The sequence below is a fragment of the Anopheles marshallii genome, chromosome 3, assembly GCF_943734725.1.
Source record: "Anopheles marshallii chromosome 3, idAnoMarsDA_429_01, whole genome shotgun sequence".
Taxonomy (NCBI): domain Eukaryota; kingdom Metazoa; phylum Arthropoda; class Insecta; order Diptera; family Culicidae; genus Anopheles; species Anopheles marshallii.
The window spans coordinates 10,306,737-10,450,915 of record NC_071327.1 but is presented as its reverse complement, the minus strand read 5'-3'; the positions used below and the strand labels follow the sequence as shown (position 1 = coordinate 10,450,915).

The 144,179-nt window shown below is 45.0% G+C and overlaps 8 protein-coding genes and 1 pseudogene across 9 annotated transcripts; 6 read left to right on the top strand and 3 right to left on the bottom strand.

Annotated features, from left to right (window-relative positions):
- Nucleotides 1-21,761: 21,761 nt before the first annotated feature.
- LOC128714250 (odorant receptor Or2) lies at nt 21,762-23,780 on the top strand. The gene is made up of 7 exons (XM_053809125.1): nt 21,762-21,977; nt 22,129-22,212; nt 22,341-22,756; nt 22,850-22,949; nt 23,026-23,127; nt 23,191-23,298; nt 23,679-23,780. The coding sequence occupies exons 1-7, from the start codon at nt 21,762-21,764 to the stop codon at nt 23,778-23,780; spliced, it is 1,128 nt and encodes a 375-aa protein (XP_053665100.1).
- Nucleotides 23,781-49,941: 26,161 nt separating this feature from the next.
- LOC128713434 (neural cell adhesion molecule 2-like) lies at nt 49,942-64,679 on the top strand. Its single transcript, XM_053808294.1, has 7 exons — nt 49,942-50,008; nt 60,121-60,486; nt 60,570-60,701; nt 63,466-63,618; nt 63,711-63,898; nt 63,980-64,099; nt 64,224-64,679. The coding sequence occupies exons 1-7, from the start codon at nt 49,942-49,944 to the stop codon at nt 64,677-64,679; spliced, it is 1,482 nt and encodes a 493-aa protein (XP_053664269.1).
- Nucleotides 64,680-72,565: 7,886 nt separating this feature from the next.
- LOC128715386 (uncharacterized) lies at nt 72,566-72,874 on the bottom strand. Its single transcript, XM_053810278.1, has 2 exons — nt 72,863-72,874; nt 72,566-72,778 (listed from the first exon to the last, which is right to left on the bottom strand). The coding sequence occupies exons 1-2, from the start codon at nt 72,872-72,874 to the stop codon at nt 72,566-72,568; spliced, it is 225 nt and encodes a 74-aa protein (XP_053666253.1).
- A 3,797-nt stretch (nt 72,875-76,671) lies between these two features.
- Nucleotides 76,672-102,721, top strand: LOC128716193 (apoptosis-resistant E3 ubiquitin protein ligase 1). Of its 2 annotated transcripts, none has more exons than XM_053811113.1 (9): nt 76,672-76,960; nt 99,541-99,697; nt 99,766-100,972; nt 101,045-101,245; nt 101,331-101,481; nt 101,549-102,162; nt 102,224-102,418; nt 102,489-102,556; nt 102,619-102,721. In XM_053811113.1, the coding sequence occupies exons 1-9, from the start codon at nt 76,672-76,674 to the stop codon at nt 102,719-102,721; spliced, it is 2,985 nt and encodes a 994-aa protein (XP_053667088.1). The 2 variants fall into 2 exon arrangements, with proteins under 2 accessions (XP_053667088.1, XP_053667089.1); XM_053811114.1 differs by lacking the exon at nt 76,672-76,960 and adding an exon at nt 84,739-84,811.
- Nucleotides 102,722-117,301: 14,580 nt separating this feature from the next.
- Nucleotides 117,302-119,096, top strand: LOC128715095 (uncharacterized; annotated as a pseudogene).
- Nucleotides 119,097-119,167: 71 nt separating this feature from the next.
- On the bottom strand, nt 119,168-120,716 carry LOC128710784 (uncharacterized). The gene is made up of 2 exons (XM_053805636.1): nt 119,415-120,716; nt 119,168-119,338 (listed from the first exon to the last, which is right to left on the bottom strand). The coding sequence occupies exons 1-2, from the start codon at nt 120,714-120,716 to the stop codon at nt 119,168-119,170; spliced, it is 1,473 nt and encodes a 490-aa protein (XP_053661611.1).
- Nucleotides 120,717-129,074: 8,358 nt separating this feature from the next.
- On the top strand, nt 129,075-132,630 carry LOC128713560 (embryonic polarity protein dorsal). Its single transcript, XM_053808420.1, has 4 exons — nt 129,075-129,510; nt 129,667-130,101; nt 130,168-130,562; nt 130,636-132,630. Exons 1-4 carry the CDS (start codon nt 129,075-129,077, stop codon nt 132,628-132,630), a joined length of 3,261 nt encoding a protein of 1,086 aa, XP_053664395.1.
- A 2,001-nt stretch (nt 132,631-134,631) lies between these two features.
- Nucleotides 134,632-135,971, top strand: LOC128710781 (uncharacterized). The gene is made up of 3 exons (XM_053805633.1): nt 134,632-134,652; nt 134,722-134,773; nt 135,199-135,971. Exons 1-3 carry the CDS (start codon nt 134,632-134,634, stop codon nt 135,969-135,971), a joined length of 846 nt encoding a protein of 281 aa, XP_053661608.1.
- Nucleotides 135,972-136,572: 601 nt separating this feature from the next.
- LOC128711013 (gamma-aminobutyric acid type B receptor subunit 2) lies at nt 136,573-141,102 on the bottom strand. The gene is made up of 7 exons (XM_053805879.1): nt 140,731-141,102; nt 140,521-140,664; nt 140,020-140,295; nt 139,414-139,479; nt 139,111-139,302; nt 138,390-138,934; nt 136,573-138,316 (listed from the first exon to the last, which is right to left on the bottom strand). Exons 1-7 carry the CDS (start codon nt 141,100-141,102, stop codon nt 136,573-136,575), a joined length of 3,339 nt encoding a protein of 1,112 aa, XP_053661854.1.
- Nucleotides 141,103-144,179: the final 3,077 nt, after the last annotated feature.

The window sequence follows — 144,179 nt, the reverse complement described above, 5'->3', positions numbered from 1 at the left end:
GGCAAATTCAATTATTTGCGTTTTGCCATTTCTCCGTGGTGCATAAAAGCAGTAAAGGGGGAAATCATTTGCAGAAGAACACCTGGGGATGCGTTTTTTTTTTGCGCTCCGTTTGCTTTCGGTGTTGCTGTGTTGATGCATTTAGAACGCGCGAGCGCTACACAAATTGCTTTGCACGCTTGAAAATGGATGCAATTCGTCGTGTTTTACCGCGCGCTTTGGAAGACTCACCCAACGATTGCGTAAAGCAATCAATGAAAATTACATTTTTTTTGTCTCCTCCCACTGCATTACGGGTGTCCGATTGGGGACGGCGTATAATGACGCGATGGTGTTTCGGATTACAATTATCAAGCTGCAACACTCGAGCGCAAACGAAAACCATCCCCCTCGCGATGGTGATGATGCTCGATGAACCGTGCGCGTTGAGCGTTTGCCGGAACTGCGCCACATACGATTTTTATTCGTGTGAAATTATTCCACCAATGCATATATCGTGTTTCATGTGCTTTACTATTTCTGCTGTAGTATTTTTGTTTTTCGTCTCTGCTCCTACCCTGCTGCAATACCAATTTATAATTTTGGTTTCGAATTGCAATACCGGTGAACCGTATTGATGCAATTCAAATTTAAAAAGTCAATCGTAGTAGCATGCTGGGAGCGTTAGCGAAGCGTTGATGTCATTATCGCAGGATACCATATAACGAGTTAACAACATGGAAACAGCAACATGTGTAAAAGAAAAACAGTGAGGAGTGGGAGATAGAGAGAGAGAGAGTGACAGAACGGACGGAAGAACGGGTTTGGAATGTCAATTTGATACATTAATGCGATGGCGCATTTTATTATCCATCATCATGGCAGCGCCGGGCGAAAACATCAAAGCATACCACCATTGCCACAATATTATACTTGGAAGATTCCTGACAGTGAATTCCAGCAGGGATGAGCAATTAACACAGTGTTCGTACCTTACACCAAACCCGAGGTACGAGAAACCGGACAACATTGGTCATTAATGAAGCAGCAAAAATCCTTCAAACCACATTAAATGTAACCATGCGGCTAAAGCCAGCGTTAAACAGGATTCTTGGCATGCTTCGTTCAAACAGTCGGGTGAACTTCAATGATTAAGCTTGCAACTGTCGACTGGCTAAGCGAAACGGGGCTTCTTTGGTGTTGGGACAGCGTGAAATTCTTTCTCCCTGTCGGAGACAGCGTAAAAACCGCTCGAACTTCTTTGTCTCCTCTCGACTGCCAACGACGATCACGGCGATGATGGTGATGATGTTGAGGATCGTGCTGCTGGTAAGTAAAGATCTGGTGCATTTTCCTGCCCTTCGAAAGGCATAAGCCGGAAAATGGATAGTTGGTGAAAAGTTTTCCTTTTAATTTACTTTTGCTCGCTCCTGCCCCAATGAGTGCTAATGGAAGCTCGTCCACTTGCGTTCCAATGTGTACCGTAACCGGAGGAGTGGGTAGTGGAGGAGGGTTGGGTTGGTTGCATCGGAAGCTCGGGGGCTGACTAAATGACACAGAGAATTGTATCGAGCTTAAGGTTTCCCTTCCCGGGCAATCTTTTGAAACCATAGAAAAGTTTGCTGCCGCTCGTGCTCGGTAACTTTCGCTCGCTAAAGTTTTATTTTTCCCCTTTTTTACTGAAAAGAAATAGTTTGGGCGCGGGAAGAAAGTGTCTTGCTGTTTGTGAAAGGTTGTTGTAAAACATTGATTAGTGCATTCGGTTGTGTTAATCGTGTTGCAAAAGGTGGATTTGCTTTTAATTAACAGATTGTTTTTTAGTTCAATAATTGTGTGAAAACAATGGAAAAATCCCCAGGCGTAGTATCGCATCTAGCGCCAACAGTCTAGACAGTGCCCGATGACGCAGCTTTCTCGGTCGCCGCACCAGCGACCAATCGAAAGTGGGACGTTATTTCTTTCGGCTGTCGTTAAACATGAAATATGGAGTCTTCGCTTGTCGCCGGCGCTGTTCCGTGAAAAAACGGGCCACCGCATACCGATCGCGATGGTTGGCTGGCTAGCAGGGCTTGAATCCGCCCGACAGCTGGTTCCAGGGGACGAATACTCTCGCTGGTGCGACTTGTGTGACTTCCGGCTGTGTATCCGAATTACAGCAACCCGCCCGAAACCCGTGTTTTATTCACACATTTTACAATTTGATGAAGCGCCGAATCGTGTCGGAACCCGGTGGCAAATGTAATATTGGACGCAATGCAACATAAAACCATCCACAGCATCCTTGCGGTGCGGTGTGGTGCGAAGCATTTTTGATGGTGCATAAAATCCTTCGTCTAACCGGAAAGGAAGCACTTGGTTTCGTAGGTGGTTTATAACGTTGACGGGCAACAAATTAGATTTTAGATTTTTCAAACACTACCCCCAACGGTTGCTAGTCCCCAAAGCGCCATGTTGAATCGCCCCGTTAGTATCTCTGCAAAATGGAACGATTTCATATACGCAGGGGTGTAAATTGTTGCTCTGTGGTACCGTCGTATCGTTTGCGGGTAGTATTTGCAACATTGAGATCTTTTTGTGCGTTTTGGGAATGAATGTTACTACCATATGGGGTTTTATTTACAATGTTTCCATTTCGGTGGTACTGATATGTCTTTCCTTCCACAGATGGCTATTTGTTTGATTCGAAACGCCTGAATGTATGCAATCGTTTGAATTCGTTACACTGAATGGTGGCTAATAGGATTTCATTTTGACCATATTTCTACACTGTCGGATGGCTTGTCCAATACTAGAAAACATTACATCACTCTTCCTTCGGGCACATGAAAATGTTTAGTATGGAAGAATTTCCACTGGAAGAGAGACCATCGAGATGTGTGAATATTTCTGAGATAGTTTTCTGTATAAAAACCACGGGAAATAGACAGTTATGAGTTTCAAATTATTGATCACAAGACCTTTAATTCATGGACAAGTTCAACTGTCTAAATTTCGAGATCGAACACATGTCTAGCAGGTGCATTGAAAGCTCTTTGCATGGCGTGTTAATGTTTCTCCTTGGTAACCAAATAGTTTGCTTTGTTTAGCGACAATCGGTAATAGGTCAATATTATGATAATTAACTTTACAATTACTACACCGATCAAAAGAAGGTGGTTGATTTTATAAAGACGAGCGAGTTGCATACTTTGAGGAGGAACGTAAACATACTTAACGATGTATGGTAAGGAATGGCGCCTAAAGTCACGCAATCCGATTGACAAATTGACATTTTTAGTGTTCTTTTATTGTCCAAGTTGAATAAATCCTTAAACGCTTCAGAGTAATGCTTTACCTAATTCTATAATTGTATTTGAAACATTAAATATTGCACAATACAATTTTCACTTAAATCTTGGAGTATAAATACTGGCATTATTCTGAGATATTACGGATATCACTCCCATACGCTAAGTAAGGTAGAATTATCTTGTTTGTTTTAAATAGCAGATGGTGCAAACTTTGATTACCGAGCGATAGCAAGCAATCATCAACCATTCCCATTGTGACATTGCTTTAAAGTAATTCCCACAGCACACAACCACCAATACTCATGACGGCCTGAAATCAGTCAACAGCCATCAGGAATGTGGCAGTAAAAAGTTTTTCAACAACCTTCCAACCATACCTCTCCAGCAAACCAGTTCCCATTGGGTAAATTAACTAATTGTATGCTCACCGAAAAACGCGGAAGCTGTTTGTAGCGCCCCACCTCCCATACGCGCCTCAAACATCCGGCACATCCGAGCAGTAGCTTGAGTAGAATCCCACTCATTAGCCTGAAGGAAGAGGCGCACACACACACAGCACGTTAAACCACCAGCCTCCAGCCAAAACGGATGGGCTCGGTACGAAACATGTCGTCAAGTCGTTTCACCCGGCCGGGATTTTGCTGTTTGCAAAATGTGAAATAAAGCACCACGAACGCGAACACCGAAGTCGGACTGATTCAACTGCCAACTGTCACACTGATGCGATGATAGCGATGGGCGGGTTTTCGTTTTTCAGCTAAACACAAAAACATGCAGTGCACACGGCCAGGTATGTGCGGGAACATGGTTCGGTTCGTTTTCATCCATCGGACGGAAAGTGCTTTTACGCGTACAGACATCGTGTTCATTACGGGGGAGGGGAGGCGCTTTATTGAGCGAAAACAAACACACGCGCCGAAAAACGTGGTCCATTCTCACTTCCGTCCGGGCGATGCACGGGATGGACAGGCAACAACTCGCTCCCAATGACGACACACTGACATTGTTTTGATAGGCTATGGGTAAAAGGAAAATCGATGGTGGCGTTGTTAGCGAGTGAAGTGCGCTTCATTTCGGGCTCAATTGTGTGGACCAAAATGGACAGTACCATCATCATTGGTGGAATTAAATTCTTAACTTGAGCCACCGTGTATTAGAAGATTACAATCGATCGACCGACAAGCTTTCTATTACTCAAATGATGCATCTGTTTAAAATTCGCTAGTAATTGGCTTTGCGATGAGTATTGCATACCTTTAGGCGTTTATATTCAGATATTTTTAAATGTTGTTAGAACACCTACCTACCTACAGAAAGAAAGTTTTTAAGGATGTAATTCGAAATTTTACGCCACCTAAAGTTGTTAAGGCCAACATTTTACTTCTATCCGCTTGCTGGTTGCTTATTTATAGTGCTGTCAACCGGTGTATGTGCCCATGAAAACAACGGAAAATCAATGGCTACAATGCACCGTGTTTCACTAGCCGGTCCGGTCATCGGTGCTGTAAAAGCAACTCGCAGAAATCGTTCCCAATAGATGTCCTCTCGCGTATCACGGTACGATATGATAATTTTGCTAATTTATTACCCAGTACCTTTGCTTCCGTAAAGCTTGCCGGCCCATCCAACGCGACCGTGATAAACTGCAAACCTTTTCCTACGATGGTTCACCGGGCGGATAATAGGGAAAGGCACACAGGAAGAGTGTATTGAATTTTTGTGCAATTTGTCAAACCCCATAGACAGCACAGGTGGTTTTGCCACGAAGTTTCATTCCATGGCCGGGTAAGCCAGCTCGCTACCTTTTATGCGACCAATACTTACCTGTTACTGGCAGGATACAGGGGTTTGGGAGAGATAAAAAAAAAACACGGATCGAAGGTTGATAATGGACAATGTTGGTTCGTGTTAGTGTGCTACATGAATTCGCGCTACGCGCTAACGACCCATAGCGCGGTCAGTATAAAGCGTTCATGGAAATTATGAGCACCAGACAATCGGGGGACTGTGGCCGGCAATATTTGTGCACTTTTGGGGGTAAAGTTCATTATTTGTTCGCGGCACAAGATCGAACCCGGTGATTGGAAGTTTTTCCCCGAGGCGTACTCCCATGGGTCGTCCTGGGTTCTGGGTGTTGGCAGCGCGAGGATGAGAACACTGCTGACAGCATGTTTTGTGATGCTTATGATGGGACCGCGCGTAAAGCTGATGGTTTATAAACACACTATTCGTTGTTGACCATTCCGCCTTGCGCCTTGCCCTCTGTTTCCCATGTTTGTATGCTTGAATCCGTGGATTGCTCTCGGAACGGAACGGTTGGCATGCAGATGGTTTGGCGAGGTGAGGCACCCGATAACGTGCATAATGGAGCGCGATCTTTCGGGAATCTGGTTTTTCAAATCGTGCTAATGAAGGTACCACCAACTCCCAGCAGCAGTAGCGAACATTATCGACATCCGCAGCCACGGGTGCGGGTCTGTGCGAAGGAAGCCGCTGTACAAATTCGACCAAAACATTTCCACCTTGTTGACCATTGCGAACGTGCCGCTTTACCGTTCGGGAATTGCGAGCGAACCACTGTTTAACTATAATTAATTGGAAGTTCACTGATAAAGCCCCGCACTTCTATCGCTCTCTAAACCGGGGAGTGTATCCCACCCACGAACCTCTGCGCTCTGGTTGCGGGATCGGTAGCTTTTGGTGGCCCATTTACCACCACCATCACCACGACGCTCCTCGTTCTTGGGAAATTAATTTTACAGCAACGCAAAAACATCCTCCAGCAGTTAGGCTCACACCAGGCATATTACAAGGGCAACGCTGGCACGGCAGACTCGGATGGGCCGGATGTGCCGGGTGTGTACTTTGATAAATATTTCTCCATAAAGCAAGCCCGCTACACGGTTACGAGGCGCGGGCAAAAAATGAGAAAATCTATCTAAAAACGCTTGATTGGACGTTTGCAATCGCGTGTTTGCTCGCATATTCCGGGCACGTTCCGGGCACTCTGTGGTGGGTATTGTGTGTATAACCCCATTGATTAACGGCCTCCATACCAACGGGCCACAAGAATCGATCAGGGTCACGGGAAATCACTACAGGCAACGCCAGAAAACCGACAGAATCTTCACTGCTGAGCGAGTGGTTGTTAGTTTCGTTCGCGTTTTGATGAGTAACAGTTTTCGACGGAGAAGAAAAATGAACAAAGGGATTAAATAATGTTTAAGTTACACAAGTACAGTGTCACTGGGGATAAAAACCACACTGTCATTGGTGTCACTAGCCGTGAAGTTTGTTCACCATCCAAGGCCATGTGGAAAGGTGACGAGGTTGGATTGGTTTTGTCGTATTTGCAGGGGTGGTCGTTTAATTTGGATTTTATGGAGAATGGAGCATACCTTAAAGGCCAAATGGAAACATGTCAAAACTGTTCGAAACGATAAATTAAGGACTGATAATTTTCCCTTAATTTGCCTTTAATTTGCCCGGTGTATTAGCAGTGATTTAAGGGTAATTTAACGAAATTTGTCTCACTGAGCGTTGTACTTACATGAAAAGCGCCTGACGGTATGCAATTAGTAATAGTGGCACCCATTGTCATTCAACGATTTCTAACACCTCAATAAACGATTATTGCCGATTTCAATGACTTTTTAGTGACAAAAACTGCTAAACTGGTACTGTAATACCATTATTTATACTATAATACTATAGCACTTTGCTATGGTCCTAAACGATCCCAACAAATTTGTACTTGCATACCTTCAGGCGTCATAGTATAACCCTCTACTAGAGAGCAAATTTACAAAGCTGTTGAATTTTAGGTCCTCTATTTTATTTCGCTCATTTACCTCTTTTGCACAATCGTTTGTAGTCTTGTGGTTGGCTTGCCTGATGCTATCTTTTTTTAAAATGTCTCCATATCTCCTAATTGGAAAGGAAATATTATTGAAGTATTGTGTAGTATTCTATAAATAAAGGATATCATCCACCTTACAACCCTGTAAACTCTCCTGATCTCCTGATTACCCCTTGCTTCATTCCAACACACCATAGGATTCGCAGATAAATGCTCACGATGGATGATAAGCCGCGGCTGTTGAAGAGTGATTGTGGAACACACAAAATTCAACAACAACACCAAAAAACACCATTCCACGGAGGTATCAAACTGTCAACCGCTCGCAAACAGCTATCATTCATATTTTTCTGTCACTCGTCTACCGCTCGTCCCTTTCGGGAGGCTTTTTACACTTTCGCTGCCGCCCAGCAAAAAAAAAAAAAAAACACCCCCCGATCAAGAGTGCAAGTGGACTCGAAAGGACAGCCCCGGATGGTCGTGTTTGTGCTGATTTTCTTCTCCACTGTGGATGAGACATTCTGCTGTCTGCCGGTCGCTTGCCACACTGCTGACGCCATGTCGGCGCCAGAAGGTTGACTTTATCCGCTGTCTGTCGTCCGGTGTACTCCACTCCACTGCGGTTGGTTGGATGGGGTTTGCTTTATTTTTCATCACACCCTTGTTTGTCGCCGGACGGTGGTTGGTAATATTGCACCGCGCTGTGACCCACATATTCCCGCACGGGCGCACGGGATTAAGGCGAGATGCCGGGTGGTCCTTGATTGGAAACCGATCTGTGCAGGAGGCCACTGTGGTTGCATCGACCGGAGAATCCAATTTGAATCTTATTCTTCTTAATTAAATCAATTTCGTGGAGCGCGAAGGGCAACCAAAAAAAAAAGCGTATGAACACGGTCCCGGTTAAGTCGACTCGTGTTGACAAGATGTTCAATTAACTGCTCACGGCTGTAAGGCAGGGGACGATAATGAAGAGACAGCTGTGTGTAAAATAGCAACCCTCCATCAGGCTATATTCCCGTAGCGAAGAAGGATGATCTAATTCGAATTTCGTCCAAGAAAGCGTTAATTAGCACGATTATGGCTCGTTTCTTGTGTCGTGTGTCGACTCTGTTGACCGCTGGATGGCAACGGATAGACAATCTTTGCCGGCTGCTCGTAGGGAAAGCAGTACATAAACCCGGCGCAAGATAGGGTCAGGTATCGTAAAAATCAAACATAAAATGTGTTCCACGTCCGCTGCGTCGGTAGGGCAAATAAACGTTTCGAACACGTTTCGCAAGGACATCATGAACGCTTCCCAACTTCGGGTAAATGACGTTCATCGCAAACGTTCGTGTCGTGAACACAACCGGTCACTGCGTAAGGGAAACATCCACTCGCCAGTGGTTGGCATCGTTTCTTGCTGCAGTATCTCTGCCTTATTTCTAACCCTATGTGAGATGGGGCGTGAGTAATTTATGCAACCCTCCGTTCCATTTTTGGGCACCATATCGAGGCTAGGCGGTTGTAAACCGATCAGATGTATCTAGGCCAAAGCTACGGCAAGAAATGGAAAGGATGTGTTTATTGGTAATAATTTAAAAAGCAAATCATGTCAACTCCCAAACCGGAGTGCCAATTCCTGTGCGAATCTCACAGCCACACCAACAGGAGACACTTACTGTTTATGAAATGGGGGCATGATGTAGCCGAGATGTTTGATTAGAAGTAACGATTAAAATCGATTGAATGGGGCATTTCTTCATCTCAAATGTCAAACAAGATTTGCGATGAAGAATTAAATCGATTAAGCGTTCATTTTATGTGGGCATTTCATGCTCATTTCCGATCCCTTCCCGAATGCAGAAGACAATGTGAACGTTCCGGCGCTGCCATACACCTCTTGGGCCGTCCTCAACCCAGTTTCAAATTAGCTCCACTGTAAGTGTGCTAAAGTTGTCAGGAAATACCATAACTCGTCAGGGACACAAATGACGTACCGTCTTGAAGAAAACGGAACCATCGTGCAGGAATGGACGCTCCGGCAACAGCTTGGCCAGAAATCGCTCCCTTCGGTGAAGTGCAGCTGCCCATTGTGTGCAGTGAAACTGTATGAGATAGATGTGTGCCACTGACACTGAAGGCTGATATGCTCAAACGGCTTTTCTTTAGTTCCAGTTATTTATGCTAAGTGACAACAATGTCCTTCAGTCCGGGTCGGTCCACATATTTGACGCCTTCACAAAGCCACACCCGAGCGTCCACATGTGTTCCGGCAGTGGTGTTGGGAGTTTGAGAAGTGGATCTGCCGCTTCATATCCCCATCTGTACCATGCCATCTTGTGATGTACTCTAGTGACGCACTCTCCGGTTCGGAGTCCCTGGCTCGTCATGACAGCAAGAGATTTCTGGAGCAGGACGCAACTGACAGTGCGGTCGCAAGACGATGTGTGCAAATCCTTTGAAAGTCACTTGTTGAGTTGCTGATTACATACACATATGGATGGTTCTGTTTCTGGTTTTTTTTTTCTTTCTTCTTGGGTTTACAAGTTTTCGGGTGAAGGCTCACAACTCAACGCAACGGTACGTGCCGTCAACTCAGCGGCGAGATAACAATAATTTGAAATGTACTGTTTGAGGAAAAATGCACAAGACATGTTGCAAGGGCATCAAACAAACTTGCGCTGGACAGCACCCGAAGCACGCGCTGGACAACTGTCCGGTTTGTGTACTCGACCTATGTGCCTTGAGCGGAAGAATATATGCATGCTGTATGTTATCTGTTCTTTTGCGATAAGAGGATCGTTATAGAAGTACGTGATCTGTTTGTAGCTGAACAAGCCAATCAAACTGCATTGCCATGAATTTAAATTTTGTCCACTGTCCACTGTTTTTGCTCTTCGCAAATGAATCATTCATATCGTGAAGGAGTTTTTCTCCAACAATCCTCGATGTCACTGTTTGACATCGGAGTGGTATTTACATTGACATTGTGAAGATTTTAAAGCAGATCTAAGAAAGAGTCATTGGAACAGATGTGCTCATTTGAATACTGCAGTAAAGGTGCAATATTTTTTTATTACACTCACACACACTCGAGTATCTTCTCGGTCGATGGGTGGCTTCCGCCAGGAACAGTTAATTGTGCTTCAAGCTGGTGGAAATATATTCCGCTCTCGTTTGGTGCAGCCGTTCGTTTCATTTCTACCCCAAACCGAAGCCGAATACGAACACACAGCAAACGAGAAAATTGAAAAGCACATAAAGAGCCCCGGGTTCGGCATGCTCGAGCTCTTGGCAATTTCCTGCAAAACTCTCCACAACTCTACCAGTTCATCTGTGAAAGACCAACCTCGTCAGTATCTATTAATTGCTCTTTTCTTTCCATCCATTGCACCGGAAAGGTTGGTGAAGATGCACCCCCGTTTTTGTGTGGTGGAAAAGTAGCACGGCATACTGAACGCTGCCGAAGGAAATGGAAGAATCGTAAGCTGGAAATGAAATTATTTTACACGAGAACAAAAGAAAATCTTGCAATTTTTGAGGATTTCAGCGTTGGTGGAGTGTTTTTATGCTCCAGGGGGGAGTTTTTTCCCTTACTTTTATGATTGCCAAAATGTGCGCTAAACGGTTGGTTGGGCGAGAGTGGATTTCAAAAACTACCCTTAAAAATTATCGTTTTAAAGTTCATTTTAAACAGCAGTCACTTAGTTGCATAAGACCAGGAGTATTTCAGCAGCTCCAAATAACGCGGAGCCTAAAGGTATGCAATCTGTTTTACACATTTCCACATTCCCATCTTAAAATGTGATTTGTCCATTTAAAGAAGATTGTCAGCACAGAATAGTCTTTTCGTCATTCATCATTCAAAATTCAAAAAGAGTATGGAAAAAAATGGTCTTAAATGCTGCAGGGGTACTTTTTCGGGATTGTAATACCAGGTGCTTTTGCTGCTTGGTAATGACAAATGAAGTAAACGTGCATCTCTCTTCCAGAAAGCAGAACAGGGTGCGGTGAACTATATGTCGCAACGGTAAAAATAAGTCGCCCTAAAGCTTTCTTTGATAGTCTTAAATTCAAAAAATACGAACCACCGCCCTCCAAAAGCTCGTAACAGATTAAATGAACAACCTGCAAATGGTGCTGTGTTTGCCCGAACTTCATACATTCGTGATTCTTAGTGATTTTCCCAGACGACAGTCGTTGCAGGGCAATGGCCTTGTATGTTGGATGTGTTTTTTGTATAGTAGATTCCACCAACTATACCAACGGTGATGGAGAATCAGACGCCAAAAAACTATTCCGACATCAATTGGAATTCCAATCGAGCGTTCGTATTGTCGGTTCGGCAAACTCTGTACTTATACAGCGTTGAAAAAAATTCACATACAGACACAAGCTTACAATGCAAGCGATGCATTCCGTCTCAGGAGATGGTCTGTTCAACTCAAAACAAAAAGACCTTACAATATATTTTAACAATAGTAGATGGAAGCTTTTTTAAGCGTTGCTTTATTGATTACAATGCCTTCCAACATCAATGAATTGCTGTAATCAGTTACTGCTGGCGAAGGCGAGTTTTTTAATTGAAATTTTCCCATTTCAACAAATGTAGCATCGTTGCATGATGCAAAGTAAGTGTGTTGGTTGTTTAGTGAACGCTGATGCAAACTGTAACATTTTCTCCTTTAACGTGCACAGGCGGAAGAGAACAATATTGCTCAAAGTTATCATGCTCACTTTTTTCCTTTAATTTGCCTCTTCACTTCCATTAAAGTGCAGCGCACAGTCATGGTAACAGTTGCCGGTATACAATATTAATTAAACTTTTTCGCTACTCCAACAGTGCAGTGTGTTTTTTACACTCATCAAAAGTTTACTATTTGCTTGCCAACAGCCAGAGCGAGTTCGTAACAAGGACCGCAGAAGCAGCAGTAACTATACCGAAACTGTCGTCTCTGTGTTCGCTCGAAATGCGGTATCATAACACAATTTATGAAATTCGCATTTGCAAAGTAACACAATTCATCTGTGCCTTGGTGCCAGCTTTTGAATGATACACGATGTTCCACGTACCGTCGCTTCACGATGCACACGCTGCCCGTCGCACATCTCGGTATCGTGTCTCCGCATCCGATTCGGTTCATTGCACGCGGGAAGCTGCACTGCTGCACATTCGTCACACGTTCCTGCAGGGTGAATGAAGTCCAGCGATTCAACGGGCAGTGTGTGTGACGGGCACAGTATGCCACTGGCCACTGGAAACGTGACCACTTCAAACGCTACCGATCAGAACGGGTAAGTCCATAACCAGTTGCATCCCATACGGATGCATCTCGCAAACGGTTCATGTTAAGTGCCGGCAATAATCCATAATATTATGATTGCCCTACCCCGGTGTGGTTCTACGTGCCATTCCCATTGTGACATAATTTTTCACCCGCTGCATGCTTCTTTTTTATGGACATGTCTGTACCTTAATGCATTAGAGTTATAAAAGAGGTTCGTGTTGAGCAAGATGAGTTCATGTTAAGTAGTCATTAAGGGTATATTCCTGTACGATTTGAATCGATGGGTTTACTCGCAAGAAAAGGAGCAAACCGTCAACTAATGTAGCTCAACCATTTACAATAAAAACTGTTTTAAAGCCAAGCAACATAGTGGATAAAAGCATTGTGCATATTTGAAACAAAACTCTTCAAAAGCGCCTAAAACTATGCAATATTCCATAAAAACTCTTCATTCTTCACGCTTATTGAAATATTGCTTTGATTATCTTAAATTGCGATACTGTTTTTGTGTATTTTATTCATCAGTTACCAAATCATAAAGGTTAAATAATCACTGTGTTCACAAATCGCTTGTCTGTTTCCAATTGCAAGTGATTGAACAAGTAATTGCATACATTTAGGCGCGAACAATAAAGTATTGGTTCGCACAAAACTACTAAATAAAATTTAGTCTAGATGAACAGTCCATAATTTATCGACCTCGTATCTTAAAGCGTGAAATTTACCTTATTAAAAAGAGATTAATGTTACATGATTTACATGACACATTGGAAAGGCATGAAGCCATCCAACGTTCTTTTTGCACTGAAAAAAAAAAACTCTCGTGTATGCTTAAGGATGCCTTTGACTAGAGTCAAACATCCACAAGAATCTGCTTAACCCAGATGTTTTACTTCCAAAACTATTCACAATCTGCAAATCTTCACAGGCTGCATGAACCAAATCTCGGGCACGTTCCACAGATTCTCCCCACGGATATTCCCCCAAGAAGAACTCATCCTTCTCAGCTGCATCCCATCTGACGCTGCCACGTGGCAGCCGAGCAGCAACGAATAAATCTGATTTGGAGATGATTTTTCTCACCAAACATCAGCACACAGCACGCGTCGTCCATCGTCACTATTCATGTCACAATATTTCGCGCACCACACGCCAACACATAGATAATGCATTGGCACCACGAAACATACCACCATCGATGGCACAGATGTGGAATAATAATAAAAAAGCGGGATTCTTTCGAACCACTAGACGAAAAAAAAAACAACAAAACACAATAACGAGGGCGACATGTTTGCGGCATAGTTGAATGTGCTTTCAAACAATTAGCGAACGAGACCGAAGCTATGGGGTGGTGGGTGTTTCTTTTTTTTTTCTTTCATTACTATAGCTCACCCATTCCCAATGGCCATTTTCATTTGCAACCGCAGACTGTCGTTGGGTTGCTTCGGGCAAATCATGGAATCTGCCAGAACATGGAACTGCTGCCTGGTGGATTTTCCAATACGCTTCGGAGGATGCGCGGCAGGCACAACGGGACCCGGCAGAATTTCGCATGAATAGTTGATTGCAAACTGGCCCACCGATTGTTTGGCGCAGGCTTATCCCTCCGAGGATCAGGTCATACAACCGCAAAACATGAGCTATATTTGCAGCGGTTCTAGTATCGCTTCCCGGTTTGTTTTTTGTTGTTGTCAATCGTTTTTATCGTTGTTGTGCTCAATGGATGTTGTTTTTATTCAACAGCATACAGTCCACCGCGCGATGATAACGTTTGATGGATTTTGATGCAACGAACACACATACGATTACTGATTCGGTTTGCAAGTGCAACGCCACTATACATTCAGGGTGTTTTGCTTTTATTCGTGCAACGATGGATGGAAGTATTTGAGGGCAAATTGGATTGAATTGTTGGTAAATTCTATTCCGCTTATGCCTGTTCACGAAGGAGAGTGGCTTAATTTTACTGGGTAATTTTTAACGTAATTTTCCTAGCACTTCCATCAAACTGCACTCATCCCAATGCGGAGAAAAAAACCGTTTTTTCTGCATCGTTATAAAAGGAAGGAACCATATTGGCAACATGGGCGGAACGTACAGATTGCATATATGTAGGCGTGTTGCGACTGCAGCTTTTCGGCTTCGCGAAGGCCGTGAAGTACCGTTTTAAGTAACAGCGCAAGTTTGCTAGTTTATGATCGTTTATTCAACACTTTTATCAACTCGTAATGACATACGACTTTGTAATGTAGGAAAGTTTTAAGGATGTTAAAAAAATGCGGTACCCTCATTGGTGGTTAAGAGCATAATTCTCATCTCTGCTTTGCAATCTCTTAGCACGTAGCAAAGATGTAGCTTTACATGAAGCATTCGTAACCGTATGCATTGCAGGACAATTACACAAACTAATTTCAATATGATATTTGAATGTAGATCTAAATTAAACTAAATATTAATTAAGTTTATTTTATTCATTGTGACGGAAATTGCCGTACCATTTGAGTAGCTAACTCTATAACTGCGTTATAAGTTATAAACTGCGTCTGGCTGTACTACACAAAATGCAACGTGCCCTTCGGAACTCGATGGTCAATAGAAAAGGATAATCGGCTAAAATATTAGTATTACTATTATATAATTTTCTATTATTATAAAAATATTAGTGTATAATGGGATGCTGAGTAGGACTTTTTTTAAAAGTGAATGATTTATTTTTGCTATATCGTTTATTGTAGCGTTTAGTTTAGTTTTGCCCATTTTTGCTCAGATTGCTGTGCTTAATTACTGAATGATAATCCCAGCATCAAAAACCGCCTGAAACTATGCAATTTCCATTACAAACTTGTCCCCTTGCGATTCTGATTGCTTTTCCGAACAAAACAGATAAGAGAAAATCACAATGATTTCTTTATTAAATCACCTTTGCTTTCGGTACTTTAATACCTTCCCAAATCAACCCTCATTCGAAGACCGTAAAGATGCTTGTTCCTCGATCAACGACATACCAAATAGAAACACAACATTAAACGAAGTACTACTGCTCATGCTAATGTTTGCTAAACCGTACCGTACGAACAAACCCACTTGCAACAAAACCAAACCCCTAAATAATCTCATTATGTGTACGTATCCTATGCCCACTTCAGCTTCAACCGGGCACGACAGCGTGTTTCTGGTTCCGTTTCGCTCCATTTCATACCCACAGTCAAGTGGTTTGACCCATCAAATCCCGGCAATAACCAACCGATGACCACCATCAATACCAGCGCAACTCGTACGGACCGTGCCATTGCAACTGTTCTAGTGGTAAGTATCTGCCATCAACGTTTGAATCGTTATTCTATTGGAAATGGGTTGGAAATCAATAGAAGCAACATTGATTTTCATCTCGTGCTGCATGCAGTTCGGGCGGTTTGTGCCAGTTTTCCTTCCCCATTCGGACGATTCTTACGCCCGTGCATGTGTGCGGTTGATGTTTTCCAGTTTCTAACGAGCAGTGTGCAGGGGAGAAATGGGAGCAAAAAAAAAAGTTACAGGCCGAGCTTCGGTTGCACATGCGGTGGTGACAGCTTTCTCGAATGTGTTCTCTCGGCGGGTGAAGCGAAACTTGCGAAAGCAGCTGCAACTGCACTGGCCTTAAGCTGTGGATTTGTGGGGTGGGAAAAAAATTAAACCAGTCCCGCTTATCCCATTTCATCCGTTTCTATCTCATTTGTAATCAGAACCGTTCATTCTTTTCATCAAAGCGAACGAATGCAACGAATGCTCGGAGCAGATACAGTGGAAGTGGAGTACGCAAAAAAGGAATCTAAAGTAAATCAAGTACATTCCTCTGATTGATTGCATTTCTTCGCGTACCGATTGAAGAGTTTGCGCTTTGTGACAAAACCCGATCGGTCGATTCTACTGGTTAGCGAATTGCATGGAAATACGTAACACTCCAATGCGCTACATCGCTGTTTGGGGCATTGCTTTGTTTCGGCGGGTTTGCGTCACCCCGGCCGTACGGATTGTCTGAGGGACAAAGTTAACCCAGCCACACCCGATCCGAAATCGCTACAAAACTTTTGCTGCATTCCGTTTTCAATCACGGCATCCAGAAGGCTACGGGATCCGTCCGCCAGCGGGACATGGATTGCATCCATCCGCCGGCAGGGTATGGAAACAATCACGAAACTTTTAACGCAATAAAGTGAACTTTTGTGTTTCGATGCACCAAACTAACTTTTGTCTGATGGTATCGGTAGAGCATCCAGCGCTGAGGGATGCGGAGTGGATAGTGGATAGCGGCAAAGACTATTTGTAGTTGGTAAGGAAATGCACGGTGTAAAAGCACGTGCAGCGCGCAAATGATCACCTTTGGTTTTGGGACGCGACCAACACGTACATGTATGATCATATGAGCGTCGCCACTTCCCAGGAGACAAGTGATTCGTTAGGAAACAGTAACACGCTGCTAACAAGAACGCAAAAAAACGAACCGTTTCCCTTGTTACTATATTCATCCATTGTTGGATCCATGTGGATTGCATACCTTACGGCTGATTTGCCACTGCAAACAACACTTCACAAGGTCAGCGCCTACAGCTATGCAATTTGTGTAGCTCTGAATGCTTTCAGTGAGCACATGGATGAGCTTGTTAGTCACTTCTAATAAGGCTTCTTTCCTGGGGAATCTCGTGCGTGTTTGAGCAACGGTTTTTGCGAGTCCCGGTTGGTGTGAGAGATGCAAGGAGAATTAAGACAAACTACTAATATTCTTACAGTAAGATTTGTCGTCTGCGAGGTACCTTTAGTTGGATGAGTGTGCGAGAAAAGAGACAGCAAGAAGGAAGGGATGGTGTCTGCTGCACGTGCCAAAGTTTGGCTAACACAAATTACGGACCCACTTCGTCACACGCAAAATGAGTATCGCGCAAGAATTCCTCATATGCGAGGGCCGAGGGCATGTGAACCAACTTGGCACACGTATACATATATTGGAAAAGTTGGTCCTGTGGTGCTACGCGAACATTTGCTAAATTCACCAACCACTGTACCACTGTTCCACTGTTGGCCGCACGCAGCAACGAAACACCCATCAGTGCTGTGGAATGCAAATTGCATTTGCTTACGGAAAGTGGTAGTGCTAATCAAATTACCGTTCCGAAATGATGGACAATTAATTCGCGGAACTGCACTTTCAAGCTTTCCAACGTGTTTTATTTGTTCATTTCCATCACGGTCTTTGCTACGGAAGAGGTTTGCTAAGCAGGACGGTTCCCATTAAAGCTTCACTAATGCGTTCTTTCAATCAAACGTCTCATTTGTGTTGCATTTCAAAGGAGATGAAGAAGGAAATGAGAGAAACATATTTACACTTACTCGCTCCGTGGCTAGTCGTTTTCGTTTATTGCTAATCAACAACATTTGCTAACCAATCCCACCAAAGACACAGTCCGACCTGATCGGTCGAGAAATCAATGTTTTATCAATCGTCGTGCTAAGCACCGTGCAACTGTGTTTGCTAAATTCGGCTCATTCAATATGCAGTCAACGCAGGCTAGATCGTTTCACCAGTCGGAAATAAGTTTGAAAAGCTAGCGGAACAAATACGCTTTCCCAGGTACCTGGCAGGTCTGGCAAAACCGGAGCAGTGGATGCATAATTTATAAATTTATGAACAACTTCCTTCCCTTGCCACAGCGCCCAACGGAACGCTACGTTGTACGGACACGCGAAAGCAAAGCAACAGGAGCAACACAGTGCACGCGCGCGCGCTTGGCACGCGTTCACCCGTGCGCTCAATTTCACCTGCCCCATTAGAAGTTTCATTAAATTTGAATCAACAAATAAACTAACAACCGATTAGTAGCGGTGCGGTCGGTATGGGTCCCGGCCGATCGGGCCAACGAACAGACCAGCAACGCATTGTAATTAATTATGGAACAACATCCTGTGCTGCACGCGACCGAACTTTCTGCACAGCGCACCACCGCGAGACGTAACACGTGCGGTGTGCTGTGGGGATGTGTCGTTGGCACCCTTGAAAAGTGTGGTCTGTTAGAAGTTTTATTTGAAGCTTTTCTGGTGGTTGAGTTATGCAATTGGATTTATAATTAATCCCGATGTGCAACTATGCTTTGAGCGTAAGTAAATGGGTTTTAGGTAGGGGAGGAAAACCATAATACCGGCGATAACGATTCGATAGGACAGCTGATAGTTTGATGCTTTCAGGGACTAGCTGTAAATATTCAAAACATCGCGATAATCAGTATTGGGTAAATATATATTAGTAAATAAAATAATAAATAAATTAAAGGTTCATGTTATTCAAATATTATTCAATTTTGTGATTAGACGAGAAGCAAATGGGTTTTATGAAATTACACCTTATTATTTATTTTGTGATTTTTTAAACGTTTCCAATGACAATTTTAGAAATTCACGTTATTTTCTAAAATAAGAAGGCTTTGCTAGCTATTAAAACGGAATGTGCTGAGGTATGACCAATATAATTTGTATTTGCTACATTACATTATGTTATGGGACATTACAATTGTTCCTAATATTTAGATGGAAGGATCTGAGGATTGCGATTTTACATAACATTTTGTGAATGAGGTAGAAAACGTTTTAGAGATAGTGGATAAAAATTGGAGCAACGCAGTTATTTATCGAATCTTGCTTACCTCATTACCTGTAAATACAGTTTTTCTTCTTCAAAAACATTTCCCATAAATTAACTGCAGAGGTGTTTTGGACGACATTTAAAAAAAACGTAGCTGCCATATCTGTTAGGTAACTGTTTCTCAAGCAACATAAAAACAATGGCTAGATTCAAAGTAAATAAATAAAAAAGGCTTACGTACACTAAAGGACGTGAATCGTTGCTCACCTGGATGGGATCCTCCGTAGTAACGACTGACTATCCGGCTACGTGGTTAACATAAGTGTAATAAACCAATGTGCCGACAATATGACCTAGTAAGTCATTAAGTCAAGAAGATGAAACGAATGGGGGGCAAGCATTCCGGCATGGGGGGAGGGGGGTGGGGGGACAAGCATACAAAACGGACACAAGATAAATAAGTAACATGGTCAGTAGCCTGCCCTAACGGGAGTGTCTGGCTAGATGTGTTATATGCGAAACCTATCCGGTCGGTCATGTGTTCGTTCGCTTGTATCGCCTGAAGGTATGCAATATATATTAAAACACCACCAATCACCCCGAAAGTACGAGCAACCTTTCGAGTTCAACAACTAACCCGTGGTCGGTAATGTCAAAACAGTTTGAACTAAAAATGCACTCTACGAACAACGGTTCTACAACACATTGCATACCTTTAGGCGATCTATTTACAATACACGCTACGCTATCGATGTCAGAGTGCAGATGTGCCGTAGCAAAATTATGTTTGCAGAATATTTTTGTGTCTCGTTCCACTCCGATCACTGCCCGATGCTATACATGGAAGCATATCCATAAAGCAACGAAATTAAACCCACCGTAGAGCATTACTTCTACCGGCCCATTTCCATCCGTTTCGCAAACAGCGCAAAGCACAAACGAAAATGATTTCGCTCCCAATTTTATACATATGATTTAATGATTGTTAAGACCCGTTGCATCACAGTAACGCCACGCCATCGATGCCCGCTTGCTCTATCGAGTCTCATAAATATCCAATATGCTACTTCCGCAGTGTCTTTTCGTCTGCCGCTCGCCCTTTTATATCCTGTGCCGAGGAGAAAAAAAAAACGTCCCCACCAACGAACGATAATTTATTGGGATATGAAAATCAACTCCACTGTTCCCGGGTCGGGTGCCCTGCGGCTAACCAAGCGTAACGCGATGCATATATGGTGGTGGCCGTAATTTGAATTGAATGGTTTTGAATCTACCACGACAATCCGCCACACCACACATGTGCATCCGGCCGGTGATGTTTTTTTTCCTTTTTCGCGTGCAGCAATCCACCCAGCACGGAAAGGCAAGAACACACACACACACACACACCCTGAAATGGCACAGCCATTGGGACGAACAAAGTCAAAAGATTCGCTAGAAATCGTTGGCCCTGTTAGATGCTGGGCATCAGCATGTCTGAATGCGGTCGTAGTAGATGCAGTTTTGCAACTACGACTCGAGGGTTTGGATTTTTAAAAAAGTAGACGTCTTGCCTACATTCGGGCACCCCCCTTGTTCTACCCCCGTCACACTGGCACTGCTCCAAAATAGGATTTTAGCTATCGACGTTTTTTTTTTCTTCTTTACCTTCCCGTTCTTTTCCACCCAAAAGTATACGTGGCGTTTTTGTTTGTGACCGAAGCACCACCATATACACCGTTCCGAATGAATGGAGCAGAAAGTCACATTGCCATACGCGTCCAGCAATGGATGGGACAAGGTAGAAGAAATACACTAAAAACGAATGGGGCACATAGAAACTGTGGAAGTGCATCGTCAAAGCAGGCCGAATCTGAACATGCCCACTCGGTTGTCCCGAATGGTTTCCTTCCCGAACTCCTATTCGTCTCGACTCGACTCCTGCAACGACACCAAAGAACGAGAAACAGAGCCTCAATTGCACAAACACATGGCTTTTTCGTGTCGTTTCTTCTAGGTGGTTTTTTTTTCGAGTGTGTGTGTGTGTGTGTGCTGTGGTTTTGTTTGCTAGTGACCGAAATAAAAAGAATGCTTCACCGCAGGCTGCACTGAATGCATTTCCGGCATCGAGAGGTTCATTTCTGTTCTTTCGTGTGGCGGAGAGCTGGCTGGCTGTGTGTCTGGGGGCCTCGTGATGTAGTTATTCCAAACACTCGATGCCAGATGATGGAGGCTTTTGTGTTGTGTTGTGCGCCATTCGAAAAGCTCACATCCTGCGGGGCAGTTCGTTGCTGCAAAACACCCAGACCACCTTTGCTTTGTGCATGCTCGGCCTCTGAGAAGGGGAATGGAGGCCCCCGATGACATGACCGAACCGAATGTAATGAGATATCGATAAAAGCTGATACAAGTTCCGTCACAATTCAGTTTAATGGCGATTGAAATCAAAGTACGGAGCACTTTAAAGCCCCATTTGCCCAGCTGCTTGCGTTCCCACGCAACACACGGGCAAAGGCCAAGGGTGACCACAGCCACCGCAACGATTCCCTTCGCATGGTCAGTGAAGCCTATCATTTGCTCAAAAAGTCACGGTACTCAATTAATTTGATTATAATCAATTTCGAACCCACAAAAACCTTCGCCCAACGAAGCTATAAAGCATCAGCAGCATCGACGATCGGCGGCTTGTAAGTACGACGAACCAAGCACGAGGACGTTCTTGCTGGCATTCCGGAATTCGGGAACATAAAACGTCTCTGCATACGAAAATGCTGATCGAAGAGTGTCCGATAATTGGCGTCAACGTAAAAGTGTGGCTGTTCTGGTCGTATTTGCGGCGACCGCGGTTATCTCGCTTCCTGGTCGGTTGCGTACCGGTCGCCGTGCTGAACGTGTTTCAGTTTCTCAAGCTCTACTCGTCCTACGGCGAAATGAGCGAGCTCATTATCAACGGATATTTTACGGTGCTGTATTTTAACCTCATTGTAAGTGGTGTAGCACCCACGGGCAGGGGTGTTGGAAGTTGGTGTAAATGTTCCCTTCCCCGATCAAAAACTCGCTCATCCTATTCTTGTGTATATTTTGTCCCCAAATGGAATGTGTTCCGGTCAATTTCCCCGGGGGTGGGGTGAATAGTTGCGTACCTCCTTCCTTGTGATCAATCGACGGAAATTTGAGACATTTTTCGAAGGCGTTGCCGCAGAGTACGCGCTGCTCGAGGTAAGACCCGTTCCGGACGCCACCAGACACCGGGCAGAAATAGTGCACGTGCCCTGTGCTTTGTTTACCATTAGTGACGAAATTATGCACTGTTTGCATTGGACGCTCCTTGGCGTTCCGTTTCGCAGAAAAATTACGAAATCCGACCCGTCCTGGAGCGGTACACACGGCGCGGACGCATGCTATCGATATCGAACCTGTGTCTGGGTGCCTTCATTAGTGCCTGCTTTGTGACCTATCCTCTGTTTGTGCCCGGGCGCGGCTTACCGTACGCCGTCACTATACCGGGCGTGGACGTACTCGCCACACCGACGTACGAGCTGGTGTTTCTACTGCAGGTCTACCTTACCTTCCCGGCCTGCTGCATGTACATCCCGTTCACCAGCTTCTACGCGACCTGCACCCTGTTCGCGCTCGTCCAGATAGCGGCCCTGAAGCAACGGCTCGGACGGCTGCAGCTGGACCGGACGGTCACCGGTCGCAACCCGGGCACACTGTTCGCCGAGCTGAAGGAGTGTCTAAAGTATCACAAACAAATCATCCAGTAAGTAGACCGACCGGGATTGACCTCTCTGTTTTTGGTGCCGAGCAGGGAAGGGGAACGCCATTAATCCCTCTCCGCACTACACCCGTACAGATACGTGCAGGATCTCAACTCGCTCGTCACCCATCTGTGTTTGCTGGAGTTCCTCTCGTTTGGTATGATGTTGTGTGCACTGCTCTTTCTCCTTAGCATTGTAAGTGTGCTTTAGAAAGAAGAAAAAAACTACTATGAGGGAAATTACGCATCGCACTCATTTCGTCTCTCAATAGAGCAATCAGTTGGCGCAGATGATAATGATTGGATCGTACATCTTCATGATACTCTCGCAGATGTTTGCCTTCTACTGGCATGCGAACGAGGTCCTGGAACAGGTTTGCTTTTGAATGGATTGTGCTGGGTTTGAATGGTTTACAATGGATTTTTCCCATCTGCAGAGTCTCGGTATTGGAGATGCCATTTACAATGGAACCTGGCCAGACTTTGACGAACGCATCAGAAAGAAGTTGATACTCATCATTGCGCGTGCACAACGACCGATGGCGGTAAGATTGTTTCTTGGCTACGTAAAGTAATGCATATTGCATAAATTTGGGCGCCTGTAAAATTGAACTAGTTTGTACTTTGGTAGGGAAAAAGAGTTTCAGTCTTTATTTATTGATAGTAAAACTATCAATTAATTATGTGTATCTCGGGGACTGCTTCTACTATGAATAACTTCTGTTACTTACTTTATTTTTTATTAGCAATAAGTAAGTTGCGTAAGTAGTAAGTAATACACCATTCCCTTGGATACGGTATATGAAGACATGCCCACCAGGATCGGTCCATTTTGCTCCCCACAACCTGTGTGTGGCTAACTATCTAACGTTCCACTGCAAAGATCTATCCTCAAACGAGTAACGAATCTTTCCTCTGCTTGCAGATAAAAGTGGGCAACGTGTACCCGATGACGTTGGAAATGTTTCAAAAGCTGCTCAACGTTTCCTACTCCTACTTTACACTGTTGCGACGCGTGTACAACTAAAACTTGGCCATCTTTTCGCTCTCCATCCGCTATACACCATCGTCATCAAACACCATTAGCAGTTACCACAAACAGTTACCATTTTAATCCCATTTCATTCCCGAGCAGAAAGTTGTTGCACCCAAGCACACACTCAACCCTCCATGCCCACAAACTCGCTAAAGCCACCAACCATCCGTAAGCTTATCGCGCACACGACGGCATTAGTGATGCGAATAAAATGATGGAAAGAACCCAGCAAAGCTGCTTTATTGTCTTCCCTCATCCTATCAAGAATGCTTCACAAACTTTCCCTTAACCGAAAAACGTCGCGCACTGATGTGGTGAAGCTAAATGTTCGATTCATTGCACACGATCCGGCTTTTGTGATGGTGTGCGGTTCGGAGATCGAACACAGAGCGGATAGATAATCGTTTTGTTTGCGTAAATGGTCGCACCAAAAAAACAAAAGGGGGAACACAGTACTGTTCGCGCAGGATACTTCATTTCCATGTTAATTGAAACTAAGCCAACAAAGCACACGATACACGACGAAACTTGCTTCCTGAGAATTGCTCGGTGGGTATTGTTGGGTTTTTATTTTACAAATTCATATCCTTCCGCTGTACTGTACGGCATAATGATGGGGTTAGTTATCAAGCTACAACTATGCAAAAACATGACCAACAAACACGGTTTCCTCGCTGCGGTACCATCGGTTCCGTTCGCAGTACGTATCTGCTGTTGTAGCGACTACAGACGAGGGGTTGTCGCTTCTAATTCCATTGCACCAGCAAAAACGCAGGCTCATCCTTTTTCGTTCATCCTTGTTGCAGCATCGACAAGACGACCACGAAATGAAAAAACAAAAAAAACTACCACCACCACTGCTACACAGCGTTCGAAACGTACCAACGGCAAGCGACCTGGTACACTCAACTGTTTTGGTGTTTTGCGTTGGGAGGCAGCTTATGGTATGGAAGGGTGGGTTTATGCTACAACATTCCCGAACCGACGAAAATACCGACGCAGCTCTTTCCGTGTCGGGCACGGTCGGATAACATGGAAATGTTTAATTAAAACTGTAATTGTCAATCGCTGCTACAAACTAGTTCGAAGAGACCGGGTACCGGGTAGTAGTTGGGCCGGAAGGACACAGCTACGATTTGATGTGGTTTACAAATTTGATTTCCAGTGATTTTGAGTGCAAATTTAATGCATCGAAAACTTACCATTCAAAGCGAACGTTGAGTCGTGGACCATTCTTGTTAAGCTTTAAACACCAGAACTTGCATCAGAAAGTTTGGTCAATCTGGCTACAATAAACAATTGCGAGAAACATCCAATGCTGAGTATTAATACCATAGCAATTGCATAACTTCAGGCGTAACCTTTCAAAATTGCGCCTCAAAGTATGCAATTAGCTAAACAATTCAATATTAGTTCTTCGAATTTAAAATATTTCCATCGATTTTAATGCTGTAAAATAACAAACTCATTTTCGAATGTAATTAAGGCAGAAAAACACTGCATAATCTTTCAACAAGCCCAATTCCTGGCAAATATTAATCAACAGCCAAGGTTAAAACGCACATATCTCATGTTCAATCCCTTCGCAGTTCAGAATCGTCCCGAATTCATTACAGCACATCCAGCTCTGGTGGAATTTTCCTGGAAAATACAGCAAAGCTACCGAGACTTGTTAAAATTACAAAACACCAACATCCACTCATCTCACAGTGAATATGAAATCAAGGCCGATGGGGCGATAGGTTCCGGGTACCCATCCGGGTGCACCATAGGCCGATCGTTCCAGTTTGATCCGGAGACTTTTACCCATTCGCTGGCACATGTGCAACGGAACGAACCGAACGCAGATACATCGGCCGAATATTGCCTTGCGCTTGTGACAGCCCGGCAACACATCATGCAGCATACGATCAATCATGAGTGTTGCCTCTTGCAATGGGCTTCTAACTCACTTCAAACACACCCTGAACGCAACAACGCATACAGCTCGATACCTTTGCCAGCAAAACTGATCGAACGCGTACAATAATTTACATTTCATCAATTAAAACCACCAGGCGGCTCCATCTGTCAGGTGGCGCACACGGTTGCTTTGCTTGTCTTCTATTATTGCTCACACACCGCACGCACGCCTGTTGCCGCTGGTTTTCGCGTGTGCCGTACTGAAAACATAAACATAATTCCACCTCACATGTGAAGTATTTGACGGAGGTTTCTCCCACCTCGAGTCATCATTATGCGCAGTAATTTGGTGCGATATTGTACCGAGTTTTTGCCGCTTCCGTGAAGCGTGAGCGTGAACAACCTCCAAGAAATCAATAACAACGCACGCTGTGCGCGTACATTTCCATACATTACTTCGTTCGTTACTAATCAGCTAATGGATGCTTACCGCAAAAACAACTCGGCAGCAGCGGCGTACCGGTGTTCACTAATTGTACCGAACTTTTTAGGTTTGAAAAACACAATCAGTCATCATATTTGCTATGGTTCAGCGAGATGAAATGAGAGAACCGTGCCCAGCAACACGGTTTACGCTTCACAGCAACCAAGGGATCGCTTCTTTTCCAGACACCTGGCACGGACAGCTTTAAAGCAGTTGGAATACCCCGTGATGTGAACCGTACGCGAAAGACCTGCTTTAGTGTGACCACTGTGCAAAATATCAGACTTTGAAGCAGAATCAGTGGTCCATACTGCTTATTTCATTACTGTGCTCTTCCCTTGCCACGCCCTTTCCTTTCGCCGGCCTGCCAAAAGATAAGGATTCGAAAGCAGCAAAACAGAAACTGGAGACTCACCGACGGAGCTACACCTCGAGAAGGAAGGATAATGAATGCAAATTTGATTTATTTCAGCCAAAGTGTTGTCAGATGCTTGTCATTAAGAGCGGCCAACATCGGCACACACGCACACCGGAACACACACACACACACACACACCCAGGAACGCTAATGATAGCATGCATTTCTAACGCTTTTCACGCCCGATTTTCCCGTGGCAAGAAGTTTCCCACGGTTAACCGAAATCAGAGAGACGCCCACAGCAACCCTACTCAAACTTCCACGACGCAGTTGCAAGTACTTATGCGCGCGCGAATGTGTGTGCGGGATTTAGTGCGGTACAGTGTACAGCGTCGTACTGTTTGTTGTATCGCTAACGAGCGTAAATACATAACCTAATTTGCAGCTATGCTCACCCCAAAACCCCAGGCCCGGCACACCGGTGGAAAACCGCGCATCTATTATCTAAACAAATTTTAACACATAATACAATACCGGAGCGCGCCTACAATGCATCACAAAACAATCGGCTAAATTTATCACATTTCACAAAATCCTCAAAAGCGCTACTCACGATGAAGTGTGGTGCAGGTTCACACGTCAGAAAATATGCTTCCATCGGGTACGATCTGCACGCTGCAAACTGCTGGCATATGCTTTTGATGGTATGAATATTTTAAAGCATATTTCGACCGGCTAATGGCTGGCTGGTGGCTTCGTGCGCTGGTAGTAAGTTGTCCCGAGAGTGAAGGTTAACTATCCGGTGCAAGTACTTTGGTGCTGACTAACTTTGCTACCTCACCAATCGCCTAATTGGTCGGTCGGTCATACTTCGTGTGCTGGAATCTCTTACCAGTGCCTTGGGTGGGGTGGGGGGTGTGGGGGAGGATAGTAAATTGAACAGGCGATCTATTTCTCCAAAGTTGACTTATCCGTGATGCTTTTAAGGATCGATTTCTCTTGAGAGTTTGAGCTGGCGCCATTAGTCCATGGGTTTCATCACTATCGCTTGCCGTGTTCGGTTATTTCGGACTTTAATAATTTAAAATAAGGCATTAAAAGTGGGAAGGAGTTGTTTTTTTTTTCTACCTAAAGGGAACCATTGACGCTTCATACACGCTCTACTTTCACCATGACCTATACGTAACACAGAAACCAACCTTCCCGGAACAACACCCTGCACGATACCCCCATTGTCTGCGTTGACTCGAACGAATGGAAAGACATTCATTTCAACCCTTCCAGCATCCGGTAACGCCGGCACCATTGAGGCATGATTAATTCGAATTCATTGCACAGCTCACCTTCACATTTCGGTTGCATGTGCTGACGGTAACGGTGATCCAGTGTAGGCAAACTCTATAATAATTAGCTCTTACCTTCACTCGTGTGGTGATGGTGCGCAAGGCCACCAGTGAAGTACGGAAGGAAATAAATAACCCTCCCGGTGCCTTATTTGCACCCTTCTATGCTGGATCCCGACATCCCGGTGGCTGAATAATTTAGATGGAGTGATTAGTTGGTTTTTACCCGGGTAAAGGTACGTTCGGTGGTAGCTCGAATGTTCTCCTGCAAGGTTGTAAGCCATTGTGCATCGAAAAATAGCAATTTTCGAACTTCCTCCGGCACACGGTGCTTTGGATCGGTACTGCTTCCTGTTCCGCCCAGTTGTATTGCATTCGCTACAACCTTAATTACGCCCAGAGATATGCAAATCTACCACACTTCCATGAATCAATACAAAAAACAACAACAAACCAAACCAAACTGCAAACTTCTTACAATACATCCCATCTGCCCGGGGGGCATGACGTTGTGGATGACACACAGTTCACCACAAACTTAAAAACACTTCAAACAAACACTTTGGCAGCTGACAACACCACCTCAAACAGCAAATTAAAATCACTTTTCGAACTCGTTTGCTGTTGTTTTCGCACACGGACAGTGATTTTGGGAAGCAGTTTTGGAATTCCCTTTGCCAAACAAACACACTCGATGAGCGAATTTCCAAACACCTACTAGCCAGCTGCGTTGGAGCGTAGATTTAATTTATCATTTCAGCAACTTTCTCCTTGACAGCAAGGCACAGCATCGGAACGGGTCGCATGAACAGAGGTATGCAAATTTTGCACAAAAAAACTTTCCCCCTAAGTCAAGAGTCACTCGCAGGGAAAGTGTATTACGATGATGGAACGATGGATCTTATTGAATAAATTAGTAAACTAATGCTTCACTTAAAACGATCCTTCATTTTGAAGGATGTCCACAGGCAAACACGGAAATAAATGAGTAAGAAAGATGAGCTGATATCGATTTCATTGCACTTCAATTGCAGCTGCTATCACGAGATATATGCGCTATCTTGATGTATTAACAAGATTTGATTTTTTTTCCACGATTTATAAACAAACCGTGCGAAAGAGGTTGCTACAATTATAAACAAACTTGTAAAAGGACTTTAAAAGGGACATCTTGTAGTCCAATTTGCATAGTTTGAGGCGTTTATAGCTATCCCTTTGAATGCGTTAGCTTGAGCTGCTATAAAATGTTTGACTTACCACAAATATCCCGAAACTTATGCAATTCGCCTGACAGACAATATTTTTTCCAGATTTTTAACAGCTGCCTTGTTTCTTTTAACAAGTCCATCAACCGGGTAGCTCCGTTCATCGTCAAGAGTTTCGCTATGCTTGTCCGATGCCACAACATGCCTTGCACTTGATACCCGATGGTGCAGTAAAATGACGCGCTGCACTTCATCTTCATCGCCTCATCCATCAAGCCATACTTCACACATTCCCACATTATCGCTTCGAGCTTTTCGCAAAAAGTTAACCCATTGCAATCACTTTGCATGCATGGCAAAGGATTTGAGACGGAAAGCCAAGGACTGAGTGTATTTTGAGAGGGATGAAAAAGGAGGTACTCGGTTTGCACCGGGCCAGTGAAACTTTTCAAACGATGCAGTCAAGTTGCCATAGGGATACCCAGCTACTTGTACCCAGTAGCACTGGCTAGCAACACACAGCACAATAGAGCGTTGAACTTTCCTACCTACTGCTTGCTACATAACAACACGTGCAGACTGTTCCGAAGCATACAAGCGGTGTGATGTTATGAAAATTCAATTAAACCAATCAATTATTCAATCCGATTTTTATATGGAAGTAACAATTGCAAACTTTGCTATTTGTGATAAATTTGTAACCAGTCTCGCTTCCACTTGTAAATTTGGTTAAACATAATCCCGCAAACATTGTGGCTTGATCTACTGGCACGGGGCGCTTTCGCTTTTCCACAGTTTCATTTACTATTCCAAAAGTAGTTGCCGAAGTGTAGTCGCAATGGTACTTTTTTATTGCCGCTGCTTACGTGTTGAAATGTGGTCGAATTTGCCTAAGCTTGTCGTGTAAGCTGCAGCATTAAAATGAGCTGCATCTGGCCCATTCGTTTCCTGCGACCCTGCCCGCCCCCGCTCCCATCCAACGCGATGCAAATAAATGTGCTGCATTTTAAATAAGTTTATAAATTCCCACGTCTCTGCGCTATATCGCACAAAAGTTCATTCGATTGTTGTTTATCATAAATTACGAGCCACGAACAACGCAACGCAACCGGAACCGGTTGCCATTGCTTGCCGCCATTGATGGTGTTGCCGGTTATTTTATCACCTCCTTTCCTTCACGCCCTCCCCGGAAGCTGGAAACGCGGTATGGCGCCGGTGTGCGCGTCTCGCTCAGCGTTCTTCTCGGACTGACTGCGTCAAATGAAGTTTTGCCCCGTTCAAAAGAGTGAAATAAATTTCAATTTACAGCTGCCAGTTTATAGTTTCACTCCTTTTGCTAAATGTGCACGACGCTGGAAAACCACAGGAAAGCAACCATTTGCCGTATGACTTTTTCCTTCCCACCGTGCTACGTTTGTTTCCTAGCGCGGCCAGCGACACCAAACGCTGGGTGTTTGCACCCAGCCCCAGGAAAAGGTTACGCTTCGGTTCAGCTGTTCAGCGCTCCTTCCGGCTGCTGCACCGAAAATGAGTATGAACAAATTCAATTTGGGGTTTAAGACTCTAAGCAAACCGCATGGCACATCAAGTGCCCGAAAGATTGTTGCCGGTAAGATAGTAAAAGTTTAGCATGTCTTACTCCATTGTTAGGTCGCGTGTTAAATTGCTTTCCACGATTCTGGCTGTAAAGGTTTGCAAGCGATGAGAGAGAGAGAGAAAAAGAAGCGAAGGTGAAATATATAGGCAGCAACAAAATGATACCCTGCTCATCCCTGTTGGGGAATGCACACCGGGTTGTTGGTCGTTTGGTTCAGGTTCAGCGTAGCATACAAAAATAACGAAACTATTCGGTTTAAAGCGAAAAAAACGTGCTCGAAAAATGAAACTCATGTAGAAAAGGCGGAAAAAACACATCAACAAAGACAAATTGACATTATCAATCATGAGGCGTTACATGGTTTGTCTGTAGAGAGATGTAACATACTCTGTGCGGAAGGTAAACCGTTTTACTGCTAGACAGAAATTTTGCAAATAAAGTTGAGAATATAGGTGATATTTTTTTCTTGAATAAGTTATTCTAATGTGACAACACATAAAAGATACCTATAAATAACAGTCAACTAATTACAACCATAGTGAGAACTGTCAAAAAAAATGACAGCTGTCAAACAATTTATTTTTATTTACACTATGGTTGCTGTATAAACGAATAACACCTATAATAGGCACATCTTCTTTTTGTGGTGAATTTTAGTGCATTTTGTATGATGGATTCTTTTTGAAATGTATAAAATACTTTTTGGTTTTTAGTTATAAAAAGAATCTGCAGTAAAGCCACTTCGGGGAAAATATCAATGGTCTTTTCGAATTGTCATATCCGAACAACACGAATGATCAGTAAAATGGCACCGACGTTCCGCTGTATTTTTTTATTTTCCACAAAACAGTCAAGCATTTATTTCATAATATTATTCCCTACTTCAAGCTTAAATGACAAATCCAAACATCAATTCTTGGAAACTGAGTAGGTTGTGGGTATTTTTGCCTCATTATAACATACCATCCTTTGTGCCAGATGACCTTTCAACTTGGTCCTTCGGCTTATTTTAACCCTTTGCCGGGTTTACGAGTAAAGATAAAACAAACAACAACATATTTTCCGACCGATCAACATTTTAACCGCATATTGGAAAAGTTTTATTGAGACAACTTCGTATTTACCCAGGAATGTGAAAAACGGCATATTATCGCTTGTGACACCCTCGTGAAAATATTCACCTGCAAATCTGCCATTCGTTTAATTATTAACACACATCCAATCGTCTTTGCTGACCCATTAAACTCTTCTGATTTCGGAACTCGTTAGCTTCAAACCATCCGTACCGTGCGCATTATTTATGGTAAGATGCTATCAATGGCGCACCCCTTACGCTGCTGCCTAAAATCCCCTAAACATCTCATCATTTTGACATTCACAGGGCTAGCTTCTGTCCTCACTCAGTGCTCACTTTTGCGATCGGATTAGGTGCATTATATTTTGGAGCGTATCGGCACAGCCCTTGATCGACCGGTCAGAACGAAAACGAGCATAAAAGCATAAAATCCTTCGAACTCAACAAAACCCTTCAGCCTACACCCTTACGGCCGGAGGCATATTTCTTCCAGGAAGAATGACCCACGGGTTTCATGTTTCATTATTTACACAACATCATCTATCATCTCCACGGTCGGGCCACAGCCCATTCGAGCAAGGTTGTGGATGGTACAGCAAACCGACAAACAGTCACCCAGCCCATCATCCAGCATAACTTGGTTCGATCGCTTTAATCATCATTGATCTGATGCCCACCACGTCCGCTCGTCATCCAGGCCATCCAGCGACGACTGAATGGTTCATCTACTATACTGCGCTAACCCCGTGGTGTGATTCGATTTGCTCCATACCGAAAGGACGACCGACGGTGCTCCCCTTTGTAATGGGAATCAACAGTGGGAAGCAAGTTCGCCTTCGCACGGGCAACAATCAGTGGCCATTCCGTCGCCATCTGCAGCTTCCCAGCGCGCGGGCGTTCCCCCGTTACCGATTATTCGTCGCTTGTGTACCGCGGTGAAGGTCGATTGCTCATATTTCGCCGCCATTCTACTAACGATTTTCCACTTTGTCTGGCGTTCGGAGGCGTTTGTTCACATTTTTTTTACCCCGGCAGGAAGGACACCCGTCGCTTGCCGTGCCGGGCGGAAGACGTACCCTGTACCCGTACTGTGCCGACAGTGTGGCGCCTTTTGCTCTTGTCGCCATGCCATTCAATGCTGTTTTGGCTTGCGTCACTTTCGGTCGGCAACACTCGGTACACTGCCACTAACCGCCAGCTATCCTTCTCGCTTTGTTTTACTGTGGAAGTGGCCGGGACGCTCATTCACAAATTGCACCTTGGATCAAACGGCATACTATCATTATCAATTACTCTCCCATTGCATTGACACAGGCAACCTTTGCGGCAATTGGGATAGCAAATTAGGGACTTGGGGGTTTGTATTTTTACAGTTGCCTGCAGCATTGATCCTCTTGTTGATTCCTCAGCATCCAATCGTTCCGTTACGAAGCAACGAATTTTGAACGAGTTTGAACGAATGAACACGCAGTGAACGTAGGGATGCAAAATGATTCCACGCATGCGTATCATGGCACAGTAGATGAACATTTTCAGGCAATTTTACGTTAAAGTTTAAAGTTATTTTCGGTTTCGGGTACTATTCAGCTGTACCTTTTATTATTAATTAAATAATGCTACAGTCAGACTATTTTAGAACTATATTTTTTTCTTATCAAAAAACCGCATCACGTACTACTTACTTACTTGTTTAATTATTTTTGTTTCAACATAAAAGTAGAAAACAATTTTAACATACTTCATCATCAGCTTATCAAAGTCATGTTTTAAATTCAATAAAAAAATGGATTACACACTTTACTGCACGGAACCCGAAAAAAAATCACCAAACCGAACTAGTCATAGGTCAATTATTTTGTGTCTTTTTGTTATGACCATCGTTTAAATCAATCAACGGTTTCATTTGCATATTGGCGGTTTTTCTCGTGCACAAATATTGCTGAAAATTATTTAATAGTTCTATCACCACACCATGCCCAACGGACAACCAGCATCTGTGCGGGACGTTCTTCCTATCAACGCTTCACTAGTTTTACGTCTACAGCCCAACCGTTTGACCTCCAACCCAAACGCGTTCCTCGTGGCTATATTGAATTTCCGTTCGAAATTGAGATTTTTCCATACGCAGCTAGGTTTTTTTTTTTTCATTTGTTGAACCTCAAAACTTCCCATTCTATTGCTCGGTCCATTAATTGATGTTCCCGTGAATGGTGAAACAAATAAATCCCGGTACCGGATTGCTGCTGGGGCCTGGTAGAATCGCTTTGAAGCGAATGACTATCGAACGGTGAACATCGGGCTTTTATTGTTTTGGTGTGTTTTTTTTCCACTTTCCCAACCCACAACTATGCGCCATTATTAGCCGGTACGCACAGTTAAGTTACGCATTTTTATTTGTGTGCATTCTGTTCTGGTGAAAAACTGGAAATCCAATTGAATTGCCGCAATGAAATAGGAACCGATTTACGCGTTATGCGATTCCCCAACGCCATGCGTGTATTGAATTGCCATTTTTTTCTTCTTCCTTGCCAGTAGCAATGAACTGTTGCCAATAGTGAATCAAAATTAACACGCCGTACACATGGCCGGAAGCTTTGTTATGAGCGTACTTCCCAACAATAGTTGATGATCCAGCTCTGTTTCGCCCATTGCATCCACAAGCGAATTATGCACACATCCATTCACACCGTTAACAAAGTGTTCCGCGTTGCGTTTCGATTTACATTAGCCTTTTGTTGCGAAATACCTCATAATCGTAAACACGCCGCCCAGCGTGATGGAGACGCATGGTGGCGCACGCGTTACGGTTTAATAAACTATGGCACAAATCACAAGATCGCACGCGATGACAGCTTTCATGGGATGGGCCGGGATATTGCATCAAATCAATTCCAACGTAAAATTGGTCCCCGTTTCTTCCCATCAGCAACGCAGCAGTGAACGATAACGACAATTTCCAGCATTCGAACATCCCCTCCTGAGTGACTTTGGGCAGACACTTGTTTTTCTGCCTCCATTGCTCTTTCCACGCACAAATGCGTATGAAATATGTACAATGTTGTACAAGAGTACCTTTTCGTCAATGCATCGGAGCGGTGGAATTTGTCCCGTTGCCGCTACGAGCGCTGCGGGGAAGGGTTACTTTGTCCCACAATGTACCCTGACGTGTAGCTGATATGACAAATTTTCATCCCATCTCATCACATCATCCCAACCTACTCGACCACATCACACACCCACATTGCTTGTGGCGGTGAAAAGTGTTGGGAAAAGAAAAAGGGCGTCCTCTAGCGTCACCATGCCATGGTACCATCACCACCAACCACACAGTGACACTGTCGGAGGCGGCTTGTACCGTGTCATGGCTTGTGGCCCAGACCGTACTTGACTTCCATACGGTGGTCTTTGACGGTGCAATGAGCATTCATGAGGCAAAAAAACACTGACACTTTAGGATCATACGCTCCGTCTAGCATATTCTCGTCACTTTTTAATTCCCTCATTCCAGGGTGCCCTGTTCTGATCACCGTTGTGCCGTAGCTGCAGTGATCTGTCGATTCACGTGTTGCTGCAATCAGTTCGGCACTGTTTCTTGCACACGGAGCACGGGGTTTTTGGCCCGTTTTGTCATACGCCACACACCCTGTACTAACACAATTGCCACCATTGCGTAGTGCATGGGCTGCACATATGTAGAGCGCCGAGCTTGGTTTAGATGGCAGGAAACAGCTCCTGCTGCTGCTGTTACGGGAACATCATTCATATCTTGAACCACAAACTCCATGAGCTAGAAGCTTTGTAAAAGGGCAGAAAGCAACGAACAATAAAAACAACCCAGCCCCTGCTGGGGAAAAGTGCTGAATCGTGCAGGATGTAAGCTAAAGTTTTTTGGGGGACGGGTGAGCTTTCATAACCACTGCACATCCTTCATACCATTCGGCTCGACATTTGCCGGATTTGGAACTCACACACATTTTAATTAAATTATAAATTCCACCACAACCTATCTGTGTCACTTATCAAACGCCTATCAAAAGAACTCCAACTTTGTGTCTATTGCACATTCAATCATTTGCAAATCTTTGGACTCCCTTGCCTTTCCTTTTGTCCCCTCCCAGAATGTCTTATTTTATTGCATTTTAAACAGATCCATAACACCATCTGTCTGCAAACCGTCAACGGCTTCTCTGGCTGCAGCAGCATAGTGCAAATATTCATTGCAATGTTGCAAACAAGGGTGCCAACATGTCCACCCCGGGCAGGAGAAAAGCTTGCTGCAGGCAAAAACGCACTCATCCAATCGCATCCTCCATACACCGATGTAACTGCATCTTGGTTCAATTCCCTGGCGAGAAGAAGCAGAACCAACACACGAACAAGGCTCAATGGCGTTCCGGTTTTGGGCTAAGATTGCCCTATCTGCATACTGGTTCAATAGGAAACACAAGCGTACAGTTAAGTAAATTGCATTGCAACACGGTTCGAAGAGGTCATTCGAGTTCGCATAAACTGCAGACGGCAATACACACATACTCGCACGACTGGGGTGGGCTGTGAACCATTTTGGCAACAATGAGCTTAAAACGAACTGCTGTTTTCCGAGGATAAGCTCACCCCGGGGTTGAAAAACAACTCCGGGATCTGGCTTTTGTTGTGTTGTACAACTTGGTATTAATACATGAAATATGCTCACAGCCACACACACACACACATACACTCCGAATGGGCCTATTCGAGCCTTTTCATTCGCCTCATCCCTCTCTAAAAGCGAGCAGCTCTGAAGTCGACGCACTGTACAACGGGCACACAAACAGCCCCGAAAGGCAAAAACGGAAAACTTTTCAAACCATATACAGCCCGGGGAGTTACGAACCGTACAACCAGATACAAGACGTGATCGCTAAAGGTGTGCTCTGTGTGTTTTCTGGATTTTCGTGAAATACTTTCTCCGGTGGTGAAGTTTCGCACACTCCACACGCTTGGTGCAGCATTGTTGGCCGACTGCCAACTGAACTGCTGGGTTAGAAGGTAGAGAACGAGGGGATCATAGACCAGTTCTTGACCGGTGTGTGTGTGAGTGCATAGCATACTTTCGGGTTTTGTCAGGCATTCGATTAAAGTATCGGATCGTGCTGTGGACTAGAATGTGCATAGGAAGGTCGATAAGCATAACAATGGCTTACCAACAAACCTCTTTTACTCGTCAACCCCAGCCGTTCCGTACGATGGCGTATCTGTGAGATATCTATCATTACTTACCTTAGCATTACTGTAATTACTATCGATCGAATCACCGGCTTTCGATAGCAATCAGTGTCCTTCCTTTACATGTTTCTTTCACCACCCTTTCCACTTGTTGTACTAATAACAAGTAATTGTTTCCCGTTTAGATCACGGAACCAAGCGCTTTCCGACGCACCGGTATCGAAATGGATACACACACCCACCGCCCAGCTGGGTGGAATCCATCATCAGGGTGAACAAACAATTACCGCGCTGTCGTGAATGTAAAGTATCACTTTTCGGGTGCCCTCGAGCAGTCGCGTCGGTTTTATGGAGTGGGCCGTAGCGAAAAAAACAGGGCTCCCAAAAATACACCATGACCGACATCGAGCCAACCCACTCAATTAATTTGATTACAATCAATTTACGTTTTCCCTCCCCGCCTCCTCCCACGCCGCTTGGAAAATGGACAGAGTTGGTGGAAAATTTTGTTTACACTCCTTCTTTGTTAAAGCAAAATTTTGCTTTTGTTAGGTTGCATCAAACCGTATTGCTTCTTCGTGTTTTTTTTTTTTTTTCATTTAATGTTGGGCGTCTGGGTGTCTTTTGAAGTGGATGTCAAAAAACAAGCAATAACATTTACCAAACTCTTTTGAGAAAGAAAACGTAGAAGTAACAATTTGTTCTAACGAATTGAATCCTGCATTGATTCGTTGATAAATTGGCACAAAGAACGCAAACGTCACTTCGGTATTTGAATTAACTTTTCCCGCTACTTCTCTCGATCGATTGACCAATCCCGCCCTGGGTGAAGTGGTTGTTTGTTGTAAAATCTACTGTAAGTAGAATAAATGGTTGGCAATTACAAAATCCTTCGGCAAGCGCAGTTTTACAACGAGACATAAGCGGTCTAGAAGACGGTGAATAGCACCGACTAGACGTTTTGGGGCGCTCGAAGACACTGGAATGTAGCGAATGCATAGCAAACCCGCTTACAAACTTGTTGCGAAGTAAAAATAAGCTATAAACAAGCTTTTGGCTAATATTTTTCATACTAAATTCGCCATTGAACGATTATAATCACGAGTATTGCATACTTTTAGGCTCAAACTGATATTTGATGAATAATTTTGGTAGCAATACTAGTTGTGTATATTTTTTGGCCACATCGATATAATTAGCTATAAATACACGAGATTTAATATAACGTTATGGGTTCGAAATTTATACTTCCCACATTGTTCTGGAAACTTACTAGAGTAGCTGATTTTTACAATTACTGTTTGCTTTTTGTAATGTATAATTGTAGAGAAACATCATAAAAAGAATCTTAATTATTTTTCTATTATTTACCTTTAAGTAGAAATAAACTGAATTTTAATTAAAACTGTCTACAAAAATATTAACACTTAAATAGCGCTAGTCAAACAATTTTCGCGACATTCGCCTAAATGTATGCAATACGCCATTCTCTCGTTAGAAGCTTGTTTGCCTGTTGTGTAAAAGTTTGCCAACAGGGCCCAACAAAATGGCAAGCTGAATCCTATCGAGCGGTACTTTCGGTGAAGCAGCACTCGCCGCTGCATCCCACTGACTGACACTCGATCCACTCGATAAAGCGCTTGAAAAATGGAAACATTTTTTACCGCCAAGCTATAAAACTGCATTCCTCTGAATAAGCCGGACAGCTCTCTGCGAAAATGCGATCGAATTGCACAAAGGCAGAAAGGGAAACCTTGTTCAATTCGCAACACCGCAATGGAAGGAATCCGTTCTCTTGAAACCGTGCCAATTCGCGTGGAAAGATTTAGCACACTTGTTATCGCTTTTGCGATGGCCGTACGGGGTAATGTTGGCATGGGGGGGTTCATTTTGGGTGCAGCCGGGTTGTTTTTGACTTCTTCTTTCATTACATTCAACACAACTCGTTCTTCTTGATGACGAAGAGCTAGCTCTAGCTTCTAAAGTTCTTTAGGAGTGAACCACTTCCGCTTTCTTTTCTGATCTCGTGTGTAATGTTTGAAGCTGAATTATGAGTGACATCGATAGCCTCCCGGTCAATCCACCCAACTGCTTAAAAACTCATCAACGGAAGAGATTACGCGCGTAAACTGTACGTGGCCAGTGTTTGACGTTCATGACCATCATTTGTGAACGCCGCTCATGTTGGCCACCCGAATAATAGCAAAAGTTGTAGTCGGCCAAGTGGTCCAAAGTTTTGTACGTAACTTACCACAGCGACTACAACCGCTACAACTGAAATTCTTTACCGTTGCAAGTCATTACTCTACCAGCTTTGGGGCGAATGCTTTGTGCAAAGCACAAAGCCGTGTGCAAAGCAGGGCAAAAGGGATACGAGGCTTTGCTGGGACTTATTTCCCCCAAATGAGCCCCTAACACGGGCTCCGCGTTCGTTCGCGCTCATGAATATGAATGAAATCAACCCCAGAGTCCCGAAATCAGACAGTGCTCCACCAGCACTTGGTTGGTGTTATATTATTCCCCGATCTGTCATTTTGTCAGTTTTCACTCCGGAATCCACATCCGCAGACGGAACGGATGGGGAAGCAGCGATGGAAAGGCCCGGCAGGGAATGATGTATCACCTCATAAGCCCCAATCTTCACTCGAACTCTTTCAACGGAACACTTGGCACGGTGGGATGGTAGCGAACACTTCGACACGGATTACTCCGAGCCGAAACTGATGAAGTCGAAAATGCTTCTCATTAACACACCCGCAAAGAAGCTACACCACCACCCGGGCTTTTTCCGGCATCCCTAAAGGCTCCACTGGAGTGGAAATCACGCCATCCACCATCCCTTGCCCAACCCAAAACTTTCAATCCTAACCGAACTTTTGAACTATGGGATGAATATAAATTAGAAAATTAATGCATTACTCCACCGTGTGGTGTGTCGAGGTTTGGGTCTTCAACCTGTTGTTATGCTCCGTGCGGTTCACCATTTCTTGGCGTGCGTAAATCTTAACGCTTCCTGTCGCGTGTGGTGAGTGTGTGTGTGTGTGTGCGTTATGTTGCTCCTGCAAAAGTCAAAATAGTCCCACAGTATCTTACCACCATCCGTGCCATATGGGTAGGTCGTGAAGCGATTTGAGGTGTTTGTGGCCATGGCACATGCGAAGATTATGCGATTCCGAAGTCGATAATTATGCTTCGAGATGTTAATTGCGGTTCGAATCGATAGAGCATTCGGGTGTATACTAATCCAAACACTATCACATGCTTTAGTGGAGTCACAAGAAGGGGTTGAAAAAACTCCTTCAAACTGGTAGTGCATACTGTTGAAAACCCACTTGTGCAAAGCTGGTTACAGAACTTTAGGCGTATACTTTTCTGGATTGAAAACATGGCGACTAGACCGATTTTCTAACCGATTTAACCATCATTTAACATTTTTTTAGTTGCTTTTAAGGAGAACAGATAGCTGTGAAAATTCTCCGTAACATGATGCGCCTGTTTGCCTTTCCTGTATGCAACGAATCGAGGTGATAAAACTAAAGTAGATGGAATTTAAATATGTGCCACTATTTTCTCACAAGCACGCGTACTGGGAATGTGTTTTAATTCACTCGGAAGTGCACATAAAGGGCAGATGATCGCACCGGCAAGTGTGATTTCACATTCCACACACTACCGCTTTTCAACTTTTCGCATATCGTATCGTGTGTGTGCTCCCACAGTTCGGTAGCAAAGCCTTTCCGCACGATGGTCACGAAACGGTGAACCGTTTGGTCACCCCAATGGAGCATTGGGGCGCCGTTCAATGCATTTCAATGAGCAATCCGGGAGTCATGGCATGCCATGCAGTTGCTGTGCCGATTGCCGAAAGAAAGTCAACCACCGCTCGCATCGAACCGCCAATGTCGACCTTCATCAATATCACTCACATATTGCAACAATTCTCATGAATTGATCAACGCAAATCCCCCTTGGTCGATGTGCTCGATGTGTGTGTGTGTTCTGCGTGTTTTTTTGTTGTCCTTCTTCTCTGTGCCCTACAAGGACGTCGACGACAGACATCCGGTCGTGTCCGATAGCGTTGATGAATCCATTTGTCACATCATCACGCCATCATCCGAAATTTTGTGCTCACTGCGCCCTAACGCCGAAAGTGTTCAACGTACACTCGCTACTAGCCAATGGCTCGAAGCAGGACTTATAGGCAGCATCAAGCGAACCGAGAAATGTCATCCGAGTGGACAGTTCCCGATGCAGCAGCTGCAAAAAAAAACCCCAGCTAGCAATGCGGCGCATTGCATTAGTCTGAAACAAACCTCCCCCTCCAAAAAAAAACGCGCTCCACCTACCTTGGCAGCTGTTTTTCAGGCTGGCGTTCCAGGAAGATTCCGAACGTGTAAACGGTAAAGTGTAACATGGGATGGGCAAAAAACACAGCATGGTGAGAAGAAAAGTCAAACAACCCGGAAGCTCGTTTCGCGAAATGCAATCATGGAGTGCCTTTTTTCCAACAGAAATACTCCATCCTAATGTCGCGATGCGTCCCAAATATCGGTCACATTGTTTGATCAGCTTTTGCCCCAAAAAAGTGGTACCAGATTTTTTTGTTCCGTTCGTTTTTCGTTTCGTTCTATACTTGGCCACCCCGCACAAAAAAGCAAAATCGATTTTTTCGTACTGTACCGGTGATCATCGTACCTTACGGGGAGCCACCGCAGCTAATAAACTGGAGCAGTGCGATCCAAGCAGACCGCCTATTAATGAGTTTGTTCTTGAATTGAATTCGATGTTACACAAGAACAGTAAAAGCTCTTAGCATTACAATGTGTTTTTCACTATCAAACCATCCACCTACATACCTAGAAACTGACGGCAAAATATTCGCCGAACGTCAAACTGCATCACCCCTTTCGGTAGGGGTCTACCGAAAAAAAAACAAGTTCCCCAACATCGTGTCATAAGCTCTCGGAACCATTGGCTGGAATTTCAATCAAACGTACTCATGTTTGCAAAATTTTATGATTTTTAACCTTCGAAAGCGTTAGGCAGCAGTCGGGCCATGAATGTTGAGGCACTTTTCCCACGAACTCTCACATATAAACGCACATAAAAAAGAGGAAGATATGAATCATTGCTAAAGGATGCTTCAAAAGCACTCCCGAAAATATGGCCCCATGGAAGCTTTATGGTCGTGTATGGTTTTGTTCGCAAACGGTTTTCTTTTGATTGCATGAACCGCTCGGTACCACGACCACCAACAAATGGCCCAAGGGATGTGCGCCGTACATTTGCACGGGAAAATAAAAATGTAGTGTCCATTACCATTCATCCATCTATCTGACCGTTTTGAAACGAATGCATGCTATCCAAAAGGATAATACACACGTGCTCACACGTGGAAAAGAGAGAGTGAATAAGCGAAGGGTGCAATAGGCCCACAACCTTCAACCTGTCTCTCTATCGTGCTTCTAGTTTCGGGGCCCAAATTACCATTTCAATGACTTCATTAGTACACTAATTTACAGCTTGTGTTCCTTTCATTTGCCCATACACAGCGACACGATAGGGTTGGTGTTAATGTTCCTTTTTACCACAAAGACGGTACAAAGTTCATCCCCAAAAACCAATAAAACTGCATCACGGTTGTACACAATGCTTGCTCTGTCCTAATTTATCGATTGATGCGAATATTCCACCCTTGCCCATGTAGTGGTGAGGTCATCTAAGGGGAAAAAGACACCGACGCTGGACACTTTTCACACAACACAACTGACACACCGGGAAACACCGGATGGTGGTTGCCAGAAATGAACATTCGGTGCGCCCGGGGGCAAAAACTTCCGATCAGATTAAAAGTTTTGCACACCCAGGCACAAAAAAAACTTTAGCACAACCCCGAAAAATGTTTCTATTTCTTGCGGTTGTTTCTGCTTGCTTGTACGGTACGCTCGCAGGCAGTTTGTGTGGTGTGTTTTGTGTTGCTTTGGTAGGGTGAAGTTTTAGCAAAGCGAACATTTGTCCCCTTTTTTTCGTGTGTCACTATTTTCTCCAGCGCTCGAAAGTGTTGCCATCTTTCTGGGAATTTCACAGCGAAACAAGTCCCTTTTTTCCCTTTTCTTGAGCAGCAAAAGGATATTCACACAAAGTGGAGATTCAATTCATCTGTAAAATGATAATAAATAATAGCATCGTGCACAGGGATGCACTTTCTCCGATTCGTTCCGCACACGCTCTGGGAACGATTGAAACAACCAAAGTTCGTTCTTCTCCGCCCAGATGGAACACATAATGGAAAACATTAACAGATGCGACAAGCAGTTTAGGACGGCTGTGGAAAAACTTACTTTTCTCTTACCCCCCACCCCCCCTAACTGTCCATTTGCACTTTCCTTCCTGTTCGAAGGCACCGGAACGTATAGAATGGCAAAGTGGTGGCAAAAAAAAAACTTTAATTCCTTATGCATCGGTGATAGTGGATAGTGATAAGTTTGTGTGGATTTAGTTCGACTCATTTAGCTGATAAGCGCTGTCGGGAACTTACATCTTACATTTATCTGTATCCATAACTTTCATTCATTAAAACTTTTGCATTATTTACTTCCTGCCTTCCGTCGACGGGCATTTCTTCTAGTGGACCAACAAACTGACTCATAAAATCTATTGGAAAACTCCGTTTATTAAGGGAGTTTTGTTAGTGGATTAGTTGCTTTTTTGCCTCAAAGTCTGCAAAGCTCTTTATATTGTGTCAGTCTTATTCAAGTTAAACAAAAATCCTATTTAAAATAAAAGTCACAAGCGTTTGAAGCATTTTCATCATTGATGGTTATTTTATGAGGAATTATCGAAGAGTATTACAGTAGAGATATGTAAAAGACATACATCAACTGGGATAAATTTGTGTAACCCCGTAATTTAACAAAAAAAACCGCATGAAAATGCAGTGTGTTAGTCAAAACGACTGGTCCGGTTGATGTAGTGTTAATAATGCGCCTAAAGTTATGCAATGCACATCACAAAGACAGCTTGAAGCAGTATTTTTATTAATATTACAATGCTCCAATTCCAGAATATCATAACTTCATCTTTGCTCATAGAAATGTGTGCTTTTTTTCTGGGAACTAAGCAAATACGCTCGAACGACCCATGAAACAGTCGTAGCAGGCCCTTTTTCTTAAAACCACCTGTTTCATCCAACCCAGACACCAGATTGAATCGACATTTCAACCCCTGCAACAGGGTCGCTACGAATCGAACGCTTTGCTTGCTTACCTGACTGTGTATGTGTGTGTGTGTGCTGTTCCCATGAGGAAACCCACCGAAAGGTAACCATCTGCTTCCATAGTAACCACTTCACGATAGCATCTTCCAACCCTGATGACTTGGTTGACGTTTTGAGTACATTTTCCTGCGCCAACCATCGGATTGACTTTCCCTGGAAACCAACCACGAATAAAAATGAAGGTAAGATTTGTGTAAAATTGATTTTTTAAAATATTGATCATCCATTCCCAATACGGTGGCGCTCCATTTCCATCCCATCTTGACGGGGAGCGGATGGCAGCATAAGGAAATGGTGTGAAAAATGTTTCCATTTTCACCATAACGGAAAATGCACCCTTTCTTGCACACTTCTCAAGGAGTAGGGCCGGAGTGCCCGTTTCAGGAGACACATATCAAGAATTTTTATCCCTTTTCGGTGTGCTCTTTTGCTAGCAAACTCCACACTTTGCCGGTGTGCCGGGCTTTCCCCGTCGCTGGAATTTACTCACTTTTCCTGATCAAATTTTCCGTGTATCTAAATTTGATTTGTGTCGCTCAATTTATTATCCAATTTCCAGGAAAATGGCTTTCCTTTTGCACGCCAGTGCGGCTGCCGGTTGCTCGCCAGCAACCCGAGATGCATTGACGCACGAAGTGCGCTATACGTTGGGTTCGCTGCTCGAATCGTGCTGCGGATACTGGCCACGGCGAACATCGTAGCGAATGCACAAATATTCTTCTTCCTGAATGCTGGCGGAACAGTTGCGAACAAAACGTGCATGAACACTGGATCAAAATAAAATGTATAAAGCAGGCCCCTAATGGAGGGGTTTTTTTGCAACTGCTACTGCTGCGTCTGACCTCAAAACCCAAATCGGTTTACTTAATGCTATCGCAGCCTCACGATTGGAAGAGAGCTTGGGCGTACAAAATAAATTTGATCACTTTGCTACTCATACCGGCAGCCATCTTTAAGCTCCGCCAGTGAAAGAGTCAAGCAAAAATACACACACCATCAATTGTAACGGAATGGAAACGTGTGTACGGCATTGCCGTTTGATAACTGGACCCTCCCTCCTCCTTCCCCTCCCACCACCCCACTGCAGTACACACGCAAAATAATGGAGACGGAGTTAGCTTTAGCAGAAAGAAATGGTTCACAGCACCATTCCCGCAGGATTTCACTCCGGCCTCGGTTTCATTTGCGTTACGTGACTTTCGTTATCTTTTGTTTCAGCACTCCACAAACACGTATGGCCAGCGATGGGGGTTAAGGGGAAGTAAACTTTAGCTGGGTGGCAGACCATGAACACGAACTCTCATCCGTCTCATCCGTCGTGTTTCTTCCGTGTGCAGAAGAAGACCCTCACACGGCCCAACCAGCCCCTCGTCCTCTCAATGGAAGAAAACTGAAAACAATACTCACCACCGAGCCCAACGTAAGCGATGCTTAATAATTTACAGTTATCTCAATGAAAACTACTCCCCATGCTTGGGATAGTTTCTTTTCAATGTGCACCCCGGTAATCTTTCAGCTCGCCGTACAGTCGCGTTCTATTTTCGCACACCCCACACCACTCGTTTGCATATCCTGTCGAACAACAACAGGACACGGTTCGCAACGAGGGCCGCCTTAGAGAGTGCTGCGGAAAAAAGGGAGGCGATAAGCAACGAACGGAACGGCAGGAGTAACGGTCGGCTCCAAACAGCATGATGTATCTGTGGAGACGATGATAAGTGAACGTTCACAACTGGTTAACAGCATCTTCTTCAGCAGCGCCCCTCCGGCGAAACAGTTGTGTGTCGCAGTGATGTGAATAGCATTTTGCCTTCCAGGAAGCGTCCTGCGTCAGGTTTTGAACACTGAAGAACGCTGAAATCGCGTCCCACACCGGGCGGATCTTGGTTTCGAAGTTGTGAGCCCCTTCCGTACGAGAAGAACAATGTGCTCCTCACTACTTTGGGGAATGGTTTTTCGGATCGTACCAAAGCACACACTAATTGCTCTCCTCTCCTGTGTGTGCATGTGTTTGCCTCGCTGTTCTGGACCATTCTTGACACTTCCTGGACACTGCTGCCATTCGTACGTTCGACAGTTGTCATATCGGTGCGGTAAATGATGAGAGCACATACGTGAAAGTTTTTGTGATACATTGCAGTGGAGCACCCACGTCTTAAGGTGTGCGGTACACACCCAGGTGGCTGAAGGCTTGTTAGCAGCTAGTTTAGCTTGTTAGTAGGCTGTATGTAGTGATCGGGCACTTTTAGTATTATAATTGCATACAATTAGGCGATTACTTGAATTCCCCATAACGTATGCAACCCGTGGCACACAATTCGAGCATCAACAATGTGTTAGTAGTAACTTGTTTGCATAGCTTTAGGCGCTTTAGTTTTCAAACAGCTGGCAGGATTTGGCGTTCGATTTTTACTTATCCAAAACATCATGAGACAATCTTTATAAAAATCGCACATTTGCTCTTGATTCATTACGTTCATTGCATTGCACCTATTCACAATCCTTAAGGTATGCAATTTGCTTGACACCCTTCAGTCAACTGCAATTTGTTAGTAATTTAACAAGGACATTGTCACCTGGGAACAACCCGTAGAGACCGTTTCCTACATTAACTTGTCTAAAGCGCTTGTCCAAAAGAAAAGGAAACAATCTCCATAAGACATTAACGTTCCCGTTCGCCCTAATTTGAGTACTGTTTGCATACTCTCACCTTCAATGCCATCAAACAACGTGAAAAGCCACGGTAAAAAGCTTCATTAAAACACCGCACTTCAACTCGGGTGCGGTTGTTCTAGTTGAGGTGTGGATAGCAACCAAGATAAAGAGAGAAAATGTGAGTCAACAATGATCTCGACCTGTTTGAATAGCAGTTGTAGCGAGCGGAATATGTCTTTGCAGTCTGGCTAGAAGTGCGAAAGGACAACGGACACATACAGTCGCACCAACACAGCCACACCAAACAAACACTACTTGCGCGGGAATTATGATAACTTCTTGCACGATTAACGTCCATCATCGTTATCACGTGGGGGTGTATAATAAAAGCAAAAAATATTACTCCTAAAGCGTCGTTTGCGTATGATGGACGGTTGTGACATTCACATACACAAGCGAGGGGCTTTTCGTAAGTGTGCGCTTTCCCCCATAACTTAAGCGTGGAACACAGCAGTTGAAGAAGTAGCATGGGCACAGTAGACTCCGTGAAACATCCGTTGTACAACACGCGAAACAACATGGAAGGGGATAAAAACGACAACACACCAACCAAAAAAAAAAAAAAAATAACGAGACACCTGTCAGTAAGTTACTCACGACACCCTATCAGAACTTTTCTCTCGCGGGACCGTAGTAAGATCGGTTCGATGGCGCCATCGCCCCGAATCGATCGCTCACAAGACAAGATAGGGGATATGCTTGTGCTTGCGTGTGGAAATATCTTCAGCCTGTAACTGACAGCGCCGGAAAAGTTCCACCAAACTCGAAGTGGTGCCTTTGCCTGATCGCCGGAAGAAGCTTCCATTGGAACCGTTGATGTCGGTGGATAACTTTCCAATCAGTGCCGCGGGGTCCGGCAAAGCGCCGAAGCTCACCGATGCATAAGTAAAAGGGAAAGATTTTAATTGCTACCATCAAAGGGCGAAAATGGTCATCGATCCCTCATGGAAGCTCATGCCGTTCCGTTCGCTTAAGCAGCACATTAGCTGCCGGTGATGGCTGCAACCAAGGGATGCAATTCTCGGTGTAATTAAAATGATAGAAATTCAATCTTCGTCACTATCTGCATTTTCCACTGCTCAACCACCGTTCAACGACGGTTGGATGCCCTGCTGGAGTGTCGGCAAGAAGTCCGGATTTTGTCTCTCCGAATGATTTTAATTGCAAACCACTAACCAACTGACCAGCTGTAGATTACGAACGATTCGCTTCACCCTTACACAGAGACCTGGCACCGTTTATTTGCCCTTTTCGCAAATGGAACAAAAATACCGATGCAGATATATTTGCACTGGAAAAAGGGGGTTCTCCCTCACGGAGCAGTATTATTATTCCAAGCTCGTGCCGTGGCTCCCGGTTCCCGAAAAACCCCGACCACTCCAACAACGCTTTGATGTCACCCGTGCGTGTGTGAGCAGTCGGGCGATGATTATGTAATTTGCAAAACTACATTCTAGTCCATCACTTGATTCCATCTTCCATCGAAATGGTAAAACGATGACGTATCTTAACCAACCCAATCCAACACCCGTTTGCGGAACGGAACCGGAAGCACTGTGGGGTTCATCCGCCCGTTCGGTACGTTCATCCGAACGCGATTCGTTCGCTGTTTTGGTTCATTCATTCGCGTGAACTGCAAAAAACAAAACCCAAACGGTGCTGCCGGAGATGGTGGCCCTTGCGCTGGTGCGACCACGTTCAATCTCGTCCGAAGTGTCGTCTCGGTGTAAAGCACGGGTGTACGCAAGCGAGCGTACGGTAGCGCGGGAGTGTACTTGCACGGCACTGCACGCGATCGGCAACGCCGTGGAAGCGTCGATTTTCTAATCAAAAGCGTACAACCGCGCCAAAGGGATCGCGTGTGGAAAGGGTCGGCGGACGGGCCGCGAGGAAAGGGAGGAAAAGTGAGGTCAAAGGTTTAGGGTGGTGGAAAGTGCATCCCACCATCCGGGTGTGCAAGGGTGTGCGTGCGTGGTACATTGATTGATCGAATAGAATTAAACCGATCCAAATTGTGCGATCGCCCAAACCGGGTGGCTCGAAAGTCTAAAGCGAAACGAACGCGAACGCGGAGAAAGATTGAAGATTGATGGTGAGCAAAATTACCCACTTCCTACGGTGTTTCTGACGGCGGTTTCTCCAAACCCGGTACCGAACGATAATTCAATTTATTTCGACAAGTGTGTGGCCCGGAGGGTTTCTTGGTCTGGGTTCGCATTCGCTTAGCTAGTTTAGTCGGTGGGTGAAGCGAGTGAGTGAGTTAGTTGTGCGTCGTCTGATGCTCGTTCACTAATTAAGCGAGTTCAGTGGTGCATCTTGAACGCGCTGTGAATGTGTCTTAAGTGTCCGTGGGTAGGCTGGGCCAACCATTCTAAAGGCGGTGTGTGCGTGCGTGATTGTGTGCCCGGTTATTGAACCACCACGCGCCATCAGTCGTGCCAAATTGTGCCAACAAATCCATCGATCCGGTGACACAATCGAGGAAGTGGTGCTAAATTTGAGGGGTGTGTGTGTGTGTGTCTCACCTTCCGAGTGGTTGCTGGACGATTCGATAATCGAATATAATCCAATTAACGGGTCCATCCACTTGGACGTACCGTCACTTACCTACTGCGTAGTGGAAGAAACAGTGCGCGGCAACAATCATATGATCCTTCGTTTTTAACACGAGAAAAAAGCCAAGGAAGTGATCCTGTAACGTGCCAGTGTTTTTCGTTTTGTTTTTTTTTGCTCCACCCAACATCTCACCAAAAAAGGGAATATTTTGCCACCCAAAAAAAAATTCTTGTGCCAACCATGCAGTCCGAGTGAGGTGCAGTAAGAGCGAGTTCGTTTGCGCCTGCAGTGAGACACACTGAGTTACACCACCGAACCCAGCGAGTGCGTCCGTTGCGGGAGTGTGAAGCAATAAGCAGCGTCTGGAAGGATTATAACCCCGCAGACACACCAACCCCGGAAGTCCCACCGTGCGATCCCATTTTGCCGTGCGACAATGATTACTCCCCGGATTACCATGACTCGGATGCACTTTGGATTCAATTTCCTACTCCTTATTGCCGGTGAGTGTCAGCATGCAGCGGTGGGTTGAGGGTCGCGCAACCCGCGTAACTACGCCCCGGACGGACCGGGACCATTGTGGAACCCGTGCAGGGCAAAAGTTACAATTGGCCTGTGTTTCAAACACTCTAAAGTCATCGCGTCCCAAACGCTCTTACGCGCGCCTAATTGGATTGGTACGCCCGGAAATATTCCATCCAGTATGTGTGTGTGTGTGTGTGTTTCTGTGTGCCAGTGGTGGTCTACGGTGCCCTTTGAAGGGGATGGGGAATTACGGTTTAAAAAAAGAACAAACTACAGACGGATAAGCAGATGTTGTTTTTGTGTATGTTTTTGTTTTTAAACTAAACTCCGACGAAACACGCAAATTGTTCAAGGTCATTATGGTGTTGTGGTGCTACACCGCTGTTTGGTCTCTAATCGTATTGTCGCGACTGGATCGCGAGTTGGACAGGAAGATGAATGGAGTTACTTGTTCTTCTGGGGAGGTTTCTCCTCACAGCACCTCCGAGACATTGGAGTTCTTCGCGTCCTTTGTTTCGAACTTATTCCCCCCTTCACCCCCTTTTCAGGTTCCTCCCCCTATATTCTAACGCGGACAACTGTCACGAAATTGTCACGCTACACGCACGACACACATCCAGTGGAGTGTGTTTGCGCGGTCATGGCCATTCCCCATTCCTCCCACCGATTGTGTCTCCCGGTTCTTTGTTTGCTGCAGTGAGTGAAACAGACACCATCGCGATTTGGTGATTACGTCCGCCCCATTCCCACCCCCTCCCCCCCTCCACCCCGGCAACATATGCAAATGGAATTTATGTGCTATTCTTGGTGCAGTATGGTGCATGGATTGTTGGGACATTCTAGCAACACCCCGGGCACCCGATGCGACAGCTGACAAAGGCAGAGACGCACCCTTTTTGTTGTGACAAACCCAGCATGGCGAACGCGAACGGAAACGGTTCGCTTTATGATCCATCGGTGACACCCTTTCGTACTTTTGGGACGCAATAATTTCCTTCTGCGTATGCGAATTATCACTTCAGCTTGTGGTTTTTCTTTTCATTGATACAAAAGAAGGTGCAGCTGTTGGTGGTTTCACACAAACAAGGAACCTTACTGTCCGTGTGCTGTGCCGTAAAAGGTTTTTGTACACTTTTTTAATTTTACTTGATGCATCGTGCTCATTTTACTGATTTACTTTCCTATCAAGGAGTTAGGTTAAAATAGGTTTAAAGTTGTTAAAAACTAATGGTATTGCTTCAATTTTATTCGATACCCTGTAATACTTGTCAATGGAAAGTGAATCATTCATTGCTTGCTCAGAACAACGGAATCGGTTGATGAGTAATGCATTTATAATGTGCATTTGAATTGCTAATTTCGAAACATTGTTGACTTTTCCAAGTGCATGAAAAATTCAGTAGAAACTTTTTTACATTTTCCCCGATAAGGCACTGGTGCAATAATTTATTAATTTACTTATTTACATTATCCCATTCCAATGTTTGTCATTATCATTGCAAATTACCATTATTTAAACAATGTTAACTCTTTTAGAAATCTTATCGCCGTGTATTCGTCGTATTGTATTCTCAAAATCCTTCACCACAGCCCTCTAATCAGATCATGCCTTCAATACCACAAACAGCTACAATCAACTTTAACAAGCAAACGTTTTATTGATCGGCTTCTAAGAATTAATGCAGCCAGTTAAACTTATCTCAGAGACCTAAGGTATCAACAGTGTTTTTTTTAAAGCACACAAACGACAGTAAGGGGTTAAGTGTTTGCTTCATACTGCTTATATTTCTAAGAATAAGAACGTTGAAAGCAGCACATTTGCTACGTTTGATGTAGGCGTTTGGCAAAGGGTATAATGTTATTGAATGGTACTTCTACGAACTGATCTTACAAAATCTGCATTCGTCTGTTTGGTGCACATGGAGCCGTTTCCTCTCCGTGGTATTCAAATCTCGTTCGTATAACTGAAACCCCTTAGATTTTTAGCTCTCGTCCCTAGTGAATTATTTAATACATTCGTTCTGTAAATGAAATTGCATAAATTTAGGCGCTCGAGAGGCTCAAGCACTGCCCTCAACGCTAATGTTAACAGCATAAGAAAATGTCGTATTTAAATAACATTGTGGTATTTCCGAACCGTTTTACTGTTAAATATTGTTTTATTTAATAAGATTGTAAAGCATACTTTAGTTTACTTAATACTCTGTTGATTAATATTTCAAGTGCCATTTCTGTGCAAATAGACAGACCGAGCTCGCGTATCAAAGACTGACTAACCAGCTGCGTGGTAAAATTAGTCAATACGATAGTTGGCTGTTCTAACGAATCAATTTCCTTGACATTGACATTTTCATGAGTTCTTCGGGGGATGAGGCTTCCACGTGCTCCGTTAGAAACTCTTCAATATTAATGTTCTCAATCTTAAACTATTGCTGCACGTCAAAAGTTAATTAACTGAAGGTATTGTCCTGAGCAGCTCTTGAACGTTCCATTCCGAATCAAATTATCTTGAACGTTTTGATTTCGGCTATGAGAAGCAAAAAAAAAGTTGCAGGATCTCCAAATTGAGTTGAACGAAAAACTTGCAGGGATACTCGTTAAGAGAGGGTTGACTGTACGCCAAATGGCCACTAAGCGAACCGAATCTTCGTTTAAAACCCTACGCAAGTCTTGCTTTGAAAATACCCACCAAGAACGTTGGTAGCAATGCGATAAGAAATCTACGGAAGCGGAAATTGATTAACAACCTCGAATAATTCACCTATCATTCAACCGATCCTCGCTCGGAAACGATATCCTGTCCCACTTCCCACTGCTTACATGACCCCAAATGAAAAATGTTTTCCCCCCCAGCATCGCTCATGATTGATAACGGCCTGCTTTCTAACGGCCTGTAGAGATGTCTGCACACAGCGCCGAGATTGTGGCGGTGAAACGAGAGCTCGTGCAAAGACATCCTTCATGTGTCATCCTAAATTTGGAGCATGAAAGACACGAACATACATATCCTTAGGTCTTTGCTTACCTTTTACACCTTTCCATTCCTCCATTTCGTTATTTTTCTTTTTTTTTTGTTCTGTGTTATTTTCCAGAGGCCCACCGTGGTAGAAAACGATTTTCGATACTAAGCGATCCTAACGACCGCACTTTGTCGCGCCACACTCAGGGTTTTCACATTGAAATTCTGGTCGCTTTTATCTGTGTGTGGCCCACTTTTATCCCATGATTTACAACCATTAGATTCAACACACACACACGCAGATCCGTCCCCTCTATTGCTCATTCATGTCGGACAACGTTTTGTAAAATGCATGATTCGGGAATGAATTTTTAAAACCCAGAGCCCTTGTTCTACATGCCCTTCGTTGGCGCGTTTGGACATAAATTTTCCCTCGGTTCGCTGTGTGCTTTATGTGCTGGCGGAGAATTATATGTCTGTGACCGACCGGCCATGCATGCGAAACGGTGGGGAGGTTAAAAGCACCCTAAAAGCACCCTGCACGTGTCCGAAAGTGAGTGTTTTGCATGGGTTTTTTTTTGTGTGCAAAACTCCTTTCCATCCATAGCTCCTGCTATCGGTACTTTTCTTAAATCCGGAAATTAATGTGTGCACGATGATCGTTGCAGTTAAACGATTCTGCACTCCGCTTTTAATATGTGCCATCGAAGAAGAAAAGCTCACTGTCGACCGGTACAACAAGCAAGGATCTTGCTAACCCCCCTTGTCCCAGTGAACCCAGACCTGGCGAATGTATCCATTAGAGAAACATTTATCTTGCTGCTATCAATCCCAATTACCCTTTCAGCCAGAAGCTCAAACTGTACTTCGAACTTGTGCTGGCATGCTTGGGCTTTGGGATTTTTTTTTTCTTCCACACTCATGCTCGCTTGCCTTGCTGGTATGACCTACCTCAATATTCGCCACACCGACAGGCCACTTCTCGGTCGGGCTGGACTAAAACTAAACGATTATTTATTCATCACCAGTCCAGTGCAGGATTTTGGGCCAAAAACTTCCGGCTTACGATACCGTGGGACACGGGAGGTAAAATGACCAACCCTACCCCACTCCTTCCCTTTCCCTTCCCAACCACTACCAATGCTAACAGCGATAAAACTTTCCACCGCCCTCCAGGGTTTATAAGCCACCCTCTTCGCCTTTTATAAAAGCCACACTGTAAACACGACAGCACAATTCCCCAAATTTGGTCACATTTATTCGGGTTTGGTTTTGCATGAACAACAGGGAAAAAAGGCGAACATTGACCACTGTCGTCCGTGTTGCCATATCCTCTCTTTAGCCCCACAGCACTCTCCAGCGCCCGAGAGTTTAGATCAAAAGAATTGGGTTTTGTTGTGTAAATACATCACTTTTTCCCGGTCCGGAAACAAAACACAAGACAAAAAAAAGCCAACTGCTGCCGGGGCGGGACAGTTAAATATTTAAAACCATCCCGTTCGGAAACGGAGCGAATCGGAATTAATCAAAAAACTTTCTTCCTCACTGCTCCGCCATCGTTTGCTTGTGTTGAGCGTTTCGTCGATAAAGCTTTGCTGTCCGCTGCAGCTCTAGAAAGCTAGAAAGAAAGCAAAACAGATGGAAAATAAAGAATTGTTTCTGGGTTTTACGTAAAACAAAAAAAAACGATTCGTACGTGGGCAGTGCAAACTGACCACAATGGCGGGCGAAGTGTTGGTGGAAAAACTTTCCCATTTTGCGCAAAACATCAAACCACCAGCGGGAAAGTGCAGCGACGTAGTATCGCGTCATCCCACCGGTGATAAATAGTGTACGGAGGAGCTTTTTTATTTCCATACCTTCCATTAAGCTGCCAAAAACATCGCCAAAAGAAACTTCGATTTTCCTTCTTTCTCTCGGTCAAGCACAAATGAGGCAAAGGAAAACAGCTGATCAAATTTCCTATCCAGCTCCCATGTCGCCGATGGGCTTTTGCGCAATATTTGTGCTGTTACTGATCGGTTCGGTTGAACAACTCGTGCTCATTTCATACACTTGATATTGCGAAGGATTTTTTTTTCCATGGTACAAGTGGAACAATCTTTCTCTCTATCACACTAGTTGGCCCCAAAAAGAATATTTCCCCTTGAAGCTTACCTAAGGGAAAATTCCCATAAAAAAATACCCTTAAATAAATCTAAGAGGAAAAAAAGTTCTTCCTTTCCCTCGGTGCCAAAGTTCTGTAATATGTGCTTGTGAAAGATTATGAGAAAGTTTGCAATTTTTGTTCTACCTTTTTTATTCCCCCTGCTTTGCATCCTCCAAAATAGCCGTCTAAAGGGACGCCACTCCATCGTACGGTTTGTTGGCAGGTCTTATGTTTTCATTCCATCCCTAATGGATGGTGGGGAAAGTTTACGTGCATTCCATCTTCAACTTCGGTCCAATTACATCGCTGAATAAAGGTAGTTTGGTGGAATTTATTAAAATTTTCCAACTATTCAACCAGCACCAGTGCCCAGGCCTACCTCAACTTAACGCCCGACTTTGGTTTGGTTTGCGTTTCTGCTGGAGGTTCTCGCACCGACTCACACACGAAGAAAACTTCCCTGAAGGACCCGTTTGACAGCCACAAAAAACGGCGCACTGCTAAGCGCCGTAAGGTATGCAAAGCCATAACAAAACAACCTTGCACACTGTTCCGCCTGTTCACCGGTGCGGTGAAAGGAAGATGTTTTTGATGATCCAAACTGTGTGCAGCTGGGGTAGCCATTGCAATGCATCTGAAGAGCTATCGTCTCAGTTTGCACATTATCAACAACGAGCGATAGAGCGATTCATCCCACACGTCAATCTCAGTTTAATGTTTCAGCGTTCCTGTCGGCGAAGCTAGGGAAGTGTAAAGATCGTACGGTATATTACTATCCGCCTGCCAACAGAATGCGTCAAAGTTTCCATTTTCCCTCGAGTGAGGTTCATTGAATGGAATGATTATTATTGTGACAATGTGCAGTCAGCCGTATGACGCATCGATGAGGAGTGAGGTTTTGGTGCGCCGAGTATCCTAGGCACAATACGGAACACAAACACGATTACTGTGATAATTACCCTTGGGGAGTGTGGGCCGGAATGTAGGACTTGTATAATGTCGATGTATTGCGGATCTTCTCACTTCATTTCACAGTGCACTTAAGCAAAGCTCTGAATGCTGACAATCTTCTTTCGTTATTTCTGGTCATATCCTGTAGGGCACATGCATGCGCTCGTCTCCGTAAGGTGGTACGAGCCTTGACGAGGGTTCTTGCTACCGTCCGGGCGACATCAAAAGAACTCCATAGCCCAACACGACGTATGCATGCGCGGCCCCATAGCACACTATCGTCCGCTTCTGGATTGCAGCAGGCCAACTTTGATTACATCCATCGCTAATCAAAGCAAGCTGTCACTTGTGTCGACTACTCCGGCAACCGCAAAGCACACACGTACGCTTTTGCGCAAGGACGAAGGCATCGCGTATGCAAACTATTTCGAACAAATCCGAAAATTGAATCTCGTCCCCACCCCCGCCCCGTCACGGAACGGCATCCACATACCTCCTTTACCTTTACCGCAGGGCTTTACCACAGCGAGTTTAGTTCGCTAGCATGCCACATCGTCAGCAACTCCCGGAAACAAGCGGTGATAACAAGTCAATCTTCATTCCGTGGTGCTGCGTAATGCGTTCCTTACCTAACCTTTCGGTTCATGTTGCAAGTAATCGCCTTCTGTTCGCGACTACCGAGCACGACATTCCGGCAAAAGGGGAACTGTTTCAACTGTCGAATTACGACCGTAAGGAGTGAATAAGCAGTTTCTGACACACCGCACGGTTACACTATTGCTGTGCAGCGGGTCTTCATCTTGGTGCAATCAGCTAGCACGGACAAATCCACCACCACAACCACATATCACTTTCATTGCTACCTTCTTCAAGGCTGCGTTCTATTCATCGTTTCACCACCGAGTACACCCTCGCCTTGTTCGGGCGTAGATCTACTTTTCATGATCACACACATTTATCAAAAAACTGACAACGAGTGGGTGATAAATCGGAACGAAACTTATGCGGGTATACTCCACCCACCCCACACCACGACTATACGGGTTGTGAGTGTTCTAACAGCTTCATTTTTCCGCCTCGTCAGCTTAACCTAACCTCACCGCACAGTCTTTAACCGCACCCAGAAAACCCTTGATTGATTGCGACCATCATGAGAGAGCTTTTGCGGAACCTTTCAGAGTTGAGGGGGGGGGGGGGGGGGGGGGGGGGGGGGTGGGTGAGAGCAATCGTAACGCTTTTTCTACCTTTCATCTGTAGCAGTTCTTCAGTTTCATTTCCGGCGCACGGTGTGCTAGATCGCCAAGACATTTCCCAATGCTACCGAATGTTCCAACACGGGAGAAAACCACATCACTCGGTAGGATAAATTTACAACGAGCACGGGATTATTAATTTCGCAACAACATGACGCTACAAATAGTTGATCACGCCACATTCTCGTTGTGGTTAAGACCACCCAGAAGACACACTTGCTAATTCTATCGAGCAAGCGCTTGGCAGAGGAATGAGCTTATTTTGTACAGCCGATTGCATACTTGTAGGCGGGTTTGTAGTTTTACCGAACAAAACGGCTATACGAAGTAACATCGGCTCGATACGAACTTGTTAAGCGTTTCCTGCTTGCATAAACCAAGGTATATCTCCGTTGTCTGGGTATTTCGCATATGATGCTTCGTAATGGCCTTATTCTTCGGCAAAACCTGCAAGGGCAACCGTTACGTTGATGTATGCAGTTGCACTGTTTGGTAACAACTTCCTACACCGCCTACGATTCCTCTACCACTCCAACACATCCCACGCCAAACACAAGCGTCGTTGGATCGTTCGACCGAACAGCAAATAAATCCCATGCTTCTTAAGGAATCGAAAAGTCGTCCGTCCTCCGTGCGCATCGTGCACTCAGCTACCCGCTCGGTGTGTTTCACCTTCGCTTCGGTCAGTGTGGTTGAATGTAATTTATAGATCGTTTGTTCCCTATCATGTTCGGTGAGGATGTTTGCCCGATGGTGGTCGGATACACGTACGCTTACAGATAGAAGGTTTCGCCTGTACGCCACACTCCATTATACCATATTATGCCCTATTTTCGCCACCGTACCCATTTTGGAAGCCGTTAAACAATTATTTACCATTCGTTGTTTTGCCATTATCCGTAAATTCCCATCCCACACGAGATTGGTTCAAGTGGGCGAAAAGAGTATTGCCTGGAATGAGTGCGGAATGATTTTAAATTAAATCAATCCGAGACTGCACAAAAGCTTTTGTGTGCACGTTAGATAAGCTTCTCCGGAGCACGCCAGTACGCTCAAACATTTCAATTCAACAATCATAACTGGATGGAAAATAGAAATGAGGCTTTGCAAAGTAAGCTTCCCACTGATCCCTCAACATGACAGCACCACAAGCATAACGCTATTGTTTACTATTGATCCCTATTTCATTGTGGTTGGCCGAGCACTGCACAACCACTGCAAATTAAAACTGATTCGATTTTCCATCACATTTGCATTCAATGCACCGCAAAGTTTAGTTAAATAAATATATATTAATACGTCTCTTGTATTAGACCTCCCACCTCTTTCATTCAAGCGCCTGAATCGCTGCAATCACTGCTAACACTACAACCATAATGCCCCAACAAAGCTATACGATTATTTAATGTGACGTAGGTTTCGTATCAACGGATCGTATCATCACACGGCTTTCCATTTTCACTACGGCCAATCATATTTACACAGTATCCATTTCGCACATTCGTGGTCACCACCGAACCACCGCCCCAAATCTCAATCGTACTGCTGATTGTTGATTATTATCGGATGATTATTTGTGCTTCGTGCGATGAGTGCTTTCAGATAACGGCCGCAGCGGGTTTTGTGTGTGTACCGTGCCATTAAACGTTGTGGAGCATCATATTATTTGTCATACTAAATTTTCCTGTAGAGATTATTTTATCACAAGACCGAGATATGCTTTAAAATCAAATAGTAAACTGTAACGTTTTGTATAATGAATATAACTTTAAAAATTCATTATCATTATTTCCGTTTAGTTATGCGAATTGCATACATCTAGGCAAACATTATTTTCCGATTTGAATAGAATTACAAACACTTCTAATGCTAATGCTTATTATTTAAGATACAAACAAGAATTTTCAAAAAAGGACAATAAATTTATGGCAAATTCATGAAACTGTCATGTTATTTAGATTCGTACTGCAGACACTTTTGACGATACATTTCATAGTGTGAAACTTCGTGTACAAAGTTCACTAATCACACGTTTGCTATGCGAAAAGTACAACTATGTACAACAAATTTCTCACCTTCTCAATTACCATTAAATTTCATGAATGTCCGCGATTTTGTTTTTGCGATTTGTTTGTACACAGTTATTAATAAACCATACAGTGTGTAAGTAATTTGTTGTACAATTCAGATTAATTGCCAGTTTTGCAAAGCGGATTGCATACTGAAAGGCAAACATTATGTGCTCGATTTAGAAAATACTAGTATTATCACCTTATTTGTCACTTTTAATCAAACCCGTCACATGGGTTATGCGTCATTAACTCGTGTCCCACTGAGAGAACCCAAAGCAACGTGCTAACCCCAAAGGTCATTCGGCTGAAAAGGGGGAATTTATAAAGAATTGAAGCGAAAGCATGAAAATGTCATTCCATAGAACGGTACAGCCCACACAATACTCCCCGGCGGGCAAATTAATCTTTTCGCCTTCCTCGCTCTGGCACGTTAAACCTTCCCCCATAACCGTAATTGACACAATTAATCTGACGAACGAGATGAAACGAAGATGATTCATGGGCACCAGGGGACGAGGCGTTTCTCGGTACGGTTAAAAGAGCATCTGTTTGAATCACCTTATCCGATGCGATGACTCAAAATGTATGGTTCCGTTTTTTGCTTGTTTTAATAAATGTAAACAACTCGTGTTTCTCTTTCACAATAAATCCATTTTATCCACGTCACGCTAACACTCCGTACCAATTTTTCATTCTCCCTCACCAGCATCCTCCATTAATGGGAATCAACAAATCTCGAAGCGGACGGACCCGGCAGCGGATGCGCTGAAGCTCACGCCCGAGGAAGAGACGGCCCACTTCGTCAACCAGTCGCGCATGGTCACCTGCAGCCACACGAACGCGGAAGTGAAGCTAAAGTGGCGAAATCCGAAAAATGTCGTCATTAGCGAAACCAAGGGCCGGGTACACATCGAGGACAAGGGCGATTCGCTGTCGCTGATATTCGAAGCGATTGCCCGGTCCGACCAGGGCAACTGGACGTGCGAGGTGGACGTCGAGGGAACGGGCACCGCTACCGAGGGACGGGTAACCGTGCCGGCGCTGCGCAAGTCCTTTAAAATGATCGTTTACGGTAAGGGATAAGAAAAATGGCCCGACAAAAGGATAACAGCGATGTAACGATGTGTTGTCGCTTGTTGCACTTCACCTTCACAGAACCTATTTCCTTCCGGGATACCAGCACCGTGCAAACGGCCGTAGAAGATAAGGATGCAACCATCCGCTGCGAGGTAAAAGGACATCCGGAACCGTCCGTATCCTGGTACTTTAACGGGCAACCCCTGTTCTGTAAGTTCACTGCTACTTATCACTCTTCATCGCCATCGCGCACCTCTCATCACTCACCCACCTCATCAAACCATCTACTGCTCCGGAACGAAACGACGGCCATGAAACGTAACCACTGTTTCCAAAACGGAACCGTTCCCATCGACTGCTGGTCCTATTTTTTTCCACTCCGAAAGCTTTCCAAAGCTTCTCACCTGATCGCCTGCAGTGGTGCAGAATGAAGTGCAGCGTGGTAGAATTTATGTCCCCTCATTGCTACCGTTCATGATGGCCATCCTTTACAGCCCTGTCTGCCCTGTCATTGGCACCCTTTGCGGTACGCTGCCACAATGGAAAGATGCGAAAATGGCGGTGCACAACGAGAGAATGCAATGATTATGGCGAAGAAGCATGCATTGTTTCGTTTCGGATGGCACAATATGAACGATGTCTTTGCCATATTGTACCCAGGGTTTCGAGCGCTCACCGTTGATGGAGCGGGGGGTAACACTTTTAAAAGCTTTTCACCCAAGCGATGGCGATGATGGTCATGATGGCGTGTGTTGATTCTTCCGTACGCTTGTGTATGTATTTTTTACTGCACACTGGCGCCGTTCGTGTCGGTTGTACATGAACATGGCAGCATCGACATGGAACAGATTTCTTAATAGCAAATGATTCATAAAAGGTTTTATCCCATCGTTCTACCCATGGCAATTGAAGTTGAATGCTGTGTAAAACGGAGTGCACCGGCAACAACAGACAAAACAATGCATGTGCGTGGTACGAAACAATGCGAACCAATTCCCTACCATTGATGGACGCTATTTTTCTTTAGTTTTTGTAGGGTTTTACATTTTTCATTTCAGCTTTTTGCGTGGTGAAGTGATTTTCTGGATGGATTTTCTGCCATGGGAAAGTAACTCATGTCAACGAAAGATTCAATTTCAATAATGTGCCCCCTGAAAGTATGCAACCGAGAATCGTTTTACAATCGATAGCGCATATGTACGCCTAAAAGTATGCAACTATCACACTAAATTGCTTGCACACACTTCTGCGAAATTGTTTACTTAACGATAACACCGCAGCAAGTGGTAGTACGTATGAAATTAAACGAATAAAATCATTTTAAGAAACTTTTAGTACTTCTACCTACAAGAAATGGATACGCACCCCTGTACAATGCATGCAAACTGCTGCTAAAGAACTTAAATGAATTCTTCAAACTTTCTAGCACCTTAACTTGAAACCCGAAGCAATAGCTGCTTGTTTAGATATTCTCGCCCGATAGTGATGCGAACGGTGAAACAACAGTTGGATAACTTCTTGTGCAAGCAAGTAACCTTCCCGGTATGTGCTTAAGCACAAACCCTTTCCATTCCCTTAAAAAACCGACCTCAGCTACCTTGCGGGATAGCAGCGCGGGATATAAACCGCACTGTTTCCTTTGCCCACATCTCAGCCGAAAGCTAAACAACTTTTTACTGCCAACAACTTACCCGACAACTATCCCGGCAATGGCTCACTCCAAGCCCGCGGTTTTGCACCGATGAATCGCGATCCACCCGAAAGGCCGACGGTTCCCGAGTAGGAAACGATAAACCACATAAATCGCATCATGAGTCAACCGGACCGGGATCGTTCCCTTCCAGCGTTGTAAGCGTCAGAAGTTGTGCCTCAAATTAATTGTTACAGCAACAATGAACCTCGCTCTGACTTCGTCCAACCAGCCCAGACCACCGTTCACTGCTCTGTTCTCCAACGGAAGGGCGATAAATAAAACATACAAACAAAATACTCCAACGGATAAGGACGAACGGGAGCTTCCGAAGAAACGCCGCGGGGGCACTCCTCCGCCGGAAGGAACTAGAACTAGAACCACAACCACCGGAAGAAAAACTTCCACGCTTCAATGGTTTCTGTACTACGGCAGTACCCGCGGGCTTTTCCACATTTAATATAGGGTGCAAAGAAACAAAAAGTCATCCACCGTGCTCTGTCGACAACCGCCCCGCGGGGAAACTTGTTTAACTTCCTCACGAGATCTTTTACCCAAACTCAACCACTTTGGCTGCTGTTTTGCGTTGGATATATGCGTATTGTTATTGTTACAGTAGCGTTCAAGAGCGCGAGCAAGAGAATTCGAAAAACTCATTAGTCTAGATGACGTTGGCATTGGAAGGTGAGAAACGAAAATGGTTATGCTAGTTTTGTGCGTCATGGCCATGTTTAACTAAAGTGTAAACATTCTACCGAGGCTGTGCTTTTCCACACAAGCACCAGGCGCCTCCATTCGGTGAATCGATCACGGCGTTCAGGCGACACGTTAACTGGAGTGTGGCCAAAAAAAGCTATTCTCCATGCCTTATCAAGCCCATTTTACTATGTAGATTGCATGGTAACGGGATGTTTTTCCGCTGTGGAAAAATATTTTTCTCGCCCAAAAGTATGCAATTCACATGACATAATTTACCTTTTTGGGAAGCATTTTATTACTGCTTGTTTGTCGCCTACTTTGGTTCAAGTCTTATTGCCCGTGGAAGGGACTGCACAATGCAAATGTGTTCACACCTTCGTCGCCATGACAATACTATCGATCGTTATCGAACCGGCACTCAGCTCACCTTCACGCTCATTTGCATATAATTTGAATGCTAACAACAATTTGATTGTTCCATCGGATCCGTTACGGGAACCCAAAACCGGTCCCGCCCCGTTGAGATCTTTATTTAAATTTCGCTCACTTTGCACCCTTGTTAACAACCACTCCTGCTTGACGCAGTCTCCAACAACGGGCGCTACAGCAAGCTGGCGGACGGGATGTCCATCAAAAAGGTCGTCCAGAACGATAGTGGCGAGTACACGTGCAAAGCGTTCCAGATCTCGGCCACCGGAAGCAGCTTCGAGGAGAAGACGATTCGACTGAACATCAAACGTACGTCTTCCGATCGCAAGATTACACCTACGCTGACGTTGGATTCAAACAATTTAACCCTCTTTTTCTTTCTTTCCAACACTAAACCGTAGATAAACCCTACCTGCCGGCATGGAAACCATCCGTGTCGGACGCGTACGGGTACGTTGGTGGGGTGGTTAATATAACGTGTGAAGCAACCGCCGAACCGCCGGCCAACTTCAGCTGGTCGGCAAACAATAAAAAGCTTACCCCGAAAAGCCACATCATCTACAACGGGCGCCATGTGTCGATGCTGCAGGTAATGGGCGGTTGGTGAACGGGTTCCGTAGCGTTCTTGCAGGGAAATTCTTTACATTTTCCATTTTCCCTGCATTTCCAGATCATGATCAAAACCAGCAGCATATTCGGAAAGTACAAGTGCGAGGCCAAAAACGAACTTGGGACGGTGTCGCAGGAGATTCACCTGAAGGAGGGCACCAAACCCGATCCACCGAGTCTGGTGAGTCTTTTCCATCCTGCCATCTTTTGGCCGGATTTTCGCAAAACACATTGCAACGTGACGTTTCCTTTTCCATTCGCCTGTTTCTCGACCCGGGCACTGGCCGCCGTGATGCGGGCTTCAGTTTCAGCTACGTGGTGTCAACTCGGACACGCTCGACATCGACGTAGGTGCAACCAAATCCCATGACATACCGCCCGATCCGACCACCGTCATCGGGTACCGGTTCGAGCTGATGCCCACGGAGGAATACTTAAAGTCCCGCTCGTGGGACGAGGCGAGCCGACGTGACTTCGATGTGGCCGACGGTGCAACGTATCTGCTGGTGCAGCTCATACCCGACACCAAGTACCTCATCCGCGTGGCCGCCCGCAATGCGGCCGGGCTGAGCGATTGGACCGAGGTGAAGGAATTCTCGACACATCCACTGCAACCGCACGGTACCAGCGGGTCGCCGGTTGCCAACGCGAAACCCACCGATGTGTGCTTCAAGTTCGTTTGGTTCTTGGCCGTAGCGCTCCCGGCGGCCCTATCCATCACGCATCACCGATTTGCAGACCTAACCAAGGCCCGATTCTAGGTCACCAAACGTCCTTTACGTCCTTCTGCTTCCCACACTACCAGCACAGCCCGGAGCGAAAAGAAAATAGATAAATCCTAAATAGGTTGCAAAGTGAAGCCCGATACGGCCCGAATGAGTGGTGGACACTCGCGACACTCGCCATCCCAGGCGGGAAATTAAACAAGGTAGGAGAAATTGGCATCTCCCGCTGCTACAGTGGGTAAAGAAAAAAAGGTAAACTTCCGGCAGACGTTTCGCAATGGCGCTAACATGCGAACAAAGTGCTCGAAACACGGCGCACCGATGCGAATGATCGATTGCACGAAATCGAGCACACGGTGACGGTACGTCGAAATGATGAGAAAAGTTTTTAGTGTCACTTTACGGAAATTAGACTCGTTCGGTGTGGTGGTATGTATGTTTTACTTTCTTTTTGCGCGTAAAAAGCACTGATGAAGTGGGAGAGACACACTAGAAGAAACCTTGCAATGCATCATCGAATGGTTGAAATTGCGAATAGAGAAATGCTGTCAACCATCGCAGCATCACGCGGAAATGTTCATTCCATGTAAACACATATACACTTATGCGAGAGAGGGTGCTAAAGAGTGAAACAATCTGTTGCAATGTTCACTAAGAAGATGCAGGACGAAGTGCACAGTGAAAGGCACTTTGGTAAGCAAATACGCCTCAATGTATGCAATTCGTATGGTTAAACGCCTAAAGTCCTGCAATTTGCGAACCACACTATTCTTTTTATCGATTTTTTCCATAGCTTGCTAGGTTTCTGCAGCAAAGCATTCGCCTAGGAAACAGAAAACCGCACCAAACACTGAAAACACACATTCTTAGCGCCAAAGAAACCGATCCCTTAGTAGATTAGATATACTGAGAAGAAATTTCGCGTATGTTTTCGACATCTGAAGAGAGATGAGAGTGATTTCCGCGTGTTTTATGTGTATATTAAACTAGCAATGGTGAACAGAGCGGAAAATGGAGGCATGTGTGTGTGTAGAACGTAAGTTTCTATAGCAACGCTGGAAATGAGCTAGGATAGTTACAGGCTGTTGTGTTTTTGATATCTGTTGTTTATGTAAACGTTCGCATTTTTCAAACTTCAAACAACGTGTTAAAAGGAGCGGGAAAATCGTATAATAAACACACTTTTCTCGTTGCAAAAAAAAACAGGGTCACACATAACCCAACATAAAACTCGCTACATTATTGCATCCGTGAACACATTCGTTCCCACCACCGAATGGGTTCCACACAAAAAGGGAAGCACCAGTAACACACAGAAACTACCAAGCGAAGGCTTAAAGCAATTTCACTCAATTATCGTTGAAAATGTGCTTCGTTTATTAAATTCTTGACCTCCCCTTTTATCATGATCAACCGAATCAACTCATTAGACGACAAAGTGCTGCAGCAGGTTGTGCACTGAGTTGCGGGTTTTTCCGGCCATCGAATAAACGTTGTTCAAATAGCGAGCCTGTACAAGACGAAAAACCTGACACACATAATCCTTCCCTAACAGTGGAGTCCATTGGTGAGGGTTCTGCTGTTACCTGCCAAGGGTAGACATCGGGTACTCTGCGAGCGTAAAATAAGTTTCCTAACAATTGGTTTAGCTTCTTGCTAAATTTCCTTTAACGGCAGGAGGAACAGCGACCGCTAGCGAAACGAACTCCTAATCCTGCGACATCCAATGCCGGCTTGTCGGGTGCCCGCTGCAAGGGTTAGACAACGGAGGAGTTGCAGTGTTCCGGTTCCAGTTCCGCCACTAGAAGAAACAAGCAACGACTGCACTTGTGACTGCAATCAGTGCATCGTTGGGTGCATCCAGATACCGTTCGGTGGTACTTTGCAGATGCAATTAACTAGATAAAAAGGTTTCAATTCTTTCCGCGCCATTTTCGAGTGGCGAGCGGTGGAGCTGTAGGGTGGAAGCATGATGCTTTATTTTCTCGACTTTTGTCATGTTTTTCCATTCGGCGTGCTTCCCTCATTCATACAGGACCAGGACACATTTCCATCTTTTATGGTATGTTTAGCAATGGGACACTGCACTGTCGGTGCTTGCCTTCCAAGTTGATTTCCTTTCTTCGGACTGTCATTTCCCACCACCTCCATCAGACGATGAATAAATTTAAAAGTCCAACACTAGCGAAATAAAAAAAAACAGAATCCTCAAAAATGCCGCTCTTGGTAGAACGATCGTTGAGAGCGACGAAATTCCGCCTGATCTGCATTCGCGTTCAGCTCGGTCCCTTATCAAAGAAGCCACCTCGCTCATAAACAACGGCTCGCTATCGTGTTGGCAAACGGTGGGCAAAATGGACGACACACAAACAAAAAAAAAAATACAAGCACACAGAGATAGTTTTGTAGTTAAAACGGAAACGAAACGCTACATTCCGTTTATGCAAAAGCTCCACACCGGGCGGACGTAAAGCTGAAGGACACGATCTCACCTGCACATCCTATCCACATGCGGTATATTGTCGCCAGTGGAGATGGATGTTAGCTTTAGCGTGATGTTGTTGTATGTTTTTGTTCATTTTCCCAAAAATTTCCTTTTCTCCCATAGCAAGCAACAGCAACATCAAACGACTTTAGACGAATCTGGAGTGGGCGAATGGAAGTTTCAAGCCGAATGGATGTTTGGTGTTTCGTTGTGTCGCTCAACACTGCTATCGCGCATTCCAGTAAAAAAGGGGCAAAAGGGGAACAAGCGAACGAGCCGAAAACAGGAACAAATCATTCAAAATTCATTTGTGGAAATTCATTGCATTGGGCGCAAACATGCTGCGACGGGTGGAACAAATAGCCGAAAAATGTTAAATTCATCCCAAAATTTATTAACTCGCCCCAGTAATTTTGGCATAAAATGCATCGGTGCTCGTTGCTGCAACACTATGAATGTACCTCCGGTAGCTTCCGGGTTGCTTTAAACCATCCCATTGATATAATAATTGCATTTCACTTATTAAATAAACCCAATTTCGGTTGTTCCTTTTGCTTGTTCGCAGCAATCTGCGCTATCAAAAAGGGAAACTCCCCATAATAAATTGATCAGAGCGTGTCTTCTCTCACTCTCGCTGCCTTTTTCGTCCAAAAATCCTTCCAATATTCATACACAAACCGTGTACAGGACGCTTAAGTGCATCGGGAAAATGCGAGCGGTTGAACAAACGGTTATTGTTTAAACACAACGCGCCCCCGCGCAAGGCGTGTCATCGCACGCCATCCATGTACGGTTCACAGTTCAGCAAGATGCGTTCATAAAGTTTAAATTAAAATTTTCTTTCGCGCAATTTTTTAAACCTCTTTTCATTAATTTCCTCTCGCGGAAAAGTGTGGAAAATGACAAACTTTAGAAGATGCGCCTGACGTTTTGCACCGGTGCCCGAAACTTCATCCCCAAAAGCGTAATAAATGCGCTTGCACTTCATCGGTGACGATGGGCTAATGCTAGCGAGAAGGCATTAAAATAACTTTTGCTTATCATTTCCAAGCATCGGCGTGGACCATCTTCTCGGTTGATCTTGGAACGCGGGTTTCGATTTGAGCTTGTTAAAGTATAACTCCACCGTTCCCGCCAGCGCTAGAGGAAAGTTCAAAGTGAGCTGTTTTGCTTTCTTCCTGACCGGCGATGATGATGGTGAGGATGATCGTGGGTATCATAAATTATGATATTCTGCCCCGGACCTGTTTGCGATAGACGACAGTGAGAAGCGAATTTTTTGGACGACTTTTAACCCCATACGACGGGGCGGATGTGAAGCAGGGAGTACACTTCACAAACGCGAGGAAATTTAAATTAAATCCTACACGGTACGGAACGGAACAGCTGCCAGATTCAACCCCCTCACCCAAACAACGAAAACAACTTGCCCCCCGGGTTTTGTATGTTTTTCCTTCCAGTCTTGTGTGCTTTTTCTTTATTTTTTCTAGCAGGGGAAAACGATTACAAACAAAAAAACGACATACACACACACAAAACAGAAACGGCAGAAAATTGAATATCGCGATTAAAAACCATTTCCAACTAACCACAATCCCCACATCTGGTAACGGTAGCAAAAGGGAGAAGGAAAACCTGGACACCGCTTAAATTCGGTAAAGCCTCCAACAAAACCCCGATCCCGGATCCAATTGATTTGACCAAACGGGTCGGACCGGACAAGCAAAATATTGAACATTGGCACAAAACGAATTGAAACGGACTATTCGGAAAAAAGCTCCGAATTGTTCACATGCACACGCGCGGCTTTACCGTTTTCCGCCTCGGTGGATCGTAATGGTTTTTGTGCATTTTTATCTTTGTGTTTGTATGTTTGTGCTTTTTTTACACCATCCACCATCCTTTTGTGTTCGTTTGAACTATCTAAAGCGAAAGGATGTTTCGCATAGTTCGAATAATATCATAAAGAGCGGACGCGAGGGAAACGAAACGAGTGGCTATTAATTTATTTATCAGTTTTATTTTATTTTGTCAGCTACGACGGTCAAACTATCCGGGGCGGTGGCACTCAGTGGGCATTCCGGTTAAAAGTGCCTAACAAGCTGCTAACAATCCGACCTGTGTGTTGTTTTGTCAGGCCAATTGCATACCTTTGGGCGCAAACTGATAAGAACGCCTCAAATTATGCAATGCTCCACAGTACACGCCTGAAGTTATGCTATTTCGATACCTTTTCTTACTTCAATTCTCTTGAAGTTTATTTTAATCGGACTTTGCATATGTTTTTCCATCCCAAAAGAAAGAAACCAAACCATAGGAAACCATACGCATCCGGATTGGTAAAATACAAATACACGCGCCTGTACGGGCGAATTCACCTTTCCGTTTCCGGTGTGGTGCGTCAAGGCTACTTCGCGCAAGCCCCCGTAATCGGCACGCAAATGATTTATTCATTACGTTCGAGAACACCGTTCCGTGCAGTATCGGCCAGCACAAGCCCCGGTTTGGATAGGATTTCGCCGTTTTTTCCTGTTTTCCTTTCATATAATTACGATTCCGTAGAGTGCTTCCGATCCTCCGAAAAAAAAACCCGTTCCGTTCGCTTTTGTTATGCGAACATGTACACAGCTGGCTCGCAGCAATGGGTAAATGTTTCGGCGAAATCATTTTAAATACTTCATGCTGTGAATAATTAGTGCCATACAGAGAATGATTATCGTGCGTAAGCTATGTTGCTTTCTTTGGCCTATGTTGGTAGCAAATCGTTAACATGTGTGAGATGTATTGATAAGGATGTTTCTATTAATGAATGTGAATAGGTGTACGCAAATTGAACATAAATAGGGTGCATGTTTTTTCATGGTTTTTATAATTCTTCCCCTGTTTGATTGCCGTTCTATTCGCCCTTGGTTGATGGTTTAGAAAGAGCATGAAAAATTCATGTCCATTTGGTGCTATAAATAGAACTCCCACTAATGAACTGTACTTCAACTAGCATTGAGCTTCACTTTCGCCTATGCAATTATAACCGTATTGTGTTTTCAAAATTTAAAATAAATAACAACCAAACACAACACAATGCAAAAAAAAACCCTCCTCACAAATCAGGCTCATAAAAACCACTTCATTAATCGTCAGCGACATCGATCATCGCTTTATCAGACGCTGATAAAATAATTGAGTAGCTTGTGTACTCCCCTCCCCCCCTTCCCCCTCTCCCCCTTCCACCAGCTTTGCGATTGTTTTAATCCGTTTTGTATCATTATCTTTTCAATGCACCCATTTTGAAACGTGCGCCTCGTCGGTGATGGTTAATTATGAGTAAATAAAATTTGGATTAAATCAACCATAACTCATCATCATCATCCCCCTGGCGGTGGGTGCTGCAGGAAAGGGAATTGATCAGCAAAACTAGAACGATAGCAAAGGAGAGATAGCATACAAAGCGAAAAATAAAACGAAAGGTTGAAATTACTGTGGAAATACCATGCCCTTTCCCTCCACGGTCCGTTTTTTTCCACAAATGGCACGCAAGGGTTAATTTAATTATTCATCCCCAAACCGGACACTCGACACAGAATCAAAAGTGTAGCGTTACTGTTGGTGCGTTGCGTTACGAATGGGTGAAGAAGTAGAATGAAATAAACTTATACAATAAAAAAAAACACATTCACCCACACACACACACCCACGGTCTCCCCACTACCAGCACACTGCAAATGGACCGACCGGTGCTTGTTAATTGCTAGTAATTAAAATTATTATCACCAACAACACCAGTGCGCTCTATTGGCGATGGAAACACTCCTTCTCCCTTGCTGTTGGCATCAAATGCAACAAATTATTAAACAATCACAACGAATCACATAGAACAGGAGAGTGGTGTGTGATTCTGGCACAATCCGGGTATCGGGGCTTCTGGTTGATTGATTGTGACAGAGATATGCCACTGCAATCTGTTGCCGGATTTGACCACGGCTCGAGAAGAGAAGATCTGTTACAGGCTTATGTCAAAGTATCATTTATTTTACTGTTGTGCCAATTCACGTTTAACAGTTAAAACAATTAAACGAGGAAAGAAGTATAAAAACACATGCAAGAAGAGAAGAAACACCACAAGCAACAATGGAAAAATAGAACAAAACAATATTTGGCGGCAACAATACACTCTCTTACTTCTCCTCCATACTCCCGTACTCATAAACCGCGTAGTGTAAACGAACATTAGCAAGAAACAAACAAGATAAAACTAAATGAGCGAAAAAGAAAACACATACACACACAGAGAACCGAACTACGTTATAAGATGTAAAACGAAAAGAAAAAAAAACAACTAAATCAACAAGACTTATCGAAGATGAAGTGGAAAATACTTAGAATTTGTATAAAAAAAGGGAGAAACCGAAACCCCCAAAACAGGATTTAAATGAAATCAATTGGAATGTGGCAAGAAAAGTTGCGTAGTAAAAGATGCTAATCAATAAGAGAAAACATCATTGATAAACTAATCACAAACACACACACACACGCAGACGTGCAACGGAAAAAAAGAAATTATGTACTGGTGTAAGTTGAATAAAGCAAACGGGAAAGAACCATCTAGCGGTAAAGTAAATGAAACGTAAAAAATAAAAACCAAAACAATTTAAGACGGAACGAACATTGGGAAAAAGGAAATAATAAACTCAACAAAAACAACCAAACTACAAAACCAAGACTTCCAAACCAAAACAATATGCAATAACATTTGCTTGCGATTGTTGGCGCATTTGGTAGCTGCAATAACCGTAGCCGAGTGGTTCAATCTGTCCGAAAAAGGAAGGGTAAATACCGGTGCTAAATGTGAACTACTTTACTACACCGCGCACCGCAGCGAAGGTGTCGACACGTACTTTCGCAACAACACCAAAAGCAAGACCTTCGATTGCAGCTGATCGAGTATCTGGTGGCGTTGAATTTGTTTTGCTGTGCAACCTTCCCTGTGAAGCGTTCCTGCGTCTTGTTCGACCTTGCACTTGAACATTCGCTGTTGACGGCCCGGCGGTTACGTTTGCGGAATTTTATTTCGCCGAATTTGGGATCAGTTTGGGCACCCGGGGCAACTCTTTTTCGGACACTTGCCGAGCGTGGTGCGGTGTAGAATGAATACAAATGAACGATTTTTAGCAGGACACGCTGTACATACAAACGGTGTGCCAATAAGCATTGACGCCTCATAAATTACGCTTATGGAAACACGATCGGAAATGTTCTAGAACCGTCAAATGGCACATGCGGAACGCATCCAACAATGACACATTTTATCCGAAAAAAGAAGCTGTTTTTATTACGGTTTTGAATTGTGACTTAGCGTGGTATGTGATCGCTCGTTCGGGCGAGTTTGGCACATCCGGTTCGGGAGATCCATTCCGTGTTCGTGTTCCGCTGTCCGTGTGTTTTAGTACACGTAAGCGGCCGGATACGGTGCACTGTAAGCGATGGGCGCTGCGTACGAGTTGGTGTAAGTGATCGGGCTGTAAGCAGCACCCGAGTACACCGTTGCAGCTGGCTGACGGTAGCTTTCGCTGTAGCTATAAGACGCCGGTGCGTACAGGAGCTGTGGCTTGGGCACGGCGAAAACGGCGGCAATCAGAGCCATCAGGACAACAATCTGAGGTGTTGGAAGGAAACAAAGGAGATGCAGATAGAACCAAAGCTCCTAACGCATCCAGAACTTCTGGCCCCAGGCACTTACGTATTTGAACATTTTGAGAAGGTTTGCGGTTTGTGTTGTTTCACTGCTGGAAGTTGCACAAAAACTGATATCGAACTGTGGTCTACCCGAAGGTTTTTATAGCAAACAAGCACCAGAACCTCTCGGTTGACCCTTTGGGCAGGACGCAGGAACTATCCTTCGGGCAGGAACTGGTTCCGATAAACATACGCACGAAACCGGAGTCATAGATGACACACGATCGCAAACCAGTCCCAACTAAGCGGGGTGGAGGAAAACAAATAAATAAACGGTTAGTTCATTACTCTCGCTGCGGTACTTGTTCCAGCTCGATTGGGTTTTGATCTCGCCCGATTTGATTCGACCGATTAAACAAGATTCAGATCTTGCGCTATTAAGTTACCGACACGGTTCGTTAATCACGTGTGATAAGTTCTTCGCACCCTTGTTTGCCAAAGTAGGCACTGATATTATTGTGTAGTGCAGAGTATTGTTTAATTCCCTTAATTAAGCTTGTTTTTTAAATGACTGTTTCCAACTTTGATTAAGCTAAAGTTTATTAATTTCAGAACAAAAGAATGTGTAAATTATTATTAAATCATTATAAATTGTTTTTACTACATGTTTCATGATGAACTGTTTTTTTTTTGAGAAATTTAAGTTATCTTTTGTTACATTACAAAAAAAATAGTAATTCTTGTCCAAAGCGAATAAGAATTTAATAAATATGTTATTTGTTTCTATAAATTACAACATTTCAAAGTTAATGAATTTGCTCAACGTATTTGTTTGCAACTATTGTTAAAATTTTGACAATAATAGAAAATTGCCATAAATCATTCCAACAGCATTTAAAATAACATAAAAGAATTTAACAAAAGTATACACAATAAACGATGTTGCTTATAATTAAATCAACGAACTAATAATTTACAATCATTTTGAATGATTTTCGAACCTTAACACAACACTCTTGCTTACGTGTGAGAACGTTCTTAACATTTGTTCTTTACGTTTATTTATTGCTGAAGCGTTTTATTAATTTCATTCTTTTACTAATTAATGAAATATGCTGTTGGGACAAAAACAAACTAGCATTTATTGCCATCTTACGATATAAATATTTAAATAACTACTCTTGTTCGATTTTTAACAAAGGCTTACAGCAAATCCTGCTCAAGACAATTCAGCGGTATTTATAAACAATAATCCTCTTCGTACACAAAACCGCTCTAAAAACCAAACATGACTCGAGTATTAACCCGCCAACGCCAACAATTCTCGCTCTGCTCCAATTACCGTTTCTTCCCAAACTTCGCCAACCGCAACCGATAGGGCTGGTCTCAAAAAAAGGAATCTTGCCCTTGAACTTTAAAACTTATCTCGTACACCACCCAACGAACGTTGATCTTTCACGCACTGTGCGCAAAACAAAAAAGCGAAAAACAACATATGGACTGATCCTGCATGATCTTGCCACCGGGTTGGCCTATCGCATATGTACACACCCGGTTGCTTGCGCGACAGAACGTTCTTAAAATTCGTTCTTTACGTTTACTTGTTGCCCATTGTACCGTTCGCCCACAACAACGGCCGGTTGTAAAGACAAGCCTCCCTCCATCACCGTATACTGTGTTGTTAATGGGATGGGATAAAAAAAGATCATCCAGTCAATAAACTGGTTCTAAGACGCTTCTTGTCAAACCGCTCATGTGTTCACGATCGAAACACGGCCACAATGCAAAAGGATCTTTATTTTTACATACTCCTCGCGCGTGCGGATTCCAGCTTCGGTACGAAAGCTTCAGCCGCAGTATAAAAAGGCAACGAAATCCTTCCCAAAGCATCAGTCAAACGCAAGAATACAAACCAATCGCATCTAGCGCTCGCTCTCGTAAGCTCCCCAAAACAAAAACAAACACTCAACATGTTCAAATACGTAAGTACCTGTCAACGGGCAAATCACGATGAGGTAACATTGTAACACATCTCCCTATTCGGCCATCATCTCCGCTACAGGTGATCGTTGTTCTGGCCCTCATTGCCGCCGTCTTCGCTGCCCCCAAGCCGCAGGTCCTCTACACACCGACAGCCTACAGTGCCTACAACACTTATGCTGCTGCACCGGCCGCTGCCACGGTTTACAGCTCGGGCGCTTACATTCCGTCCGTTTACTCTTCGTACGCTCCGGCCGCTGCTGCGTACTCCGGTTACGCTCCCCTTACCTACCTGTAAACGGTGCCCTGACCTGAGCCGGGAAAACGGAAACAACACGATGTGGACCATAGCATGGATAATGGAAATGGAACGATACGCAAACTAATAACCCGAAATTCATTTGCACTGGAATAAACCGGATATCTCTCCCTAAGATTCAATATTTCTTGTTTTAGACGCGTGCAGAAGTTTGAAAGAAATCCTCCAAGGAATGCATAATGGTACAGCGGACCGGATTGTGTCCTGCAAGATTTCATATTTGAACGTGAAAACTTTCACGGTTAAAATGTGAGCTTTTGGTGAGTGAAAAGTTTCAACCGTTTTGTTTGAATGGAGAATTTTCATTTGCAAAGCAGAAAGAGTAACGTGGTGCAATTAAAATAGCAGATACAATTAGTAGTTTCGGCTAACAATAATGATTAATTCAGATTAATAATGCAACAGTAATTCACAACCTTGAAGAACTTCATCAACCCTTGCAAAGCCTTGCATTTTGGGGCATTTTACTACACTACACGACACTTTTTACGGGCGGGACTATAAAGTTTCATGCCTTTTGAATTAAAATTTCGTACCCCTGGAACATAATAAGTTAATATAAAAAAATACAATCGGAGTCCACAAGATTGTAGTATTTAATTTCCACAATCAGAAATTTAAATCAAATTTTACATCATTATTTCATTTAACTAACTCTAAATAAATCAATATCAGCTAATTCAAATTACAAAAAAAAAACTTACCAAACAAAAAAGGTTCTAAACTAAGCTACTGCAACATTAAACCAGCAAAAACCGTTGCTTCATTTTGGCCATTTACTACTTACACAATTATTGCATCCGAAATGAAAATATTTAAACAAATTTAAATTCACAAACTGTCAGCTTCATGACCACGGGTAAGTCCTGTCCCGAATAGTGGCGGAGTAAGAATGTGGACTATTCAACCCCAAGCGAGAGATAGAGAGATTTAATTCCCACAGTAAAACTGTGCCGTTCGTTCTAGCATCACATCTCCACCACGTGCTATTGTTTGCAAACGCAACCCACAAACTGCTCGCCGGAAAATTCGCTCTCACATTTGTGCGAGGGAAAACTCGCACTCAAATAACTGTTCTTTCTCTCTCTCTCTTTCTCTGTTATGCCCTACTGTGCCCCTCGTGAGTATCGTTTCCACAGTGTTGCCTAACACGTCCTGCTGGAAGAAAAATCGGGGAAACGACGGGCCAGGGTTAAAGTGCCCTTTGCCGGGAAGGAATACGTCAGCGGCCCGTAGCAAGGGGGGATATCGGTTGACAAGCAAAATGGCGAAATCGCTCAACAGCACCGTCCACGGATTGCTACCAGCGTGGCACTGATTTGTTCGGTCGGTAAGGTTGTGAAACGATTGTTTAGCAGCAAACAACACAACAACATGATGTAGTGAAATCGTACCATCGTCTACGCTCGGATAAACTGTTGGCTGTAAGTGCGTGTTTTGTGTGCCTCGCAGTACGTGAGGACGTACAGAAAAAAAATACGTGCTGTGCAGTTTACGTTTACGACTTCGATTTGCGAACTTCGACTTGATTGATGCGGTAATCGTGTGACGGTTTGGCCAACCGCTATCAAAGTATGCTAGTGCGTTGCATCAAAATTCTCGTAGCTGTTGTGCTTAGTTTGACGTTTACCATTTCCCTGTCGAAGCTGGTGCTGTGCATTTGGAACGGGTGGTTTAATGCGGACGCCGCGGATTATGAAATTTTCGCATCCTACCCGGGCGCTGGACGTCTGGGACCGTCGCCCACCGGCCCGTCGTTCTCGTACGCGGGTGGGTCACGGCAACGGCACACCCCTACCATCGTGGACGAGTGGCTCGATCACAATCAGCTGGGGAAGTACAAACAACTCTTCCGTGACAGAGGTAAGTTTTGCGTGTATCTGATCCATTTTCATCGGACAGTTTTCGATAGATTGCCGAAATGCTGTCGGAAAACATCCTAACCCCGGGAAACGTTCCAGGTTCGTGTGGATAATTCAATTAGGTTAAAACGTTTAGCGTCTTTTTCAAAGCTTCGCCATGCCCAACCATCACTCGCGAAATAGGTTTGAGTGTGGTAGCATCAGCATGACTTCTTTTGCTATAAATCTTTCCCAATTCACCCCTGTACCTGTTGGTTTCGATTGGTAGCAGGTTGCCATTAGTGATGTTCACAAGTCAATGCGCATGCTACGATTTGGTGGTGACATCGATTTGTTTACAAAATTTCACCAATATTTCCCGGTCAACACTGAATTATCGTTGCCAGACGACGAGGAGCAAGTAGAAAAAAAAAATGGCACAACTATCGTTCGTACACTAAATCATCTGGGAGAGTTGTATCACATACAGCTCATCTAGGTCGATAGCAGTAAATCAAAACCATTGTATGACATCGTCCCACAATTACACCTATCGCAAGGGTGGTCAAAGCGCTACCCAATTTCCATGACCTACAGTTACGTTACGTGATGAAAAAAAAATGGATGCGTTATCTTACATGTCCATTTGTGTCCAGCCCAGGAAACAGTGTACGTGAGCATGCTTCACGTCTGGAAACAGGTCAGCGTGCTGCTTATCTTGCAGGACGGGTGGGAGAACATAAATAAAAGTGAGGTTCTGTCGTGTTTCACCAACACGGCTGATGAACATGACAACCTTTCTGATAACAAAGTCTGGCTAAAGGTGGCGGACAAAGGTGCAAAAGTTCTAACAACATTACTAGATTTAACTCTAAAACCTTCTTTGCTTATTTGTTAGGTGTATTTCAGGGTGAATTATTATCAACCACGCTAATATAAAAAAATAAAGCTAATTGGAAATACCTGCCATGCTTATAAGCTTATAAGACTTACTACAGTGCCACAATTACACTGCTTTTACTGCTAGTGTAGGTGCAGATACGAAACGATCTACGACCTCTCGTGTATTAGAACGAACACAAAGGTACGAGATCAAAACCTATCGGCATATTCAACTTTACATATGAAATCTATGGCTGTTCATGGTCCTGCTATTCCAATTCTAGCTAGACCTGAATTCGTTATCAGTTCAGGTGGGAAACGAACTTTCGACTTGGTTCATCTCTTTCGAATTCCAAAAAGACTTGATTTGAGACGTTTATAGAACTATTTCTAACTGTCATGTGTTGCTTAAACACTACTTATCAAAATATAAGAATTTTATCTGTATAGTCGATTATGGTTGGATCCCTCTAGATGGGGCCATTATTCCCAGTTGGTTAGAAACTTCCGCATTATATATTTTTACACAACAGCCTAATCAGACGAAAATTCCAAAAGAGTCTGATTTTAATTCGATTTGATCCTCTACACATAAATATATTGAATTCTTCAGCGTTTTTGTAGATGAAAGAACTTCAAAGCTCCTAGGAACCACATAGTCACCCTTAAGCAGCTACTGAAATGCATAGAAGTGAGCTTTTGCTCACTGTGGGCCACTGTACTGGCCTATAAAATTGGGCCATTTTTCGACTATCAATTTGCAAGATTATTAATTTGTAAGATTTAAAAAAAATAAATAGTCACATACACACGCTCGTATTTTATTTAATCCTTCACTACACTGTTCGTAATGCTTCGAAAATGTCCACACAAACTTTGCAACCAACCCCTGCATGTGATTGTGTACCGAATTCTCACATGTTTCTCATCGGCATTCCGTTGCCACGCGCATGTGTCTCTCCGTTTGTTGCTCACCTGTTTTATCCCACGGTCCTACACGCGAATGTCACTCGTTCACTCGCCCGTTCGCTCGCTCGCGCTAGCACAGTTCCATTGGGGACGCGCTCCAAAAAGCCTCCCCCCGAAACGCAACGGAGATATCGGGACGAAACGCGTGAGATACATCGCGATATAGCGGCTGCGATTGGACTCTGGGCGCTATAGCGTTGTTGGCCGGTCGTCGCAGCGAAAGAACAGAAGCTGCACACTCTCTCCGGCATTCATTCGTTGTAAGTCGTTCGTCCGATACGGAACCGACCTCGCGGAAGATCGCAACAAACTCTCCTCCACCAGTCTAGCTCCACTCGGTCCAAACCCTTTGTTTCTCCACCACTCCCGACCATCTTCCTTTTCTCCCCGACCGTTCCTTCCGGTTTGTCCCTACTTCTGCTTCACCCTACACTCCCGCAGACCATCCGAGACCTCCGATTTTGGATTCGTTATCCAGCTGGTGTAGTGATATTTGATCTCCATCTTCCTGGTACGCAGTGGTCCGTATTTTCCATCCCACAAACCCCGGAAAAGGCAAGGGACACGGCGTACAAACAAACAAACGCCAATATACGCGGACGTGTGTGGTGACTGCAGAGGGCCCTAGCAAACACGCGCGCGCTCACTCTCTTGCTCGCACGCTCGCTTGACACTTTTTCCAACCCCCCGTCTGCTAAGCTCTCGTTTCGGTGTTGCAAAGTGTGCGTTCAAGAGTGTCAAGATCAAAAGGATGTCAGCCGTTCGGCTCGATCTGTCCTTGTTCCCATCATCGGCAGACACATCGACGCAGTCACCAGCAGCCGTGGCGTTATCCTTTTAGTCCCCCGGAGCCCTTATCGTCCCTGCCGAAGCGGCCCGTTCATTCTATCCGTTGGTCGTTCTTCTCCTGTTGCAATGAACGATCCCCTGTCACAGCGTGCTATTGTGCCTTTATACGGTGGCTGATGCTGCCAACGCCAATGTGAAGTATCCTTATCCTCTGTATATCCTGCTATCCCGATATCCTTGATCCCACGTGCAAATCGCGTGTGAGTAGCCTCTCCACAGAGAGAGAGAGAGAGCGTTTTGTGTGTGAAATGAAGTGAATGAACCGGAAACAACAAAACAAACGCGTTTTCTATGTGCAACGGTGTGTGCGGAAGTATAAGAGATAAAAGTGAATCGTTTCTGAGTGCGTATGGTTGTTTTGTCCTGCGATAATTCGATGTTCTTGTTGGTGAAATATTGTGGCAAACTTATTGAAAGGGAAACTATATCGTACATCAAAGAACAGAAGAGACACGAATGTTAACCCTATATTTATACACATATTTTAACACCTATACCTTCATACACCAAGTGTGAACGCAAGCGACCACCTTGTTGTTGATGCACAGATAAGCAAAGACATCTCGCACCGCAGACGTCACAGTTGGATGACTACTAAAATTATCCCAGCAGCCCTTATTTCGACCAAGCGAACCAAACAAATCACCCACCGCTAGAACGAATTCTTGTGCATCCACGGTCTTGTCACCGTGTCGCTCTGAAATTGTTTTCAGTTTTCTACAAGCTATTTCGAATCCACGTTGTGTTTACACGATTGAACACACACACACACACACCACACGGAGCACAACACAAAAGATGCTGTGAAAGATGCACACTCTCGCACAGAAAAACGGGTTCCTTTGTTCCATTCATCGCACCCCCACCCCAGCGCGATGACGATGAGATGATAAAACGGCAACGGAAAACTCGATTGTGTTACTCGAATTTGGGAGAAAATTTCATTCAACGCACTAAACGGCACACGGCCACACTGCAGTAACGTGCTGGCCGTGCTGCTGTCTCAGAGAGTGTGCGAGTGAGAAGGAAAGCAAGCGAGGGCAAACGAGAAAACAGACGACACCGACGACGCATTGTGTATATTATATCGTCTCGTCTTGCGTATACATATTTTTCGATATATTCGGCCTGGTACCAGCCAGCATCATGCTGAAGATTCTTTTTGAAGGTGTTTGTTTCCTTTTCTTTTCCTTCGATTGTTTTCTTTACCATGCTTCCGGTGGTGATGGTGAAAGGTTTTTCCTTCACGAAGTAAGCTCGCGATAAAGAAAAAGCACCCTCCAACGCCGACAAGATGACGAACAATGCGTTTGTCGGGAACATTTTGCCCTGCCGCGTATGCTGTAATGCCTTGCAATCCGTGCCTTCCATCGGAAATCAATACGCCTGCACGATGGTGAAATCACGCTCTTGTATCTTGTCTCGTCACAACCAAACAACCGACCGTGGAAAATCTTTGCCCTCTCTCCGCACATCAGATGCGACCATTTAGTTTATTTGTTTTCCACGCACACACATCACATGCCGTGTTTTTTTGCCCGTTCACAACTTTTCTACCCCGTTGACGGACTTTGATTGAACGTTAGAGGCCAATCCCGCCCGTACCAGCCGCGATGATCTTTTTCGTGCAAGGGACCGGCAAACAAAAAAAAAATCACCTCCACGCACGGCCAACGAAGTCACGCGTTTGTTGAATGTTTATACGCCGGAACCCGTTGGCAACATTCACGCGTGCCAAAAACCTATCCTTTCCTGCAACATTCGATAACACTTCTTTATCCTGGCCTGCTTTGCTGGTCGCCTAGTTTACCCCGAGGCACTCGCAGCTGTCAATCAAGTGCCAACGGTCCTTTCGTCAATTCGTCAAACTACCGCACCAATATCCGCACATTATACGGAGGCCGACGAATGCGATTGTTGGTTGTTCGGAGCGCTGTTCTACCGTTTTTTTGTTTAGTTTTTAAAAATGAAGGTTTGTCACTGTGTAAACATTCGACAGCATCTCGAAAGTCGCGCTTTACAGTGAGTTTTTTTTTTTATTGAAAATGTTTTAACGCTGATTGTTTTGTTCCGAAATTAGCAAAGATGACACGCGCAAAAGAATTGGAACAAACTGTTTTTAAAACGTGTTAGAAAATTGAATAAAAAAAACACGAAGTGTAAACGATTTGTTTAATCATGCCAACATTGTAATAACTCCATTTCCATTTTACAGTGTAAAGGTTTCCTTTTTCTTGTCTCCCCATCCATTATCCACTTATCAACCGAAGGGTAATCCAATGCCATGGCCTTGAGCAGCGGACGTTACTTTTATTTGACATTTTTTCCTTCTAGTTCGTTGTTTTTTTTTTTGCAACTGTTTTGCAAATTTCATTCTCCAAATGACTTCGTCAGCAGTTCCTTTTTCATTCGCTAATGACAGCACTTGCTTTCCATCTCATTTACCGCGCCCTTGTTGATGGCGCTTCCATCTCATTTGACAGGAACAAATCAGTTCCACGCAGGGAAGGGACTGATAAGCTTTACCCAAAATCATCCCCATCTCCCGAACCATTGCCATTTTAGGTTTCGTTTGTCTTGTATAAATTCAATCAATTTTGTCCGCACCAGGGTACAGATTGAAATCGGTTTACTTGTGCGCGCTCGACAAACCGGCTCAACCTGCAGAAAGTTCGCCCGCTGTGGTTCAACATTCACTTGAAAGCATTTTAAGTTTGCCCATAAATCACCGCACTATGATAACAAGCTGCCACTTCAACACGTGTTTTCCATTCCGGCGTTTATTCTCGCCGAAAATGAAACCGATGTTGAACCGCTGCCAACGACACATCAGAAAACCTGCATTACACAATGCACGGAAAGCGATCTGTTCGGATGCTTGGAAAGGTTAGGTGCCAGTGTGCTTAACCTTCGTTCCAGGGTTGGATGTTTTTTTTTTGCGAACACTCGAAACAGTGTGTTTTGGTTAATGGCATTTAAAAATGTAATTACCGTGACTCATTCCTTTGCTCGGTGTATATTTAGCTGTACCTTAGTGCGCTATAGATCCGTTTACTGTATTGAAAGAAGGAAGCACTTTCACTGCTCCGCGAGATAAGCAAACGAGGTTATTACGTTGATGGCGAGTTTGGAAATTGGTTTCAAAAAAAGGAGAACACAACAAGAAATATTATCTGAAGTTTACACAGTACGGTCAACCCTCTTATAACGAGCTTAATCCGTTTTAATGTTGTTGTCCATACACTTTGTTTGAAAAGTGAACTAATTAATTGTAAACCGACAGACTGCTTACTCAATAAGCAGTGTGTCAGAATGATATTAGGTAACAATGAGGAAACAATAATCCATATTTGTAACACCTTTAGAATATCTACAGGAGATTGAGGTATGGTTCAACATCCTGCTGAACCTTTGTCCTTTGCATCAGGAACTCCAAAAGTTCTTCGAGAGATGCGAGGGGATTCTTCGATTTGCTTCATTAAAAGCTCTTCTATATTATTATTATTAATACCTATGCCTATACCTAATGCCCTTATTCTGATCATTGATCTAGAGCGTTTGATCAATCCTTATCAGCTCGCAATTTGATTCAATGTTTCAATTTCGGCACATAACAGTGTCAAAAAAAATAATTCCTGAAACCTAGAAGCTCTTCATGCGAAATTTAGAACTTTGAAACTTGATCGTTAGGTGAAAAACTCTTTAAAAGAAGTACTCGTTATGATGGGAGTTTTTTTAATAAAGAACAGTCAGATCGAATTGGTTGAAGCAGTTGGTAATTCAATCTGTAGTATAGTTTTCATTCGCTCATCCAATAGAGTGGTCCTGTTTTAACCTGAATCTTGGGTGATAACGATACTTATACCATCAGACAAATATCGATCTTATCGATCGATATTGCTGACAGGTCTTGTGCCGTCCTTCATCCTCCATATTCTCGTCGTTGGCTTGACTTTGACTGGTCTGTCTGGTGTGATGCAGGGGTTGACTGTGACATAGACATTTTTAAATTAGTCATTACATACTTTCAGGCGTCTCAATACACTACACAGACAAACAGCTTATTTGTTTTGCTTCATTTCACGATGTTTTATGTTGGATGTTTAATTATGTTCGTTAGTTATTCCTTTGCTCACATTTTATCATAACAAATATCATAAATTTGCCCGAATGATAGTGACTTTCTTTACTCACCATCTACATATGCTCCGAAAGAGTGTGCCCTACGCCATATGTTTGAATTACTTCCTCGGCGCAATGTCTAAAACGTGCCCCAAATCCCCAATCTCATTATTCTAGCACCTAGCTCTAAATCAACAACCCAACAAAGAAAGCTAAACTGTCAATTCAAAACAAACACACCAAGTACGGCGGGCCACTACCGCTTGGAAACAAAAGTGTTCAAACAATACCAACCACTCAACCGCCCAATTTTACCGGAACGAAGCGCAAAGGGCCATTCCGTCAGCAAAATCGAACAAACCACTTCGGGTGGGCTGAGTAATCAGGCCCAGGTCAAAACGAAAAAAAAGACTTACACAGCAGCATTGGCTTAAGCCGAATATCAACACCCCCCCCATCCCATTCGCAGTGTGATAAGAGTGAACCAACATTGGGCAGGGTGCGAGAAAGCGCATTCTACACTCGCTGTTACCGAGGCCCGTCGCCGTCACGAATGCGTTGGACAATGTCAAGGTGCCTAGCTGCGTATTGTCCACAGCGCCATCGTCAGACCATCCACCGCGTGCGGTCGGTGGTCGTGTCGCAATCGAAAGCTTTAATCAACAGTGCATTGTTGCCCCGGGAGCAATAGAAAGCGTGGCTAGCGTGCCATATTTGAGTCCTTACATGCCAATAATATGCGATAAGTCAGCGTCGCCAACGGATGGTTTAGCTGAAGGCACAAAGGAGGGTTAGAGAGAGAGAGAGAGTACATTTATACTACACCTTGTATTTTGGCGCGTGACCGAACAACCCAAACCGTTCGCGTGTGATAAAACCGTACATTATTCGTTCGAAACGTTGGCGTTTTTGCGTATGTGAGAGTTGTCTACGTGTGATAGCTGGTGCGAAAGGAACGCACCCAAGCCAATGTACAACATGTGGGCTCCGGAGTCGGAAATCAACTCGATTGCCTTTACCAACATCCGTCATTCGGTGTCAGCTTCGTCTGGTAGGTATTTGCTGTTAAATTTATCATTTACTACCTTGTGTTCTGGTGCCTCAACGTTCTGGTCTTATTAGTTATTCTACAGTGTATTTGTCCACTTAGGCGTTAAACTTTGAACAGTGTCAGCAGAACGCCTAAAGCAATGAACAATGTGTTTTTCAGGAGTATTGCAACCAAAAGAACAAATTTATCCTTTTAACCATATGCTCTATGGCAGTGGATGACAAAGAAGAACTCGCGAGCCGCATTCAGCTCCATGTTACTTTTCATGTGGCTCTTCATCAAAAATGATCCATCCTATGCCAAACTTGCTAAAAAATTTTAAATAATAACTGTACGTTATTACTGATTCATAAAAATATTTCTATAAAATTCAAGATATTGTTGATATTTCAGTTGTACTTGAGGCATGTGCCATACAGCACTGCGTCCCAAATATTAGCAAATAGTGCACGAATCGGTAGAATCAGGACGATGTAGTAATCAGACCATCTTTATTTACTAGGTATTTCTAAGAATAAAAATGGTTCATAGCTTATTTTCCGTGAGGATAACACTTCCTTTTTCGTTCACATCTTGGTTCTTTGAAGCTCTAGAAGCTCATAATAACTAACACCAGGACAGTCCCACCAAATCCTATTCTTTTAAGTTTCTCTACACACTTGAAGCAAACATGGTTTGCTAACGCTCTACTACACACACAGACACGAATGATCAAAGATCAAACACAGTTCACTGCAAACGAGCAGCAAATTACTGTTTAATAGCAATACCCAACACCCAATGCCCGGCAGTCGCTTATGAGTCATGTGTTACTGAATCTTTCCACACATCGTACACTGCGTCCGATCGGCAGTAAAGGCAGCAAAACTGATGCGATTAATTTTGTAAACATCCAGCGAAACGATGCGTTATGAAACACGCCTGTACCTACGCATAAGCGGTGCACAGATCCCTACCGTTGTGGATTGTTTATTTACCAAAGCATGGGGAATTTATTGGTATTTATTTACTGGTTTGTACCTTGTAGTGTGATTTGTTTGCACTTTTCATTTCCTTTCTTTTTTAACTCCTTCTTTTGTGACATGAACTCGGATGATCTTCTGGGAGGAACAACCTTCGCGAGGATCGCCTGTCTTTGATTTATATAAGCACTTACTCCACCCGGATGGGTTTGGTTTAATTGAAAAATGGAAACACGTTGATAGCACCTGCCACCTATCACTGCTCAGGTACTGTCGGTTGTATGCGCACTCATCCTGCTGGAATGAGGATGTTCCAAACAAATTGCGATAATCTTTTATCCACTCGCGTTTGAATTGGGCCAACCAGCTGCCGCAGTTTGCCAGCCACCATTTGCAAAGCAAAAGGTAATCCGTCAGTCCTGTTCCCCAGCTAAACGACGAACGACGACCAACGGGCACGAGTCCTGTTTTACATATTCCCATATCCTGCTCGGGTGACGGAGAGTTTCCTTCCCAAGCAAGCACACTCGTCGCTTGGACACCTATTTTTTATCGCTTCCAGTTATGGTAGGGACCGCTTTTCACAGGCTAATAGAGTGTCCTTTTGCTTACCTCGACCGAATGGAGCGGTGCAGATTGCTCGCTTTTTGTCCAACGCCTCGGCAACATGCAAACGAGTACACCGTGTACACCGTACCGTGGTGCCGGAGTTACACTATTAGAGAGACTCGGAACTCGACATGTAGAGATAATTGGAAAAAGGTCCACCTGCCATGTGGATGGTGGTTTAAATCCCACCACGGGTGGTCGCATGAAAATTGGCACGACAGGGAGGCATCCTTTAACATCCGGCGCTCGTTTGGCTCTAGTTAGCCGTCCTTTCCTATTCATGTTTAATTGCACTTTGTTTGGGTTTTATGAAAATGGTGCGGAGGCCACTAGCGACACACTTCGTCTAGTGACGATGTTACACGTACGTGAAGTATACTTTGCTTTTTGTTACCGTTCATCATTTAACGATCTTGTATGAGTACTTCGTTTGGATAAGCACTGTTTCACTATTTACCGGGCTGGTGCCAGCTTTTTATCATGTGGGTTTTTCATTTTGCTGGATTTTTTTTTTTTGCGCTACCCGCAAAAAAATGCAGTGTCACTGTCAGCGAGATTCAAACCGTCTGATAAGAGCAATAGAAAAATGAACGCTCTGCCAGCACTATCTGGTGCACCGTATTTAAGGTACCTACCGGGCAATAAAGCATACAGTATGACGAAAATTGCACACCGTGCCGGGACGGGCATTATTATGGCCGGATGCTAATTTTGAAACTGAGATATTTCTGGTTTTGTTTGTAGGCCACACATTATAGCGCGTTTACAGTGGTGCTATAAAGATACGAGGAGTGGAGTCTTCTTTTCGGGCTGCGCTTCATTCCAAAATTACGAATTGCATGACAATGTGAAGCTTGTTATCGTTTGTTTGAGAATAATAAAACAATTATATGCTTTGTTTAGTCCTCTTATCAGTTTCATAAATCCAGATCAGCTGACAATGGTATCACTTAAGTTACAAATGTATTCAAATGAAGACATGAAAAAGGAGTTTTGTCATGCAGATTGCATACTTCAGGGCGAACTTGGATATTTTCTTTGTGAGTGGCCAAAAATCATGCTGAGTGCTTGAGGAAAGGATTTTTTTTTTCTAATTCTATATCTCCATTAAAAAGAGGTTCAACTGAAAACGATCCTACAGCTCGGTGCAACTGCCAAAAACTAAATAAATCGATCGTTCTGTTTTCTTCCAAACCCGGAAACACTACAAACTCACCGTGTATCTTCAACGTGGAACCAGATGGTCACTACGTATGATGTGTGTTTTTTACCGCAATATTTATCGTGTGTTTCGTACTTCAACACAAACTTGCCCCAGAAAGAAAAAACTGAAAGACTGCAGCTCGCCACTTATTGAGCTACCCAGGATGCGCACAATCAAGTTTCTCGCGTCCTGTGTGTGACAGGGCGCTTATTCTTTCCCCATCCCAACTCACGGGGACTGGCGAATACGAATCACGCGAACCTGTCCACCACAATCAGGGGTATGAAATAGTTCGGACCATAAATCATCCCAATCCACAGTGGGTACTCTACGGAATTTAGGTTTCCCGGTTTCGTTCCTTTTCCTCGGCCATCGCCATTTCAGCGAAAGAAGCACGATATTTGGACTAATAAAATTTATTGCGATACTGCGTGCCGTGCGGTCGGTGGATGGGATGTGGTGGCCGGGTGCTTACCGCCCGAACGAGCAACCTCCGCAACACGCTAGCGAATGTTTTCGACAAAAGAAATCAAGCATAAACAAATTTGGGACATAAATTTTGCATAAACAGTCTTCACGTGTTTCTTTGCCAAAGCGCTTTTGACACCTTTGGATAGGAAGCGTTCCGTTCGTTAGGAAGATGGGAAATGCTTTTTTTTTCTTCTTTGTTTTTGTTTATCCGCTCAAATGTTGCTTTTCCCGCCGGTGGTTCACTTTATGGGCCGAACGGAACGATCAATAATCCGTTCTCGCTCTTTCGCTTTTAGAAGCAAGCTTTTCCGGGGTTTTTTGTTTTGTTGCACAGACGAACGGATTCTGCTTTTCCGTCACGAATGTTTTGGCTCGCTGTGAAAGAATCTCAGTCAGATTTTTATTCTCCTTACCGGCTCAAAAAATAAAACTGGAAACCTTCCTGCTACGATCGCAAGAAATCTTCCCCACATCAGCAAAACCACTCTCTAAGTTATGCAATCATTCGATTGAACAGACTGGCCAAGTATTGGAGAAGAACGCGATAAGAATAAAATATGCTCCTTGATAAACTACATGCCCGAGCAAAACTGCCTCCTTGCAACATTTTGCTTGCTCTCTATCGCTATCTCTATCTATCGCTCGCAACACTTTTCCACTTCCGCTTTACACTTCCAACTTCCAAGTGCCAAGGTTGGTTTTGATTATCACAAAATGACCTTCAGCATAACCACCGCTCAGACCCACCATCCCATAGGTCACACAGGCAGGGCGAGTGCTGCTTCACCGGGGGCTCCATTAGCTTGGCCAGACTTTGTGGCGCATTTGTTTCCTTCCGGGCCCATTATCATTGCGCCTTCTCGCTAGTCTGGCAAATGGATTATGCTCACGGAATGATTCTTCCTTCCAGCCAACGAAACCCCGCTTGTTTCTATACCTATGCGGCGTTCCTTCCCACCGCTTCGATAGAGCTCATTTTTTAACTCATTCCAAGCTTCCGGATTGAGCAGCGATAAAAAAAGAACAGAACATGCTTCAAACGGTAAGGCCTTGTGCGACCAAAGGACGTTACAGCGTTGCCTGTAAAGGGCACAGGTCGGCTATGTCCACGCTACTGCATGTCCGCTATATAAAGCCTGTAATGAATATCGGTCAACTCTGTCTCTATTAATTATTCACCGCCACGGACCAATGGGCTTTTGGTCTGCTTGTAGCCACACACACACACACGCGGTGTAAGTTTACTGTGCCGAGAACCTTCCTATGGCATTTCGTGCTTGCGGGTTCACCTGCCCACGAGTTACACAATGGAAAGAAAATTCAATTTTCCACCCGTACTCTCGCTCTCCCTCTCTCTGTCCACATCGATGAATTGGGTCTCAAATTTAATTTTTCAGCACTATCCCATTTTGTTTCCTGCTGTATCATCCCTTTCCAAGCCCGACCACACTCATAAGCACTTTTGGTGGGAGAGGGGGACATATAATGTCCACATACGTAATGGCTTTCGCGCCCCGTTTTTTTTATCGCAGGGAGCAAACAAAGAAAAAAAAACGCGCCAACATCCCCAGTCAGACATTCTTACAACAGTCGCCGCCAGCGTACTCACATTTATGATTCATGCCGTATTAATAACGAGCCTGATGGGGAGGGTGTGGTTCTCCCCTTACCCGTCCCTAACGGCCACCGACGTGCCACGTGCCGAAAATGGTACGAAAATCACAAAAAATTCATCACTCACCAGGCGTCTCCATCCACGACCGAGTTGGTTTCGCCACCTCGCCACTCACGCCACGCTTTTCCAGTGAGGTGTTGATGAATAAACAAATAATCTTTATCCAACCTGTGCCGTATACCTTCCTTCTGAAAGAAGCTGATCAAGAGGTGGCACCGCAACAGCAAAAAAAAAACCAGAGCACACGGTGCGAACACGGGCGTACGGACGGTTGTTGATGAAATTAAGCTTTGTTTATTTTCACGCCAACCAAATTAAAGAAATAAGGCTCGAAAAATCAAAGAAAAGCTCAATGGCTCAACAAGTCTTTGAAGGTGATGGGGAGTGATGCAAAGAAATGAGAGACAGAGAGAGAAAAACGACGTGCCACTCACAACCGGCGTTGGGAATGATCCATTTTTTGTGTTGCATTGGGTACCATCGAGGTAAAAGAAACCCCATTTACACCACACGCAAAGCCATTGCACTGCCTTACACTACGATGCCCGGGCCTTTCGCGCCCGAGAATGTGTGCTATTGTTACGGGCGAGGTTTAATGATTTGCATCCGCTGGAAGGAAAGGTAATGTGAGTGAGCCTCTGGTTTTTCGCACGGAGAAAGCGAGAAACAGAGCCAAATGTACGAATGTACCCTTGGGCATGACGATGAAGAAATTGATGCAGGAAGTGAATTATTCAAATTACTCTAATTGGTGGAAATGTACAATCACCCTCCACGGGAGGATGGATTTATTTTTTTGCCACTATTCCTTCAATACCTTCAGGCCATGCCGGTTAAGCATTCTTTCAACGGTGGAGTTTTCTGGGAGAGGAAATTGGTTAGGCACAACAACAACAACAAAAAGCGCCTCACCAGCAAGTTCATCAATTCAAATGTCATACCACTTAAATACCGAAGTCATTAAACGGAATGATGCTTTGGCACGCATGGCACCGCCCCGGGGTGTATCGAAACGCTCAAATAATGATGAAAAATGTCCCCATCATCGGGTACATATTAATTTCAATTTTCCTGTTTTTAACACCGGGCGTCACACCTGCCTTGTAGCACATTAGCCTTCATTACAAAACGGTTCTGGTTTCAGGGGATTAAATTACAATTAAATTAAATTGTGCAGCAACTGAAACAAACAAAAAACCGCACCACAGCAAGCTTTAATCGTTTGCTTGTGCCATGCTTAAAGTGGCCATCAGCCGTACGACATACATCAAATCGTAATCATATCGATTTATTAGCTTCACTGTGTGACGTCTTCAGCAAAGTGTCTTGTTTTTTTTTTTTGCTTGCGTAAAGCTCGCGGTACACTTGTGTTGTGTAGTATCGATTTTGAGGAACAAACAATAGCAACAAAATGGAGGACCATCAGGACTCGCGCAGGTCGCTCTTCATTGGCAGACAGAATGGCTCCCGAGGCGTAATAAAACAAAGTTTGATGTTTGTTTGAAGCAAAACGAAACAGCGTTCCACATTTTCGGGCATTTTCCCCCAAAATCCCTACATAAAACAAAACCAAAACCGTACACATTACGGGCATTTTATTATGTTTTCGGTCGTGTGTTTTGTTTTTCCCGCCCGAGCCACGCATTTGTCAACATTTCGTTGCGGTGAAGTTTCGCAAATGGCGGAATTGATATTTTGTTTATCCCTTCCCCGAAACGGTAAATTGTCACCCAACTGCCATGATAAAGCTCGCAGTTAATGTCCGTTCGGTTGTGCCACACTCCCACCATTTTCTTGTGTCGCCTGCCACCCTTTGATCGAACGGTTTTCTCCGCTAAGAAGCTCGCGCTGGCCGTCTAGCCACGGTGGCGACGAACTCGGTTTATGTGCGCATGTTGTGCTGGTTTTGTGCTTTGCTCAATGCTTATTTACTTTCGTGCTGTTTCGCCTCAACTCATCTGGAACCATAAAAAAAAAGCGGAACCATTTCCCACTGCGCACAGGATGCGAGAGGAGGCGCGATCGATTGTCCAGAGGAGAAAAAAAGGTTAAAGGTTTCATTTGTTTTTTTTTTTTTTGCTCCCAACGAACATACAGACACACAAAAAAACGATATTCCACCACCCCAAAACTATTCGATTTATATGCATTAGATAAGATACGTTATTAGCTCTCTTCACTTTACGAGCAGAAGCGTTTTTATGGTAACGAAAAAACAAAAACAGTGTCACTGGCAATCGTCCACCGTCACAAGCCACGGATCTCGTCAACAAACCACCAACCACAAAGGGCCATTTGACGCCTCGAGGGACCCATACTACGGGCATACATATTCACGAAACCTTCGTGCAGGGTGCCCCATCCTATCCTATCCGAAAAGCACCGAATACTAACCAACATATAAAAATACCGACACACACTCTTGTCTGTCATAATCTTTTGGCTGGCATGGCAGGACCACCGCAGTTCGCATCGTATCGAATTCCCTCCCAAACGGGGAGGCAGATGTATTTATGCAAATAGTAGAAGGCCGCTTAATTAAGCATCGAGTGTTTCATACGATCGGGTGTGTATGTTTGTGTTGGTAATAGGGCCGACTGGGTCCAGATCCACAACACCCCCTCCCGGTGCGATGTGGAATAAAGATGGGCCCATAATCAAATGTGCATACGAAAGCAAGGGGACAGCAAAGAAAGTGCTATCCTTTTTTAATGTTTCGCACCATACCAATTTAAATGATTGCACAATAATATAATTTGTGTGGCCCGGCACTATCGATGGCCGATCCGGCATGGGTTTTATCAGCCGCATTTTCCGCATTGCAGTCAAAAGAAGCTTCAATGGGGATATATCAACAGTGCTTCATGATTACGCTCCCAGCTGATAGTACTGGGCTGTTGGGTGACAATAATAACAACGCTATTTTCAGATGCTAATAGAAGCTTTCTCGTTATCACTTTGCGAGTGGCGTGATGTCACGCATCGCTCCCCGTTACGTTGTTTCACATGCAGCTCAAATATTTATCAAGTGACCCATCCCCTCTCGCTCTCTCTCTCCCTGGACTATCTCGGCCAAGTTGGAAAGTTTCAACTCAGGTGCAGATGTAAATACATTCCTTCTGTAAACTTGTTTGAAACAATTGAAAGGAAGCAAATTGATAACATAGCGTACCAATTGTGTTTGAGTTGGCCTTCACTTCTAACGCTTGCCTGATTGATTTTATCCGAACCGATCGACCCACCTGCAAAACCTGCATTCAACTCCCACGGCACACTATCATCCCCGGTGCCGCATTGGGAGCAGAAACATCAAAACGACCACGATCGATGCTTTTACTTCCCGGTGACTTCCCGACAGGAACCGCAGCCAAATACAGCAGTTCTTGTCGGGTTTTTTTTTTTTTACTTTATTTCATTTTGGCCTATCTTGTTTCGTATCGCTGGTGCGGCAAAAGTCTTCAATTCGTTTCGCTCGATTGGCAGTCAACCAAAAGCATCCTTTTTTAAAAAAAAAAGCCACTGCAATGGGTAAGATTAGTGCAACGGATCCCGGCCCGATGTGGGTAGACCATCGATACAACCGTCGGCGAATCGGGTTTGTAAAATATTCACAAACAAACCAACCTGGCAGACGAGCTCGGTCGGTTGAAGTACATATTTTGTGTGTGAAAGACAAGCTTTCGGCTGGCAGAAAATCCGTCCGCTCTAAACCACGTAACAGGGGCGTAACTGGGGTGTTCCATTTTTTTCCCCCCGGTTTGTTTATCCATCTTTTCATCCCAACATTACCCAATCACGTCGGCCTGCCAGCAGCAAAGCTGACGGAGGCTGATGGTTGCATCTGTTCAAGCGCTGGTCGGTGGTAAATGTTTCATATGGATTTTGAGCTCCTGCCAAAAAGCACACCTCGGGACGAGCGACTAAAAGGCGTTTGCTCAACACCCTATCGACACCATCGATCAATGGCGGTTGGCCAAGCTTCCGTTTCGCCAGAACAAGGTTAGCTGTACCATTAAACGGAATAATTGAAGCTTTACAAGCACCAAACAGCGCTGTCAAAATATCAAGTGTGAAATGGATTAGCAAAGGTGCAAATAGACGGGACGGGAAGACGTTGGAGTTCGCTTGCGACAAGTGTCGACGCTTCGGGCAGAAGGTATTACGCAATTCAGGTTGCGAAACTATTGGGGCAGATCCTTGGGTTTAAGCTCAAAAAAATTCTCTCCAGCGAATTTGAAGAATAGTGAGAAGAGTTGGCGATCTTTCAGTACTACATACATCTGCTTAGCATTATAGGTCAAGGCCTGATCAGACCAAAATAACATCTACTCCTTCCCATGATATTTTTTTATGAAGGCGACAACCTCTAGTGTAAATCTTCGAAGGGTAAATCTCCTTTTCATCACAAGCTTTAAAGTAATCTGTAGATTGATGATATCCGCCAACCATAGAAGGATATTCCTCACAAAACTTATCGAGGAAGACGCAGAGCCCAATTATGAAGATATTAGATTAAAATTCGTAATACAACTAAAGACATTGATGAGGGATATACAGTACCTACTCTCCTGTCAAAAGTTTTTGGCTACTCTCAAAATGATATTGACATCCATTCCCAAAACTGTTCACATTACATCGATACGTTGAAGAAAATGCCTCTAAAATGTAGTTCTTCCATTTTATTCAAATATAAAATATAGAGTAGAATTACCAGGCCAGATCTAGATGAGTGGTTCTACTCAAAGTATATTCTGCTTTTACAGTGTCACTACATCAGCAAGAGCTTGCCACTTTCTGATCTTTTTTGACTTTGTTAAACCTTAGCTAGAATATTTGATTCTTTGCTTGGGAGATCAGTCCGGAGAGGATTTTATGCCGCCCATGTCGCGTGGAAACGATGATGCTTTTAGATACACAGCCGAGTCGCTCCACTCAAAGTATTTTAAGTCAATAAAATTCCACCATACATAAAGTATATGAATGTAACACTTTTTAACCGCGGATTTCTACCTATTTCTACCAAAGAATGCCTTTAGTGGCAGAATCACATCGTAGATCAACTTTGTTCGATTGTGTTGTGTTTTGTAGTGTGTAAATTTAGATAAAAATCGATTCGGAAAAAGAGCATCTTATCAAATCAAACATTGAAATCAAATAAATTAAATCAAATTAATATTGAGTCAATTTGTAATAAAGCATTTGAAGACAAACTTAAGAATATATTTGTGAATAAATTTTGAAGAAAACAAAGAAAAAGCACTCGAAAAAAAAGATATCTCGAGTTCCGAAGATTGCCAAATAACAATACTGTTCTAGTCCCTCATGTTGGGTCATTTCTAGAAGGATTACAAAGTTTCATGCAATTTGGATTATAATTTCATATCCCAGACATGTAAACCTCATCAATTTCTGATTTTATTGCAATGTATCGTCACATATCGAACTATATTTTTAGATTACACTTACTCACTACAACACTTACTGATATTTCCATTATTTTCCCTGTCAATGCACATTTCCTTCCAATGCTCTCCATTTGAAATAAATCCTTACGGCAAAGCATAGCAAATGGTCGATACTTAATGCATAAAGAACTCCCAGCAAAAACACTTCACCATGCCACCGTGCAACTTCGTGAAAATCCAACGTCAATCAAGTCGGATTTGTTGCAACCCGATGGCGGGGTGGGCGCAGAGAACGCGAATGAAAATCTGATTGAAATTAATCATACCCAAACCGTCCTGCTTGCACCCGCCATGCCGGCGCGTCCCGCGAAGTCAACCCGAACTGTATGGCTTCCAGCGCTCGGAGCGAATTAAACACCTTGCACTTTCGTGCGCTCGTTTACCTTTGCGCCGGTGTGCATAGTTGGTGCAGCATTTCACTCGCCCGGTGCATCCTTGACATGACGCCGCCCGATGCGGCCAACAATCCCAGTTGCATTGAATGCGATCGTTAGCGCCGTTTGCTGCTACTCGCTCGGTATAACCGTTCACCCTCATGACCTCCAAACAAACCAGGGTGCAAAACCCGTTGGGAAGGTATCTGTTTGGAAACTGGCGTTACTTCACGTTCAGCGTGATGTTGCACTTACGGTTTTCATTTCAATCCGCCACGCCATTAGCCCTCGGTCGTTCTTTTCACCGGACAAATCGTAAACCCCCGCCGAACGGTACGAGACTTATTTTAAGCCACAAATTCTAGATTCGTGCCCCATCGTTACCTTTAGTCTTTATATCATAGTTTGTGCCGGCGTTTCATCGGTCCCGTAATCGTGCGAAGGAATGTTGATGCATTGCGTGAGTGGTTCAAACCCATATTGTCCAACATGCAACGAATGGCTTAAAGGAAGTTTTCCTTGCGTGTCCCTGTCTTCGAACAACAATTCAACCCACCACATAATGAGGCCTTTCGCCAATATTTCTGTAGCGCTCCTTAACGGCGAGGTAACGCTTTATGCCATTGCTTTTATTTCTCGCCCAAGAATAACCCTTCGATTGAAAAGAAACGTTGAGCAATACGTTCTTTACGAGGCACTTGTTGTTCTGCCCCGATGGTTCCGGAAGCATCCGGTTTCCTTTTGCCCCATTTTATACCGGGTTGGGTCATAAATCGATGGCCATTACTATCGCTGCCAACATGGCGCACCACCAATAACCCGAAAATGGGACGGAATGCCCTCAGCCCCCCCCGGATAGGGAGATATTGTTGCGTGACAAATGTGCATACAGGTGTGTCGATTTAGACTATGCCTTCGATCGAAAGATTAGCCCGTTCGCCCGATACTGCCCATGGGGAATTTCCCTACCCAATCACATTGTCCATTACATTTGGCTCCGTTTGGCTGTGGTTCAAAAGTTTCGTGCTACTCCAAAGAAACGATTTCTCAAGATAACCAAAAACAAATATGTAACCTTGACACTGACATCGGGACACGGGCAAGATCACGATTACCACTGTTAATGGTGGGCGGCAAAGTCCTTCGCGCAAAGTGTTTGTAATTGAGCGACGTGACATTACTCGGCGGAGTGTAAAATCAACGTACCAAGCAAAAACGGGACGCAAAAGCACCATCATTACCCGTGTATCCGTATTCCCATCAGGTGTTCGGTAGTTTGGATTTTAATACCCAACATTCCACACGCGCTTCATTTCGCAATTCAACACGTACTGTTTGGACCCGTGAGTAACGATGTAAACGATTGCTTATAAAACATTCCCAGCGGCACGCAACCCGGTCCGGCATTCCGGTGGCGGGACGTGGCCGGTTGCTACACGGCCCCGGCCAAATGGTGTCCACAAGTCACGAAGATGTCATTCGGTGCCGTCAGATCTCCCGGTATCACAATATCCACCACCGTCATTAGGTTTTCCCATTTCCATGCTAATGGTGAAAGCTAATGCAAAACGCGTCTGCGTCTAGGAAGGAAATCGAATTTTCCCCCCACGGTTTTTTGCTGTTGTTGTTGTTGGTGCTGCTGCTTCTGCTGTTTGTCATAAAAAGTTTGCCCCAAAAGCAAGCTAAAGATGCCCCGCGAGAGAAACCAGCCCAGGTAAGGGGCAAGTTTAATTAAAAAGTTTTTTGTTTTTCCACCAATAACCTTCGACATCATCCGAACCGGCCGGTTTTACCTTTTTTTTGTGATGAAATAAGTTCCACTTTGCAATGGTTTAGTCGTCGTTAGGTATGCAAAACGAAGCAAACTTAATAAACGGAGCATTTCATTATTGAATTGCAGTATGCGACTCGATTGTAGCAGCTTTTTGCAGCTCGCTTAACATTCGCCTTGTTCGAAAGGAAGTATCATTAATGCAAAGAAATCCATCAAACGGGTGCCGTTGCCCGTTGCGAAATGGGATCCAAATCGAATTGCTGGCGGTATGAACAACTTTTCTGCCTGCCTGTCCATGAATATGTTATGTGCGGCATGGTCTGTATTTTCGCATAACGATCCCAAAAAAAAAACGGGAAACAATCGTTCACCGTGTGTTTTTTTTTGTGTGTAGTGAAAAATACTATCTCTTTGCTTGATTTTTCCCTCTTTTACTGCCTTCGGTAAAAACATTACCGCGAGTAAATAAAGGGTCTATCGACTCGGCGTTCAATCACTGGCCGGCTTTCGGTCTGATCGACGTGCGGCGTACGGGCACCCTTGGGTGTCCTCCACATAAATGATAACCTTTGCCTAAGTATTCCCGCAGGTCCAAACCATTAACCGACCCTCCCGCCCCAGCCCCGATCGGAGAAAAGCGTTGGCGGAAAAATGGATCGGAAATTTGAAACCATTTCCAAGTAGCGCGCCACCACTTGGACCACTTTGCCGCTACACGGTGCGCATCGATCGGGCAATAAATGCAGTGGTTTGGTGTGTTTGGTTCGAGTGTCTGTGCTTCGATTGCTTCGAAACGATTCGGTGAAATCGATGCGAACCCCGGTACGTGATACCGAAGACCGGGTGTCTTTTGTATCTAACGTACAAAAAAAAACCACACACAGAAAATCGAAAACGTCTTCACTCCGGGCAACCCGAGTGTGTCCTTGGCGTACCGGTTTCGGGGCACCATATGGTGGGAAATAATAGTTTAACCAACATTACACACATTCCGTACGTGTGCTCATAATACCGCCCTGTTACTGCTACAAAGTTTCACAATAAAGCGTTCACTGCACGCGCGCCAGTAAGTGGCGAGTCGCTTCGCTTTGCGCGTGTACTCCAATCAAATCGTACCCTAGCCATTATTCGCGATATGTGTACCATTTCAATTCATATTTTAAGCTTTTATGCATCTAATATGTGCACACGGTGTCACGGGAACCCGGAAACATCCGGGGCCGGGGCGGAGATTGTGGGCAGCGCGGAAGGAGGACATAAACAATCGTTCAATTTTTGGACCCATGGTGCCATTATTACTTTCCGACCATTTCCGTCTCACTGCAAATGAAACGTTTCCCTACGTGTGTGTGTGTGTGTGATTGTGTGGATGGCAATAAAAATAAAATTAAATTTTATTCACCACTTGCTTCGCTCCGCCCGGGATGCACCGGCAGCCAACCTGTACAAAGGTTGCCTTGCCGACTGCTGACTGCTACTGCATTGCAAACGTGCATGCAACTCGCCACCACCCCCGGTCGCGCGAAGGAAACGGCTTCATTTGCGTAAATTAAATTTCGTAATACCCATAAAACACGCTCATGTGCATCGGTCCGGCGGGAATGCACCAAGCGAAACATTGTGCGCCGGTTCCATTACGCGCGTTAGCGTTTCCCATTACCCTTTGCTACGGGTTCAACCCGCAACACGCACTTCCGACATCGAGATAGCACGACCCGGCCGATATCGACACAACAAAACCTGGCCTGGAATGGAATGCGCTAGAGACGGGTTTAGGGGTACGCCTACGCAAACACACACCACCGAAGGTCCCTACACGCGTCCTGCGTTCGAACTGCGCAATATTGCCATATGACTGCGGAATGCTGGCATGCATTGCGATTTTGCCATTTAGCTTAATTTGTTGATGTTTCTGAAACACCCAGCCAGCTAATGGTAGCAAGGCAACTGCTAATCTGATGCTATAAACATCACTATGCCATGTGGATTGCATACTTTACGGCGAATTTCTACAACTTTCGAACGGTATGCCCGCATTCAGAGTGGAAATTTATTTCTGGAACTAATATACTGTGGATTTGTTTTTTCCTACAAAATATTGAGTTACGCGAGCTCTGTGTTTCGTGAATAACATTTAAAATGGTTTTATCCGGTGATTAATAATGCGCTGTACATTTTCAATGCCCTACTTGCAGGTATCTCGACGCTCTCGAGCTGCGGAGATCCAGAGCGCCTGCCGGAGCTACCACCAGGAGATGAACAGCGTCTTCAGCGAGCTGCCTTGAATCTACAACAGAAATTAATACTTCGCGAGTGGCTTAAGGAGCATCGACTGCAGCATCATTATTCCAGGTACGTTTACCACCCGGACATTGGCAGCATTAAACGAAACCCCCGTTAATAAACGGTCATCGTTGCAGGTTGGTTGCCATCGAGGTTACGGCACTGGAAGATGTGTACTGGTTGGAAGATTCCCGGGCGAGCCAAATCCTTGGCAAGGACTGGCCCATCTGGTCGAGCGCGCGCCAAAAACTGCCAACCTCCAAAGCCAACCTGGAAGCCTTAAAAGCCGACCTGTGGTCTACGGTTGTGAAGTCGAGCCAGCATCAGGATGCCTGGACGTGGGGTGGTATGCTTGTCGTGTCGGTTTCGGTGGCCGGTTTGGTTACGCTGGCCGCCATGACACAGCCTTCGCTCGCACCGGAAGCACGCCACTCGCTGCTGCAGTACGTGACCGGGAAGTATCTGCTGCCGGCGAACTGTAAGGTGCACTGGGACTGGACCGACCCAGCACGGGTCGGCGGCACGATGTGCTTTACCGTGCGGTTCCACCAGCGCAACGGCCAGGCCTATCCCATCTGTGATACGGATCAGTTTTTCGTCGAGGTTACCGAGGGTACGCGCAAGATAGTGACGATCAGTGAGCTCGGCTCGCCGACCGATCCCAACAATGCCAACATAGCGAAGGTGAAGTTTACGGTGCGCACGGCCGGCCAGTACAAGATATCGGTACTGATCGGGTCCAGCCATATCGCTGGCAGTCCCTTCCTGAAGACGTTCGCTCCGGGACCGATGGATGCGCGCCGGTCGAGACTGATCCGTCCGGCCAGCACGGTGGTATGCTGTGCCGGTGCGCCCACCTTCCTGCACATAGAGCCTCGGGATGAGCATGGCAATACGTGCCAGTTTGAGATGGACTGTGATCCGATCAAGGGTTACAGCATCGACATCTTCGATCTCTACGGTAACCATAGTGATAAGTTTGGAAGTGCGGTCAGCTTCTCGTACGATAAGGTAAACGCACGCATTAGTCTTACGGCTCTGTTTCCCGAGCCAGTGTGCCTCCGGGCTGTGGTAAGCTATGAAACTCAACCGATCCCGAACGGAGACTTCGACATCATTGTGCTGAGCAGCAGCGATACAACGCTCGTGCACAAGAATATTGCCTCGCGCAAACACAACATCTGCTATGAGGCCAAGCTGTTTAGCATCTACGGCCAGCAACGGTGGACCAAGCCCCGCAAAGTGCTTTGTTATGTTGGACCGAAGCAAGTCACCATTAAGGAGATGATCCTTAAAATCATTCCCAAGCGTATTGCAACGTTTCGTCTCTGTCCTTCCACTAAAGTGAGTATCAGTAGAAATATGAGTACATAAAACACAAGTCAGCTAATGATCTGGTACAACTCTGTATTCTAGTTCCATTTTCTTCCACCATCAACCATACAAATGAACAACAGCCACGGTGCGATCTTCATCATTGACGATGGCTGCCAACCAAAGATCGAGTTGGCTTCCAAGGAGCGTAACGTCATCGCGGCCACGTTCACACACTTCCTGCTGAAGAATATCGGCGGCTCGGAAACGTTCAAAGACAAGCAAGACTTCTTCTATCATGAAGTGCGACTTGTACGCAACCCCATACAAGCAGATCCTGCGTGCTTATGTTAGTGTTTTTTTTCTCTACGTTTACGTCACTTTGCAGGTACGTAAATTCCATTCCAACTATTACCACGAGAAGCTATCGCTGAAGGTGCAGCGGGACAAAATTCTGGAGTCAAGCATGAAGGCAACTAAAAACTTTTCAGTTTCCGATTGGTGCGGTAACTTTGAGGTTACATTCCAGGGAGAACAAGGTTAGTTGCCTGTAGGACATACTTCAAACTCTTCACAATACTAAACGCAATGTATTCTTCCTTTCAGGAATCGATTGGGGTGGCTTAAGACGCGAGTGGTTCGAGCTGGTATGCAGTGCGCTATTTGACCCCCGTGGTGGTCTCTTCTGTACATTCCACGACAAGCGACAGGCACTGGTTCATCCGAACCCGAACCGTCCACCGCATCTGAAGCTGAAGCACTTCGAGTTTGCGGGCAAAGTCGTCGGCAAATGTCTGTACGAATCGGCTCTCGGTGGGACATACCGACAACTTGTACGGGCACGTTTCTCACGCTCGTTTCTGGCACAGTTGATCGGGCTCCGAGTGCACTACAAGTACTTCGAGCAAGACGACCCGGATCTGTACCTTTCGAAGATCAAGTACATACTCGACACGGATCTGGACACTAGCGACAATTTGGAGCTCTACTTCGTGGAAGAGGTGTACGATCAAAGTGGACAGCTGCAGAAGACGATCGAACTGATACCGAACGGGGCCAAGGTGCGGGTTACCAATGCTACCAAGAACCAGTACCTGGATGCGCTGGCACAGCAGCGTCTGTGCAACAATGTACGTGAGGAAATTGACAGCTTCCTGAAGGGATTGAATGGCATCATTCCCGATAATTTGTTGAGCATTTTTGACGAAAATGAATTGGAGGTGAGGCTTTCGTGAGGCTTTGCGAGGTTGACTGTTGACCATAACATAATTCCTTTCGCAGTTACTTCTTTGCGGTACGGGAGAGTACTCTATCGCTGACTTCCGGGCGAACCATATCGTAAACGGAGGTTCGGCTGAATTTCGACGAGTGCTTGGTTGGTTCTGGGCAGCTGTCGGTAACTTTTCCCAAACCGAGATGGCGCGTCTACTGCAGTTTACTACTGGCTGTTCTCAGTTACCTCCAGGAGGCTTTCAGGTAAGACGACACTATCTGAGATAACCCAAAGTGGAGAATAATCCGAACATTTCATTTCATTAATTTCTAGGAGTTGAATCCCAGGTTTCAAATCACTGCAGCTCCCACATTTGGTAATCTTCCAACGGCTCACACTTGGTAGGCAGCAAATAAAAGCGAGCCAGCGTACTAGCCTCACTAATCTCACTTGAATATTTCAGCTTCAACCAACTCTGCTTGCCGGACTACGAAGGCTACGAGCAGTTTGAGAAGGCTCTCATGTTCGCCATCAGTGAGGGAACCGAAGGTTTTGGCATGGTCTAAGCACGGATGCATTACGCTTTTCCGATGGGTACATCAGAACTGGCACCGTTCTGTAATCATTGTCTCTAAGGTGCCAAATATTCCCAGTGGTTTGGTTGTATTTGTCTCTCCTACTCCTACATTCCTGTGTGTAGTTCAGTTTTAGTGAAGATCTTCAGGATAATTGTTCCGGTACTACGATACACAATCTCCACAATCCCATACTGTTCTGTGCCAAATACTTTCTGTAATTGTACTTTCGGGAAATTGGTTTGGGGAAGTTTGAAAAGAGAGCAAGAGGACAAAACACATGCTTAGACACCAGTTAAACGTTCAGTAGCGTTCGTTTGTTACGATTGTAGAGCATATGAAAACCAGCACATCTCTCCTGGTGTGCGCTTCCATTAGGGGCCTCGTTGCAAAGTTCGCACCATACGTGTCCGTTCGATGCTTGTGCTGTGCTTAGTCGTTGCGTTGCGAGCAGTATTTAGCCGGAGCCAGTAGCGTAGTGCAGGGTGGCATTAATCTATACTTGAACATCATCATTCCATATCCGTGTGTTTGTGTCACACCAGTGATCCCGTCAGCAGCCATTGAGTATTGTTCTGCATTCGAACACAGCTAAGGCCATCTTAAGCATCCCAACACAGTCCGCAACATTTTCCCCCGAAATGGTCGAACCGAACACTGGTACCGAATACAAGCAAAACTGCTGATTCTGTGATACTTAAGAAAAGCTAATTGCAACGCCAACGTGAACCAACTTCTAGACTACCAAACGGAACACGAACAATGCTCCAAAATTCTAATATTTAGAAATTTAACGCCCTTGGCGAAGGGAGAAGATGGGCCAAAAATAAATCCTTCGTGAAATTGATCGTTTGACAATGATAAGAAGGATAAATCTTTTCCATGAACCGTATTTCGACTCCAGTCAGTACGAGTAAGAGCGATATCAAAACGAAACGCGCTACCATTGATGATTAAATAAAATTGTCAGTAAATTGTTTGTCATAATAATTATCAAATACTCGTTTGGCTCCTGGTCACGGGAGATCCACTAGATAAAGTGTGATGGCCCGTTTGTCAGGGTATGTCAGCAGGATGCAGTGGATGGTGGAACACATACAAAGCTTTTAATTCGAGTTCAAAATTTAGCCGTTAAATGTATAACCTACGTAAACGAACCCAATAACTTATATAAAGCAAACACTACACAAATAACAACACAAGTAGGGCCTACTAGTAAGCATAATAATATTGAGCAGACGGTGGTCCGATCGATGGGAACATTTTCGAAAGATCTTTTCGTTACCATATTGAACGTGAGGCGTATCGAGGAGTAAATAAGTAAACAAAAATTTACAAACACCGTCGTATAAAACCCCGCAGAGAAATTACTTCCAAATTACTCGAATTACCAACTGCGATGGTACACGTGATCGGAAGTGAGATTTTCCAATTGCCGAATCCGTTTATTTGTAAACCTAACACCAGACGCCAGCATGCAGCAAGCAGCTCGCCATTAGAAAAAACAAAACAAAACAAAAAACGACAACAACACACAAACCAAAAAAAAACACACACAATTTGCCACCGGTGCGCTTAGCCATTTGCGGGTAGGAGATGGGAGATGCAATGTTTTGGTCAGTTGCACTGCGACTGCGACGAAAAAAAATGATGATTTTTCCGATTGGCCATCGTGTGACCGTCGCGGTTAAGCAATAAAATACCGACCGTTTTTGGTGCGCTATCCAGTGCGTGATCGATCGATTGGTATGGTGTTTTTTGAGAGAGAGAGAAAGAGAGAGAGAGAGAACGGAATTGAATAGTAAACAAGAACAAATGCTAAACATTGTTAGATGAACGCAATCTCTTTTAGGTGTCACTCGCTAGGGAAACAAATAAGGTGTTACCGTGCACTGTTTCGCATGAGGGAATGCAATAAACATTAGTGTATAATCGAACGGATTAGAAACCAAGATTATGGGCTAACTTCTGTGTTTCATTTCATCCTTCTGTGAACATATATCACATGTATTTTAACGTTTCGTACCGTCAAACGAAGAAATTCAAACGAACCAGCTGAGTGACCACAAAATTTCACAGCTAAAACGAACTTTCATGTCCATCGTTTAAACTAACTAAATTTGGAACGATGACTAATACTAACTATATACTAATACTAATACTAATCATTCGTTAATATTCCAGTTTCAACCAACTCTGCTTGTTTGTGAATGCACTCATGGTCGCCATTAACGAGGGAGTCGAAGGTTTTGGCATGGTTTAATTTTAGACCCCAAAATACGCCTTAGTTTCAGGAAATTAATTAATTAGTTTGAAAAAGAATAAGTGATCAAAATCATTCAAAAACAAAACGTTATAAGATCGAAATGTCTTAGGAATCACTTGACTTACTTGTTTTTTTTTCTGTTCTTGATGCGTACACTGTCTTGCAGTTAAAATAACAAGCTTTTTGTGTTTGATCTTGTTTGATGTAGCTTTGAAAATATCACATGTTCAAAACGTTTATCACTTTCATGCGGTTTGAATCGAACGGCCAGCCACGTGTGATGTAATATTTCAATTTTACATTGAAACATTTCATTTCACTCATGAAATATTTCGGCACGATTTCAGCCATGTTACAGGGTGCCTCTATTCAATTGCGGATAAAATTCATTACTAATATCACGTCGTTTAATTGTTAGCAATAAATAGTAATAGTTTTTTTAATTGGTTATTCAATGTAAAAAGCTTCATCAAACAACAAAAAAGTAAAATTAAAAATTGAAGCTTATTAAATATGCATTAAGTGTCTAAATAGACAAAAGTAGGTACTTTACTATGTATCTTTAGTAGATAAAAGAACATATTGTATGGAAAATATTAGTAGATAGCATAGAGTATAGAAGTAGTCAGTCAGAAGTAAGTAATCTGATTAAATCGGATGAAGTTGTGAGGATTTTTTTATTGCAGAATCATAACTTTTTCCACGTTCTGTTAAACAATATATTACACAGCAAGAACTTGAAGGATATAAATCTTTAATTTACGTGTGAACAAAAAAGCAAATACAGCTGACGTTGTACAAAACAAACGTTTGCAAATCAAACATTAAAACATGTTCTATAAAATGATCAGGAAAATAAAACAAATTGATTTTAAACATTCAACATATGTAGACCATATGTTAGGACTTATGGCCATCTTAGTGGAATAGCAACAAAATGAATTGTTTTTTTGTAACCTTAACTTATTTTGTAACTGAGAAAAGTCTTATGAAATGAGTTTGACACACCTGGCGTAGAGGTTTATTAGAGTTGATAATCGATCCTTCTGCTTCTTCTCTAGTGGCACAACAACCTCAAGAGGAGTAGGCCTGCCATTACTGGCATTCTTTGACTTGCTGGATTGTCAGTCTTGCATTTTTAGAGTTTGAGTTTCATTTTATGTAATATTCTTTTAAACCTTTCATTTCTTTCGCCAGTCTATCTTATCCTTTCCCACATACAGTTTCACACACTTCAACTTAGCTCGACTTGCATTTCAAGTAAATTGTAGAATTTTGAACGTTTCCAAGAATTGCGCTTACTCCTTGGTAGAGCCTTGGAAATGAAACATAATTTCAGTGCACAAACAATTGCATAAATCACGAAATTCTACGAAACTTGTGACCCCACTATGAAATATGCTATAGCAACAAGAACCGTATCTGCCCGCGGGAAAATCCCACTCTAAACGGCGTTTCAAGTTCAATGTCACGCGATAATTCTATGTAAAATCAATAAAATACCAAGCAACACTTAACATGCGGCCACGATGGGCATCCAATACGGGGAACGCAAACATCTTGTCCTGTGCCAAAATATTCCTCCCATTGCCAAATGTTTCAGTTCCAGGAAAAGGCTTTCCAGAAACTTGCAGCAGCAGAAAATTGGTTTTATTTTCCACAGTTTCCCATCGAAGGACGTCGCAGTGTGGCTGTCGGAAAACCCCTGGTACAGTGCACAGGATGCATAATCTACCCACGTGCATTTCACCGTCAATCTGATGATTAAAGCATGACAAGAAATCGATTGGAAAATGTACCTAATTACCGGCAACTTACCAAGCCCCCCACACACATACAGATGCGAAGAAAATGGAGTTGAAAAATCTCACTTACCCGTGCTGTTGGAAAAGCTTCACCGGTTTGCGTGAATCAGCTTTGCATTACAGAACGAAGCCTGCCTCCCATTCCAACTGTGCGGACCAGCGGACCAGGTCTGTTAGTCAGAACACAAAATTCCTAGAATCCATCCACAAGGATTATGTACACTTTCGCCTGCCAACCCTGGTCTGCCAGGACATGCTCTGCCCTTGCACTGCCCAGCACACCTCGCACACGTGCACACACCAACACGCGCGCACGCCTTTCGTCGTTGCTGTCGTCGTACGGTACAAAGCATGAATGAAGCGTCTGTGTTGGTGTATGCTCGGACTTGCGCGTTCTTTACGCATGCAAAACACAAAATCACATTCTATGAAACACGCTTCAAGGGCATCAGCCAATCAAGAGCCAGTATGATGTCAATGTGCCGCTCAGCTCATATCGTATTAAAGTTGGAACTTTTCGGTAAGTATTCGCAACGAAGGAATCGTTACCTTAAAGCGTTGTGGTTCCTTGGCGATGAGTCATCCGGCAGCATAATCGAACGTGATAAGCGTGGGAGTTGAGAGCAATTCCGCAGGAAGGAATTCCGGTGCAACATAAATTCTACCGCTTGGACATAAGTTAGAGTATTAAATGCTGGCGACTAATGGGCACCTCACGCATTTGTTTGGTTTCAGGTGACTCCTCGGTAGTAAGGAGTCGTCCTGGCGCGACATTTCACCGACAGTAACTCGCTGACGCCATGTCCTTACCGTTGATGTATGACTAACAGACGTACACTAAACTAAAAAGTATCGTTTCCCATGTGGATCAATTCTAGCTCTGGTGCTGATTGGAAATTATTATACATGCTCTGGTTAAGTAATTTAATCGCTCCAGTTCGTGTTGGAAGTATTACCGACCTTTTTTTTAAATTAAACTCCCTTTCACTCTTTGGCAGTAAATAGATATTCGACCTACAGCAACGATGATTCACCAATCTAAGTAAACATTGTCTATCCCAAACCATCACTCGGTGACTCATTCATCTCCGGTTACTAGCACATTTAGGCGCATAAAATGTATCTTTTTACCCTTCATTTGATTCAGATCATCATAAAATACTACGCTTACTGGCAACTAATTTCATATTGTTGAGCTTTTTCTCCAAAAATGCTAAGCAGAAGTTGTTACAATTAAAGAAACGCATGCAAACGGGACTATCATAATCAGTCCACTTTCATTCTTCTTCATTTACATTTCCTCTTTTTGTTGGCTTTTCGACCACCAAATCAAACACGTCTCAATTACCAAACCCACCCTAACTCTGCGGGTAGCGTAGAGTGGATAGAGGAAAGAATCATCGATAGGGTCTAACCCGGTCGGGATTTTCCGGATCGAGCCCCAGGGCCCGCAAATATGCGGCCGATGAACAGGTAGCGTGGCGAATGAATGTTGATTTAATTTTGAAGTGTTGATACGCAAGCGCCACACATGTTTACGTGTACACCGCCATACGGCGACCGGAGACCATCATCGACCATTAGCTTTCCCGCGTCTCTCTAATGGGAATCTAAGTAGCCAACGTATTACGCGTGCCGGACGATGGTTTTGTGACTGTGTCGGTAGGCAAAATGCGTGTAAACAGTGGTTCTGTTGATGGTATAATTCCACTACGAAAAAATAAAAAAAGTTTGTTTAAATAAAGGTGCTAATAGTAAAAACAAAACTCTACTCCCAAAAGCAATTCAAGAATTTTATTTAAAAAATTAGATTTTATTAAACGTGTTTGTCACAACTCGTGTGCATCCCACTGTTCGAAAGGAACTGGCCGCCAACATATGATGACATCATAAAGTGTGTATAGCACATCAGTGTTGGTCGTCGGACGTTCCCAATGGATAACGAAACAGCGCTACTGCGAAGACCCCTCGTACGCTCTCTGTCCATCGCACGGCAAAGAGCGAACGTCTTTTTGTGCACGCAGAAGGCAGCAAGCTGTGCAAAACGCGGATATTCCGCTCGTGACTATGTTACTACTACGAACAGAAACAGTCACCGAACGGTGAGCTCCAGATCGGTACGGGCTTCAGCATCCGCACAGTAGTGGTGGTGCGCTAGTAGTATTCGCAATCGGTGTTAGTAACAACGCAACCGCCGCCTAGCGCCGATATGTGTGTACCATGGTGTTGTGGTACGGCCCTTTCGTCGTCTGTGGACACGCGCGCGAGTGTAAATTGTGACTCGGACGAGTAAACGCGCGCGCGAGACTGCTCCGAACCCGTTGGCTGGCCTTACCGAGTAGTGTGTTCTCGTTGGTGTGCGTAACCACCACCAGCTTTTCCAACCCACATTTTCCGAACCGGCCGGCAAGGACTACACCAGTTTTCCAACCAGCCAACCAACGCGTACGGCGGCTCAGAAGCTTTGCAGTCGTCAACCGGAGAGGATCTCCTACAAGGCGTATTATCGTCATCCGCTGTCAGGCCAAGTGCAAGGAAGAAGTGTGTTTTCGATTGAATTGCGATAGAAGTGTGTGCAATCGTTTGACAGATAAAACTGGTCGCGTGTACAGTGTTTGTTTTCGGTGCGTAAGTGTTGGATTGGGTCTGAACAAAGAATAAAAAAACATCTCCTGCTCATCTGCATTTATCGTCCAATCATCGCTATTCGGTACGGCGTCATTTTACAGGTTAGGTATTCACGGTCGATTAAGATGCGTGAGCGATCGCCGTGTGTCGAAACGGCGACACGCAGGATCATCTGTCAAAACAATTAGCCAGTGCCGATTATTCGATCGAGATGTAGGGTTTTTTTGCTACTCCCCAGGCTATTTTTCCCACCAACAAATGCGAACGAATCGCACAAGCTTTGTTGTTGTTTGCTGACTGATGCACCCGACGCAACGCGTTCCTTATGGGAACCGTTCTGTTGTACTTTCCCGCGTGCACCACACAAAACAGAAACAATCAACAAACAAACAAAAAAGCCCACCTGCGGCCACTGACGGTAGGCGTTACAACGTCCAGCACCTGGGCTCCGCTCGCAAGGTGCTCGCAAAACCCTTCGAGTATCTTATCTTTTCGCGTTCCGTGCATTAGAAGCGGCTTCGCTGCTCTCGAGCCACAGTTATCAACAGCGGCCGGTAGCGTGTAGGGCCGGACTACCAGTGGACATATTGGTTCTTATCGCTGATTTGTACTCTCATTTCCCGTGGCCGGGTGTAGTGGGCAGGTTTTACCGTATTATTACCGACATTTATTGACGCACCACGTCGAAGGTCAGTTCGCTTTCTAAGATTTTCGTGTGTCTTTTTTCGTTTCTTCTTTCTCTCTTCGTTAACAGGGCCAAGGGTGTGGAACCAGTGCAGGAAGGAGCAGGTTCGGAACAGCTTTCGCAGTTCGGTAGTCCTTACCGGGCACCATAGTACCGTGTGTTATCGACCGTTTGTTTAGAGACAGTGGCTGAGTGCGTGCCGAGTGCAGTGCAGTGTGTATATCGCTGTTAGCTTACCGAAGTTTCATTAATCTTCACCACCATAAACAGAGTGCACGGACAAAGCAAACGAACTTTGGTGTGCTTTGGTTTCTTCACTCATCACTTGGCATTTTGGGCGGTAAGTGATTGTTTTTTTTTTTGCGTTATTTCTTTGTAATTCTTCAGTTATATGAATTAACCCAGCACGATAAAACCGTCACAAATTCGCTTAAACTTTGCTCCCCGTCGATTGCCTGCCCATTGTTTATGTATTTATCACTGACCACCATTCACCTTATGAGCTCTCTCGCTCCCTTCTTCAATTCCACCTCGAACGACCACTCATGATCGTGAGCACAACAAAATAAACCAATGCAATAAATGCCGAACCACCCCACCCGAACCTCACTCCAGGGGCTGATCGAATGAATCATCACTTCCGTTTCGGGTGGTTACACCAACTCCCATCAATGCTGCCCTCCTCCCGAACTCCCCGGTTGACTTTACTTATTCACACCGTGGGACTATGCCACAAGGCATTTTTCCGTGTGTCTATCTGGGACGAGCTGAAGGTGTCTTCGTGCTAACGGGCAACTCTCGATCGTGGCAGACTTGTAGTGGCTCGGGAAGGAATTTCATAACAGCTGCCAGACACTACCCGCGAATATGTTGGCGACTCGTGGAATTGATTTGCGTGGAACGAGGCCACTTCTAGTGTCAATTGATCGTGGTGTTGGAAGTTGGAAAAATTAATAAATGCGTGTGAGTTTTAGAATGTGATCTTTAAGTTCAGAACCAGACAACTTATCAAGCCGGAATTAATTAGAGGCCATGTTTGATCCAGCTTAATCAATTATTATTGATGTTTTGGAATCTCACCACTTCGCACCACTTAACAAAAAACTTCTTTCCGGGGTATCTCAACTGGATCACACCCAGCACCCATATACCCAATAACATTCGTTTAGTGGGTAAATCAGTTAGTCGCAGATCGACAACTGAGTGAAGGGTCATTTATATTTATGTATCTGCCTTCTTTTTTTCTTTCGTGGCACTACAAGTTCAAGAAGTCTGAGTCAGCTATCTCAGGCTTCGATTAACTTTATTGAGCCATGAGCTGGATTGTTAGTGCCGCGTTCGTGGAATTGGTCTGGATGGGATTTTGAACCGGTCCCGTCCTGTGGAACCGACGGCACTATCAAATACATTACCGGGCTTGCCCATTCTACCTCACGAACAATCAAGTAGTAACCTTGTAAATCATTATCATGATTGATTCTATTAAAAAGTTAAATATTAATATAATGAATTGTATAATTACGACTTGAATGTTTATTAATAACAAAAAAGATAAAACTTGACATTAAATGTCTGAATCTTTTGAAACTAACCAATATCAATAACATTGTACTCAGAACAGCTAGGAAGAACAGGGAGAAGAGATGTCTAAGATGAGAGCAACAGCAATTAATTTCGTTTAGAATTCTTCGTTTAAAAAAATAGTTCTGTCAACCTTCCAATGTCCAATAAATTAAACATACTAATTTACAGTCGAACCGCAGCCTTCAAAATGCATCTCCTGTGCTCTATTCAGAGCTTCCTCTCCTTCCAATATTGGGCAGCAAAGACACTCCCCCATCAACATTTCGGTTAGTAGGTCATCTCATGATGACTCACGCAGTCATCGTGCTGCATTGTGCAGATCGTTCAACGAAATTAGCAGTGGTCGAAAGTAAACAAATAATTAATTAGCATGCAATTAATTTGCCCTATCGCTCGTGATAGTGTTCGAAAGAGCAAAACAAAAAACCTACCCTGATCCTGGTCTTCCTCCTCTATAACACTCTTTTTCTCACTGTCTGAATTTCCCACCTTTCGCTTTCGATGCTCGCATAAGTCGAAACTCATTTCCTACCCTTACCGCACCAACATACATGCTTGGGGGTAAAACCAATTCTAAACACACCCTTCCCGGGTCCCGGGTCAGTCTGATCGGTCAGTGACACAATTTTCCCGCAAACGCAAACTTTCCCTTAAAACCCCATCCTGGCCCATTCACGCATCATCATAAACCCTTATCGTTATGGCGTGTGTTGTGTCCAAAAACCATGGGAAATGCCCAGAAACACCTACCAGAGGGCAAAACCGGTTTAGCTATGCGCGCGTATACGTTCTCCCTTCTAGTCGACGTCGGTCACAGACGTTTTTTATACAGTGACCGGTTTTGCAGTACGCCGAGGATCTCAATTAATTGCCCACAACAACTACAAAACGACACACAACAGGTTAGCGAGTGAGCGGCCAGAGCATAAGTGCACTCATCGTAGGGGAAGTGTAAATGGGCAAGCTATGCGTTGCCTTGCCCTTCCACTCGATGTCGCCATTGATATCGTTTTATTTTTAATCAGTCCTCTTCCCGGTCTGTTTCGCAGTCAGCGTCGTCGTGTGCCCGGTAAAACCCAAACGTAAGGATTTTCCCATTCACGAGACTCGCGCTCGACCGGTGACGATTGTGCGTTGACGCTAACGGATTTTTTTTTGGGCAGGTTAGAATGTGGATGGGGCGCACTGATAGACGGACAACAACCGCAACAAAACAACACACGAAACGTCACATTCGAAGCAGACTACGCATCGTTGCGATCGATGTGTGTGAGCGCTTCGCATTCGCGGCGTGATCTTCCGCTTATGGGTGTATGCGTAACGCTTCACCTATCGACGATCGCAACGCAACGCATCAGTTTTCTCCAGTGGGCGAGATAAAGTAACAAACAACAAGACGCATCTTCGGGACCAGCTGGACGGAAGCCGCATGATCGCGATTGTGTTGTTGCTTTCGGTGGCCGCTTGTGTTGGTGAAACCTGCACGGAAAGATTTAACCACCCCGACGAATCGATCCACCCCGGTTTCAATCACGGACCGTGTGGGGTGGTTGACGATTCCATCCCCACACGCACACACGTACGTCACAACGATTCCGGAACGGGGTTCGCCCGATCGTCGTTCCCTTCATCACGCTTCGCGCACACTCACTCACAGTCTCACCCTTAATTCGCACCCCCCACTCTCGCCCCCTTGTCGCACACATACACACAGGGTGGTTTGCTTGATCTCGGCTCGAGCGGCTTTGAATCGCGTCGTCAACGGCTCGATTCCGGAACACGGTTGCAGCGCGATGTATCAAAGCACATCTCGCACAGTGTTGAGAACGGGACGGTCGCGGTGTTGCGTTGTGTGTTTTCCTCCCCTCCCCCATTCCACCCCGTCCGCTTGTGTTGATGCGCGGTAGCGATCCGCGCCACAACACACAAGCGCAAGGCGCGGAACGGTTTGTTTCGGGAGCGCACCATTTCAAACGATCAGACAGTTCTTCATCCTGCATCGGAACGGTTCAGCTTTGGGCTGGTTCGTCCTCGTGTGCAACATTTCATTCCCATCGTCGGCAGTTTTAAGTGACGGCCGGTGTTTGTGGTGCGGTTTCCGATTGCATGGCCGGAGCCCGATTGTGCTTTTGATAAGTCGCCCTCGCTGTGTGCCATTCCGGGCCGGGCATCGTCCAGTGTCCGCCGGAAGCTGAATTTGGAGCTGTGAGTTATTTCTGTTAATCGGCTGCAAGTGATAACGGCAAATTGAGCTCGTGGCAAATTGAGCGGACGCGAACGCGAAAATGTGACCAAAAAAAAAACAAGACGAAACAAATGTGCTTCCAATTGTGTGTGGTTTGTGTGCGTGTTTACGCTTCCAGTGTCCACAGAAAAATTTAGCATCTTTTCACACAGCACGTCCCAACAGTTGTACCTTTCTCTTCTGATTGCTTTTCCGGGTCTTCTTGGAGTAACGATACTCTTGTTAAATTCTTTTAAGTTTACCTTTGTGTCTTGTTGTGCGTCCGGCAATGGATTGGAACTGTCTGGCATGTCTCGATGGTAAACCTGTTTCCCTTCCATACCCGAAGACCCGTCGATACCTCTGCAAACCTCCAAACCAAGCAAACGTTTCCCACTTGCTCGATCGACTGCCTTTGGCTGCGTTACGTTGCGTGTCGTGCCAGCGAGCTTATTTCGTGTCTTTTTTTTTTTCGCCACCCTCCTTTCCCATGTTTATTGGTTTGTTTTTGTTCCACCGGACGCGTGTGCATGCTGTAGGCGTACGTGGTTTGGTATGTGTGTGTGTGTGTGCGCAAAGCTTGCTCGATGTTGTTTTGAAGTGCGCATTTTGTTGTTTGCTTGCTTTGTTATCTGCCCAACCAAAACTGGTAAAGCAGTTTCGCAGTTTTAAAGTTTTTTGTTTGCCTTGTATTGATGTTTTTTTTTGTTTAACCCTTCAAAAATTAGTCTGCAACATGCGAAACAAACATATCAATCGTGTCGTTATTCGTGTGTGTGTGTTTTTTTTTCTCTTTCCCAGGATTAGTGATCTTGTTGTGCAATCATCAAGCTGCAACCATTTTGTTTAACTTACGATGGTTCTCGTTGTGGAAGTGTGTTTCGGAAAGGAAAAACAATATCTGTAACACTTCCTAATGTGATGGGAGACGCGCTCAAAGTGTGAAAGATAAACTTTATTTGTAAACAATTTACGCGCAAGCACCAACGCGCCACAAACTTCTTACGCAACCAATAGTTGCTACCGTTGTATTTGAGCAGTTAATTGTTGACGCCTCGCTCGCTAGTGTATTTGTGCTGATTAGAATCGGTCAAGTGTTGGTGGTTGTGCGAGCGTCCGTGGTGCATTCACGTGCCCAGCAGCACGACCCGATTCCCCGTGATCCCGTGTGTGCGTGTGTGCATCTTCGGCCCGTCCCGACGATCGGTTTGCAAATTGATTAAACTCATCCTTCAAGTGATCAGGCAAACGTAGAACACATTTCGCATCACCACAGCATGGAGGGTTATGTCAACGGTGCAGGTATGGTTTGTGCTTACTTTATCATGTGCTTGCCGCCCCTTTCCGTTCTTTGCTTTCCCTGCACTTTCCGTACCAGTTCACGCTAGTTCGCACGAATCGTGTTCATATAGGTTAGAGTTGTTATCAGTGTTTTAAAACCTCATCCCGATAACCCCTAAAGGTTTCGGCACTATCTCGGGTCAGAGTGCCTTCTACGTTCCTCAGGACACCATTGACACATTGTTACTTATTTGTTTTGTACTTAAGGAACAATTTGATCAAAACAATTACTTCGCGGTATTTTTTTCTAGCATTAACCTTTTCCAATTTACTGCCATAACAATGTATGGCATCATTCCATGTCTGCCGTATTGACTTGTTCATATTTATTTTGCCTTAGAACCCGGGGTCTGTCATTTGCGGTGGTGTTAGATCATGGCTGATAAAATTGCAACTTTCCGACACTATCAGACCGTCTCATTCATGCTCCTCAAATATGTTCTAATAAATAGAGATTTTTAATTAATTATAAAGCGAAATATTCTGTTATCTTTATTGACCTCCTTAACTCCTGGGGTGAGACTCAATGAGGGTTTGCAAGGGAACGCACTCATTAGACTATCATGAGAGGGAAATCCTACATGAGTCAACTATGAGTCTATGGGAATAATTATTACATCTCCAGTTACTCAACACCACTCTCCCACATTCACACACACATGACTAAATATTCATCAGTCCGAACAATTAAGTAAGCATAGTTTAAAAATAATATTCTATTGGAATAACTATAATTCTTGGAGCAATTTATTTTTTGTTTCTCATTTCATTGTTTAAATGTATACCTCGCAAAATACCTTGCAAAGATTTAAACTTTAACCTGATAGAAGAACAGTCCATCGGCAGACAAACGAAATTTAATCCACGATCTTCGGGGTAAATGCTGCAATTTTTTTCCATTATTAGAATGTTTTAAAACAATGTTTGAATATATTGATACGTTTTTTTCTAAATGACAACAAATTGCAAATTACAGCGCTGTTTTAACAATTCTTAAACTCCTTTCCTTAACTCACACATTAAATAGTGCTCATGAGCTATAGCAGTGAATTCCAATTCTTAGTTTCTATTTTATATTCCTTCTTGCGCAGTCATTTAGTCATGCCCGTTTTATTACTCTTTCGCTGGGAAATTGTTCATCCGCTTAATCACACCCATTCTTTTGGAGTCCCAGAAATCGTCACACACCTAAAATGCGCGCAATATTCCTGCCTTGCCGCTTTATTGCCGGTACTTCCCAGTCCGGCAGCTGTAACCAGTAACGTAGCATAAAAATCGTCAATATCGTATGCCACTTGCTGCATACTAACAAGACAAACGCAATGTCGCAATCCCATCACATTCCGCCAAAACCCCCGGTAAGAATCTGTGGCTTGGTTTAACCTCTTCTGATGCTCTTTAGCAGTTTAGCCGGTCTCAACCCCACCTGATACAAAGTGGTTCTGCTTTCAATTTTCACCATGCCCGTTTCGGCATGGTACTCGCGATACGGATTGTGTAGGAAAATTTGCATAAAGTGCACATCTAACCTTGAGCGCGCTCGCTTGCCCTTCATCAGCGTTGAACCTCGCTTTGGTAACCCCAACCCCGTCACCTCAATGCCGGATGCACAGCCCGGGCTAGTGTGCTGACCGCATTCGAGGTTCTACCACCACCCGCTCAATGATCAACTATTGTGTTCTAATGCACGCGATTCCCGGCGATGATCGCCGTCTTCCATTCATGCGTGGAAAAATTACGCCCTTTCAGTGCTGATGATGCACGATCGGAAGCTGTCAGCTTCAGCGCCCGAGTGCAGTGATGCATCGTTTTCGGAAGATTTCAATTTCTTTAAATAAATATTTCCCATAATTGGAGAGATATCAGCTGACACTGCCGCACGCAACGCAAAAAAAGTGTCTAATGTATCGTTTCGGAGCTGTAACATCGAAACAGATTGCCGTTTTTTTTTTATTGTTTCTATACTGCGACTCCACGCCCATCCCTTGTGCTCGCTTGTGGCCAGCAGAATGTTCTCCCCTTGCCAAGTGTTGATGCGATGATTAGGAATTGTCTAGCGTTTCGGGCGGGGATGGTGGGGCTGGTCGTTATTATTGCTACTGATTATAATGGCGTTGGTCCCGCAAACCTCACCGGATCACACCGCCCGTTCCGCCAGGCCCTGTTACGTAGCGCATTTATTTCACGCGCGTAATGATGGTATCGACGGGAGCGTTGAAGGGCTTACGGCCAAACCTAGGTCTGAGCTGCTATTCAGTTCGGTACCGGAGCTCATCCAAGTAGCTCGATCCGCTTCAAATCAGGTGGTGTAGGTGGTGTTGGTTCAATAAGTGCGTGAAGCAACTCCACGACACGGCGTACGGAATGCATCGTAACGGCGTCGCTTTGCTGCTGCCGGTGGGAATGATGGTGTTACTAAGTGCGAACAATTTATCGGTTGTATCCGGCGCTGCTAACAACCCGCTGGCAGATGACGAGGAAGTGACAAACACAACCATGGGCATCGTTGATAACGTGTCCAGTGCACGGGCCGCCATCGAGCGTTTCAAGATGAGCGTGCCGACGGTGGACTATCTGCAGCTCGCCAGCACCGGACTGCAGGAGTATGTGGCCAATGTGACCAGCCGGTTTGAGGCGACGTTTAAAGACTTCGCTGGCCGTGAGCTGGAATCGGTGCAGCATGCGCTGATTGAAACCATTCGCTACCTGAACGGATACGACTCGGTAAACAGTATCTCGATGCTCCAAAATCTGGACTACAGCATGTACAACCACAACCTGATGCGCTCGATAAACAGTGATCTGAGAATCGCGTCGATCAGCCTCTCGGAAGCGCTGTTCGACCAGCGGGACGTGAGCGTCGCGGTGGATGACATTTTCGCCGCGACCGACAAGCTCCAGGAGAACGTCCTTCGACTCGCGGATGTTATCGAGAAGGGGGAAGCGTGGACGGTGGAAACCAATGCACGTGCGCTAGCCGCTCAGCAGGGTTTTAACGAATCGATCGACACGTACCTGAACGGGTCGCTCGCGCTAGTGGATGATATCGTCACGGCGCTGGATGATCTGCGCACGTACGAGGAGGATATGTATCGGCGGCTGAAGGAGAAACTACCCACCGCCACCTTTCCCAAATCGACCACCAGCTATTTTATCGCACTGAAGAAGGCACTCGAAAACACGATCCAGAAGGTACGCATCAACTTCGAAAATCTGAAGCTCTACAAGCACCGCGACATTGAGCAGTGGAAATCGCGCGGCTCGATCGTGGCCCCGATCGGTTACATGACGCAGGTCGCCGTACAGGTTGCATCCGATCCGATGCTCGCGAACGACTGCACCGAGTCGTACATCGAGAAGATACTGGCCTTCCCGAACTTCACGATGGCGCACGTGAACGGGTGCCTCGCGGAGCAGACGGCAAGCGAGGAGAGAACGTTCGCGATCATCGCGCAACTGCTCGACACGTACGTGGTGGGCGCGATCAATGCGTCGTACGGTGCGTTTGACATTTGTTTCCGTTACGCACCGCGGAAGCTTAACTACTGCTTGGAGTTGGTAAGAACGTGCCGCACTTGCGAGGGTTACAAATTTCCAACGAAAAAAGCCATTATTTTATTATACTTTTACAGAATGGATACGAAAATAGCTGGGCTAATGGAAGAATATTCAATGCAGCCAAGCAGGTGGAATCGTTTGTGGACAGTGAGATACAGCACAACTTCAACTCCTGTGTGGCTCAGAATGGATACTTTCTGAACTATCACAACATCCAAGAGATGTGCATCTACAGCAAGAAGCGGACGCGCTATCGTAATCGTTGGACGAAGTAATTGCTTATCACTTCAATAAACGCAAAGAGTTCGATTCCGTTGGCTAGTTTTTCCCTTCCCTTAACCGACGTCTACGTGGCGTTGCCCGGGATCTGGCAAGCCTCGCGAAGTCCAGAGTTCCGAACAAACTCCAGCAGGCGATCGTTACAGGAGGGAAGCTCCTGTTGTACCTGTTCGAAGTACAGTTGGCTGGCTAGGTCGAGCAGGAAGAACTTTCCCCTGAAGTCGATGGTCTCAACAATCTGAAAATAAAAATCACACAAACATGGTCGTCCGGGGTACTAAACTCATTCTGGTGGCTCGAAGCGCACGACTTACATTCTCCAAACATTCCGTCATCTTATCGAACGGCTGCTGGAAACAAATGTTTAGTCGTCCGTAGTTGGCAGTAACGTACGGCCGCAGGAAACTGGTCGCTAGCGATACGAGCTGCGTCGCACCTTGACTCTCCAGGTTCGTCTGCTCAGTTAGACATCCGGTTACGAGCGCCGTCACCTGTACCGGTAAAGCGTTAAACGACGCCAGGAATCCGGTGGCACAGAAGTTTTCACCGTACAGAACGTCCAGCATGACGCGCGTGTACAGGTCGGCTTCATCGCGCACGTAGCTCAGTGGATTGTCGCCCTCTTTGAAGAGTGCGCTTGTGCGCTGTAAATTCTGAGCCACGGTAGCGGTACGCTGCACCAAGTTCCAGGTCAGATGATCGATCGATTGGTTGAGCAGATTAAGCTTCTCCTGCACGGCCGGGCTGAAGAGAAGCGGCCAACGGAAGACGAAGCTTTCGTTCGTGTCTTTCAGATGAGTTAACAGAGAATCGGCCGCGGTTAGGAAACGGTAGAAGGATGTGTTCGAAGCACTGCTGTAACGATCCACATTGGTGTTGATCGACGCCTGGTTAGTACGCAGCAACGTGTACGCTCGTGACTGGAAGTCGTTGGCCGTACGAACTGCTGCCACTAGCTTGGTTACACTCGCGGTATAGTCAGACGACAGACGCACGACCGATTCCACCACATCCTGAAGCTGCTGGAGCGTTCCGTTCGCCGATGCTACTTCCAAGAATTGTTGCGTGTTCAGTTGTTGTCCAGCAATCGGCACAATTGCATCACCCAAACGCCCCAACACCTCCGACAGTTCCTGTACGTTCTTGGCGAACGAATTCCTCAACGACTCCATGTAGCTGGCCGTGTTGGAATTGTCCCCGTAGTTGAACACCTGCTTGAACACGTCCAGCGATTGGGATACGTTGCGATTCCACTCGGACACACCTTGTACGGCGAGCGTTAGCCTGGTGAAGACCACGGCCGGTGCTGTAGCACGATCCACTGCAACCTGTGCCACCTCGCGAAACATCTGTCCCATCAGCAGCGTCGTATTGCCGACGTACTCTCGCAATGCCGTAGCTCCAGCGTTCAGAAACCGCGACGATGTGGGATTGACCAAATACGCACGAACCTGCGTTTGGGCCGCGTCCAGATTGCGTACCACCGCGTTTGCGGCATTCGCGAGTCGTGCGCCTTGCGGCAGCACATAATTATTGCCGAAAAAAGGATTACACTCCGCACCACCGATCGCTAATAGCAACAGCACGGAGAGTACCTTTGCCGTGGTTGGCGCCATCGTTCCGCTGGTCTGTGCAACTACTGTGGCCTTGGCAGTGGGCGAAAGGCTTTCTTATAGTGCCGGTGATTGTTATCGCTATCGTAAACACGATATCATGTGCACAGTTTGCTTAGAGCGAACTAGAGCTGCCAACGGGTAGATCAGGGTTCCCCCTGATGAAACTCGGGGAACTTCTTGCTAAATTGCTCCCTAATACGGTTTGCTAATACCGGAACATGTGCTGGTTGCTTTATCCAAGTGGTATTTGTTTTTAGCATCCTTTCTGGGAATGGGTTCGTTTGCTGTGTCGTCTCCTATCGAAGATAGTTAGATACGTTATCTTGAGAGAATGGTAGACAGTGGTGGTCAGTGAAATTAGGTCTCGCCATATTTTCCGTTACGATTTTATTGTTCAGAGGGACAGAGGGATCATTTTGCTATTTTTCTTAGTGGAAATAAATACCCGAAATTGTATACAACCATTTGTTATTTTGTTACAAATAAGCAGCTTTGAGGAATTCGTACTGTTCATAAGCTTATAGTCTAAAACCACAACAAACATATTCGTCGATCAGCCAATGATAAAATTCTTTGCTCATTTTTTAACTTAATTGATCATTCTTTGTCTACCCTGCGAAGTAATCCTAGCGAGGAAAGAATAGAGATTCCAGATTCCTGGCCTTTCCTCAATTGTTCCACTAGTTAAGGCATCAGGTGCTCGCGTAGCTCTATTTTTTTACCGGTAACTACTGACCATATGCACTGTTTATAAGTGATCATTGACATTCGTTTTGAACTTGTTGTTTAGTGGTCCATCAACAAATTTAGAATGATTTGAATGATTAAAATGATTATTCCAATTTTATTAGATTGAATTCTGAAGGACTTATTGTTAAGTATACGCAACGCGTGAGTAGTGAACATGCGGTACTAAACAAGAAGAGCGTCAGCAGAAATGTTAGTGTAGCTAGGAGCGCAAATAAACAAAACGATCTTCTTCCGCTGCGTAACATTGTACAAGCGACACCTGTATTGTAAGAATTCTCAGATTGTAACCGTTTAAATTTAACACTTATTTAAGTGATCAGTGAGCGATCAATCAACTGTAAACATAAGAATGAATATGTGAGTCAAGTAAACTTAGGTTACAATAATATTTGATTAAATTTAATTGTTTTGCCGTAACGGATGGTCTTATTTCACTGACCAACACTGTATACCAGCGTACAAAAAAAACCATTATTGTACTTTCAGCATTCTTCCTTCTAAAACACTTCAAACCTGTCATTGACACTGCAAATTGAATTGCTCCAATCATCAACATCATCTGTGCGCCGCCACGACAAGTCAATCGCCTCCAGAACATGCGCTGACTGTGCAAAATAAACCCAAAACGGGGTGCAAAATAAACAACCCCCTTCGCGGATTCCCTCGTGGCTCGAATGCTTTCACCAGAACGGAAGATGATCCATTCGATCGTGCGCGCGACAGGACAGAAGAGGAGTGTTTATTATTATTGTAATATCATAAGTCCCGCTGGTGATCGGCCATTGTTTGTACACAAGCGGCTTCAGTTAATCGCCCACCCGTCGGTCTCGTGGCCGTGGCAGGTTGTGACGGGACCGTTGGAAAAACAACACCACAAAAGGAAGGACAACACATCGGTGTCTCTGTCTCGGTGGTTTTGATCGATGTGGTCGATTGTTTTGTTAATGCCGACACGGGTCTCTTCTTGCTGGTGGTGTTAAGAAAGAAAGGAAGATCGTGGTTTGAGCAGGAAGATGAAATTTCTCAATTCGATCCCACTGCTTCCTTGTTTGCTTTCCACCATGCTTTGGTGGAATGTCCGTCAACAAAAGGTGTGACACTGTGTATGCCGCTGCGTCCGTTGTGCGTATGCGGATTGCGCTTGTTCCCGACACTACGACCACTTGCTGCGTCGCCAACGATCTTGAACCGGTTTAGCCGCATTTGCTGCAACGGTTGCGCTCGGTTCGTTGTCGCTACCATCTGCCCTAGGGGTTGTGATTCCTTTTTTCCCTTTTATTTGCATCTGTTCCTCGCTGGTCGCTTCCTCGAACCTAGCGACCGGACAGTAATTACGCTCTTTTTGCGTTTCGTTTTTCATCTAGCGAACAATGCGCCATCGTACAGGGCTGTGTGTTCGGAAGAATCAAGATCATCCAGTGCAAAGATCGCTCAGCGGGGTAGCAATCGTATGCTATATTTATATTTTTCCACCCTCTTGATTCTGCTTAGTGCACAATACCTAGCGGAGAGTATGATACGCACGGCTTGTACAGAAATATTGTCGCCATTTCCTCGGAACCTTGAACAGCGGATTAGATTTACTTTGCACGGATCGAGGAAAAGCCGACTTTGTGATGAAAGTAGCGAACCCGGGAGATGTTACGAGTCACGAGCGGGCGTTCAAAGTGATCTTCATACGATCGTTTTGTTCGATCGCCATCTACCCGCAATGAGGAAGCTAGCTAGCTGAAGATGATATCTCTTCATGATTGTTCAACGCCACACTCCATCACGAAGGAACCCGCACGGTGGTTCCGTGATTTACGACCGCACAAATTTATTGCCATCCGTTGAAATCGAAAATGCATTTGCACTCTTGCGTACCGCGTGTTCCGCTCTCCATCAATGCCACATGCCGAGCAGTGCATCGCTACAAGATGTTCGAACGCGCAGGGAGGGTTACTGAACGCGCGCGTGTCGTCAGTGAACTACGACGAAAAGTCAAGGAAATCCATACGATCCTAAGTACGATCTCCAGCGCGGAGAACAAAGACTCCGCACCCTGCAAGGGTTTTTAATGGCAACAAAAAGAAGGACAAGGCATGCAATATTTAACTCCGCGATGTGATGCAACACACGCTCAATCTGGCGTGCTTCCCTGGTTCGCTTTGAAGTCGTCAACGTTCGAGTTGCTAATTAACAGACGATACCGCTCACTTCATAAGTGACTCCTCATTAATCTTGTCCGCACGTCCTTTTTTTCTCTCTCTCTTCCTTTTATTTCATGACACGACATCACCTAACCGACAAGTGTTCAATTGCGCATTACACAAAACCCATCGGAACACAGTCATCTTCGATGTTCCCGTTGCAAACATGTCCACCATGCGCCTCCATCGTACACTGCGGTGCAGCCTGGTAATAAAAGTGAAAATGCATTGACCCCACCTCCCGCCGGGTGCATTCCTGTGGTGGGAAAACCCTGGAACGCTGGAGCGCAAGAGGTCTGTGTAAGATGGGAGACATGATTTATACAATCGCTGGTGCCCCCCCCACATAGGTGTCGGGATGCATTTTCTTAACGGTCGCACATATTTTCCCAACCGGGAGTGGTCTGACAGCGAGACATGATCTGTCATTTCTTTGGTAATTAAAATACCGAACAACAGGTCCATTCTGGTGCGCATTCCTCTGGGAAGAGTATGGATTTTCTCCAACAAGTGCTCTGCCAACTGCACACTCCCTTTGTGTAACGCATAGTAACGCGCCCAGCGACGCAAACAAGCCAAACGGCTTGCAAAGAATGTACGAGCAAAGATGTACAACCGACCTTGCCGTAACCTTAAACTTGACTTGGGTACAGGTTAAGCTTCCAGGTTATGATTGGAATTACAAAACAAAAATGATACAACGACTCAATAATGATTACTTTTGTATGGTTATGTTGCCCACTTCCTTACACAAACCCCACCGACTGAGAGGCTCGTTCAAAGGTCGTTGCTACGAATGGAACAAATGATTTTTCCTCCCCACGTGGACAGGCAGGCACAAATCACAAACGACCAGTGGAAGGATATGGTGTGTCAGCAGTCGGATAAAGGCCGCTCGATAAAAGGCAACAACAGCAAAAAAAAAATACATTTAAGCGAGTGAGTTCAATCGATAGCGCGTTACCATGCAAAATAGATGGTGGTCAACAAACGAACGGATGTTTTCAACCATCAATCCATCCCGATACTGATCCTAGACACACCGATACGGGAAAACTTATGGGAAAATATCAATAGAATAATGCTTAAATTACTTTTTATTACTTTTTTACTTATAATTGCATATTAAAAAAAAACTCCAATCAACATTGTTAAGGGTGGCTTGATCTATTTATTAACAAAATAATAATAACTATTCGTAAAACTATAAAAATATTATTTTATTAAAAGTAATAAACATAAAAAGACATAATAACAAAATTCAAATGCAAAATATAATGCAGATTCCAAACCACTATGATCGATAAAACGTTCGACAACAGTTAAAACAAATGAACAAAATCCCTGTGGAATGTGCAAATAAATACTACTAACCACACATCGTACACTGTAAATATTAGTCGCATACGAAGCAGGGAACAAATTCCTACTCATTACCAACTCGCCAAACCCTACGCGGTGACCCAGAACGTGTGGTCCGTACAGGCGACATTCGTTGATTAGACCCATTCTCTTAGACCCATCTAGTTGTGGAAATTGTGGTAGAATTTTTCCCTTCCTCGAAACCCCTTTTTTCACACCGATTTGCAGCCGTTCGGGGTCCGTTTTTTTCCATTTTCGCGGTCTCCAACAGACCTCGACTTTCACAACCACTAGCAGTCCAATCGATAACAGCACCAGCGTGGACGCATTGTTGGGAAAGGAGCACTATGCACTGTGCGGTAGGGACGGAAGGAAAATTCCTGACATTCCACACTTTCTACGAAGTGGATCATTACCGACCGTGGGGGGAACGTGGGGCAGAATCGCACTTTCTGTGCTTGAATATTTTCTTTCCGTTTTGACACTTGCCTACATGTTTATAAACAGAGCATTTTCTCATTTTCTCACCACACAAATACTTGTTTAAAGGTTTTCGTTTTTTTCTTTCTTCACAAAGCACTGACTGTAATAACAACAACACACTTCTTTTGTTCCTTTCTTTCTTTACAGATGTTGCATTTCTACCAATAGAAGGAATTTTAGGAGAAAGTGATCTGTTGGATGATATTAGTAAGTATCGCTGTAACAATTATATAATTGTCATACAACTTTAGGCCTTCATGCGCGAACAAGCAAGAACACCATATCGTACGGGTAACCTTGACCGAGTCGCTTCTGTCCACCGCGTGGCACGTGTTGAAAAATGCATTTCGGCTAGACGATTCCAATTTTGTCACCCGCGCTACCGTATCGGATGCGCCCAATTGCAGCGCTGCAATGCAATCTGGCTAGACGGCTAGAGCAGTATTTAGTTGAGACATAATTTGTTCTAGCGCTTGGAACCAATTTGTTGTTTTACAAAGAAAGATAACACTTTCGGGGTGAAAAAGGAAAAACCTCCTTCGGCAAAAGGTTTGTTTTGACAGGGGGTGTAATTATTTTGTGCACATTGATTTATGATGTCTCCTGCTGGCCGGCGCTATGTGCCTAAACCTAGATGACTAAGCCTTTACGATAGCAATCAATCCGTTCAGTCTGCAGTTGGAAATAGTGCTCTCCTTCAATGTCGCAGGCAAATAAATTACTACCGCCCGGTGTTTTGTGGGTGCTATTAGTCATTGGGATAATTTTGTGCCTGATCTAATGGGCACTTTTCGTGCGCTGAAGAGTTGGCTGAAACGTTCCGCGCCACTCTCATTATCACGGGGCAACAGGATTTGTATGGGCTTAAGTTTTTATTTAATCCCTAACGGCTTGTCGAACAGCATCGCTCAAGCAGTGTCTGATATAATGTTTTTATTTTATGCGATCTGTTCACGCACTGACTCGTCGACCATCGCGTTTTGGTTTGCCAAAAAAAAAAAACAAACCCCAAACCTTAGCCACAATTCGTGGAAAGCGCACGCAAAAAAACACACACACACACAGTCCGGTTCACTGTCTGTGTCTATCAGTGCGCCATGAGTCGCCACCATATTGCGCCGGATCGTTTTTTGTTGATGTCGGCGTCTTACTTGCATGATCACGCCCGCCCGCCTCCGCTACTGCCAAACGCCCATTGCGTCACACTGTCGCAGGAAGCGCACGATGGCACACTCTTCTCGTACGGTAGGCAGCACCTGTCACCCAAAATTCGATGACATGAAAAATGAAAACGAAACAGTTTTCAGAACCGCTACGCAGCATTACTGTCACCAGTGATCCAGATCCGAGATGGAGGGGAGGGAAACAGACCTCATTACATACATCAACACCGCTGACCGTTGGGTCGTAGAATTGGCAAACAACAACGAAAAAAAAAAGAAAACCAATCCATCTGTTTTTTAAACGGCTGACTCTCGGTTCCGAGGAAACGTACGCCAGCCTGGCACAGGAAAATCGTGGAGGATGATCATTGTCATGTCATGAATTTATTTTTATGTTGTCCGATCACCGTCATCGTCCGCAAGCGCAGCAACGAACGCACGTGTTTCATGTTCCTTGCGCTCTCGTGCGAACGTGCGGTGAAAATTCTGATAATCATTGCCCCAAAAACCATCTGCGGCGCCACCCCCCATCCGCTCCATCGATCGCGTACGGGAAGGAGAGTCTGTGTCATGTGTTGTGTGGCAAAGATGGCGTAATTGTAAATTGATACAAAAACTTTTTCGAGATCAATTTCTTGCTCATTCTACAATTTTAAACGCCGTTGAAAAACACGTACACACATAAATTCTTCGTGGCTCACGTTGCAAAGCTGACGTACATCCGTCTCGTTAACAAATTATTTTATGACCTCTGCACCTTTCTAAATGCCCTCACGCGAGATCACGTTGCTTCAGGTTGTGTTTTCCTCGAACGTGTTGGAGGAGGGTATTGCTTTTTCTTCCTTGAGTCCATTTTCCTCTAACAAACGCACACCAGCACAGAAAGTTGGAGTGTTAATTTTCCGACCACAGAGATCGCAGAGATCAGTCAAGATCTGCCCAAGAGAGCGTAATGTCCGCTGGGAGCAAGAGAGTGGCTGTCGATCGGCGATGGAGCGAGCGAGAGTCTCTAGCGACCTATCCCTACACCGATCGGGAGAGAAATAGAGAGAGAGAGTAGGGTGGAAAATTTTCCGTTTCCCATTTTCCCAGCGGTACCAGTTTTCGCCGCACGCAAGTACACGCAAGTCGTACGTGAACCAACGTCGGTGTGACATTACGATTCGTGATCATTGGAGGTTCGGTTATAATTTGCTTTAAAATTCATTCTCTCTGTGCTGTGAACTGTGTCCTGTGCCTAAGCTCTAAACAACTTCCTTTATCAATTTTAATCGCCAAGGTGCAAAAGTGACCTTTGCCGCCGCTAGTTTTGTGTATGGACCTTAGATAACTCTTGACGCTGTGCTGTGCAAAAATTCGCTTCGTTCACTGTACAAAAGCAAACGTTCTTCTCTTTCTTCCCACTCGCTGTGCTATCTTTGTAACTAACCGAGTGCGAAAACTCAATGCAATATTGAAAACAAAAAAAATCCAATCTCCCTTGGCAAACCAATCCCCATCGGTACAACTCCATTCCCGATGGAAGATCAGCTCGTGTTGGTCTGCGCTTTCCAGCAGCGATAGGCGCGACCTTAGCGGGCGAATTTTCTTAAAAATAATTTAACCCAGTGAGGTGCACAGATGTAAAATGTGTATCTATCTCCCCGGGAACGTCCAATTTTCCGTAACATGAAGCTGCAACTCCCGGCGGTTTAGCGTGTGCCGCCGCTTGATGCAGGCCGCTAACGTCTCGCACGACTCAGTGGCTCTCGATAGCGCGATGAAAATGTTTAAAAATAGATTTCTCCATTAGTCCGCAGATTCGATCAGGCACGGCCACGAACCGTGCCGTGTTGTACCGTTTGGCGGTCGGTATGTACGGGCTATGTTGTATCGTTCTCGACTAGAAGAGAGATTAAGAAAAGATCTCTCACACACACACACACACAAAAGGAAAAATTATGAAAGTGTGAAAAACGAGAGTGTTGCAGAGTTGCAATAGGGTTTTGGGATCATTTATCCTGTTCAATGTTTGTGGCGAATCTGTGAGATGACGAGGTTCTCTCTGAGCTCTTTCCGTATCTCAACACTCATGTTCGTGCGGATTTTGGCAGCTGGCAGCAAGAGAGGAGATCAACAGCAGTATAAAAAAAAATCACACATTTGAAATCATCGTACAAAATTAAACAAACTCGATCCATGTTGAACCGATCGGTGCTGATCGCAGCTTTCGATTTGTTAACGCTAATCCTGCGTACTGACATACTCACATGAACGTCTGGACCTCATAAACCTATAATTAAATTTGTAACTAAACGAATGTACAAGCTGCCCAGGGTTAGGTTGCTTCTTGAATGGTCAGTAACACCCATCCCTGTCTGCCTTCTGTTTAGACAGCTACAAACCCTTGCGTCGAATACTAACCAACAATGTCCTTTCCGGTGCATCGATATGATCCCTACTCGTCTACCGGTGCCACTCGTTCCTATACTCCCTATACCGACGACACCGATGGTGACACCGAGCGCCGTTACAACTCGTCTGCATCGTCGGACACTTCCACGTCATCGTCCGACTACGAGCATCTCAATCTCTTTCACAAACTCGACCATCTGCAACGGTCCCCGATCGCGGGACTGTACAATGTGATCGTACACAATAATCCTGAGATAGTTGTTAACCGTGGTGTGTCCACCTGCCCCGTTACTGGCGACGGTGGGGGTGATGTGGACGCAAGTAAAGTTCCCTCCCCAACTATTACCGTCACGTCACCGTCACCAGTGGCGACAACCAAACAACCATTATCTCCACCAAAACCATCACCAATACCAATCCAAATACCATCTCCCGCATTCCAACCGGAAGGTAATAATTGTACTGTAGATAGACCAGATCTTCCCCAGATCTTTCCCCAAAATCTTGCTTATTCGCGCTATTGGTGTATTCCGGTCAAACTTAACCTTGTGATTGCTGCTTTTGAAGCTTATGCTAACTGTTCCATCCACTCCGTTTACTCTACAGTTCACGTAATCGGTGAAGATATACGCCAAGAAATGCCACCAGTAGCAACGCAACGCCCGTACGTGGAGATCACGGAACAGCCGCATCCGAAGGCGCTGCGGTTTCGCTATGAGTGCGAAGGACGATCGGCCGGTTCGATTCCCGGCGTCAGTACAACGACCGATCACAAAACGTTCCCCAGCATACAGGTGCACGGTTATCGGGGACGTGCGGTTGTTGTGGTGTCCTGCGTCACCAAGGAAGGTCCCGATCACAAGCCGCACCCGCACAATCTTGTCGGCAAGGAGGGCTGCAAGAAGGGCGTTTGTACGGTTGAGATCAACAGTACCACCATGAGCTACACGTTCAACAACCTGGGCATACAGTGCGTTAAAAAGAAGGACGTCGAGGAGGCACTGCGTTTGCGCCAAGAGATTCGTGTCGATCCGTACAGAAGTGAGTAGCGCACGTGTCACTATCCGTGTCTCCAATGCTAACCGGATGTATCTTTTTTTCTTGCAGCTGGATTTGGGCACGCCAAGGAACCCGGCTCGATCGACCTTAACGCTGTCCGTCTGTGCTTCCAGGTGTTTCTTGAAGGTCAACAGCGCGGACGCTTCACAGAGCCGCTCACTCCGGTTGTGTCGGATATTATCTACGATAAGAAGGCCATGTCCGATCTGATTATCTGCCGGTTGAGCGACTGCTGTGCACCGGCATCCGGTGGAAAGGAGATCATTCTGCTCTGTGAGAAAGTTGTCAAAGAAGACATCAAGGTGCGGTTCTTCGAGAAGAAGGGCAATATTACGGTGTGGGAGAACTACGCAGAGTTTTCGCACACCGACGTGCACAAGCAAGTTGCCATTAGCTTCCGGACACCACCGTACAAAGCGATTGAAATAAGTGATCCTGTGCGGGTTAGTCAAATGTCTAAGCCTCGTAGTGAGATATATGCGAAGACACTCATATTCACTTTGTTTCGTATCGTAGGTTTACGTGCAGCTGGAACGACCATCGGACAACACATACTCGGAGGTTCGAGATTTCCAGTTCATACCAGCAGACTCAGGTAGGCGTCGATTTTCCGCACTGCATCGTGAACTCATGAAAAATCCCAACGCTGATTCTCCCGAGAATCAGCTCATCAAGCGCATCTTGCTCGAGGGCTCCAACAGATCGGCCTTGGAGCAACAGACAGCCGTAGTTAAGCCCGCTAATGGTCCTGCTTTGCGTACCGAGGAAGTGATCGTACTTGACACACCGATCATTGAGGATAAGCCTTTCGTCGCAGAAACGGTAACCAGCGACCAGAAAACGACCGAATGGATACAACGAAACGAATTCAACGTGACAGCCAACAATGGAAACACTATCGGCGATGGCGGTTCCTCAGGCGATGACAATCAGATGATCATCGGTGACACTAACAACAACGTTTATCAGCCCAATTCGTTCGATCTGCCCGATGGCACGACGCACAACACTGACGCAAATGCGAATGTATTCGTTGCACCTGCTGCTAACGCTGCTGCTGCTGGTTCTGCCGCTGTACCGGACGATGATCAGACTCTGAAGGAGCTGTTGGAGCAGGTGGCTGAGCTGGACGAGATCTACACCGATCACCAGCTGCGCCGCGAAAACTTGATACTGGAGCAGGAGTTAAAAACGCTCGAACAAACGGTACCCGTCCAGCTCGGATCACCCGGCGGTCAACCGATGGACATAGACGAGGTGTTTGATGATGCAGCCACTTACACTAGCCTTCAGCGGGCCTTCAAGAATCCGCTCTCGATTACGCTTGGTCCGCCGATTCCTCCGCGACCGGAGCATGCAAAGCTGGATGCGGGTGTGTACGATGCGGTGGAACCGCTCCATGTGCCCACGATCGATGTAACCTCGCTGAAGCGTGAATCGCAAGAAATGGAAAAGCTACCCCCATTGCCACCGAAGCGTGCCAAACCGAGTGTTCAGAACAAGGAAAACAACGCACTGGATGCAAACGATGAGGTGCTTTTGAATACGATCATACGCAAGGGTTCCATGCGCAGTTTGGCACCTCGTCCCCAGTCCGATCAAATCATCATCATGAAATCGCCCGATAGTCCGCTGAATAAAAAGCTTCCGCCCACACCGCCCAGCTCACCCTCGAAGGGTTCTTCGAGTGCTGGAGGTACGGGACCGGGAGACTTTAGCACGCTGCCCAAGAACGGCAACAAAAAGCCGGGCTTTTTCTCCAAGTTGTTCTCACGTAAGAAGAGCAAATCGGACCTAACGGCCAGCACCAACACGCTCAATCGCAAGAACGCATCCGGCACCTCGAAAGAACCAAGTCTGACGGTGGACTTTAGCGGTACTGAGGGTTCGTCACCGCACCGCAAAGGTTCGCTGCGTGATTCGTCGTCGGGCGAGAAACGCAAGACCGGAAAACCGGTCGCTCGAAGCGTGAGTAGCGTTAGTGCCCGGCGACCAACTTCAGATGCCAATCCGGATTATATCTACATCCCGTTGAAGGGTGACGGACCGACGGGCGGTATGCAATCGCGCAATGGTGGCAGTGGAACGCACCTGTCGCTACCGGGCAACGATTCGTACGAGCGGGCTAGTACGGCTTCACTGCCACCGCTCGATCGCAAAGCGGTCAGCGCCTTGCAGCTGGATGTACCGATACAGGACGGTAATCTGGAGCTGGTAGCGATCGCCGATGCGCGCAGCATAAAGAATCTAGTCGAGGGCAACTACGGCGTTCAGCTGGACCCGAACGTGGATTTGACGGAGGCGGAACACTTTGCTCTCTATACCTCGATCGCCCCGAATGCCGCGCTCAGCGAGTTCGATGAAACTTCCTGCTATTATGCCCCCGTAGAACCAAGTCCACTGGTCGCCACCGTCCAACAGTATCCGCAGAACCAGCTGCAGCTGCAGCAGCAGCAGCAGCAACAGCATCAGAGCCAAATCACACGAATGGTCACCGATAGTGATGTTTGAGAGGAACTGATACATTTTATTTTTGATCCCCTTTTGTGCCCTGAGCTACTCCAGAGCAATGATTTCTTGTGCATATCATAGCCAACTACGATCGCGGCAATAATCGTTACATGATCATCGCAGCATATACCATAGTTACCATCACCCCGGCACACCTGTACTAATGTGATTTTTTCTCTTTTTTCGCATTGTTTTTTTTCGGTTAACGCCCTCCACAATACACGTACACGCACTCGCGCCAAACGGCTTGATCAATATCCTCCCCCCAAAACCGACGCACAATAGTCGAACTGCGAAGAAAGCGCCAGAAGCTAGCGAGTTCATCGAATGTCTTTTTACCGGTAGCGCCACCGTTGCGGGGTCAGTCACCACAGGATAATGTGGTGTCGGGCAATATTCCGAACCTATCGCAGTTTACCCGCACTGACGGTCACGGTGCGTCGACGAGCGGTTTACCCCGTAAGTTTTTGCTTCACTCTCCGCTGTTGGAGTACCAATTTTCCATTTCCCCGCACAAACACACGGCGTTGTTTGGGTCTTCGCTCCATTGGTTTCGGTTTCATTTTGTTGTTCAAAATTCACTGCACAGTTCGTTCGCTTCTTCATTGTACACTGCCGGTTCTTCCGGTTTGGGTTTCCATGGTTACCTTTCTTCCTGTTGTAGTATCACAACCGTTGTCTATCTCGCCTTATTGTGATAAGTTGTCCATGTATTCTTGCAATGTCCAATCCTCACTATCTCGCCAGGAGATGCTCCAAACCCGTCCACATTGACCATCATGTAGAAAACTTCATAATCACAGTAAAGAAAAGAAAAATCATTGTTGTACCATTGTTTGACATTTGGCAAAAGGGCAGCATCCTCGGTCGCGTCTTGCGAGTTGTGACCGGATGTTTGGCCGAACGTATTGGGCGGAAATTGGTTCCTAATTGTTGTCCTGTTGGTATTTGTGTCGCCGGTGGTTGTAGAATTTGAAATTTGGGTACCTACTACTAATAATACAAACACGGAATTGGTTACAAAAAAACGGTGAAGGGAACTAACATTCGAAATGTAACAAAACAAACACAAAACAAAACCCGTTAGCGTTAAAGAATTTTGAAATTCAAACCAGCATTGCCATCTATTTGTGAGATTTGTTAGCGATAGAACCGCGGTTTGCAAGGGCGCGCATGTCCTTGCAACAGGTTTGAACATTTGAAATACCGAACATTGTTTGCTGTTAGGACGGATTTAGTCAATCGTGCAGGACTGGTGGAAGGTTCGCATTCAGCAGTTGTTGAATTTTTGTATGTGGATTGAAGGAAATCGCTACAGGGTGTGTCACTTTTTGACATACGAGTTTTAATCTATGAAGTGGAAGAGGTTTTAGTCAGAATTTTGAGTAACTTTGACGCCGTCTCGAATTTATACATTTACAAACATGTACTTAGGCAGACAAGAACCGATACGAGTGTGTGTTTTTTTTTTGTTTATTTTGTAGTGAGTTTGGTAACAGATACTGAAACAAAAATAATTTAAAGCAATTTAATTGTACTTATTAAAAAAAAAAACACACAGACTTTTATAACAGTACGAGAGTTTAGGACATTTTTGTTTTCTTCATTTTTGTTAGTTGTTGGCTGTCACAAGCGAAATTTGGCAAACTATATGCATAGAATAGCAAATAGATCCGTTACACATGTGTGACGAAAAGTACGCAACCAATTGGCATTTGTTCCCTGCCCTGACGGCAGATGAAAGGGAGAAAAAGAACGATACAGTAGTTAATATTACCATTATCCTTGTACGCCGTTGTAAAACTGAAGTAACAAAGGCTTGCAAATTTGCGCAAAAGGAAACCAAATACAATAAATGTACTACCATTACTGCTACTAGGTTGTAAATGCGTGCGCGGAGGTAATGGCTCCGGAAATCGCAGAGCGATGGAAACTAGTTTTACACTGTCAACCAGATCAACCAACCTCCGCACTAAGTCAAATTGTTAATCTTTATAAAAGATGAATAAAGGCGGTGTGAAAGTAAGATAAAAACAAACAATTTGGTACCATGTGTTTCCAGCACGCGTTTAGATTTATATCCATGTACAGGTTATCCTACAGCAGGGCAGGGTTGGCAGGAGTAAGAGTGTCTGCAACAAAGGTACGGTTCAGAGTGATGTTCACAACAGCTAACTGATTTAGACTAAAGTGTGTGGCAATGATAGTTTTGCTTAAGTTTATTTTGTTTCTTTAATCTTTTTTTTTTGTTACTGTGTTCCTTTGCTAATCATTTTTCTAACATTCCTTTTTTGGTGCATGGTGTTTGTTTATATTGGTTTCAAATTGGTTTAATTTCTGCATGATACTTGCTGTGGCTTAGTTTAGTTGTACAGTTGGGCATGTTTTATTAACTTTGTTCGCTTCTTTTTCCTCAACAGGAGGCATTTACAGCTATCAAAATGTGAGTGGGTTTCCGCAGATGAAAAAAGAGGAAATTAAAAACGAACCAGGAGGTAAACATAAATTTATTGAGAAAACGCTTAATCTGTTGGGTACTTATTCTCACGCTCGTTTCGCATTCCACAGACTCGCCCAATCACAACCCATCGAACCAATATCAGCTGCAACCGATGCCTGAACCGGGACCGGATCGATCGCCGTCCACGCTCACACCGTCCCCAGGCATCGGTGGTCCGATCTCACCCCTGGATCCCGGCAATGTGACACCTACCCCACCCGCCTACACCACACTGGGCGGCCCCGTCGGCAATCTGTTCGGTACCTTTGCTACCAATTTCGGTAACAGCGCAGCACCGCAGCAACCGAACGCCAGTGTGCCAATATTCGAAACCAACCTGCCCGGTCCATCGAACGGTTGGGTGCAGCCCATACCATTGCACAACCAAAACGTCCCTAGTCAACAGCAGTCCTTCAATCTGGGCAACTTTGGCTCGCTGCCACTTACCGGCGAATCGATGCTAACCATGAACACAGCGAACACGATCCCCATCAACAACAGCCAGCCGAACGTGGGTCCACCCTCGATGGGGTCCGATTTGAACTTTATGAACCTGGACTTTACGAACCTCGAACCGTTTAACTCGTCCGAGATACGATCCGTACTGGGGACGCTCTCTACGACGGAGCTGAACCGTCTGGAGCATGCGGCAAACATGCAGACGTCCGGTAATTACCAGCAAAATGCCATCTCCAACCAGCAGCAAACTCTGAAGGCTCTCTTGGCAACACAGCAACAGCAACCCCAGCAGGAACAAGGCCAAACGCTACCGGATCGAAACGACAACGACGAGGACCTGACCGATAGCTTTACGAAACTCAGCACCAACGACTTAAACTAAGTTAAGGCTCCATCCGCACATCACACCCTTCCTGTACCGACGAGTTCGTCCTACCCCTTTTGTCCCTTACGCACCTACGGCAATCGCCCAATGCAAAACTGATCCGAACACAATGCTTTCGCTTCAGATCGTGTAGTCCGTAAGCATCAAATGACCTGCGCTGTGTTGACGACGATTTTGTGTAATTGATTGTTAAGTTTTCTATTGCGGACGTTCAATACTGACCATTGGCAAGTAAAACTAAAAAAAAAACAGAAACAAGGAAGATCCATTGAGATTTTGTTATACATAAGAGCTAATTACGCGAAGATTTATTTGGCTTGTGTTTTGCATATGTTTTTTTTTTTTTTGTTGGTCCGGTGGGAGTTTTGGGATTTCGGATTGGGTATAGAGCGCACATACACAGTGCTTTGCAAACAACATCCGAACAGCAGGTGATAAGCTCTTGGGTAAACGAACACGTTTCTGATTCTATTGCGATACAACACGGGCGCTTCCTCATCGAATGGTGCAAAGAGAAAGCTATTCATTTCAGCGATCACGACTTTCGAAACGTCCGCACAGACAGTTCCTGCCGGTTTGCATTGGTTCGCTTGGTCCACTACTGCGAACCAATGCTCTTCGAGAACGAATCCATCGACTTCCATTTGGCGCGAGATTCACACTGTTTGCCATGGATCTGCTCACAACTTTTCACTGTTAGGAAGCTGATCCGCGGTCGCTCTATGCCCAGCTCCGTAAGGCTTGTCGTCTGCGGACAGATGCGATGCGGGAATCGTGGCGAACCACGGATACGCTCCCGCACCGGACCACCCTGTTGAACGATCGACGAACGCCGCCGTCCCGTCGGTGGCAGCACGAAGTTAACCCTCGGCTCCGAACCCGTCAGATTAAGCTCTTCACTTTTCGGCTTGCTGATCGTGTAGATCGACTGTGGTACGGCGAACGGCAGATCGTCTTCGGTGTCGATTTCGTTGAATATCGTCAGTGCCGACTTACGGATCGCTGTGGTGGATGTGCCCGGTGTTCCAATCATCGACACGGAAGGTGTTTTCTGTAGTCTCGGAGTGAACATGTGTCGAATCTTGCCCATCACTCCGGAACCGGTTCCGCTCGGTGTCACCAGTGACGGTGGCTCATCAACGCTACACCGACTGTTGGATGTAAGGATGCGTTCTCTACTATTAACCGGCCCTGCTGTCGTTACTGCGGGATCTATTTTTGGCTGCGAGCTGAAGGCAATATTACGCTTCATGGGTGATAGCATGGGATCGACCGAAGGCCAGCTAGCACGTGGAATTATCGGTGGAAGTACCGAGAGTAGCAGCATCGGCAGTCCACTCGACCCGTGCGCACGTGCAATCGAACAAGATCGCGTATCTTGCAGGTTGGGTTCGGAAGAGCGCGGAGAGCTTTGGGGTGATCGGTCCTGAAGTAACCGTTCCAGGCGACAAATTTCGGCGTCCAACAGCTCCAGCTCTTTCCGGTACACCCGATTCTGGACCTCGACCCGAAACTGAAGCTCTCGCCGGTCATCCAACACGAAGCGGCGTGTGTTAAACTCCAGCTTTAGTCCCATGCTGTGTATGATTGGATCGTACACCTCACCCTTCTCGAATATGTCCTTTATCTTTGGCAGAAACAGCAGGCACAGCGTTGCCGTCGTCGATATTAGCACAAACCCGGCGGTGATGATGAACGCTAGCGTTACCTTCTCGTAGAGCAGATTGGCCAGAACCACCACACTGGCACTGGTGATCACCACACTGTACACCGAGATGCCAATGTACTGGGAATCATTCAGTGCCGATATCTTCACATTTCGCGTCTGCCACGCCATATACACACCGACGATCAGCAGCAAACCCTTGTACGCGTACAGCATTCCCAGCCAGCTTTCGTAGTGCCGCGAGCGGCAAAGTTCGACCTGGGGCAGAAACACAACGCTCCGATCGGTAGCGCTTATCTCGAGCGAGAGATTATGCAGGTGCCGCTCCATTGGATCGGCCGCCATCCAGAACGAGACGACAAACGCATCCACGAGCAGCAGCGCACCGATGACAGAGATCAGCTGGGTGTCCCGCAGTATCTTGTCCCGGCAGAGGCCACCCGCACTCTGCGTGAAGATGCGATACACTCGGAACGTTTTGGCAAACATTGAGCCGAATGCGAGCGAAAATCCGGCCGATAGGAAGTAGATGCGTGCCATACAGATCGTTGAGAAGGTAACGCTCGACCAGGGCAGTGTGGAGTGGTCCAGCCCTAGGAGAATTGTCGCCGTGTAGACGAGAATACATCCGCACACGGTTATGGTGCTAAGTTTCGGGCTCGATAGTTTGATCGCTCTGCAGAATGTACGAAAAGGGATGAGAAATTGTTGAAACTTTTTGGAGGAACCATTTCGGAATCTCTACTCACTTTAGCTTCCGGAAGCGCAGATTCAGGCCAAGAAATAGCACCGAAATCCCGATGCCCACCAGCGAAAGGATCAACACCGTGTAGAACGCCAGCGGGTCGATCGTGTCGACGCGCAGCCTTAAAATACGCTTCGCTATCGGCACTTGTCCGCCGGCCCACACAATCGGCACACAGTACCGGCAGCCAAAGTCCAGCGTTGCATTCTTCGGATAGTAGAACGCAATCATCTGCAGCTGGCCGCGCTGTATCTGATGGAACGAGGTCGTACCGATGCGATCCGCACCCTCGAACGATACCGGCCCCGAGATGCCGTTAAACTTCAGCAGATCGAACTGGCGCAGCAGCTCCTGCGCGATGTCGTACCGGGTGTAATCGTAGTCCGCCAGATGGACGCGGTTCGCGACCTCGAGCTGGGACCAGGACTTCTCGGCACCGCGCAGTGCCAGTGCCATCGCCCACACGGCATCGTACGTTTGGGGAGCGAACTGCGACACCGTCCCGGTGACATTCATTTCCCGAAGCTTCTGCAGGAAGATATCGTTCGTCTGGAATGAAATATTCGCCAAGCGACTTCTTATCGTCCGTGTCGGTACAAGCACAGTTAAAACAGACAAAAGATTCCACAAACATGCAAACATCGTACCGGTTTTAAGGGGAAACTAAATGAAACCGCTACGGGTACGAGATTATCGGCAATCGATCGACGTTGTGCAATACTTACTAATCCACTCAGGGCCGTACCCATCCCGACGATGCTGTTGTAGCTCGATACGATTATTAAGTTCTCCACTGCCGTCAGCAGGGCTTTGGAGGAGCAGACGGACGACTCCGTGCCCGACAACCACCAGGACGAGATGTACGTATCCTGCAGTATCCAGGCATACTCCGCACCGTACATGCCCAGGTTGTACACCTGCCAACGGTACGAAAGCAAACCACACAAAAGCGGATAAGAGATGTTTGGCCGCAACGTCTTCAGCGTGTTCGATGCACGTGCCACGTTGACCTTTTTTTTTTTGCTTACCTCACAGAACACTTGAGGGGCAATTTCATGCGAAAAGCTCCCGATAATCACTCGTACGTCTCGATCCTATATTTTTGTACGATTGGGGGGTGTGGGTGGAAATGAAGCATTGGGTGGTCGCAAGTAGGGGGAAGAGAGAATGACAGAAAATGGCACATCTTTAGCGCTGGAATAATAAACGATTTCTAGGGACGGAAGCTGATTCTTATCGAACGGTAAAGTGCAGTGAGTTGTTACTACGTGAAGGATGGATTGGGGGATGATGTTAGAGCTGGAGGGGTGAAGAACACAAATGTATATCTGGGCGTGTGTGTGTGTGTGTGCAACAATGGATGAGTGATGATGGGGTTTCGATGTTTCCGGGTAGCTTACCTAGCGCGTATTGTCATGTGTATGGTTGGTGGCATTTGGGAGCAACAATTACAACAACTTTCTACTGGAAAAACTACTAGAGAGATAGAAAAAACCATTGCACTGAAGTGGAAACAAGTGAAGGGGGGTGGGGAGGGAAAGAACATAAGTGTGTACGTAAAAGGGGTGGAAAACAGGGGAAAAAAACACTTTTCTTTCGCGCCGTTTTTGGATAGGGAATCTACTGGTTAATACCCGCAGCAGCTTCAGCTGCTCCTTAAAATCGGTTTCGGCGAAGGAAATGGTGGCGGCACACGTAATGTTCGCCCGCTCGAGTTCCGTCACGAGATCGTTCACCGCCAGCGAGTAGCCTTCCTCGTTCTGGGAAAAGGTGGCCACCGTGTCCCAGCCGAACCGCATCAGGAACGCTATCCGGGCGGGATGGTGCGACGAATCCGGTGCAACGGTGCGATAGAACAGCGGAAACTCCCTACGATCACTCAGCGCCGGCGAGGTGGAACCAAACGAGACCTTGAATGGGAGGGAAATGTGTCGCTGTTAGTAGAACAACTTATATAAATGAATTACTCTGCTATGCATTACGCCCAACGGTATGCAATGTGCAAACCCTTCATCTGTTAACAGGAATTTCAAAACGCCACGTTGCATACCTTTGGGCGCCCACATGCAACATCACATCGCGTTAGGAAACTTTCACCCGGGAAGCGATTTATTTATTCCGCCACGTTGCATTACCTGCAGAATGTTCCAGTAGGGGACGACTTTGGCCAGGCTTTCCGTAACCTCGGAACAGGCCGACCCGAGCACCATAATGATGCGCTTGCTCTGGTGCGTATAGAGTGCGTGGAAGAATCGATCAATCCCAACGCCAGGATCACACTGTAACACAAGCACGCTATGTTAGAACTTATGTTCACCGCTGTCCTCATCACCTCCGGCCCGTACCTTTGTGTCGTTCGTGATGAGCTTTAGCTTGTAGCCCAACAGCAACCCTCTGCGATTGATGTGTTGCACCGCCAGCTGTGCCGCTGCCAGCTCGCTGAACCCCTCCCGACGTTCCCCGCCACCCTTGGAGCTGAGCTCGAACAGCCCCAGGATGGTTACCTCCCGGCCACGTCTCTCACTGCCGGTCGGTCGGGTACGTTCGAACACCGTATTGATAATGTTCCGATTGAGCTCCTTCGTGTGGTTCGGTGCAGACTTCCGATTGGCGGCACTTTCACTTGCCATCAGCTGTCGTGGCAGGGCGTCGAAAAGCACCAGCATCATCATCATCGCCAACGGCACGTAACCACTCGGGCAGGGCTTTCGGCTCATCGCAGCAACCGCTGATGAACCGGCAGTGTGTACCAAGATGAAGACGCGTTTTTCGACTGCTCGCAGTAAGCCGTTGCCATCGACTGGCGCACACCGAGCCCGCGGAAACGTGGTTTATCCGTGCGATAGAGCAGCACGTGCCACCACGTTCAAGTGCGCTCGTGTTGTCCACAGTCTGAAGTGGAATCGAAATAGACGAAACAAAAAAGAGCGGGAATGGTATAAAAAAGCGAAAACGGAACAACAAAACCCTCCCCGGTTTCTAAACTAGGCCTTCGCTAAGGAAGTATCCTTTCCTATCCGGCCGGCACTAAATGTTATTGGTGCATGTTTTCAAGATGAACTTCAGTGTCCATCCACCGTACGGACCAGACCGACGGCCCGTTCGGACAATAGCGACCGGTTTCGAACAAACAGGACCATTTACAAAACGGAAAAGTTTTGCCCAACCCGGCAACCGGCCTCGGTTCTCCTTCCGCCAGCATCACGTTAGGTGGCTGCCCTGTATGGGGACTGCCTTGCAAGGAAGTTATTTTTAAAATAAATCCCAGATTACACCATGATCCGTTTTCGGTGGTGTATCGTTCACGGTGCTTCGTGCGGTGAAGCCTGAAAGCATCGAAACGTAGGTGTAGGAACAAGGAGAAACGATTATTTTGCCATGGGAAGCATAAATCATACATTAGTTGTAGCTTGTAGGAAGAGAACTTATGCCGCACAGTGATGCCGTTTCTTAAAAAGCGACTTGGAAAGATAACGAGCGCAAGAGAGCGAGCGAAATTCCTGTCAAACATAATAAACTCAGCGTTTAGGAGGGAGTTTAAGAAGCGTGTTAAACTATTTGCGAAGATGCACTTCTGCGCCTAAGTGCATTGGATGGTAAGAAGCAATAGTAAAATCCATCTTAATAAAGGTAAGTATTGAAAATATCTGTTTGGAGTACGTTCGCTCGTTTCTTAAATCATGTTTTGCAGACCCTACTAGGGCAAGGGATTAAAGTTGTCCATTTTTAAACCAGAGTCAAGGTCACGTTGGACAGTATGATAATGACTTACCCTAACCACCCCATCACTCCAACATAAGTTAAAATACAGTTCTTAAATTAAATCGACATCCAAGAAAACTCAACAACTCTCACACCATTAGGATCACATTCACCCTTAGCATTGGATGACCCAATAGTTCGTGTTCAGTGCAGTTCAAATGCCCTTTCGCTCTAACCCCAATATCAATAATTGATATTTCTTCTTCTTCTTGGTGTTACGATCTACGTGGCCATGCCTGTCATTTATGGCATACAGGATTTGGGTTTTACTACGTAGCCGGTTGCTTGCGATGCGGGAACGGATCGAAAAGGCTTTTATATCGGTTCTGTCGTGTAGAACCATCTACACTACACCACCTCGAAAGTTGATATTGCCTTACTACGTCTCAAGGACGCATCAAGCTGACCAGTTCTCCTGGGTCTCAATAGACGAGAGTAACCCTGGAGTAAATATATTTTTGTGTTCCGAATTGCATACATTTAGGCTTACTGTTTTTTAATTTTTTATTATTTAAAATTGTTCTTCAGAATTAATTTTTTTAGGAATTTAAAACTGTACTCTTCCTTTCGTTCTTCTTTTTTCCAACCAGTTCAATAACACCTCTTAGAATTCAGCTTTCAGTGCATCTCGAGCAGTTAATGTTATTATTTTGATACAATCATAATACGCGACAAAGCATTTCATTCCAGCGTAGAAAGGATGACAAATTCCACAGAATCCTCCCGCGTTATATGATCCTCATTAGAAAAGCCGACAGTATCTGTTCAAGTATGCTTATTTCATTTTTATCCTTGTTCTTTTCACGTTATCGCTGCATTTTCTCTCCATCTCTCTCCTATACGCGACATACGTACAAAGTATTATTAGCTACAGCATATGTCTGCAAACTTTGATGAAATTCGGCATACGTGCACGCACCCATTGCCATGCCAACTGCCCACCAAATCTGGTGCTCCGTTTGATAATGTCATCCATATGTTATGGTGTGCGTTTTTTTCCCCATGGCATGGCATTAATTTTGAAGCAAATCCGCTTCAGCATACCGCTCTAAGGTAAGGCATAATGGCATACACATGCCGTCATGTGCTTTGGTGTACTTCAAATATGCCAATCAAATAACCCGCGGTGGCCATAATACGGCCGGTAGTCCATCCATCCGATCTGTGCATCAGTTTATCGGTGCTCTTGCTCGATTTCGCCTGATTTGTCCACGCAAACCATTAGCGACATATCATCCACCCCAGACAGGATAGCACCGAAAACGGGTTTATGTAAAGCGCATAAGTGAAATGACCTTCGCACGCTTGATTTCCCAACCTTGCCCGCTACAAAAGGAGGTTCAGGTCAGGCCCTGCAGGGATACCGTCAAGAATCAATTGCAGCAGTGTGGGAAATGGGACGCGATGAAGAGAGATAGAGAAAGAGAGCAAGAGATGGACCATCCATCTAGTCAACCAGTGTATAGGAAATAAGGGTTAAAGTACAAACCCCCATTTGCTAACCCACCCTCAACATACGTGACTAACACAATAGAACCGTGTGTGAGGAATTGCATACACACAGGCGAATGAACACGGACTTTGGACGACCAAGTACCATGAATGATGTTATTGTCTCGACTGGGGTGAGCATAGACTAGGCAAGTTTTAATGAAAGTCTCAATAGTCCAACGAACGAAGGGAATGTAGATAACTTTTAAACAGGGCTGTTTAGGCAGTACAACTATTTATTGCACATTTCTCCTAATTTCTGATTACTAAAAATACTTGCAATTTTTGGAAAATTCTTGAACAAATTTTGTTACTTACTACATTCCCGACTGGCAATTATAATAAAACATTACACCTTATTAAAGGCATTTGCCTGTGCCATGATTGACACGTTAACACCAATCTTTCAACCTGCCCAGATGAGCACTAGGCCAAGAACGGATTAAAGCCATCCATTCACACGCTACCACCATTTACTTCACACGACACGAGAACCCACCGTCCGCCTGTGCTTGTTGAAAAACATTTCACCATAACGACA

Bases quoted from the DNA above. Each gene is read 5' to 3' on its own strand.
- LOC128713560 (XM_053808420.1), top strand. From the start codon at position 129,075: ATGTCCTTTCCGGTGCATCGATATGATCCCTACTCGTCTACCGGTGCC. The intron at 129,511-129,666 runs GTAATAATTGTA...TTTACTCTACAG, and splicing joins TCCCGCATTCCAACCGGAAG to TTCACGTAATCGGTGAAGAT. The intron at 130,102-130,167 runs GTGAGTAGCGCA...TTTTTCTTGCAG, and splicing joins TCGTGTCGATCCGTACAGAA to CTGGATTTGGGCACGCCAAG.
- LOC128710781 (XM_053805633.1), top strand. From the start codon at position 134,632: ATGAATAAAGGCGGTGTGAAA. The intron at 134,653-134,721 runs GTAAGATAAAAA...ATCCATGTACAG, and splicing joins TGAATAAAGGCGGTGTGAAA to GTTATCCTACAGCAGGGCAG. The intron at 134,774-135,198 runs GTACGGTTCAGA...CGCATTCCACAG, and splicing joins TAAGAGTGTCTGCAACAAAG to ACTCGCCCAATCACAACCCA.
- LOC128714250 (XM_053809125.1), top strand. From the start codon at position 21,762: ATGCTGATCGAAGAGTGTCCGATAATTGGCGTCAACGTAAAAGTGTGG. The intron at 21,978-22,128 runs GTAAGTGGTGTA...TGGGGTGAATAG, and splicing joins TGCTGTATTTTAACCTCATT to TTGCGTACCTCCTTCCTTGT. The intron at 22,757-22,849 runs GTAAGTAGACCG...ACACCCGTACAG, and splicing joins TATCACAAACAAATCATCCA to ATACGTGCAGGATCTCAACT.
- LOC128710784 (XM_053805636.1), bottom strand. From the start codon at position 120,716: ATGGCGCCAACCACGGCAAAGGTACTCTCCGTGCTGTTGCTATTAGCG. The intron at 119,339-119,414 runs GTAAGTCGTGCG...TTTTATTTTCAG, and splicing joins TGACGGAATGTTTGGAGAAT to ATTGTTGAGACCATCGACTT.
- LOC128711013 (XM_053805879.1), bottom strand. From the start codon at position 141,102: ATGAGCCGAAAGCCCTGCCCGAGTGGTTACGTGCCGTTGGCGATGATG. The intron at 140,296-140,520 runs GTAATGCAACGT...CTCCCATTCAAG, and splicing joins CCTACTGGAACATTCTGCAG to GTCTCGTTTGGTTCCACCTC. The intron at 139,303-139,413 runs GTAAGCAAAAAA...TACCGTTGGCAG, and splicing joins CCCCTCAAGTGTTCTGTGAG to GTGTACAACCTGGGCATGTA.
- LOC128713434 (XM_053808294.1), top strand. From the start codon at position 49,942: ATGATTACTCCCCGGATTACCATGACTCGGATGCACTTTGGATTCAAT. The intron at 60,487-60,569 runs GTAAGGGATAAG...TCACCTTCACAG, and splicing joins CTTTAAAATGATCGTTTACG to AACCTATTTCCTTCCGGGAT. The intron at 64,100-64,223 runs GTGAGTCTTTTC...TGCGGGCTTCAG, and splicing joins AACCCGATCCACCGAGTCTG to TTTCAGCTACGTGGTGTCAA.
- LOC128716193 (XM_053811113.1), top strand. From the start codon at position 76,672: ATGCTAGTGCGTTGCATCAAAATTCTCGTAGCTGTTGTGCTTAGTTTG. The intron at 76,961-99,540 runs GTAAGTTTTGCG...CCCTACTTGCAG, and splicing joins ACAACTCTTCCGTGACAGAG to GTATCTCGACGCTCTCGAGC. The intron at 100,973-101,044 runs GTGAGTATCAGT...TCTGTATTCTAG, and splicing joins GTCTCTGTCCTTCCACTAAA to TTCCATTTTCTTCCACCATC.